Genomic DNA, 144179 nt, shown 5'->3' with positions numbered 1-144179 from the left:
GCTCCGGGCCTCATTACTCTCCACTCCCACACAGCTGAACTGCGTCATCTTTAACCTCTTTGCTTAACTCCATCTGTCAGAGGAAGGGCAGCATGCGTAGGGAGCAAAAACAAAACATGATGGGGATCTAGCATAATGGTCATAAAAGATTTTTCAACTTTGAGACTCAAGCTGGGGAGTGGGGGTGAAGTCCAATTCCACAGCAGGTACTATGGCCACTCGCCAAAAAGATCTGGATACCAGCCAGCATATTCCACAGTATGTTTCCTAAAGAGAAACGGAAACGACTTACAGATGAAGTAAAGTAATGAAACTCAAATGCTGATAGGTTTCTTTGCTAGTTTAGCCTAAAGAGATGGGACAACTTCTCCTGGGTGTGCACAAAAATGTTTAATGTTCATTATTTTCACTCATCAAAGTCAACAGCGTTGATCGAGCCGTTATTTCAAAGTTGGCACATTTCGGCTGAAAAGCAGCTCTCACAAGAACTTCCCCATATTTGGTGTAGTTTGAAGAGGAGAGGGATTACAGTTCAAACTCCTTATTAGAGGGAAAAAAATTTATAACCATGTAATACCATGTAACCCTGTATAACCACATCTAATTGTCCATATTACCAATTAGCACACACATATTATCTGTGACAATAAAAGGTGTTAACTAATGCAGCTGTAATATCAGAGAGTTAGGATGTATTTACTGTCCTCTAAAAGGTCTCCTTCAGCAACTTTGACAAACTACAATAGCTTGCGCACTGATCACTTTCAAATTGAGGAAGACTTTCAACAGAATCACTAGTAACAGGAAACTACATGAGACAACAAATGTCATAGTTTAGAGGTTAAGATAATCATAGTGCTATGTACTATATGTGGTTTAAATTGGACTGAGTTTTTGGAAAACCCCTCTTCAATCCTTGACTTTAGTAAATGATGATCCCAGCGAGATGGGGCACCGTGCCATTATTTACATTGCTTTCTAAAAGGGTCTACTTTTAATCTTAACTTTACTCTGTGAGGGGGACAGTGTCGATAAACAGACCCCGGATGAGATGCATGCTTGTGGTTTGATAATCTCTGTCGCCCAAATCGGCTCTTGATTTGGGGAATGCATGCAGAGGGAGAGTTTAGCAATAAATGTAACATCCCAGCAGTAATCCAGACCAATAAAGCACCTGCATCTCCAACTCACTAAAAAAAACATATAGGCCAGGACTCACTGTGTGTGTCCTGGTTTTGGCCTGACTGAAGCTTGACTCTGAATACGAGACCCCACAGGACAGAGAGCACTAAAGCAGAACGCAAGTGAATGCAAACACAGAGACGAGCTACTTCCCTGCCTCACTGAGCGTCCTCATCTATCCTTTTTCGAGAACCAGATTCCACATCATCAACACCATGACCGCTAAATTAATTCTCAGGCCTCTCAAGGGGCCTGCAGGTCACTGTATCTATTCTCCGCCACTACAAAGGAGAACCAGGTTCTGTTTTGTATACACACGGTGGGCCGACCTACAATGACAGCAGTCCTGTTACAGGTCTGACACTATCCAGCTGGGTCTCTAGGGTGGTCAGGTCAGGGCTTGTGATCATAGAGCTCTGCCAAATCACCAACAAATTTCAACAGAGCATGTGGCAAACGTGCCAAAATACTTTCTCAAGTTATCTGGGTGAATGGAGCCTTTGAAGTCCGGAGTTATTCCACAGATTAGACACACTTTTAGTTTGGCTGTCATACAGATTCAACGCCACAAAGTTGTGGAAGTACATAATTTGTTAATGCATGATTTTGAAATAAGCCCTCAACCTTAAAAGTACATTTTAACTGTAGGAAACACAAGATATTAATAGTTCGACATTTCGGGATATGGTCAGCTTTAGTGCTCAGAGTAAGATTAAAAGATCAATATAAAGCTCTGTGCCTGGTTAAGAAATAGTCTCCAGTCTTTTTTTTTTTTTGCAGATTACAGGCCAGTCTTTATGCTAACATATGCTAACTGTCTCTTTGCTTATTTAATGCACAGACATGAGAGTGGTATTGATCTAACATCTACCTCTCAGCAAGAAGGTGAATATTCCCAAAATGTCAAACTTTCTTTTAAGACTAATTCTAAAGATAAATATCATTTAATATTCTGCTGTGAATTCAGAGCCATTACAATGTTTACTTGGAGTAGTTGAATTTTTGAAATGGAGAAGCAAAAGTCCATATAAATGTTTATTTAGATAAACACCATTTCCTCAGTATAAATCCATTAATGCATGCACAAATGTCCCCCTGAAGACACACACACAAACACACAACCACTGTATACACCATGCAACCGGTCTGCAAACATACACACACACGACACAGGTCTTGAGATAAGAATGACCGGTGGTAATTGTGGTCTCTATTACAGTAAACGCTGTTCTCCCTGTGTAAACCTTAGTAAATTACATCCAGATGCAAGATTAAAGCTTGCTGAGTAGACGTCTGCCCCGAGCGCCACCGCTCCTCCTCCTCCGCAGGAGGATGGAGAAATCCATATTTCCTGATTGCGATTGCAGCCCTCCCTTGGGCCGGGAAATTACAACTAGAGAGAAATACCACAAATAAGAGCCCTATCAGTCAGCAGGTCACTGCCACTGCACGGCCCAGCATGCAGACAGCTGAACTATAAAGATGTGCAAGTGTATGAGAACGTCAAAGACACAGAGAAGGGAAACTTTTTAATGTTTTGATTGCATCTTAACAAAAACTGTTGCTCTTTGATTCTGAGAAACTGAAACCTTCTCCATTGTAACTACTGGAAATGTGACGTCATGTCATCTACACCTGGATAGTTATGGAATAAGAAAAACACACCATGAACAACAACACAGATAATGTGTGATGCAGATGGTGAGACCCAAGTATTGTTTTGCTGCTGGTGATGCCGTAAAGGAAACACCTGTGTAACGTCACGTCCTCACACACACACACACGCACACACACACACCACACACACACACACACACACACGCACACACACACACACACACATAACACACACACACAGACACAGACACACACACACACACATACCACACACACACACACACACGCACACGCACACACACACACACACACAGACACACACACACACACACACCACACACACACACACACGCACACACACACACACACACACACAGACACACACACACACACACACCACACACACACACACACACACACACACACACACACACACACACAGACACACACACACACACACACACCACACACACACACACACACACACAGACACACACACGCACACACGCACACACACACACACACACAGACACACACACACACACACACCACACACACACACACACACACACACACACACACACACACACACACACACACACACACACACACACACACACACACATAAACACACAGATACATAAACAGAAGCTGAGACATTATCCACATGCGTATTTTGAAACAGACACGTACAAAGAACTTCACTATCTCATATCGAAGAGGCTTCGTTGACTGATGTTGGTCATGTTTGGTTGTGTTGATGCAAGATTTCACCTTCACTCATCACTATGATCACAAAGAGGAGGTATTATACACAGACCAATTCATGCCAAATGGGCAAGTTTTGGCAAAGCTCTTACAATTTTCCCGAATGAAGTACAGACAGTTTAAACACACACACACACACACTGTACATACACAGTTTGTGGTTTACATGCACAGGAAGTAGCTATAATAGACTGTCGAGGAACAAAATGACCGGTGGACAGCGGTGGTGACTAAGTGACCAAGAGGCCACCATTGTTCCAAGGGGAAGCCCAGGTGCTTCCACCCTCTATCAAGAAGCCACACATGAATGGGACCAGGACAGTTTCAAGAGAATGAATTACATGTGACAGAAAGCACACGTGACTTGGAATCACAGGAACAATTAATTCAGTTGTATCAACAATTTTGAGGCTGCTAAACCACAACATAGCAATACTGTTTCTTGTGCAAAAAGTAACTAACGCCCAATGACAATGATACTTTAAACACTCAATGTGTATACTCAGCTGTTATTATTTCCTCAAATGTCATCATGTACGTGCCTGTACTTGAACTTTAAACTCACCATAACGGATTTTTATGTACAAAAATCCCTCTTTGGTTTATTTGGTAATTATCTTTCTGACATATGCAGATGCACACAATGATGGTGGTACTGTACATCAGTAGACATTGCTTTATCTAAGTGGTAACAAGCCAAGTAAGTTTGGGTACTACTGCAATGCACTGCAATGCACAATCTTACAACCACATGTACAGCACGCACCACATGAAGCTAACCCCACCCTCTCTCTTGGCCACTCAATGAACATGAATGACAGCATGACTCACGAGGATGCTGACGACAGCTACAACACTGATGAGAAACTTTTCCACTTTGGTACGCCAGACAGTTTACTGTGGGAGTTGGCAGGACGGACACCTACCAGAAGAGTTTCATTTTTAATGACTTAAAAAGCTGCGAGGGTGTTACTTGTGTCACTAAAAATGTGAAATATTTAGTTCCTCAGATATATTTATGACTAAACCGTAATGTGCGTCTTTGCAAGAGAGCAGGAAAGCAGAGCAACCTTTTCTTTTTAAGCAAATCTTTCAACATAAAGCATTAATGGCAACTGAAGGGTTAGAGAAATACCTCAGATATAACAAGCTCAGATCCTCACAGGTTGTTGAATCTCAGAATGTAATGGTTTACATTAGCTGACAGTCTTTTGGGCAGCAGGGGGCATTTAACCTGCTTCATGTTATGAGCCCTGGATATTGTCACTCCTATTTTGCCTGAGCAGGTCATGAGCTGATTATGAGGATTAGTGGAGATGTGGTGATCCCATGCCTCTCCCACTCTCTCTCTCAACTCAGCAACAGCTGCAAAGTCTCCGGCTAGAGAATCTGGTGGGACATGGAGCTTTTTCCAACCTCGAGAGCCAGACTTAGTATGAGTGTAATACGTCTAAATGTGGACTTTGACCTGGCAAAAGGGAAACTGGAACAGTGTTACTTCGTTCAACAGGCAGCAGCAGTGTATGTAGTGTGACACTAGCACTGAATGGACGCAACAATGGTCTGGTTTTGCATTAAACATGAGAGCCATCAGAGATAGCTGCCAGCCCTCAGCCACCTTGGGAGGAAATCAGAGACTGAATGGGTTCAAGGGCTTGAACGTTAGTTGGCACAAGATCTGCTGTCCAAAGACACATCCTCTTACAAGTGTTTCCACACCAGCCTTTGAATGAGATTCTCACTCCAGTTTCAGCTCTGTCCTGTTCTAGACTAAAGACTAAAAGGCAATGCCAGGCAACAGAGAACAGAGGATCTTTGTAATCCCCTGCCAGCCTGACAGTGATATGACTGGCCTGAAATTAAGTTTCAATAGATCTTTTTACACACACACACTCACTGGTTCATCTTTATCATCGTGATTATTCACACTGCACGTAGCCTACCCATTAAACATGCAGAGATGAAACAAGACGGGCCGGAAAAACTGCAAATGCAGATGAAAAGAAGAGGAACTGAAGACTGTAAAGTTGCTTGCCAGTTTTACCTGATGCACTGCCAAGACTTTCAGTCTGTCAGACTAAGCAGCTTGCCATCTCTCCAGGATCTATTTTAAAAACTACAGGAATTACCATTTAAATATGTATTTAAGATTGTTAATATAAGGAATTTCTCAGCAACATGGAGATCAGACTGTATCCTCGATGGAAATGTACACTTCAACAAAAAAAAAGAAAAAGTCGGATTCTGCAGAAGTGAATCCACGTCTGTAAAAAAAGTATGATGGGGCTGTAATTATAAGCTTAGCGGGGTTTCGCCAGACACACCGGTGAGTCACTTTGCATCATGTGTTCCACCGCAGGCATCAGAGTGATGCAGTTTGTCACGTTCTTCTCGTGAATGGCCGGAGCAGAATGGCGCTCATTCAAAACGGTACGAAGGTGTCAAAGCACAAAGGTTCATTTTCATTTCACCAACAGGTTTCTGATGACTCAACCGTGTACAAGTTGTAGCTACTGATATTAACATATGTAGTAATAAGCACGTAGTTTAATATTCTATCAACATTATAAATTGGTCATTTTAATAATAGCAGACCCATATAATCCAACTAGAGTATGAACATCTTTATGGGGTGAGTATCCTTTTGAGTTGCAATGACAGAAAATCTCCTTTTCTTCTTGCTGAGCAAAACGTTTCACGGAATGTAACTTACCTGTGCAGGTGAGAGCAGCAGATAAAGCGCCACCGCAGTCTGGATGACAAGACCGAGTTTCATTTCGCGATGTCTGCGAGTGGAGAGGGGTTGATGGCTCCCGGTGCACACAATAAAACTATCCAACAAAAGAGCCACACTACTCAGAAAAGAAAAAAAGATGCTGACTGGGAATTTCCAACTCATCCGCAGCCGGTCGGTTTAATGCTGAGAATGAGTTCAGTCACGTAGCTCCGCTGCCGGCTGTAACCTGATGAAGTGGATTGTGCTTATTAATAAATAAGGCCCCACAGGCGAACTGGAGTTGCTGGGGCAATAAAACAATAGTTTACTAAAAAAAAAAACATTCACATTTAACTGAGTCAAAGCATAACTCCTAAACCGACTTTGCAGTATGAAATAGTGGCAGCCAGTTTTGACAAAGCATATTCAGTGCACAAAGTTTTTTTTTTTTTTTTTTTTAAAGGATTTCAGTCCAAAAACTTGTGACGATCCGCCCCATGCGTGAAGTTGCACCGACAGTTTGAGTTTCCAGCCCTGCTCTGAGCTCCGGTCTTACTTCTAATTGCCACCACACTACCTTTTCACAAACTGGCCATTTAAATCTCCTCCCCTTCTTAGTCCTCCTCTCTGCTCTGCTTCATCTGCCCTCACACAGCTCACATATGAGACTTGTTTCACTGCCTCTATAAGCTGCAATATGTAATGGTCATGTATGTGAAGCTGGAAGTGGTAATCAGACTCTGTGGCTGATGCTTTATTTCTGAATTCTAGATTATACCACAGGTGATTTACAGATTGACACTTTCTGTGAGAGCTATTCAGGCAAGGTAAACATTTAGAGATGTTTTGTAGTGGTGACACACTCATTGCTGTCCCCAGCTCCTCCAGGATGCACAGAGCTTTCCCTCTGGGGCTTCAGTATGTGTGGAGACAAAAAGGGAGATTCCATTACTGTTGACATATAGAGTTAATCTTCAGTGTGAGACTTCTGTGTTTGGAGAAACCCTGGAACGAAAGGATTCCTTGTGGGCTTCCACACATTCCTTCAACAGCGCTGAATAGCTCCACAGCCTCCTGCTATTGTACAGACCACACTCAGGAGTGTGGTGTTTCTAAACATCTCAGACACTTTAAGCAGAGTGAACCATCCTCCCCCATTACCGTCATTCTGGACAGAGCATCAGTGAGTGCAAACAACCAGGGATTGTGAAAGACATTTCCTCTAATTATGCTGGGCAGTATCACAGTAGTCTTTTCCTAAATTGTATCTCTACATGGCAATGATGGATGATTTTTGAAATTCAAGGAGAGGACAGAATGGAAGCAAAGCAAACTGTGAGTCTGCAGGGAATTGCACTCTACACTTATTCTGTCTTGACTAACTATCCACCTTATTGCTGCAGTATTGCAAGAAAACCAAAGATTGCCCAGAAGCTGGTTTCTGTGGCATTAATACATCAACTTAAAGCAAAAGTAAAGGTATGGTGGTGCAATGGAAGTGATTTTCATGTTTTGTGTCACATTTTGAAAATAAGAGCATTGCGTCTCTTCCCTGCCTACAGCAACAGCACAGGACAGAGTAGGACTCTTAACGCCATACTGCCATCTGCCCAGTGATCTATCTGTGTTTTTAAAGGTGCACAAGCTGATAGAGCCTGATAAGATCACTGAAATTGTTTGCACTATAAATACACGCTGACAAGACAAGCAAACCGGGCTTGGAGTGATAGCAGATTTCAAGAGGAGATGGATCTCTGGTGCTGTCAGGTCACGACAACCCTAACCCTAACAACCTTGAGGCCCTCATTGAAATTGCTAAAACTACAATGATGGTGTTAAACATGCGTCTTCATGTTGTTGTTTTCCAGGAGAGAAAAAGCAGTTCCTGCTTAATCAAGACACTATCCATTTGATTGATGCTTTTTTAATAAAATCAAATTCTAAAAAAGCAACTGAGCAGATAGTTGGGCTTGTTATGATCACGGATGAAAAATAAAAGGATTTTCTTCAAAAATACGAAGAATGTTTGAAAGCTTTTCACTGATCCAAAAATGGAATATAAAGATCAGAATGTCAACTAAACCTCTTCTCTAATTGGGTTTTGATAAGGCTTTGTGATTGAGGGAAGGTCAGCTGGGCGAATAAATACATATCTCGCAGTCTGCGGTGTCTCTTGATGTTGTGAAGACCAAGCGGGTGGCTCTCAGGAACTGGAGGGCCAAAGTAAGCACATTTCCCTCTTGCTTTTGACCCCTCATTTTCCCAGATTGCAGAGTAAAAGGTAAACAGATGAATAACATTAATGATATCCATTCATCATTGTTGGGGCAGCGTTTGGTTTCTTCCACAGTGGGGCCTTTAAGGGGAAGGTGGAAAGCCAGAGAGCCTCTAACTTTGAAGGATCTCATTAACAGCAGTTATAACCCTACAGAGAGCCACGTTTCTGTCTATCATGTTTAATTTAAATGAAGTGCCTCAAAACTGTGAATGTTAATGAATACATTTTTATAACACTATAACCAAAAAAGAAAACGTATAAGAATGGAGAGGACAACCCATGTTGGACCACCTGGCCAGCTGACCCAAACAGGATACGACAATATTTAACATCTAGACCCTTTCTTCCTGTCATTAATTAGGAGACAAACCATGAATCTTTTCCTCCTGCACCGACTGTATTATTGTGAAGAAAACTATATTTGAAATAACTGGTAAATAGGAAGTGCCCCGGCCATGAGTAAAAAGCTGCTTACCATTGCCTAAGGCGATTAGCATTATATCACAACAAGTTCTTTCATTTAAAACATGTCAAATCCTGTTTACACTTCCGCACTACATTGACATATTTTTGTCACAGACACATTTTTGTTCCAAGATTGTCAGGTGTCATCCTGTTTTCATGCCCATGTCTGTAAATGTGTGAGCATTGTTTCATTCTGTAGGAAGTCCGTCAACATGTAAACAGACAAATGGAAGTTATTTTAGTCTGGAAGTATTATGAATCAGTCATTGCAGAAATCTCAAGATATTATTTAACTTTCTGCAGCTGTGTCTTGCACATCACGATGTCAGTTGGCCGTAATAACCACTCGCTACATGAGGATTTAATTCATGTCACGAGAAAAATCTGGCTCAGTTTAATATGTTTTATTTGAGGAGCAATTATAGCAAACCATATGGTATTAAATCATAAAATAAAAGCTTTCAACACGATACATTCTAACAGAAAAGTGTTTGCTTTAATGGCTTTCCTTTCCACAAGATTTAGATGAGAAGATTGATAGCATTCTTCAAAGTCTGTGGGTTAAGCATGAAGCTAGGGCAAAGAGGTGGTTAGCCTAGCCTAGCTTGGCATAAAGACTGGAAGCTAGGCTGGTTCTGTCCAAAGTTCAAAGACACTCCTAGTGTTGTAACCTTTGAACAGAACCGGGCTACCTGTTTCCCCCTATTTCCAGTGTTTATGCTAAGCTAAAGAGCTGTAGCTAAATATTCACATTACAGATGTGAAAGTGGTATCAATTCTCTCTCATCTCACGCTCGGTAAAAAGGTGAAATAGATATTTTTTCCCAAAAATGTCAAACTATTCCTTTAGTAGATGGATAAATTGTGTTCCTTCAAATTACGTGTAGTAAGGAATGTGGATTTTCTCTGTGTTTCTGTACATGAGACTGAACCCCCGACTAACGGTGCAGAGAACCTGGAGCACAGCAGCAGCAGCGCTCTGAAAGGAAGCTGAGTGTTTTTCTAAGATAAAATGTCATCACCTCTAAAAGCTGTGGGGATAACGGCCTGTGGTTGGTAATATAGAATAGGAAAAACAGCACTGAGAGTGAGTTATCACGACTTGTGTCTTTGCCGGTTGTAAAAGCTGCTAGCTTTATAAATGAAGAGTGGGGCGGTGCAAACTACGCGGAAGTGGTCCCGCAGTCAGAGAGCAGGTTATAACTCAGGCCTGTGGTGACACTCTAAACTCCATTAAGAGGTCCCACATGTGGAGCACATTCACAAGTTCATGGGTTGGTGGCTCGGCCTGGGCCGTTAAACAGATACATTGTTAAACATATTAAAACATTCACCTCAAATTATAACCCAACAATTATATTTAATGTAAATATAATGCTAACTTCTGCGAGCTCCAGCAGGTGTCCTGCAGCAAGCTTCACATTACTCTTGAAACTCGCTTCCTTATAAATCTTCAGGATTTTTTCAGCCCTCTGACATGTTATTAAAACATAAAGATGTAGAGGCTAATGGAATATTCGCTTTAATAGTAAGATCGATTGGCAGTGACATTACATTTATTCCTAGAAGTGGGGGACACTTGAGTAAACATGAACTCAATCAGGCAGCGAGATTTACTGGACTGCTGTCGCACTTGAGTGCTGCTGTTTATTTTTTCAGGTTACAGAGTGTTTTTTTAAACCTCAAATTAGTTTATCCTCCCTCAGGGGCTACGTGTAAGGGTTTTAAAAGGTTTCCTCAGAAAACACACACATCAGCTACATTCATGAAGTAAACCTGGGTAGCAGTACTACTGACAGGAGCTGTAACACTTGCAATTTAAGTTTTTGTAAGGTCAAATAAACCTTTCTATAGCTGAACATGAACTCAAATGAAGAGTTATTTGTAATGCTTGACTGTGTAATGCTGCTGCCCACAATTACATTCATGTGATCATATTCAAACATTGCACCTTTATCACCTTTATTTGCTTTTTTGAGATTAAGATGAGAAAATCAATACCACTCCCATGTCTGTAAAGCTTAAAGACTAGCTGACCAAATGTAACCAAATCCACCTATCAGTGCTTCCAAAGCTCAGTACATAATGTGTTATATCAAGTTTGTTTCTCTGCTTCCTCTAATAACTGAATACATGCTTGAATCCTAATTTACAAGGCCTTATCTTTAAAGTGTCAAAACATAGTAATGCGAGAAAGCTGGAATGTCTCACCCTAATTCAAGCCCACGGAGACACATTTTTAAAGGCAGTGACTTGGGGGTATGGTGGCAAAATGACCGATCGACTGTCGGAAGAGGAGCCCTTAGAGAAAAAGTACAGAAGTAGGCCGTGGCCTGAGCAAGTGTTAGGTGAAGTTCATCTGTGCGCAAGTGTTTACACAAACTGCAGCCAAGCAAAATTGTGCGCTGAAATTTATTTATGTGTAGATAAATATATTGACTCAAATAGCTATAGCTTGTAGAACAAGGAACAAGAAAATGGGAGCAGAGCAGGGAGAGGGTGGGTGGAGGTCAAAGAGCTGGGGAAAGTTAATAACTTGAAATAATAAACAATACAGCCCACTGATGGGAATTTGGCAGCAGTGCCATTTATTATCATCACTTAATTTAGTTTGCTTAAAAACAAAGTCTGAACTCCTCACTGCTTCTTTGCTACTGTGCACTTGCTGAGACAATGAGATTTCATTACTCAAGACAATGTGTATGTTTGTTGTTTATCCTGAGATCAAGTGTCAGTTCCTGAAGTGTTGCTGCCAGGGAGATGGTGGAGACAACCAATCCCAGATGGAGATGTGCCCAGAGGGGACAGATAAATGAGGACCACCAGGGCGGATAAAACAGCTGCACGGTTACACCGGCTCTGCAGGATGAACGTGCGTTATATTAACTTAAAGCAAATGCAACGGATAAAGAGAGGTTTGACCAGTGCACCTCAAATGATTTTCTCACTCAGTTCTCTGCAACAAAATCAGTATGTCTTTCCATTTGTCTAGCAAACATTTCCAGTGACATTGGGTGATGTTTAATTTTCCATTAATCTAAAAAAGAAAATAAGCAAATAAATACACAAGTTCCAGGACGGTGAAGCTGGGGTTGTGAGAAAGGAGGAGCAGTTAGAAGTAATCGTTTTCTTGCTCTGCTGACGTTCGCTACACTGCACAGAAACAAACCCTCAACTAATCCACACATATCCCTCAAATATTTGGAAATTATTGAAGATAATTGCAGACATAAAATATCACTGATGTGATGTTGCTCACAGCTCTTGTATTACACCATGAGACCTTTCTTCTCCCTCATTACATGTGCAGATACTGCACTAATGCAGTGGGCTAAGATTATTTCCTTTAGAAACCAACTGTGAGGTCCTTCCAATATGCATCTCTGATGAAGAACAGGACATCCATCCTGTCTGTAAGACTCGGACATCAAAGAAATATCGAGCGTGATTACAGGCATGATTGCTTTCAGACTATACAAATCTGTTACCAATGGCGAATGCTTTTTATCTCCTCAATGATCGGGAAATGATTGAAAGCTGTTGTTTGACAATTCCAGCAGTAAGATCAACAAAGGCTGAACGCGGTTCTTGTCTGGGTGTTCGGGAGCAGATCTGGCATTGAAAGGGTTGGGGGGGTTGGAGGGTGTCATGATAAGCTTTGAACCGTAGTGGAAAGAGCTGGTGTTGAATGAACACAGACCACTGACTGACTCATGACACCCTGAGCCGTGAACGAGTAAAAATGTGCAGCACTAATCAGAAGAAAATAAACAGAGCCGCACCCCCGGGCATCATGGTAACAAGAGGAATGACTGCAGGATGGTGAGGCCTAGACATCACGAGCAACACATACGAGTCAATTAAATTCATGTCAATTTTCCTGGATTATCACAAAATCACAATGTTGTGTGTGGAAGCAGAAACACCCTTAGACCAATGATCGCTTGTGATTGTTTGTTTGGGGGAGTGTCTCTGCGATGCAAGCAGAGGTTCACTCACTCAAATGAGTTACTCTGGATTTAAGCCAACGAGGCCTGAGGGAGCCTGCTTACAAATGGTGAGCCTCAGAGGAGCCAGCGTGCTCTGTCTGGGGGACTCCTTCCTAATCTTCAGGATCGAGGGAATTTTCCCATCGAGATGAGAAGCAGATGTCTCTCTCTTTCTGTCTTGCTCTCGTGCTGCCGCAGCGACTCTGTTTCTTTCTCCCTCCCTCGTTCAGTCAAACCTGGCCCTCCGTCCCCCCCAGAGACCAGGGGAGGAACATGAGCACCATGGGAAGGGTGGCTGTCCCGGAGCCCACATGACCAAGGAGCCCTTTTTGTGGGAGGCACTGCATTAGGTACAGAGCTGTGAGCTCATGGAGACGGTCCAAGAGCTTCCAACTTTCTCATGGAAAAACATAAACAAGGCAATTTGATAAAAAGGTCATGTTCTGGCGATTCCCACTTAAAGTGCTGGCTAGCTGGCTTTTGTAGGTGGACAGGAGATATTTTGACTTTACTATTTTGTTTCCAGTGTTGATGTAGGGTGTGACCCCTGACTTTTGGCAGGAAGAAGAATCATGGAGCTCAGACTGGAGAGACTAGTCCACACCTCCTTCTCATCATGCCTCTGGAGTTGGTACTTTCAGCATAAATACTCAGTCTTATGCTCCGCCTCATGCACCTGTGACTCTCCGGGTCCTGGCATCCCTAGAGCCCAAGCCTTTGGCCTCAGTTCAGACGTGCATACTTTGGTTTACAGCGTAAACAGACACAGACGAACTGTGGGCCAGTCACCGGGTGTTTGGTCGTGGTCTGTAAACAGATCAGCAAGAGGAGGAAGAGGAGGAGATCAGACTAACTGACTATCCTAAGGTGTCAGAGCAAAGGGATGAGATATAAGGCTTATATGGACGCCTGTTAAATGTCCAAGTTGCCGTGCCATCTTCCAAGATAAGGTTTTGGGTACGAGATTGTTTAGGCAACCAGAATTCCAGGATGGCTAGAAAGATCATCCCTCAATTAAAGCACCGAGGTTAAAGCCCCCAATTTAACATGAATTTCACCTCCTGAAGTGTCTTTGAGCAAGACACTGAATCCATGCAAACCTCTGCGATGCTGATCCCTAGCTGAGGCGAGCAAGCAAAGAAGAAAAACTTCTTGTGGATAGATGAATATCTTCTTCAGTACAATCCCTGACAATAAACAAAAGGCTTTAATGTGATCTAATTAAAGGGGAACTGCACTGATTTTAAACAAAGTCTGTTAAAAGGTTTTGAGGATAACTACTGCATATGTGGAAAAGTTATTTGATCAATTTGTTGGCGGTCCAGTTGCATTTTGGGTAATGTAGGTGCCAGGTACAAGAATGAATGGAATAAAAAAGACTATTTCACTGGTTCTGCTGCATCCATTTTGATACTTAAAAAAACCCAAACTTTTCACCGTGAGTCCGACAGTGTAATAGTGAGTGCAATGCTAATTGCTGCGGTTCTCTTTTAGCTTATAGCGGTACAGCTCTTGGTCATGTGACAACTGGTGTGTATTTTTAACAGACAGAAAACAACCATAACATGAATCTGAGCTTTGGGAAACATTTTAGGAGGAAATAGTGTAGTGTTAACATTTTCAGCAGAACATCAGGGAGCACCCTATTTCAAACCCTTATCAATGTGAAGAAGGTTACATTCCATTAAGCAGCTTATAAATACACAACTATCTCTTCACTGATGCTTAGTCATTCAAATAGGTTTTTGAAATACGGTATTTTTTAAAGATTGTGTTTTTGATGACAGTTTTATCTCAATGCGGTGCAAAGATTTGATTGATCAAACCAATTAAATCTAGAAATGTTTTGACTAAAAGCTTTACATTTCAGTACTGTTCTATAACGAGCAAATCACATCTGAGACTGAAGTCTGATTCATGGTTGAAGGTCACTGCAGAAGATTACTGAGTCCAGCAGTGTTAATAAGGCTGTGTTTACATTCTGTGGCTCCGTGTTTAAGCAGACCTGAATGACCCGGGATTAAAAGGAGGCTAGTGGTGGCTTGATGGCAGACACACACACACACACACACACACACACACACACACACATACACACACACACACACACACACACACACACAGTTGAAAACGTGGTGCCAATGAGAGTTTGAAGGCTGTTTTCACAAAGTACTGAGGGCTTTCATATCAGCAGGATTGCTAGAATGGTATGCTGTTCATATCAGACACAGAACTGCTCCCTCATTAATTACACTTGTCATTTGGTAAATGCTGTACCAAACCTAGAAACATATTTATACCCACATACTACATACAACTTGATTTATAATAAATGAGACATTACCTTTTTACCTCATAAAGTTAACAACAATGCACACATGCACTAGCTTCTCTTTTAAAACAACTGCAGAAATAACACAAACTGTGGTACACACAGTCCTGATTATGAATCTGATTATAGATGACTCCAGTTATTTGCAGACAATATGTTTTACTTCTAAATTCAAAATAAAACACACTCAAATGCACAGAAGCCGTGTTACTTATGTAATCTTGATGGTTACCACACACAGATAGGGACAAATATTCCCACACCAACAATCTGACAATTGTTTTCTAGAGAAAGTGCAATGGTTTCAGATAGTTGGGATGTCAGGGTAGTTAGATTTTTATGACATCTTAGCTATCTTTACAAATGAGCCCGAGATGTGACTTTGGGTGGGTTCAACCCTTATTCTCAAGTTGGTGCTACTGTATAACTTCAGAAGCTTTATAGATAGGAAAACCACCTGACTAATAATATTAACTGGATACAACAAGGAGGATTTTATAATTTGTCAGACTTCAATCCAAGACTTTGACAAACATGAGGCCTCGTTGTGCCTGTGATCAGAGAAGAATCTCAGTCTTTTTGTTTACACCTGATTCTGTATTCTCCCAACATACAAAAGCAAGCACTTAGTACTGAGCTCATCTATCATTTTGACATATTTTGGAACCGAACAATTGCCACTCTGCTCTAATGTTCCTCTGTCTAACCTCTGGGGTCTCTCCATTGGCACTCGACTACACCTGGCTGTAAAGAAACACCAGCCCACAGGCACCTGCACAGCCAGCACGCTGCAGATGGAGAGATTAATCACACAGCGGATGAATGCTGGTGATTTATGGGAGACTGTGACAGTGTGGTCATAACACGCAGACATGTATATGCAGGGTGACCTGCAGACTAAATGGTACGGCAGGAGACTAAATGGGCCATTATTTGGAATTCAATGCTAGGACTTAAACCAAAGGGCGTTCCCCTGTCTCTTAACCAGGGGAACTGAGGAGAAGGAGCAGTCCCACATCTACTGTCTTTGATGCTGCAGTTACGTAGTTAAGTGATTCCCCCCTCCCCCTTGGCCTATCCCCTGTGGTTTTCCTCCTCTTCTTATTATTATTCCTGCTTCTTCCTGAGAGGACATATTCCCACACTGTGACCAGAATGACTCTGGGTCCAATCGGTCGTGACTTTGTCCACTTTCACCGCAGACAAACTCGGCAGCTTTATAGGGCAAGGTTAAAGGGGGTAAGGGGCTCGCCATCCCAAGGGACCCAGCTTTCTAAAGTCTTCCACATAACAGATAAACTCTGACAAATGGGTTCTGGCAAGTGCTTTTTACACACTCACGTGATATCAGCAATTACACTTGTGCTCCCCTCTTTTGCCCCCCCATGTGTCTCCGGGGAAGTCTCTTATCAATGTGAAGAAGTCACTAAAGGAAATGCCAACTTAACTTGAGGAGCATGCACACTGCTGTTCATCTTCTGTCTGCAGTGACAAGGGATTTGCAGCAGCGAGGGGGGGCTCGTAACTAATAGCCAGTGTGCCTTGTGGCACTGTGCACGGTGAGCTAAAAGATCTGTGATGTGCACTCTGAAGGGTCCAGGATCAGATTACAGGCCTCGGAGACGGGGCACAGAGCATGGAAGCAACAGGATCAGGCTGAGCACGCACACATGGGAAATGTGCTCATGAATAGACAGACCTTTTTACTCTGGGCAGGAAACACAAATCTGCAGATGTTGAACAGCTGGGAGACATCAGTAACTACAACATGGGAAATAAGTACTCATGATATACAGTTCACACTGCTGAGATGTACATCTAATAACCTGTGAGATAGAGTGCTACTGCAGGAATCGTAAAACTGAAATGAACAAATTGGATTTCTGAATTGAGAGGCTCAGTGGGATTGATCATCACAGTTTCTTTTTCTGTGCTTTTCCTTATGTGCACATTCTAAACCTGAAGAAGGCACATTTGAAAGTCGATGCATATCTATCCTCTGCTGTGGAAATGAGATGGAAGCAGAGGAAGATATGAGAGCACTTTGCAATTTTAAAGATGCAGGCAGATAGGAACTAAAATACTACACTCATTGTCTTGTCCAAAGCAGATGATATCTGAGATGATGTGATGCATGCAAGCCAAGAGAGAGTCTCTCGAGAAATGGGAAATACTGTAAGTGAAAAACCTCAAATTAACAAGAAGTGGCCATTCCCATGAACTGGCTCATGGAAGATATTATGCTGTTTGGACAGTTTTCAGCATTTTAGCAATCACAATTTGTGGGGATTTCCTTTTGAGAATTGATTTACGTTTAACAGCAAGAAGAAAATGGGAAACACAGAAACTGTGTTACTGTGCACCAGTTTAAGATTTGGAGCACAGAAAAAAAAGACTTCATCAGTCATGTGAAGTCATTGTCTGTCCAGCGGATGTGTTTTTATTTCTGTGTTGTAATTATTTTTACGAGAATATCATATCACAAGCATCTGTCTCAAGCACATACACTATGTGACCTCAATAATACAAGGAGTTCAATAGCTTCAAAGCATTTGAAAGCCTGCAGATGTGAAGACAGCAGTATCAGATCGGTAAAGCATTATTATCAACATATTTTCAATAATAGGAAAAAAAACATATCATCACAATCGGCTTTATTAACAGAATCAATCATGAGCCATCTTAGTGCAGACGTTTATAAGTTCAGCAGTTCACAAACTATGTTGTGCTCTTCAACAACAAACACAAACATTTAGAAAATGCAACTTAAAAAAAAAGTAAAATGTCAGTAAAAAGGACAATCATGTGTTCTCTTCACCCAGCTAGGGGAGAGAAGAGTGATCAGTAATGCATATTAAGGGAAATCAATAAAAGCCAATTAAATAAAGTAAATAGTTGAGTTGTGATACGATGTAGTAATGTTAATGTGCACTGAAGCCAGGACATAAAGAGCTCAGCAGACTGAATGACGTCATCTGGGATGCGAACACATAATTTCATCTCGGATAATTGCAACCTCTCCTTTGGGTAGATTTGACTCAATTATATAATCTACTTGAAATAAACTTCAGTAAATCTGGTTTTCTTGCACAAGCTTGCAGATCTATTATAGTCTGTCATAAGTAATATGGGTCATTTTGAAGTGATCAGTGTGTTCCATATGCAGCATGCTTTATAGACAGATCTCTCTGACTGACTGTACAAAGCTTGGATTCAGTAAGACTCTGGGAGACTTGACAATCGCTATAACATCTGAAATTATTCCTAATCTCATTTCCCATAAAATGGTTGGAATATTGTGTCTTGCTGTGCAGTTGGAGCACCCTGACGCGTCCACCAGTAAATGTCTTTTTTTGTGAGGTGCCACTGCGATAAGTTTTGGCATGCGTAAGAATGTCTGGTCAATTCACATTGAGCACAGCAGCAGGCGGGAGTGCATTTCTTTTTCTGGGACGACTGAGTCATGAGCTCTCTGCGTATGAAAGTCGGATAAGATTAATCTGCCCTTGAATATAAGTCGTATGGTTCTAAGTGAATTAAGTCAAATCGAACAGAAAAATATGAAAAGAGCTGACTCTTTAATGTGCCATAAGGTCTACCAGAGCAACCTATCAGGATTTTACTTACGTTCAATCTTTAATACGATGTTTTATGTGTCCTTAGTGCTATGTCTTTACTCCAGTTAAAGCAACTCATTCCAGTTCATAAAATGAAAAATGAGCGCTTTAGATTTAAATAGACAGCCTCTTTAGCCAGATACAGAGTGCATCTGTCATTCTGTAAGTAATTGTTTTAAGGTAATGTTTACCTTCTTCATCTTTGGACTTTCATGTGCTGTGGAGAATTATTACTGCTACATGATAAAAGAGGTATATAATCAATAATGGCTGTTGTTACACATGTGACAGTAAAACATTTTCATTGTGTGTTAATGCTTTAATCATGAGGACAACATTAGTGTGATGCAGAGTTGACCTTTTATCCACACTGTGAGATTTCATCAGGGTCACTTTGGAGATCTGTGTGAATTAACACAGAGCCTCAGAAAACAGAGGCCTTCTGGCTTGAAGTATCTCAGGACACAAGATCCAAACTCAAGAAGTGCATCAATTGATTAAAAGTTTGAATTTGTAAGGCATGTATTGTATTGCAATGACGATGCTTGAAACTGAATGTGACGATTGAATTGAGGCTTTACTGATACATTCAAGTTTTAAAAGATCAAATTGGGCATTTGTTCCCTGAGTCTTGACTGTAAGGCAGCTGGGTTCTCTCTGCGTACTGTACCTCTTCACATCTCTTGTCAAGTGAGCTTTATTCCCTAAATACATTTGCACCGACCATAACTTTTATCAAAGTAGCACATTTTGTATTTTTCAATATGAGCGTACCAATATAGCATTTAAAGAAGAAGCTGTCTGGTGTTAATACGTTAATTACAATAGTACATCTCAGAACTTCAGCAGCTAGGGTGGATGCAAACTCAAAGTAGTTTTAGTAGGTTTGGTTAGGTATTTCTTTTTTAATTAGGGTTGTGTAATATTTCTCTTGTAGTAATCCCACTTTACAGAGAAAAACAAGATCATTAATTTGTGGTTTACTATCTGATGCTGTCGTACTCCTGGAGTGATCAAAGTCATGGTTGAAAATTAATTATCTAGGAACAAAAAACAAGACAAGAATTAAATCTTTGTAAAAATAAACAGTGTGTGTTTGGAAGCCCTGAAAGGCAGAAGTAGGATCTGATGCAAGCAGCCACTTAACTGCAGGCAATTAAATGCCTCTTGTGTCCCTCTAATTTCCGCAACTCAAAACATAGAAAACATATACAGTGTAGAAACAAATAAATCAAAGCTCAAACATATCCGTATCTGTGAGTATTGCATCAATATAACTTACGTAAGCTAACGTTGAATTATAAACTTCAGACACACTGGCAGAGTTTCCTTCATCTTGAACATTTTTGTGCAAACTCTGTGGCCTTTTGTCCACTGCCTCTGGGGATGGTATTGGTTGTGCAATTAGCAGGTTGACCAGAGGGGGGCACTCCAGTAACAGCTGTAAAATGATGGTGAACAACATGACATCTTGTAATAGAAAGATTAATATAGCACTAGCATTATAGTCACAACATGGAATGTGTTCAAGAAACTCGGTTTCAGAGAACAACATGCATACGTGTTTTACGTGAAGTAATCATGTTTTGTTTTACAAAAACTAAGTTTTAGAAATTAGATTTTAAAGTCATGTATATATACTAATCCTGGGTTCAGCAACAGTCAGCTATGAATTCAGTAACACTTAAATGTAGCAACACACAATGACTTTTATTGCATAATCTGCATTTACAAGACATTCATAAATATAATATGAATCTGAGCACCAGAGCCTGGACAATGGAAACGATGTGTTATGACACTGGTGTTTCAAAATAGGAAGGTATTTAGTGCCCTATGTTACACAAGCAAACATGACGTACAAGAAAGGCAACATAAGGACAAAGAAAACATCACTCTTATTGAGATTCAGTAGTGTGACGGGGGGGAAATCTCACAAGCTATTATTCATTAAAGTTAATGTGATGGCTGCATTTATTTTGAGTCCACTTAAATGTTTAATATCAAGTGTTTGTGTTTTATCTGGAAGTAAAACAGATAATAATAATAACTTGAATTAGAGATTGTAGCTGTGTCACATGTTTGTATTGTAAGTGTATTCAATGTATATGTAATAATAATCATGTGAATTATGTGGTAAAGGTCTCAAAGTCACCTTTTCACATGAACTGACAGCAATTGTCTTCTGACAATCCAATCACAAAACCACGCCTACGGATTAACAAGTAATCATTGGGTTTCGTACGTTGAATATGATCTTACTCTTTGTGGCACTTCATCTGCTGTTGTATCACTCTGTGGCCCAATATTTCTAAAAGGAACCTATACTGAGCCTGTGGAAGCATTCTGGATACATTATGGTGACCTTATTACTTGGTATCAATGTATCAATATTATATTAATGTTATATATTCCTACAGAGATTTATATCTGACCATGGAGTGTGAGCTTCAAGGTTATAGTGGCCATATTATTCCCATATAGTACGATTAATTTTCTATGTTGTATTGATTGAGTATTTCTGGCATACAGTAGCCATGTTTAGGATTAGTGGCATCTACCGCTGAGGTTGCAGATCGTAACCAACTGAATACTTCAGAATCTACGGGCTCATTTTAATATAACAAAAACAAAACAGTTTCAGGTTATTATACACTAATAAAAAACGTAGTTATGAATACTATATTCTATTTCTCCCAATAAATGACCCTTTATCCTACACACAGGACATTTATTATTCATTATATAATTTGGATAGATTTATTCATTTCCGTCAACACAGATTATTTTGTTTATGATACTTAAATATGTTTACTTAAATAAAATAAAAATGTATATTGTAGTATTGCTACTTTGACGTAAATAAAGGATCTGGCGTCTTCTTCCCCCACTGAGAAAATGATAAGTCCAGGACATCAACCCTTGTTAATAAACAAAACAATAAACAAAGCCTAAGTATGTAAATTAATGAATAAATAAATATGGCAGCCAGAAATATAGACTCCTAAATCAATATATACAACACAGAAAACAAAATGTATCTTTACTGTATAGGAATAATATATACACTTGAAACTCACCACACTGCATGATCGGATAACTGTGGGAATATTACGCTACCGTATTATTATTATATTGATACCAATAAAAAGGCCAATAAGTTCAGTACGGTCACTATAATGTTCTATTGAGTACCACAGTCTCTTTATAAGTTCCCTTTAGTATTATGAGGCTCTAGAGCAGACGTGTCAAACTCACACGTCTGCTCTAGAGTGATACAACGGCAGATAAAATGCTACAAAAAGGTCATATTGATTCATAGTCATGGGTCATATTAACCCCCAAAGATTAGTTGTGTTAGTCAGAGTGAGGATAGCTAATCCTAAATGTGCAGCATAGTCAATGATGATTTAACATTGCACATAGCCAAAGCAAATGATCTATTAATAACCCCATCACCATCAGGTGTCATTTGTTAGTTCTTGCTGCACATCAATTGCTTAGGACCATTTCCTGTTTCAGAAAACTCCTCAGGAACTTAACATTGATTCTTAACATTGATTCTCAGTAAACTCCTCTGTGCTGAGGCAGGGACCACGAGAGAGGGAGCGTGAGCCTGCAGCTTTACCACCGTTGATGAACTAGTTGATTTAATAAGAAAGGGGCATTATGGATGACGCTCAAGGGAGCGCAGGGTCAGAGGGGAGAAGGATCAATATTTCCTCAAGCAAAAGATTGGAAATGCATGTGCAACTTTGGCTCAGTCATAAATCAACATACTCGTCAAGAGTTTTGACTTTTTTCTCAAGTCGTAAATTAATGGTCAGCATCGTTAATCACACAGACTGGAAACAGAGTGAACATTGAATTTAATAATTCATACATTTATGATTAGAGCAAATTAATGCAGTTAAGAGAAACATCAGACAGATTTATCCTTTGACTGGTCCTTCTGTGATGTGCAGCTCCCAGTATTCACATCCATAAGAACATATTCTGTCCAAAATCAGTTCAAAACAGGGCATGTTGCCTAACGCAGCCAAATACCTTGCAACAGCCCGACATTCACACTTATTTCCATAAGCTTTTAATCTCTGGTTGTAAAACTTGTTCCCTTGGTCAGTGGCTCTATGTGTGTGTGAGGGAAAATAAAGAACCAGAGCTTAATGAGTCCAAGTGGAGATGGTGTACCTGCTAGAGCTGCTGGGAGAAGATGATTTAGAGCAACACAGGTTCTGACCCACTAGGCCGTGTGTCCGGCCACGCGTCCCCAACACCTCGCCCTGGGCACCAGCTGCAGGACACAAATCTACAGGAACAGGAGCAGCCTCGCCAAATGACAGCGGCTGGTACAGAGGGCTCTGTGGAGAATTTCCAAATCCTTTAATAGCTCCCCCACTCAATACCCATCTCGACCTTGAATTCCCAGCGTCAGCGTATCACCAGAGTTCAACGAGTTTGACTCTGAGAATTGCCCCTCCTGGCTCATATCCCCCCGTATTAGATCGTACTTAATTAGCTGAGGGGAGAGTAGCTTTAGGCTGAGAGTTCAATGGGGTCATTTATCTGCCTGTGGAGCAGAAGACCGACACCCATCTGTAGTCAGTCAACTCCACTGTAATGGAGCTGATGTAGTGCTGCAGATGGAGGATACTACAGTGTTAACATTCACACAATCCACAGTGAGCTGCTGTGTATTGGATTGAAGTTTACGTTCTGATTGATTGTCTGTCGAATTACTCTGCTGAATCTGTGTGTGTGTGTGTGTGTGTGTGTGTGTGTGTGTGTGTGTGTGTGTGTGTGTGTGTGTGTGTGTGTGTGTGTGTCACCAGATCAACAAAAACATGGTAATTCCGATCAGTGAATTGCATATCAAAAACTGAAGCTAGACATCCCTCTCTCTTCTTGGCTGCACGTGGTTATTTAGACAGAGAGAATCCCATGAGCATTTACTAATGGATTACAAACATTTTTAACGGCATTACTACGTATCATTCACAACCTGGCATCTTGTTAATGGCGTGTTAGTGATCTTCAAAGCATTGATAAATGATCTATTGATCGTTAATAAACAGTAATGAGCGGCACCAGATCTTCTCTTGCAGCCCAAAACATTGTTCAGCTCATATACATGTTTGTTTTCTATTATGTTGCCATGTTTCTGTCAACACCATCAATGGTGCAATAGAAATAAAATATCTGCAGAGGCAATCTGTTGGACAGCATCTGTTACAATAAAAATCCTGAAACAATCTAAATTCAGAGCGGGTAAGAGTGAGACAGCCCCTTAGCTAATATCGATGTGAACATTACTAACAATCCCGCCCGGTCAATCACACTAAATATCCCGTCCCTACTGCTGTCATCCTGCCTTTGCTCCTCAGCCCCCTCACACTAGCAGCCTAATCCATCATCCTGACTGCAGTGAGGAGGTATAAAGCATGCTGAAAAGCTACAACGAGGGATTTAACTTTGTTATCTCCAGAGACCATAAATCTCCTGCAGTCGCCTCATCCCAGATTCAGCAGGTGAGATCAAGTTAAACTTCTCCCGGAGGAACACAGCCTTTGTCCACTTTTATAAAAATGAGAACAAAAACACCCTGCCTCGTGCTAATATGATGAAACACATGCCATAAGGGATGTGTAGATATCATGGAGAAAAATAGCATTATGATGCACATGTGCACGAGCCGGCTGTGATATTAGTTTTACTGCTTTGAGCCAAACACAGTTCTCCCCAGCATGTCTAACAACTTATGTTCCTTAATTAGAGGTGAACAATATTGCATTGTACAGTCCTCAAGTAGACTCAAAGATTAATGATATCATCACATAATAAAGATGTTTTAGATATCTAAACGTAAAGCCCCTCTCCACTCATGAGTATGCTTTGCTTGCTGTTATTTTGCCTTTATGTTTGAGCTGTGCAGAAGGATGTATCTGCAGCGTGTCACACATTCTTCTGCTGAAGGACGACTTCAGCTGCACTTAAATCTGAATTTGTGACATCACAGGTATTTTAGAGGTCAGTCCTGGTCTAATATGCAAACTACAAAAGCGTGATGTGAATGTGTTTGTGGTAATTTAATTTGTTTCTGGTAAAACAATGTCAGACATAAATTATTAATCAAAGCAAAGTATTTTTTCACATGTCCAAAGGGGATCTATAAAATTATTTGTTTGGCTTTCAACCCTGTTACACCCAACATGTACTGAAGTTTCCTTATCTCCATCTAATAAATGGACAATATGTGTAATATCTCCAAATATATCTAAATATAGTCATATGGTCCAGACACACAGACCGTTACATAACATATACAGAGATGTAGCCGTATATTACACCACAATGTATCGTATTCTGTAAACACATGCCTTAGAGTGACATTTAGTCATTTGTAATGGTATATTGATTGTTCTTTGACTATATAGTAAAATGTCAAAGGTTAGGTGCCTTCTCATTTACATGTTTCAAACATATTGTGATTTCCATTTCCATGATGGGTTTTAGTGATATGCCTCCAGCGTCCCCTGTCAGGCAACATTTAAATCATGTGTACATGCTTTACAATGCACGGCCACATGTGGAGATGCTGACCTTCATAAAAGTAGATACTGAGACATTTTCTTATGACATTTCCATGTATAACAAGCGCTCGATGTAGTAGGCATGTATAGACTAATTGCCTGCCTGTTGTACAGTACATGTGACAGTATATACTGCACATACAGTATTTAACCTGTCTTCCACTTAAAGCTTGAAACATAGCAGACGCAAAGAGGCAAAGATCTGTGAATTGTCTATTTTTAAAAATGCATTCTGGTCATTGTATATTTTATTTATACGCAGACTGGCATAATAAGAGAGCAAGCAGGCTCATTCGCCAATCGCCTCCTCGAGGCAAATTAACTGTTGTTGCTGAAGAGAGACAAAGAGGAAACTATATAGGCCACTCAGTGCTCTGTGTGGCTTCATAAGCAGGTGACTGTTTTTCTTTGTATGGAGACAACAAAGAAAGGTCATACGAGGCTTTAAAGGACATTACGATATTTCATCTTGTGCACAGCCACAATGAAAAAAAGAGAAAGTGAAACTGCGATATGCAATAGCGTTCTATTGCATATCGCAGTTTCACTTTCTCTTTTTTCTTTGTTGCCTCTATTGTAAGAAGAGACATATCACATTTCTTCTGACGTGGTAACACATTCTTTGCTTAGAAATATGACTATTCTGCTCTGACAGGATTATTTATTCTTAATTGTACTCACGTTCCCTTCCCTCCCTCTGATTAAATCGATACATAACCACAGAGACCTGGTGATCAAAGTTATTACATTTTTACCAAACTTTCAAAAGTGACCTTTGCAGGCCACACGCCATGCAGCCACGGTTGAGCTTACTATATTCAAATGACAGTGCCTTCTCCTGCCGAACAGAGCCTCTTTCTCTCTCCGCGCTGCACGAGCCAGGTTATCTTTAGTGCACATTGAATATTTATACAGCAGGTGTCTGGGGAGTTGGTCACTGATCTCTAAGGTGACTTGCTGAGCCTCTGTGGGGGGGGGGGTGCGGGTGCGCTGGGGTTGGCCTGGGATGAAGTCACATGGGACATATTGTCTCCTCGGTGTGTCCTTTTATTCCACTTAGGCAAAGGATTAGGTTTTATGGTAGAATGCCTACCACGAGCTCAGAGGAGAAGAGTCAATGAGCTAGAGTGAGGCAGTTATGGTCAAACTATCATTTGATTTATCTCCAAAAATACATCAAATCTCAGTATCAAAATCAAAACCAGGATCTAAAAATAGAAGCCACACTATTTACCATTTACACGCACTAACAGTAAAAACTGCACAGAATAAACACAGCGGTACAATAACAGAGAGACTGCCTGTAACATCGCAAGTGAAACAAATAATGGGGAATGTTTAAGGATCTAATGAAACACGATAATAGGCTCCGGCCCTCTGATTTATTCTCCTGAAATAGAGGAGGTTCAAGGAGAGGAATGCAAAGCAACTGTCCGGGGATGCTCTGAATGCTAATCGTGTTCTCTGAGATTGAAGTCAGCCTCATTCCATCCTTGTGGCTGGGGGACAATAAGAGATGATATTAAAAAAAGATACGAGAATCTTCCTTTCATGATAGCTTTTAAGATATTGCTCTAAGGATTGAATGATTTCGATGGAGATCACTTGAAAGTAATGAAACTTTGACACATTACAGTGCAGTATGTGCGCATTTCAAATCTAAAAAGCTGGAATCTGCATCGTCACAGCTCTCATGCATAAACAGTTTTCTTAATGTGGGTTATGGCTGCAAAGATCTTTAATGAGCCCACTGCTCTCAGAGAGCAATTTTCCCATTGAACTGAATACTGTTTTAATACATTAGCAGCTGAAAATAATAACTTAGATGAGTACCTTAGACATGAGAGAAAGTAACCGACGCATAATCTCCTAATGCAGCTGTTCAAATGTTGCATTGCATAAACTGTAAACAAAACAACAAAAGTAGGCGATTGAAGCAAACTTTTTTTGGACTGTAGCTGCACAGACTTGTAAGAAAGTGTCCAATAATAAATGAGCAATTCCCAAAAAGCGTGGAGAAACTTTCTGGGCATTGGCATTTCATTGTTGTAGGCACAAAGCTGTCCCTGAACTGAATGTGTGAGATAAGTGCTTTGGAGCACAAACAAACTGAAACAAAAGAACATGAGGTGGAGATTGGTTTAGTAAGTAAGAGAGGGGGAGGAAGCACTTCTGGAGTCCAAGGGCATCATAAACCCCTGCATGTGTCTGCACAACAATGCCAACAGGGGCGCAAATTATCCACACACCGGGAATTGATTTCACACTGAGAGTGGAGGACTTGGAAAGAGGCGTATCGGAGCAACACTGAAATACTGCATCTTGTGTTATTGGATTTGGAGCCCAGTTTTCTGAATTTCTTTTTTGCTCAGCATCTGCAAGCTGGGGGATCCAGTCAAGTGGAGCTTCCCCCAGCCAACTAGAAAACCTGTGGCCAAGGAAAAGAGAGGAAAGAGGAAAAGAGATTGTTCTGGGTTTAAAATCATGTCATAATAAGCGTTTGGATATTATATGGAAAAACTTTATATATGGCATAAAATAGCGTGCACAAACTTCATAATCTGTAAGCTAGTATACTTTCCTTACATGAAAAGGAAAATAACACTTGTAGCCTGAATAAAGTGTAGAGTGGAGTCAATAGAAGCAGTGTAAGAGACAAACCTGTAAAACATTTGTTTCTCAAAAGCACATACATATTGGATTGTGAACAGCAAATGGAAACATCACCGAGGGGTTGAAACAGGAGTAGCTTTATTCCACAAAGGAAGAAGCAGTGAATGGATGCTGAAAATAGAGTGAAAATAAATTATTGGTGGATATTTTGTGTGGGGTTCAATTGGAAGATGTATTTAATGTGTTTGATGTTTATATGCTAAAAACAGCTGTAGACACAAACAGCTATTTTAGGACGATGATCTTCAGGTGATTTATTTTGAGAGACAAAATGCACCTGAGAGAGAAGCTTTTTTTAGATCAATAAAGCTCACTTCAAAAAAAAAGAAAATATCAAGACACAATTTAATAGTTTCACCACTTTAACTTCACCCGTGAGTTTACATTAACATTACAGGAGCATCATAGTGGCACAAACGCTACCATCAACGATATATAAATGCCACTTATCTGTCTCAATAGGATAATTAAAATACCATAAATAACTCATTATTAAAAACCACAGAGACTTTATTTCACTGAGTGTTTGTCACATAAATATTTGTGTTAATAGGAACTTGTTTTTATGAAGGCTGCTCCACACTGCTGACTGCAGCCAAGTTCTTTTCCTTCCCTAATTGAATTCAAAGCATGTGATAGTAGTGACACGCCCCCTAGTGTTTGGTGTCTGCCAGGCTCCTGGTGTGTGATAACCTTGCTGCTCTGCGTCCGGGAGCATCACTGAAGGAATGTGGATGAGGATTTGGATGTCCCGTTCTTCTTGCTAATTGTTGATGCAGCCCAGAGGGTCTCTTTGCATGGTGATCAGGGCTCATCCCCGCTCTCTTCTGATCTCTGTCCGCTCGGACCGACAATGATAAGCACCGAGAGTGTTTTGGAGAGTGGAGACCAGCCTTGCATTCGGCTGGAGCCCCTGGTGAACACGCACTTGCCGGGAAATGCGACGCCGACTGGTGGCAGCTGCGCTGTCTTCATTGATGGCACCACCAAAGTGACAGCCAACGGGGTGCACGACATAGAGAACCGGATTCTGAGGATCACCGGCTACTACGGCTACAACCCGGGATATTCCAGTCATAGAAGTGAGTGTAAAGAAAAGTATACTGATAGCATGATGCGACATTTTCATGCCTTTCTTTGCCAGGTGTGAGATCACGTGAATTAAAGAGACAATAAATGTATGATAAAAATGAAGTAAATATGTGTATCAAGATATTTACATCCACACAGAAAACAAACAGTCTGTGCCAGTAGTGTGTGGAAGAAGAGACAATGCAATCTTCTTATTTTGTAAATCAGTATTTAATTATGCAAAATCCACTACGGCAAACTCATCTAATTGGGTTTTAATTATGGCTATTATGGAGCAGCATGATGTCAATCACTGGTACTATGAGCTGGAAGCTGGGTGATGCTGGTCCATCCTCTGAGAGGAAACAGAGAGAGAGAGAGAGAGAGAGAGAGAGAGAGAGAGAGAGAGAGAGAGAGAGAGAGAGAGAGAGAGAGAGAGAGAGAGACAGAGAGACAGAGAGACAGAGAGACAGAGATACAAAACAAATCTATTACCGTCAGGCTGAGCAGTTACACAGAAAAGAGTCATGCACAAATTACGTTGGCATTTTCTAATTCGATTTCAAAGTCAATTGTGTAATTTGTAGTCTAATGTTGTCCACATCAAACACTCGTGTTCTGCAGACAATCACTTACATGGCAGCTTTACATTCAATTCCAAATATTTAATTCAAACAATCAATTTCCCAAATGACAAACACAGTAGATCTTCCTGTGGTGCATGTAAATGCTGCCAGCTGTTACCTGACGTGTTTGAGATATAGCAGTGCTTCAGTACTTTAGGGTCTCGATAATTTGTATTTGTCAATGTGGTTTTGATTGGTAGAGCAATGCTCTGAATTTTGCTGACTCGGAGACGAGGTATAGGAGTTGGAGCTGATGCTGCGCTTTGTTCGGGGATATCTTGCCGTCCAGTTCTGTTGAAGTACTGCCGATGACAGTGAGATTATGACAACCATTGCATTTTCTGTACACAGCTAATCAGTGGTTTTACAAATGGCGTTATGGTAATGAAGCTATGCAGAGCAGCATTTTTCAGAAGGTTTGTAGCATTAGAGAAGTTCTCTCCTCAGTGTTACTTAATTGGCCTATTCATTGTACTGTGTCCTCAATCTTTAAAACAGGGATCAACTGGTGCTTTTCTTGAATAAAACCCCCAAAATCTAAAAGGGTCATCTCTCTGTGAGCCTGTTGTGTTTCAGACGCTGGTACACTTTCACCCCAAATGAATTGGACTTGTCAAGTAAGCTCCCTAACATCTCGCTCTGGATGCTAAAGCTTAAAAGCTTAGCTACAAGTACACAACTTAAAGATACACATCTGTACTCCCGATGTTGTGACGTTCCTGTTTTAGTACCGAACCCTCTGTGACAGAACGCATTACTCTGACAAACTTGTTTTAAGTCTGGAAGGAAAATGCAGAAAGGGCCTCATTCATTCAGTCTCAGCTGAGGCTCTTTTGGATGAGCTGAGAGAACCTCAATGTTTTTTTAGATAGAGACTGCAGGGAAAGGAAATGAGCCTGTCTCTTAATAACTGCCTCCTGCGTATCAGGGGTGTCAGCTGCAGTAGATTAACCATGAATGCAATCACACACTCTCATTTGAGAATATATCTACTGGTCCAGATGAATCTATTGGAAGAATACTTGATTAACACAAACATTTAAATTGAGATTCACAGAATCTATAACAGTTCTGAAACAACGATGATATTGTGCAACAAGATCTTTTTATGCAAACTGAAAGTGATAATTAAGCTAATTAAGACTTGTAATATCATATTATGTGTACATTTTTATTCTTTATTCTACAGAAGCCAGAATTATTTGCTGTTCTTTGGTTATTTTCCAAAGTTTAAATAGCCTAAATGTTTTTTTTTTAAACCTTGAATGGCAATATCCACTATGTGAATGTTGACATACACTTTCATCAAAGGGCTGATCATGAGATAACATTGTCCCCAATAGAGCTGCAAAGATTAGTTGGTAAGCAGTAGAATAAACTGTTTTGATTCGCAATTAATCGGTTTGCAATTTAAAAAAAAGTTTACATTCTCTAAATTCCATCTTTTTAATTGTGAATATCTTCTGCTTTCTTTATGACAGTAAACTGAATATGTTTGACATTTTCTTACATTTTGAAGACCAAACAACTAATCGAGAAAATAATCGAAAGATTATTCAACAATAAAAATAATCGTAGGTGCAGCCCTAGTCTCTAATAGCGATTAGTCCGTTAATCGATAAGTTGATTGACAGAACAACGTCTCCAACTATTTTGACAAGCAATTGTTCAAGTTAAAATGCGAATGTGTCCAGCTTCTCAAATGTGAAGATTTGCTGCTTTTCTTAATTTGATAGCAAACTGAATATATTTGGTGTTTTTCACTGTTGGTTGGGAAAAACAAGATATTTGAAGACAACACAAAAACTCAATAAATAGCAGAAAATTGATAATAAAGATAATAGTTAGCTGCGGCTTCTGTCCAGTATCCAGGCCTCAGCCTGTCCCACCTCATTGCCTATTGTATACTATAGCAGACAAGAATGAAAGATGGAGTATCGTCTGTGATGTAATTTCAGGTATAAGGAGCAGGTGTGGATGGTAATCACATCCACACCAAGACTATAAAGGCCAGTGTATCTGCGAGCCGAGGGGTTATTTGATTTATCCGATGAAATATGCCATCTGTAGCCCTGTGTTTCTCCATCTATCCATCAACTGATTTGTATGCATGCCACAGTCAACAGAAGGTATTCCTCAGGGCAGCGTACTTGTCACCATTTTTCCTGCTTGCACAGCTATTAAACATGCTGCTGGTGCTGTCACTGTGAAGGAGTCTGGTTATGTGCACACCCGTCTTCCTCTTAAATGTATTTGATCATTCTTAGAAACAAGAATGTGGAAAAGTCACATTTTGTTTCATGCTGCCTGCTGCCTGAAAGCATCACATGTGCTTACTTTGTTTTGTTTACACAAGTTGAGAATAACACGTCCCTCAATCTGAGTATCATTTTCCATGAAGGGTAAGACAAAGGAGCACGTAAATAGAACAGTAGGCTCACCCTGCCAAGCCTATGGGGTAATGATATATTTAGTAAGATTCTGGTGCCAGTTTATTATTGCCACTTGCCATCTGCGTTGAATTAGGAAATGCCTCTGAGGGGGATTGTGGACTACATTTAGTGACAGGTTGTAATACATAAAGTACCGTCATAATATAATGCTGTGTGTGCTGTGTTATGAAAGTAGGTAAATGTCATTCTAAACAAGCCAAATGTCATATTTCCTAGTGTATCACTTAATGTACATGATAGCACAACTACACACATTTGCTCAAGAGTAAAATGAACATGCAATTGACTTTAAATCAGAAAAATAAAGGACAGGATATTCTCATAGCACCCACTTGGCTCCTGCTGGAGCAAACAACAATGGTGTGTTTCAGTAAATGCTTCCTCAGCAGCATCTTGCCGAAAACTATCATAATAAGTTGCTGTGTATCTGGTTTTGGCTATAGCTAATTTAGAAAAGAGCAATTCTGTAGTGCTGGCACTCAACCCGCTGGGTAAATAGGTATGGTGCAGGAGAAATGACAGGCACAACACTGTGCCTGTGTCGTTCACTGCCGGCATCACAGCAAGACAACAGCAACACACAGGCACTCAGAGGAGAATTTTGAAGGAAGGGCGTGAAAACCAACCATGTATCACAATGGGGTGTGTTGTTGTGTGCACTTCAGCCAACAGAGAAAGTCTGGAGAGATATACAAAGAGAAATAGACATGTCTTTGAATACATCCATGCTTGTACTGATTGGTAATTCATTTGCATTTGTGAAAGCATTTATATCCAGTGTTAACAGCTGCTGAATTCACTGTCTTCCTCAAACATTGCCTAAACATTCTGTATGTGCATGCACTTATTTTGGACTGTCCCGTTCCCATGCCTGCTCAGTCCGTGCTATTTATAACTAGCACAGCGTCGAATGGGATAAGAGCTTTGCCTCAACGACTCCTGGAGTGCTGTTAGTCTCACACGCTCCTGGGAATGAGCAAAAACCCAAGTAATGGCTGCAATAATACTTCACAAGGAGTTACAGAACTGCTTACCTGTGCTCATGAAACGCATGTTGTTGTACTGCATTCAGGAGACTAAATATGATGGCTGGCCCAAGAAATTCACTTTACGGTTGAGACATTTTTCATGTGAGCAATTTTCTGTAAACCAAAAATTGTATTACATAACAGAAGGGCACAATAATGGAAAAGGTTTGTTATGAGCTTTCCATCATGGTAAGTACACCAGCAGTCCTGTCAGCAGCCTTACACTGCCCTCTAGTGGTCTGTAAAGCCAACAACAACAATGAAGTTCACATCTTCCAATGAGATGCCAGACAGAAAATATTAGTACCCAGTCTCATACCTCTATGTTTAAACATTATGAAAAGATCAATATATTTTTATACTACAGCACATTGCGTCTGCAAAAGCCAAAATCAACCTTCGATTCTAAAAAGTAGTATTTAATGTACAGTATTATTATCGAATACTGTGTAATGTTACATCTTCTATGGTTCCAGGACTAAATTAAAGGTTTATTTCAACCAAGTCACTGAAACACATATGTATCCACTTAACCATAGTGGTATCTAGCCTTTCAGATAGTCATTGAATGTTTTATATACACCTGCTTTGAAATGTGTGTCCCTGAGATTTACCACAAATCAACAGACGTGACAGGAATTCACTTTGTGGTGCTCAACGTATTGGATGAAAAATGAAAAACTTGTCTCGGATGAATTACTAACCAGGCTAAGTGGGCAACTGCACTGGGGTTCCACAAGCCCCATGGTAATTTGACTAATTGCAAATATGTTTTAAAAAATGAGTAAAGTAGCAATAAAGACAGGTCCTTCACTGTTACATAATCATGCGGCTTTGTCTGGTAGAGAAAGGCAGGGCCAGGTATACTCCAACGCAGAAGTGCTGGTTGGTCTCAGGGCAAATAATGAAGCTGCCATTTACAGTACAGTCTGCAGTGTGCTCTGAACTTAATGGTGACTGGGTACATACACAAATACAAAATAGGAGTCCAACAGTGAATTGCTTGGGCCACCAAAAAATATTTAGTCACTGATATATACTTTTTTTATCTAATTGACCAACAGCACAGGGGCATGACTATAGCAGCAGTTCTGTAACTCCTTTATGGAGAGATATTGCATCCATTACTTGGAAGGGAGTTTTGCTCTGGGGAACCCATACAAGGCTAACCCAGCCGTGGTATTTCCAATAATATCCTTGCCACTGGGGATGAATGTACAGACCCTATGAAAACTGTCTACAGCAATGTCTGTGAATTATCCAACACTGTTTCTGAAACACATATTGCTGTTGAATTTTAGAAATGTATGTTTTCAGTGCTTTAAGAAACACAAATAAAAGTCTGTAAAAGTTTCCTTTTAGTAGTAAAAAGGAAATGGAGGATTTTGAATCCCCTCTTGAATCGTCGAACATGTACACAGCACAGCAAACACAGTGAAATTTAGACTCTGCATTCAACCCATCCTTAGCACTAGGAGCAGTGGGCTGCTACTAGTGTGGGAGTACGGTGCCTTGCTCGAGGGCACCTTCAGCAGCAGAAACATCAAACTGAAACTATACGTATAGCAAGACAAAGCTAAGGATAAGTGACAACAGACTGGACTAACTGTTGTATGGTTTGGGTAAATAGTCTTGTTTAGAAACATCTGTCCTCATGTCCACATCTATACATCTGTAACGCAATCTGTCATTTTCACCACTAGGTGTCCTCATCTTCCAATGTTCTAACTACATTGAGTAGACTTGATGATATGAAACTAACAGTTAATTCATGGTGTATCCAGCTATAACATCATCTGCAGATAACATTCATGTCTCCGTCTCTCATCGCTCATCGCTCCTCCTCTGCTCCTCCTCTGCTCCTCCTCTGCTCCTCCTCCTCACTGAGATGTGATGAGAGGGGCTAAAGACAAAGGAGCTTGCACCATAAACTGAGGAGCATTTGTAAATCTAAATGACAAAACAGCCTGAATCGGTAAAATGCGTCAGTACAGAGGAGGCCCACTGTTGCTATGGAGGTAAAGAGAGAGAAAGCTGTACAACATTGTGCTTTGATCTGTGATGCAACAGTACCATTGTGTTACATACACTCAGTTTCCTGTTTGTTATATTCACCGAGCTAGGTTAAAGAAGGTCACAATGTTTGTTTATTGTTGAAGCTTTTTAGAGAGGTATTGATTCAACTTCATGGTAATTTTGTAGCAATAGTTGTTGGTGCTGTTGTTATATCGAGAAGTGTACAATTTGTGTTGTAAGATATAAAGCTTTTGGATGCCAAAGTGTTGAAGAGACAGAACCTGTATATATAATCTTCTCATCTGTTGATGTGAAAGAAAACAAACAAGTACCTACCTAGTAGGTACCTATAGTTAAAAACAATATGAAAATACACAATACAGAAATGAACAATCACTTTGAGTCTAATATTTGAAGTTGAACTGTGGCTTCCTGTTAGTGCACGTGCTCCAGGTATTCCTCTTAATCTGATAGCGATTAGCATCCTGCACTCCGCTGACTCGGCCGTTTTTTTGTCCCCTCCCTGTCTAGCTGTTGGCTCAGCTCATCAGCAGGGCTATTTTAAGTTTAACCCTCCTTGTCTCAGGGGATCCATACCCCCAGCTCATCCCCTGCTTACACCTAACCAAACATTCTTTTCAACCAGGCTTAGGGTGATATGCAAGGCAAGGAAAGTTTATATATATATATATATATATATATATATATATATATATATATATATATATATATATATAGTGCATTTCAGCAAAATAATTCAAAGCACTTTACATAAAACATCAAAAGCATTGAGACAAAGTGCAGAAGGAACATATAATAAAATAACATTTAAATACAATGGAAAAAGGTCATTAAAATACCAAGCGAATGTAAAATAAAATAGAATAGAATAAGACAGGTATAAAACACAAGAATAACAGCTACAGTGTTGAGTAAGAAATTAATAGTTATTTGAGTTAATAAAAGCCGGTCTTCAGCCATGATTTAAAACAGAGTTGCAGGGTACTTAGTTTGTTCCAGATACGTAGTGCATAAAAACAGAGCGCTGTATCTCCATGTTTAAGTATTTTGGCGCTAAATCATTCAGTGCTTTATAAGACAGGAAGCCAGTGTAAAGACCTCACAACTGGAGTGATGTGATCCACTTTCATGGTCTTAGTGAGGACTGGAGCTGCAGCGTTCTGAATCTGTCTCATCCATTTTTTTAGGGATATTAATACAATGACAGAAATCATGGAGCAAACGTGAATGTGAAATAGAACTCATTTAGTCTTAACAAACCAACATAGACATTGCATCTAGCATATTGCATGTTTAGTGCGTTCTCTATCTCAGGTCATAGTGCTACTGTTTCTGGCTTGGCTAGTATTGATTTTACTGTTGAGAGGCTAAGCATAGCATAGGTTATATTAAGATCACGTTACAGGCTGCAGGGCTTCATGTGTCTGACCGCATACACCAGACACTGATATGTCATTGATGTAAAGGCCTAAGCAATATTTAGGTCCATTAAATCTTCAGGTAGATAAACCACAGCTGGAGGTAGAGAGGCCGGAGGGCTTTCCTTGAGATGGAAACTCCGGACCACAGTGACTCACATGACCCAGACTGACCCTCCTCAGGTGCACGCCTTCTGCTGGTGGGAGGGTTTCCCATGATTGTGCTAAAGTGATGGGAAAAGTATTGAAATATTTTATTAAAATAGTATCATCACAATGTAAATATTTAATGTAAAAACACTCTGGTAACAGTAAACGTCCGACGCAGACATTTCAACTTAAATTGAAGGGAAGGGTGAGCTTGCTGCTGCAGCTCGCTCAACCACCGCAACGTACTGATGCACTGTTTTGTTGGTATTGTTGATTTAACTTAGATGTATATATCATGCATGTTTGTTAAGAGGGGATTAGTTCTCCGAGCAGAATCCTTGTTACTGCTCAGATTCTTGAAGAGTTCACTCATAAAGCAGAATATTTTTGCTCCAAATCTAGCTGTATATTCATTTACTGTTGTCACACACTGGAGAAATGATTTGTTGTTACATCTAGGGGAATTAATAACACTGCGGGCCTACCTGAACCCCCGTTCAGATTACTAAAACACATTTCTTGAAACCTTCACCCATTTTCTCAAAACTTTAAACACAAAACACAAAACTCAAGCTACATTCACAACACCACAGACTCCTCTGGCACAAATCAAACAATGCTTTCAGATCATGCACTTTTCCAGTCAAAATAGAAACACCTACTGAGCATTCACATAAAACAAATTAAAACACTGCATCCAGTGCATGTAGTTTGATTTATTTTTTATTGTAAATAAACACATTTTTGCAAAACTAAACAAAAGTACAATTATCCCAACTTATACAAATAACAAAGAAAACTTCATACGTAAATGAAAAGCACATTACAAAACCAACTGCAAAAGACTTAACGCACGATTCATTCTGCCTCAGCAGCATCACACCTTTGTGCTGGGACCGGCCAGAGGACTTCATCTACATCACACGCAGTGTGTTCTCTTGCTAAGCAACGGGGGAAATTCCATTGCCTGTAGGAGATTTACCCTGGTGTAGGGCTTCCAGTCACAGACCCTCCAGCGCCACACAGAAAATAACTCCTCTATTGGGTTGAGGAATGGGCTGTATGGTGGAAGGCAAGCGTGTATGAAGCGCTGGTTGATGTTAAACCATTCACGTATGCGGACTGCACGGTGAAAGCTGGCATTGTCCCAAATTACAACATAAATAGGATGCCCGGTCTGATGAGGAACCTGCTGCTCACGATCAATCAGAAAATCCCGAAGACCACCAGATATGTGAGAAGATGCTCGGTGTTGTTAGGCCCCAGGGTTGCATGATGGTGGAAAACCCCCCAATTACTTATGGCCGCACAAAGGGTGACATTGCCACCATGCTGGCCAGGGACTTCCACAATGGCCCATTGGCCAATTATGTCCCTGCCTCTCCTTCTCCTCTTCGTCAGATTGTACTTCATCTACAAACATGTATTCATGGGCCCTTTCCATAGAATCAAATTCAAACAATCTCTAACTGTACCTGTGTTCTTCTCTGAATGCTCTTACGATGGTGGCCACAGAGAACCTACTCTGTGTCCTGCTTCCCTCATTGTCAAGCCATGAACAAGAACATGGTCTGAAATCTGAAATGATGGTTCTGGTTCTTCCTCGACCTTGATATCTTCCTCTTGGCCCATCACCTCTTACTTGTACTCTTCCTCCTCTTCCTCCTCAAAATGTTTTTATCCATTGTCGGTATTCACATGTGCACTCTGAACTTGCTTATATAGTGTGTTAAATCGGTTGATCACATCATTAGAAACAAGTGTGAACAGTTTTGAGTCGTTGTGTTTAAACGATGACCACTGTGTTGTACTTGTGTTCAACTTTTACTGCCTGTGTTTAGCATTTTGCAACACATGTGCATCACAGTGGGAATTGTGTTTTAAAGTAAAGGAGAATGTGTTTACAGTTTTGCACATAGTATCTAACTACTTGAACTTGTTTAGGGTTTTGCTAAAAGAGTGGTTGATTCGACAAATGGGTTTAGGCAACTGATGATTTGGTTCAGAGAATGGGGTTTAGTGTTTTAGCAATTGTAAAAAACTGTAAGTTGGACTTGCTTTCTGCAATGCCTCTTCACTCGGGCTGGGAGGTGGGAGCCACAGCTCTCTGCAAGCAACATTACATTTCAAAGTGTCAAGTTACTGACATAGTGAGCAGGGCTTTAATGTTGTAGGGGATCCAGATGCTGCTAGGTCTAACTACTGTTGGCTAGTTTAAAGTCTAGCAATGCATCATATATTCTAAGCTTAGAGTTTTTTCATGTACAGTCTTGTTGCTCCCATCCATCAGATTTGGGAGTGCCTTGGTAGTCAAAGTGGTTACATGTCACATGTTTGATTTCAGCCTTGGGACCCTTTTGCTGTATGTCATACCCCTCTCTGTCCCCCATTTCTACACTGTCCTCTGTTAAATAAAGGCAAGAATGGCAAACATATGGGGAAATAAATACTGTGGTACCATATTTCCCTCCGAAAATGTTGTAGAGAAGGAGAACATGCTTGTGCAAAAAAGTGATGATATGTCCAATGGCAACACAATCAAAAAGCATTTTATTATTAGAATGAGAGGAATGAGAAACAGAGATTGTGTTCCCCTGTTTCTTACCATGAGAGGACACATAATGTCAGCCACAGATAACTAGAAGGATTAAGATCCATGCGATCAATTCTTGATTTAAAGTTGTAAATGTAAGCCCACAGTATAAAACAAAGACGAGTAGCCTCTATGCTGTGTTTGGAAGACTCAAAAACCATGTGGGTAGCATTATCATAGCAGTGCTATGTAAATGTCTGATAGTGGTGTGAGTACCTTGTGGGCAGAGCACTAGTATTACTCCAGTTTTCTCTTTTATAGCTCAAATTGTTGTTGCAGTGGTGAAAGCAACAGGAGAGAGCTCTACTAATAATCTGACTCTCAAGGAGTAGTGCAGAGCGTGAGATGTGCCAAGAAGAGAGACAGTTATTGGAAGACAAGGGACAAGAGTATATGGAGAGAGGGAGATAGGGAGGGAAGGATTGAGGAGAGCCTGGTCAGGTAGAGAGGTGAGGGGATGGGAGGAGGAGGGAGAGATGGAGGAAGCAGCTAACGCAGCATAATTAGCCCGGCTGCTTGGTTACCTTCCAAACAAAGCTGCTGATTTGCGGAGCGAAAGAAGAGGAGGGGAAAAGCGAGAGAGACAGAGAGAAAAGGAGGAGGTGGAGGATGGAAAGATATGAGGAGAGTGATTGCGCCATGCCACAGACACTTGAAGCTCAGTCTCCCTTGGAGACAGCGGCAGCACTGGATCACGGCATGACAGTGCAACAGTAGAGTCTCCACTTCACGGCACCCTACACTGAGCTGTGTCACTATCTAGAGTCAGAGCAGCTGTAACACTGAGAGCGCTGGGCTGCAGAGGAACAGGGAGTCAGGACTGGAGTGCTAGGAAGAAGACAAAAGAGTTTGACAGACATCTGGGAGTAGGGGGGCAATCAGGAGCGTGAAGAAGAAACGGAGGAGTCAGGAGTCTGAGGATGCACGGAGCGAGCAGGAGGAGCTGCTGAGCGTGCAGCAGCCCGGGGACACTTACTCACACACATATATATATATATATATACACACACTTCCCAGGGAAGGACATTGCGTTGTACCCCCAGTGGAGGATGAAGAAGCACTCAGCCCGAGTGGCTCCTCTCAGCTCGTACAGCACTCAGGTCCTCACCTGCCCCGTCTCTGAAGGTAAACTGAAAGAACCAGGGAGGAACAGGACGCCATTTATACTCAAATCTGTATGTTTAAGGTGCATGTGTTGGCATGAGATAATGACATCATTAGCTCAGTTAGGCTGCTTAAAACTAGTAAATTCTTTAAAAAAAATATATTGGACAGATTATACAGTTAACAAACATTATTTTCCACAAAGCATCACTGACATACTGTCATAAGTATTCATATGAAATGCAAATAGTGTGAGGCGGCTGTGTTCTACATAAATCAGTGGTGTGCAACATGTAACACATGAAATCAAAATCCAGTGGTGGACAAAGTACTCAGATCTTTTGACTAATGTAAAAGTAGTATTACCACAGTGTAGAAAGACTCTGTTTACAAGTAAAAGTCCTGCATTAAAATGTTTTACTTAAGTTAAAGCACAAAAGTTATACCATCAAAATGTACTTAAAGTACTCGCTCTGCACAACACATTTCAGGTCAATTATATTAATGGGTTATAATTATTGATGCATAATTGTTTACTATATATACACTGCCGGGTAGCCTGTGAATATCACCAAGGGATCAATAAAGTTTTATCTTAACATTTAATAATGCATGATATATTATTTGTTGATTATGTATTATTAATCTGAATCTGAATCTTCAAAGTAACTAAAGTTATCAAATAACTGTACTGGAGTAAAAAGTACAATATTTGCCTATGAATTGTATTGGAGTAGAAATATATAATAATATAATATAATATAATATATAAAGTAGCAGGAAATTGAAAGAATCTAGTAAATTACAAATACCTCAGAATTCTACTTAAGTACAGTACTTGAGTAAATGTACTGAGTTACAGTCCACCAGTTTAAATATCTGAAGACCAGCTACTGAATTTAACAATTTTTCCACTTGGGCTTTTTGAAACTTATCGTTTCAGTTCAGACGCTGAATGTGTTGACAGGAAGTGTAGTTGTAGCAGCAGCATCTGTTTTTGGCTGGCCAGCACTGATGTAAAATAAAACCAAACAGGCTCAAGTCAGCTGCTTTCACATCTGTTCATTCGCTGCACCTGCCCTTCCTTCATCTAACTGAACAATTCTACTCTCTCCTTTTGAGCATCCTCATCCCTAAAAGTTCTCTTAAATCCCTCCCGCGTTTACCTTTGCAACACAGATTACAGACTGATACTGCTAATCACCTTTGCATCAATATCATCATAACCATGTCACATGTTCAGCCCTAACTTAGATAAAAACTTAATGGTGTTTGGCTGTAGGACGCCTGCCTAACACTGCAGACGTGACTGTGAGCTTCATATTGGATTCAGCAGGGGTCCATCCATCAATGTCACTGGCATGCAGTGTCAGTGGCGGGGATAAAACACAGAATGGATTGAAATGAGAGGTTCGAGCAGCGTACTGCGTCACACAGAGTGGATAAGCTCTGTCAATGGGTGCCTGTATGTGAGTGATCCTCTGCAGCACTGGGATTTCTGTCTTGATGTGAACACTTTCAAATCATTCTAGTCAACTGTTCCATGTATGAATGTAAAAACATTTTTTTTAATTCTCAAGAGTTGAGTTCAGTATTAGTTTGCGTAGCCTACATTACATATAGCCTTAAAAGTGTATGTTTTTTTAAATAGAGGTGGGAGTTTGTCTCAACTTCAAATTTAGGTGCATACTCTAAGCAGATTTTCTGACTCTAATGTTAATGTTTTGATGTATTTGTGGAGAGTCAAGCATTCATACATACTTTTATGTGTTTTACAAAACATTTCGATGATCATCTTTAAATAAAAGCAACATCCTATGGCTCATAATAATGCACCAAATTATTTCTGACAGCTGGTGTTCAGTTAAATAGTGTAAGAACTTACCTACTGCTCTTTCATTTTACCAAACACGTATACTTACTCTGAGCAGACTGAACTTAACCCCAAAGAGCACTTGTTCTACTTTAGTGAAGTATTTCACTACCATATTTTGCTGACAGTTTGTGTTTGTTGGATATTATTGTTTCCTTTGCAACTTTTTAGCAGTAATACTTGTCAGCAATAACCATGTTGGCCAGAGAGCTGCTTTTATGAGGCAGGGTAATAGTAGAGTTATAATATTACTGCATCTTGGCACCAGATCAGCCTGAAGTGGCTTTTACCTCAGGACGAAAGAGCCCGTATCCAACACTAAAAGCTTTAGGTTTTTGTCGGTGCTAGGAAACACAAACCATCTTGCCTGTTGGATGGCGAGAAGCAGCCATAAAAAAAAGAATAAAAGAGCTGCTTCTCTCTTGCAGGAATTTCAGATCTCAGTTTTCCAGTTAGCAACCACCAGGCTCATTAGGTTTATTAAGAATCCTTGCTGTGACAGAATGTAATTAGACCAAATCCCTCGATGATCCTGTCGGAAAGAAACTGTATCGGTGTTAAACATTTTTGCTTTCACCGCATGCTGTAGATCTGCTCCCAGATGGGATATGCTGTAAGGTGAAACATTTTACATCCTGTAGGCCAGTGCTGCACTGATGCAGTAACAAAGAACATTTACTCAAGTACCGCACATTACTTAAGTTTTGAGGTGCTTGTATTCTACTTTATGCTTCTTCTCAACTAAATTTCATATTGTACTTTTTACTCCACTACATTTATCTGACACACATAGTTCCTGGTTACTTTTCAGATTAAGATTCTACATATAAAAACATATGATGAGCTTTTAAATTTCCTTTCTGAACCTCTTATATCTCTTTATTTTAATAACCTTTTGAGATCCAAAGACAAAACACAAAAGACACAAAAACCTTATATTAGAGAAAAGTCCAAAATATGAATACAAATTTGTGGAGCAAAAGTTTGATTATTTTTCTCTCCACCCACATTCATCTTCTGACGATGCCTCAGATTTGTCTTGGGACCTTTTGGAGGCGGCCTGACCCCCCGGTTAGGAACAACTGGACTAAACTGCCTAAGTGTATATAAAATAGATAAAACTAGCTCCGACATGACTGGTTACAACAGTTAAATGCTACTTATGCAATGGTACATCAATACAAATGTAATACACATATATAATATATCAGTTACAGGGGACAACTTTCTGTAGACCAAGTATTATTATTTAATTAGGATGTTCAATGCAGCACTTTTACTTGCAATGGGGCATTTTTACATTGTGGTATTGTTGTTTTTTTCTTAAGTAAATGATGCTCTTTCACTACTGCACTGACGTGAATCTAATCTGTGACTTTATATTGACCATTCTTTCTCGGTTATAATACTTACCGCCATGACTTAGATTTAATACTCTTACTGGGTGCCAGTGATAATCTCATGAATTCATTAAGCTTATAAACTAAGTTTGGCAAGACAGTTGAGTTCTTTTCTGAAAGAAAGAAGTGGCTCTGGAAAAGACTCTTGTCAACTTAGTTTCCGGGTGGGCACAAAGACTCTAAGTGTTTTACACTGACAAAAAAAAACGGTCATTGGTTACTTGATCAGAGACTTTTTTTGGATGAAAGGAATGATTATTTACAGTACATGTGGGTACAATCCACTTTCATTAGACCTTTCAGTGACACTACTTGTTTGTTTTCTCAAGGGCTTGACTTCGTGTTGAGGTCTCATTGAAGTTAAAGGCCATAAGATGCAATAATGAGCACGCCGAGATGCCCTGCTACTGCAGAGGGTAGATACTACAGGTACAAGACCCTCTAGTGTCTGAAGCCATGGTGGAAATGGCAGAGCTTCACGTGTTGAGCTAGCAAAGAGAGCACAGGCAGCAAACATCCAGCACATGTCATCTTTTATTCCTGCCCTGGTGTAAATTGATCACACTGTTGAAAGTTAAAGAACGGATCTGAGCTCTCTCCGGAAATGCTCACACACACAACACTTCACATATTATACAGCACAGTTAACGTCCAGAAGTCCCGCAGTCCATTTAGGCACTGGGCCAGGTCAACCATGCATCATTGGCATTAGGTTAGAAATAAGTCCCCTCTATCTATTTGTCATTTTGGTGATACCGTACCTCTTTCGCAGGTCTACTACATGAAGTTCTTGTTTCCATGTTCCTATATATTTCAAAGGCATCCTTTTCATAGCAGGAATGTACCAACCGACCAAACAGTGGCTGCCAAGGTTGACATGACTTTCTTGTGGAATGTCATGTGGTTAGGTTTACTCTTGCTTTCTGGGCATCAGGTTTCTGTGCACACCTGATTACAATGGGTGTACAGTACGTGCTGCATCATGAGGCGACAAAGCTATTTATGACATGCACAGCCACAATGCTAACCCAACACATTTTAACAAAGCCTTGCCTTGTGCATCAGCGCCTTTACAGCAAGGAATGCAAACTGTGGTAGTGATCACTGAGGGCAATTGATCAATAAATGCTTATGTGCTAGACCCCAGCCAGGGAGACCCGAGCCTAATCCTGTACATACAACAAGGCTGTGAGGCTGTGTTTATGCACAGCTAGGCCTGTAGGGTTTTCAGCTAAATGCCAATGTAATGGCATGCTAACATGGTTACAATCGCAATACTATCATGTTGCTGTTAAGCATCTTTAATGTTTACCATGCTCACCATCTTAGTTGAGCAAGTTGGCATGTTAGCATTTGCACAAAATTACAAAGTCCAGTTCAGGCTGATATCATTGAACAAATTGAAATGTTGACCTTGTGATGGCGCTGAAGGAAAAGTTAGGGATCATCAACGTTATCAAAATTCACTAGAGATACTCACATAACGTGATGTTTCACTAAAAAACACAAATGTGAACCTCATGAGGGCACTACAGGAAAAGTCTGGTGATCCCCAAATTCATCGGGCTTCATCGTCTCAACACCATGGATATCTATACCAAATGGTCAGGATAATCACACAGGATTCATCCTCTGGGGACCATGAATGTTTGTACAAAATGCCATGGCAATCTATCCAGTAGATGTTGAGATATTTCAGTCTGGATCAAAGTGGTGGACAGACAGGTTGACCAACAGAGACAACATTAACATCTTGTAATTAGAATCCAAATAAGTTACATTTTTGAGGCAAGTGGATTCATAGTTGAGGCTTTCTGTTCTCATTGGCCTTTGAACAGGAAGTAGAGTGCACATGGAGAGATGCTGCGATGACATTTCTGTTATTGACTTTTCTCCTATTTTTTCCCATCAGGAGAGGATGGTTCAGAGTCTCATGCAGAGACACCAGGCAGCGAGACCAGCGAAGAGAGCCGGTCCTATCAGACATGTACCAACACAGCTCTGAAGGTGCTGGGTGGTCTGCTGCTGGTGCTGTGCGTCTCCTCTTCCTGGGTGGGTACCACTCAGGTGGTTAAGCTGACCTTCCAGTCGTTCTCCTGTCCCTTCTTCATCTCCTGGTTCAGCAGCAACTGGAACATCCTCTTCTTCCCCATCTACTACTCCGGACTTGTGGTTACCACACGGGAGAAGCAGACTCCCATACAGAAATTCAGGTAAACTGACAACAAAATTATCTTTGAATAAAAGTTCAGAAAACATTTACAAAAAAAACAAACACAATCTGCCCTATTGCATTCCTGAGAATCTTTTACCGCAAACTTTTCTAATACATGTGCTTTCCACTGTTACTACGTAACGAGCTATAGCAGACTGAGAGAAATTGAACAGATGTGTCAGGGTAGGTCGTCACCAAAGTAAAAATTGTGGTGTTCATGTTTAGCAAAATTAAGTAACTAGAAGAGTGCCCTTCTTCACAGACCTCCTCCAAGGTCAAATCCTATCTGTCAAATCATATATGAAAAAGATTAGTGTATCTGCCCTGTGATTCTGATCCACTCCACATACTTTATTAGCACATTCTACACCCTTCCACCAAGTTTCATGACAATTGGGCAAGTCGTCTTTCCATAATCCTGCTGACAAATATGCAAACTGAAAAACACTACCTCCACCGAGGAGGTAGTGTTTTTCAGTTTGCATATTTGTAGAACTGGTCTATGGTTTTTACAGTAAACCAAGTACCAGCTACCATAAAAGCTCCACTAGTGGCCCCCTCGAGGCCTGGCTGCTCTTTACACTCACCTGGAACACATGTTGAACCCCCTGACTGTCCATGAGGAACCAGGCAACTAAGCAACCAACATTTCCATCCTTAAAGTTTGGTCCTCTGATAGCAAGGCTGAAAGCCTGAGAAACAAAGACGTTGTTCCAAATAAATTGAAAAACAGGTTGACATCACTTCCTTTACCCTTCTGTGGTTTGTTCTCTCAAACAGGGAGTGCAGCAAGCTCTTTGGGGAGGATGGGATGACTCTTAAGCTTTTCGTAAAGAGAACAGCACCCTTCTCAATCCTGTGGACGCTGACCAACTACCTGTACCTCATGGCCTTGAAGAAGCTGACCGCCACTGATGTCTCTGCTCTCTACTGCTGCCACAAGGCTTTCGTCTTTCTCTTGTCCTGGATTGTTCTCAAGGACCGTTTCATGGGTGTTCGGGTCAGTATGAAAACACCAACGATGATAATAATACTTTCAAGAACTGTTTTTTCTTACTCCTGAGTACTAATGCAACTGGCGGCACTGATTCTCTACCTGCAGATTGTGGCGGCCATCATGGCCATCACAGGTATTGTCATGATGGCTTATGCTGATGGTTTCCATGGTGATTCCTTTGTGGGCGTGGCATTGGCTGTGGGCTCGGCCTCCACATCAGCTCTCTACAAGGTTAGACCACATCACAGTTTGAACCACTTTTATGATTGTCTTTGCTCTGACTTTAAATGCTTGTATAGGCGAGTGTAAAGGAGTAAATGAACAGTTGTCTTCTCACCATCCAGGTGCTGTTCAAGATGTTCCTGGGCAGTGCCAATCTTGGAGAAGTGGCTCACTTCCTTTCCACCATGGGCTTCTTTAACCTCATCTTCATCTCCTGTGTGCCCCTCATCCTCTACTTCACCAAGGTGGAGCACTTGGGCTCACTGTCCTCGCTGCCCTGGGGATACCTGTGTGGACTGGCAGGACTGTGGCTGGGTGAGAGAGCATTTACATCCCTGTAGAGAGAAGGGTAAAGATCATGGTTTCACCCATGTGTTGAAATCTTTTTTTATTAATTTTTAGGCTGCAGCTAATAGTTATTTTCAAAAATGATTTGTTGGCCAGTTATTTTCTTGATAAAAGGTGCCTTGAGGAGGGTAAACAAACTTTTAGTGTTTCTCACTAAAATGCAATAAATACATTGAAGGCATTTTCTTCCTCATAAAATATTGTATCTGTATTTATGAGACGATTTCTAATTGTTTACATGATGTTTACTTGCTAGCAGTCTTCTTCTTCACTGCCTTTGCGATTTCTACATTTTTTTTAGTGTGTTACTGACACAAACCAACAGCTGCATGCTTGTGCATCCTATTAAAAACAATGCTCCACACAGCTAGTAGTGGTCATAAACTCCACAACGTACTTTAAATTGATACCTTGTGGTGTGGTCTATAAAATGTCAGAGAGTAGTGAAAAATGTCTGACAATTGCTCAGAGAGATAGATGAGTAAAAAAATGCAAATCATCACATATGAGAAGCTGGAATATTTGAATGAGTGTAATGAGAATTATCTGTCTATCAGCTAATGGATTCATCGACCAGTCGTTTTACTTTCTCTTTACAGTGTTCAACATCTTGGTGCATGTTGGTGTGGTGCTGACGTACCCCATCCTCATCTCCATAGGGACACTGCTCAGTGTGCCGGGCAATGCAGGTAGGGTTTCTTGATCAACTATTATTACCTATTACTGATTTTTTATTTCTTGATTATTATAGTGGAAATAAATATGATTGTGAAAATGTGAGGAAATGGCCACACATACTGTGGTTTTGTGTTGAGCGGTCAGCACTTAAGGCCGCTGTAGCAAACAGATTACACAGCAAGTCTGCCTCTCTCGGCCTGGAAACCCAATCATCAATGTGCCTCAACAGACCCTGCAACTATTCTCTCGCTGAGGGAGGATCAGGTTGCTAAGGCGACACTAAATGCCTGCAGACGAGTTATTTTCTTTAACCACGATGGACTGTATGAAGGTCAGTGAGTTATGGCAACTTGTCCCAGTGCTCTAGACCGCAAAGAAGTGGATTGCTTGTGCTGATTATAATCCGCATTTGCAACACTCATCCGCTACAGCCGCAGTGTCCTGTGGTTTATCTTACTTTATGTAATTAATCTCAATTTGTTCTTTTTTCTCCCCCACCCTCCTTCTCCGTCCTGCTCTTCGGTTCCTGTCTTTCTTTCGCATGCTGTAGCCGTAGATCTTTTGAAACATGAGGTGATCTTCAGCGTGGTGCGCCTGGCAGCCACCTGCATCATCTGCCTGGGCTTCTTGCTCCTGCTGCTGCCAGAGGAGTGGGACTCAGTCACGTTGCGTTTCCTGGCCAACATCGCAGACAAGAAGTCGGAGGAACACGGCGAGGAGCTCACAGATTCCAGCGTCCACACTCGAAGCCGCAGTCGGGCAAACGGCACTGTCTCCATTCCCTTGGCATGACATGGCGGAGCTCTGCTTGTAGCCTCTGTTAACCAGTCTTGAAGCCCTGTCTGCTCATGTTCCTCCATGGTGCGGAGGTGTGGCAGGATGTTCGGTCCACTAGGACTCTTTTTCAGGAAGACAGGAAGTATTGTCTTGAACTTCCCTCTGGAGGTGCATCTCTCACTCCATCACTTCACATCAGGAGGGTTAAAGGAGAATTTTCATGGATTTTGCTAATTGAAAGGATGGAAAGTGTTATTTACTTTCTTGAAATACTTGCCACACTCAGTCCTGTTCCTCGCACGCACCCAAGCCAAGAGCTGATTGGCGTCCCCTGACCTGCTCCGCGGACTGTATTCTGTGAATATAAATATTAGCAGGGCCAATTTGGCTCATTCTTACATGTATTTATGATATTTATTTTACGCTGTATCAATAAGAGTATTATTTTCAGTCTTATTGAATAGCATTATATACAAGAATGGCAATTATATTATGCGTAATGTACAGGCTTTTTTGGTTTTATAATAAAAGACTTAAAACTCACATGTATAGCAGTGTATTATTCCTGATATTTCTAACAATATATTGGAACATCTTTAGACTTCTCAGTAATTTCTGTGTTGTCTAAATGAGCACTGACAAGGATGCATACAATGCTAATGATGCTTACAAAGCTTCACAAACACCAGAACAAATTACCATAATAAGTTTGTATAATGATTAACTTTCATAAAGATTTCTATAATAATGATAAATATTAATATTAATCTATGTTGTTGGGGTGGACTTGGACTCATGGCCTCAGTATTCCTAAAATCTTGATTATAGCCCCACTTTCATTTTGATCCAATTCACTCTCCCACTTCAACATGAAAACATGCCAAATAACCACATGGTTTAATGTTAGCAAAGACACATGTTTTTATGTTAAAGATCACGGTTTTTTCTAAACTGATACTGTGGAATCAGCCTCCAAAGACTGCATAAGAACTATTGTTTCAACCATATACTTTGTATCATGACGGGATATTGTTAGCAGAACTAAGCGGTGGGGTTCATACAATATTAGCAGGCTAATCTGGTAAGTGCATTGTATTGATTTAGCACTGATGACTTTGCAGAATTATCCTTGCTATAATATATTATGCAATGCTTTTTCTGTGCTGTACTTAGCTGTCACTTACTGACACACATATACCCACTGGAAACTGAAGAAGATTGAGAATGATTGTTTCTACTATAATTATCGTCGTTCACACACACACACACACACACACACACACACACACACACACACACTGGAAAAAGCCCATGGGAGATGTTTTGCCTATAGAGAATACCAGTGTAATAGGCCTTGTCAAAATGACTTTCTAGTGTCCCATAAGATGGTGGCAAAAATAAAATTTTAGTTCAAATAGTGCTATTGAGATGATGAGTGTGGCAGGGGACTTAATTCTCAGTCTTTCTGCATCACTCTTTGTCACACACACACAGTCCCAATAGTCTAATACCACAGTGTTGTTATGGTTGCTGGAGTGTCAGTCAGTTGGGACCTCTAATGAAGCATTTGCTGAGGTGACACTTTCAGATAATCAACCGCAGTGACATTTGAACGTATTAAAATAAATGAGCTAAAACAAGCAGAGCGTATGTAATGTTCAAATCTTAATTATATAGTTGAGTATATAGTTCTGCTGGATGCTGATAAGAGAGGTTAGAGTGGCCTTATGTAGAGGATGCATATGTTAGCCACAATAATGTTCACACACTTTTTATTGGATATTTCGATATGGGGTAGACAGAACGTGAGCAAAGTATGCAAAGAGTGAAATTACAAAGAATTACAAAACACAACAAGGTCTTGTCATATTACAGGTTGAATGCCAATCAGCATAATTTTCTAAAAAGAGCCAGCAATCAGCACTTTGAAAAGAAACATGAGACAACCAACGGTGCTCCAAAAGGGACAAAACACTGTATCCAAACTGCAGATGCAGCAATGAAGAAAATATAAATAATTTAAACGATAACAAGAGTCTATAGCAGTGTTAATCATTGCACAGCTCGCGAGCCTCCTGCGGCTCGCCAAGCTTTAATTGGTGGCTCGCGTGGCAGTGGGCTAAATAAAGGGGTGATAGATATGATTATGAGTCAATACAGATATTTCATAAAAACACTAAAAACAAGCAGGGCTATTACATACAACCCATTAAAACACAGTGTCTCCTCTATTAGCCTACACATAAGTATTATTAATAATTGCTAAAAGATGCAAATATAGACCAGAAACAAGATATTTAAACTTGCTCGGCACTAAACTGACTCACTACGGAGTTGCCAGTTTTGGCTGTCTATCAGCGCTACAATGGTGAATGTGCTCTTGGACGGGTAGATACATGGTGGGCTGGATTAGAAATAAATAAATTTAAGGTCATTAAAAATGTTATCATAAGCATGCTTATGAATATGGACATTTGCTATAAAAAATGTATATCGCTAAATTGGAGCATTTAAATTGGAGGATACTACGACCAACCTGGCACTTCCTACTTGCGTTAGCTTGGCTACTCCCGTTAAAAAAAGAAAGGTACGAGCCATACAAGACGAGTAGGGTTCAAGAAAAGTGGACAGAGGAATTTTTATTTGTCCTCCACGAGTCGAATCGGGAGGGAAATTAGGTAAAACAAAAATAGAGCAGCTTTCTTCTTCTCTTTCTGGACAACAAAGGCTCAAACACAGGACAACTAATACAGCTGAACGATTAACTGAGGCATCTTTTGAGATCACATGGATTTTGGCTCAGGCAAAATAAACCTTCTCAATTGTGAAAGACTTTAAAGTAATTTAGTTATTATTATTATTATTATTATTATTATTATTATTATTATTATTATTATTATTATTATTATTATATTATTATTATTATTATTATTATTAATATTATTATTATTAAGGTAATCCTGCTTTTAATTAATGTATTGGTTGACTACATTGCATAGTGTATGTTCTGAGAGGGATGACAGATTAATAAGCAGACATGCTTTTTATGACTGGAAAAGAAAGTGGCTCTCCTATTGACTTTGTCCTATCAATGTAAAACATAATGACATCACTGGTCTGCAGCCATAACCACAATGATGTCATTTATAAGGACATCATTATAAGGAGTAGTTTTGAAAATAATCACAACATAATCTATAGGGTACCAAAAGCATACAAACTACACCAACAAAGAAGAACATAGGTCATATGTTAAGGCAGAAGTTATATGAAGTAGCTGGTTTGATAAAACTACTGTACAAGCTGACATGCAGCCTAATAGTTCATCCCCACCTTTGTTTCAGTGTTTGTCCATCCCTGAGTTCTCATATAGTCACATTTATCAGTCAGTTAACAACTTCCCAGAGAATTTCCCGTCTCTCTCCTCACCCCTCTGGGTTTTCCAGTATGGAAGGGGTGCAGGGAAAGAACAGGTTCTTTCAAGCATTAACTTTTGAGTTACAAAGTAACCTGTAGGGAGAGTTGCCATAGAAACCTAGCTCATTATAATGAAGTCAAGTATGAAGGCAGAGCTGAAGTACACACCTACTCTTTTAACCACTATCAAACGTGTTTTTGCGTTTGTACTTTGGCACCAGACAGAGATGCTTCGGGACAAACATTAATTTCCCCAGCAGGGGAGATGTGAAGACCAACAGGGTAGTTTGGAAGCAGCTGGAAGAAATAGGTCAAGTTGGGGAGTCAATTTAAATCGTAAATTATTCTGTAATTGATGTTTTTTTTTTAAAAAGGAGAGTCCAACTATGGGAAAAGTCAATAAAAACGGTGGACCTACAGTCTGATGAGAAGATATTAAAAAGGTGAGATTAGTAATTGTAATTAACACTAAATTTAAAGAAAGAGACACTATCTTTGAACTTTGTTTCATAGATCACTTGTACGAGAGTACAATTTAGTATTGTGGCTCAACAGCCTCGGGACAAGGAGTGAGTCAATGGGCTCCACAGGATCCAGACCCAGGCTGCGTAAAGTAGCTCCATGCAATAGCCTGCAAGAGGGGGCACTGCCCGAACCACAATGGACCCTCCCTGCTCTGCCAGTCACTGTGGAGCAGCAGTCAGGATCTCTGGGACAGAAGAAGACAACCTTACCTCCACTGAGACAGGAAATAACTCTTTCCACACTCTCAGGTTAGTAACTCCCCCGTGTCTAATGTTTCATTCCCTCTCAGGCTATTATTATTTTTACAGACCACTCTGTGTTGTGATACTGATTGTGTGTATGTGTGTGCTGCAGGAAACCTACAACCAAAGAAAAGTATCAATTCCAGCATCATTCACTCACATCCTCCCCGGATAACCCAGGTTAGCGCGGCAAAATCAGCTGCCTAATATAGTTTTTTCTAACTATAAAAGGCTATTTTTGTTGCCTGATTCATATGAGAAGTTGTTCATCTGTTCATTCCTGTGCTGGGACTCTAGCAGACATCATATTGCATTACTGTTTCTGACTGGTTGTGATGTTTACCCAGACATGCCATCATTATCTCTCCTTAGGCACTGCAACCACTGGCCCTTCAAATTGGCCATGCAAGCACTGCCACTCAAATTGCCATGGTGATACAAAATAGAGAAAATAAAAATATAGCTGCAGACTGTTCCAGCGTCACTGCCCCCATGCCATCTCAAAAAACAATGAGGAATTTGATGTTTGTTGTAGGGGAGGGACTGCAGAGATGGGGGTGTCCACCTGTTTTCTACAATCGGCCAGACAGGACACTGTGGCACCGGCAGGACGATTCAGGTAAAGCATCTTGACAAAGTACGGAAGAGCTGAAGTGCATCTATATCATCAATAATTCAGATCATGCATTTTTATATTGAGGCAAAATTAAAGTGTGCAGCAGTGCTTACAAGAGATAGGGGGGAAATAAAGAGGGAGAAGAGAGAGAAACAGCTGTGCGTGTGTGCTCTTCCACTCCCAGTGGATCTGATTAAAGTGTCTATGGAGTGGAAAGTAGGGTGGTCTACAGCCATGACTGGCCTTCAATGGGATCTATTTTCAGGGTACAGGGAACAGATAAGCCCCAACTATCACTGTAGATACACAGCCGCAGACATAAAGAAAAAGGGGTTTGAAGGAAAATCTCTCTTTTGTGGAATTTCTAACAACTCATAGACATCTGAAACTTGGCAAGGGCACGAGACACTACTCGTTTTGTGCTGTTGAATCTGTAACGCATGGCATTTTATAAGCTTGTCCTGTTTTCTTTTTAAAAATAACCAGTAACTACAGCTGTCAAAAAACAATGTAAAAAGTACAATGTTTTCTCTGAAATATAGTGAAGTAGAAGTATAACGTAGCAGAAAAATAGAAACACTCAAGTGAAGTACAACCTCAAAATTGTACTTTAGTACAGTGCACAAGTACATTTCCACCACTGGTTTCCTATGGCACTGTGGTCTTTCTAGGGAGGAGTCCTGGAGGCCCAGACAGCTCTCACTCAACAGGCTCATCGGCATCGACGAGCTCACCTCCGACAAGCCAGAGAGCAGAGAAGACATAAGGTCGTCTATGGTAAGACTGCAAGTGTGTGATTCTAACAAGCAAGCTTAATACAAAAAATATATCTGAATGTAGTCTTCTGATTGATATGTCTTTTCATTTGGCCCTTTAGTTGGAGGTCCAAATACAAAAGGCACCCAGAGGCTGAAACTAGTGAGAAGGCCCACAGAGAGGGACATCTTCTGGGATGAGACCACAGGAGAAAGTCTGGACCCCAGCTGCTTTCTGGACCCGAAATATCTGCCTCACCTTTGTGAAGAGAGACAGCGTCACGAGCCAGACAAACAACTCCTATGCAGCGGAGAAGACCGGATCCAGAGAGATCGAGCTCCACGTACCGGAAACAGCGAGGAAAGAACTCAACAAACTGGACACAGAGGACTGTCTTCAGACAAAAACATAACATGGACAACCAAAAGGGAAACAGCGAGGATACGAGGTTTAAGAGGATTGAGAGGGATCTGGGACAATAAGCAATAACCATCTTGCAATATGAACAACATTCTTGATGTTCTGGGGACACTTCCTACATGGCTGAGTTTACAATGCCCTCTATGGGTGGAAGCAGTGAGAACACTTGCTGTCGAGGCTCATTTAGCCTTCCTCCCAATATTGATAGCAAACGTCCAAAAATAAATTTTATATTTAGTTCAAAGAGTTGGGATTCAAATCAGCCAGCTTTGAAGCTTCTTTTCTATGGCTGGGCATTTGTTAGAGAAATGAGCACAAAAGAACCCCTCAGTATAAAGATATCCTATTATTTGAAAAGATCTGCGGCTCTCGAACAATAATGAGTGGAAACAGGAAACTGCTAATTGCACCATCATTCTTGAAGTGGTCTCCCCGAGGCCGACTCTTAGCGGGTTTAGAGAGGCGGAGAGGAACTGGACTCAGACCAAACACCTGGGGCCGCAGCGGCCGACTAAATCCTTGTCCTAAGGCACGGTGCGTTAAGATGAACACTGCTGGGATCACATCCCTCCGCAGGGGGCTGGACAGGAATTAAACAAGCAAAGATAATCTGGCAGTGGTTGAGTAGAAGTATTTCCATAGAGGAAATGAGCATTAAACTGTATTAAAGAAAATCAAACATGAACCTTATTGTACTCTACCACTGGGTGTCATTATTGTGCTGAGGGACACAGTAAAGTAAACTGGAGAGCAGCTGCACGGTGTTTTGATATATAAACCTTTCGGTGTGAAAGATCATTTGGAGCATTTAAGGCTATGCAACCTCGTGACATGTTAACACGATTCATGACAATCCACACTGCTGCTTTACTTTTACACATTTATTTTTGCTTATTTTGATGATCGTTGTACAAAAGTGTTTCCTGTCTGTGTGGAGACAAGAGTAAACAATGATTCAATAAATAAATAATTAATGATTCTGAAAAAGACTGTAGAATTAAAGACCCAAAAGAAAAAGGTATAAGCTGAAGGCACTGGAGCAAAGCAACACATTAAAACAAGTCCATCTACTTAGCAAGCCATTCAACCAACAAAGCAAAGTCTGCCAGTGAGAGGCCACTGACTGCAGACTTGAGGAGCCAGACTGACCACATATTGGGATACTGAGGAGATTTAGAGTGGCCCAACTCTTCAAAAAACTTCTCCTTTTCCAGTTCGCTAGCCACACACACTGGGCCTTAAAGCCAAATCATCGTGGAGGGGGAGAGCAGAGAGGTCTCGGTGTCTGCCACTCCGTACTGCTACATAAAAAGAAGGTGAAGGATGCCGTGTGAGCAATTGGTTCCAATTGACAGAGGATTGGTCATGGTCAGCCTTCTGAGTGGAAATCCACGTGAGAATGTAGCATTTGGACCAGCAAGGGGCACAAGAGGCCAGCAGCAGACAATGAGGGCACTCAGAGGAGTCTGGCTGCTGTGGAATAGTGGGGCACAATCTCCTCACATTTAACCCTTCATCAGCTGGTCATTCATTTAACTTAATATCCTAAAAGGTGGAGCTTTCATAGTATGTAACAGAGTTAGCATGAAAGTCATCATAGTGAAGGTATAATACTAGTAAACAGTGAGACACATCTGCAATGCCTCTCTTTAAACAATGTCTTTATAATTAGGCATTGATTAAAAGGGGTCTCTACACTGAGCCTTGTGCAACAACAATAAAGATCAACATAATAAACTTACATTTCTACATTAATTAAGTTAAAGCACCTCTGCAACCTCAAGAGGCGACCCAACCATTTCCATCCTTGTGACTTTTTCACCAATTAGGCAGCTCCTGCTCGCTGAAAGGGACCGGCTGCTTTAAAGTCTCCGAGGGCCAGAGGGTCAGCGCTCAATCACAGTCTGGCTGGAGAGGTTGAGTGTTTGAACTAGCCACTAGTTGACAGGGCGGGGATGGGGTCAAAAGGGGTGGGGGAGTGATTGGTGGAGGGGCCAAGGACTCCTGCCAGCTCTAAAAGAGGAGTCTTTTGTAGCCAAGACACTGGCCAGTGCAGCCAGGCCTTTCACAGCCCAGCCGCCCCTCTCCTCCAGGCCCACAACAGCTGATGACAAGGCCCCAGCTGCTAATTATCCGGCTGATGGAGAGTCACTGAAGTGGGACTGTCAGAGTGAGGGGTGGCCCTTGTGTCTGCAATGGGATAAATTTGATGGGAGGGGTGGGGGATAAAAGAAGTTGGCAGGTAGGTTTTCAAAAGCATCTATCCGTCAACAAAAGCAATACTTCTGCCAGTCAAAGTTTGCACATTGTGAACAACACGGAATGAAAGCAAAATGATTCAGTCTTTTACAGTCAACTAATTACTTTTGACTGCTTTTTAAATTCCTCTCATTTGTGAGCTCTGCAGTAACAACAGGATAGTACCAAATGTATTTTATGGGGTCACATATCCGGTCTGAATCTCTGCACACACTCGGCAGTCTTCAGTCCCGTTACAGTATAGGGAACTGAGCACCTTTCCACCGAGCTGCTCTTCATGTATCCGTGCTACAGAATCATCTGCCCAGAGGATACTGGAGCACTTCCAGTTGAATTCCATATGAAGTACTCTTTGGATTGAAGTTCTCGGGCTGAAAGTAAGACAGACAGACCATCGTTTAGTTTCAGATGACGTGCATTAAGCAAAAATGTTTGATACAAAAACTACTGTAAGCTTACATGTTATAATCCGTGGTTTGGCAGAGGAATAAACCTGCACTGAATGCTGGTCCACACAGCACCCAGAGAGCGTCATGTCAGGCACTTTGAAATACAACTGTGAAGAGAACAGTGGAAGTGTTAATGGTTTTACAACCGAATGATTATATATTAACAGATCCCTTGTTTGATCTTACCCATCAACTGTTTAAAAAAATGCTGCAGCATGCTGAAGTTGTAAATAAATAAACTGGATCATGATTATCACCACACACAATAACTTACCTTGATGTAGGCTGTAAGTTCTGTGCAGAGGGGGTCCGTAGGTCCTGGTGTTGGCCCAGAAAAGATGATCTTGCCGTCCATTGTGACCTCACGAGATTTAGGGAACTTTTGTCCTAAATATCAGTGAGGGTTAAACTACTTATTAGTTTATTTTCCAAATATGCAGCTGCGTCATAGTGTTTTGTTTTTTTAACATGCTCAGGAGCGCAGTGCATACCCAGGGCCCAGATCAGCAGGTTCTTTTCCTTCGAAACATCCAGTTGTCCGGAGCTCACCTTCACATCCGCAACACCAATCTGATCCCTGCACAGGACACAGAGACCACATGCAGATGTTAGTGCCAACAAACTGAATGAAGAGGTTCGCAACTAATGAAAACAGATTTGACACCAGAGAACTGAACATCTGGATGGGTCATTTTTTTAAATTGAGAGTTTTATCATCTCTGCTGTACAAGAAAACAACAGGGACAGTGTAAAAACTGGTCAGCAGAATTAGTGGTCTAATGATGTAATAAATGTTTCAAAGGGTTTAAGTGCAACATCTCTGCAAATTGTGTGAGTACTTTATCATATGGTTACACGTAATGGAGTTGAGCTTGAGACATGTAGATTGTTATTAGGTTTACTTTGTCTATTGGGGGTCTTACTTGGCTGTTAGAGGACTCATTCATTCAGCTAAGAGGAATTATTTAGTGCGCCGTGATGAGACCAGTGCAGGTGTTGGCAAAATAACTGTGCAGTTTAATTAAGAATGCAGGACGGCTCTATTCCATATTACAAAAGGCCCATGTAAGAGACCATGAAACATATATAAATGATGTTTTCAGCAAAAGATAACAAGTCTAATAAGTGGTGTTTCTGATGTAATGTTTAGAAATTCAATTGTTTTTAAAAACTAAATTATCTCATTGATGCTGCTATTTGCTTGTCAGCTGAATTCATTTTACATTAGTTTGCCTGCAAACCTATGTGGTCATCAGTAGTACCTACTTTTAATTAGATCTGTTAACTGTCCAACTTCTATATCTATAATTTATTACCATCAGGTGTTAAAAAACAGAATGGCATCTTGTGGAACTTCATGTATATAGTTTGGTCATAAGACAGATGTACTTAACTTATAACCACTAAAACTAAACTATTAAAAAAAAGAGACCTTGATTTCTGATTGGATATCAGAATGACAATTTACCCTCAAAGATGCCATGGACTGTGATGGCATTAAACCTCTTATACCGCTCTACAGGAAATAAAACCTAGCAAGTGCTCAGGACCTAAAAGATTACATCCTCTTACCTGTTAAAGAATGGCATGTGTGCTTCACAGTACTCCAAAGCTGTTCTTCACACCTCGCGTGAAGTTTGAGGGTTACTGACACACGCAGCTGGCTCTCTTCTTCCCTCAGTTGATACGTACCAAGGATGGGGGGAACAGGGACCTAATGTGAAATGCAGGAAAGCCCTCGAGACCATTAGCACAAATATTTGGGATTAACGTACGTTAGTATGTATGTTTCATACCTGAGATGTATAGCTTGCATAGTCTAAAAGGCTCAAGAGGAGGAGAGAAGGGGAACTTATATGGCCCCAGAGAAAGCTGAGCCATCAAAGTTATCCACGCTGCTGGCAGTCAGGATACTAGAATCCAGTGAGGTGACACAAGGATGCACCAGGATGTCCTGTAGTGGAGAACCATTAGGTGGCAGTGTGAGGGTCACTGTCACATTTGGGAGCACCCCTTCCACTTCACACTGTTGACAGAAGGACAAAAAAGTAGAATGAAGGAAAATAATGGAACAAAGCTAATTAAAAAAATGTTTTTACTTTTACACTTTGCTCTTACTTTGCACATCACAGTGCCATAAACATCCCACAGGTCCTGTCGGCTACGGTTTCCATACTGCATGGAGCGTACAGTTTCCATCAGCGCTACGTTAACCGCAGCTCGACCGCGGTGGAGCCCCGTCTTCCAGGCTGGCTGCTTCTGGTTCCCAGCAGGAGTGGGCACTGTGGGTGTAGCAGGTGCCCCCAGTAGTGGCACATCCAGGGGTGTGCCAAGTGGACAAACCTGTAAGAGTACAGAGGGCAGCATCGCCAGGCGAGAGGCCAGCCCCTCGCTATCAGGCTTACCCCCTGAGCCGAGGAGAAAAGTCTGCAGACCTGCCAAGAGTGTGAGGCCCTGAGAGACAGACAACAGGCTGGCTAGGGCTGGCCGTGGCTCAGCAGGGACATCCACTAAAGGCAGACAAGCTAGGGTTAGAGGCCCGTGTGAGATGGTCAACACTGGCCAAGTATTCCCTTTCCAGGACTGTCCACATGCAGCTCCAGGGCTGGTGATCGCTGACGATGAAGGCAATCATCTCTGAGAGCTACATATGCCTTGTCTGGGTCTGAAAGCCCCAACTCAGTGAGCAAGAGCTGCAGTACAGTATTGTCTTCTGGGACTGATATATATGAGGAACCGGACCAACAGAGCAACAACATAACATCTTGAATTAGAATCCACATAAGTAAATTTTTGAGGCAAAGTGGATTCATAGTTGAGGCTTTCTGTTCTCTTGGCCTTGAACAGGAAGAGAGTGCAACCATGGAGAGATGCTGCGGATGACATTTCTGTTATGACTTTTCTCCTATTTTTTCCATTCAGGAGAGGATGGTTCGAGTCTCTGCAGAGACACAGGCAGCGAGACCAGCGAAGGGCGCCGTCCCTATCAGCATGTACCACCAGTCGAAGGTGCTGGGTGGTCTGCTGCTGGTGCTGTGGTTCCTCTTACTGGGTGGGTCACTCAGGTGGTTAGCTGACATTCCCAGTGTTCTACTGTCCCTTCTCATCTCCTGGTTCAGCAGCAACTGGAACTCCTCTTATTCACCATCTACTTAATCCGGACTTGTGGTTACCACACGGGAGAAGCAGACTCCCATACAGCAACTTCAGGTAAACTGACAACAAAATTATCTTTGAATAAAAGGTCAGAAAAACATTTACAAAAAAAACAAACACCAATTGCCTATTGCATTCTGAGCATATTTACCGCAAACTTTTCTATACATGTTGCTTTCCACTGTACTACGTAACGAGATATAGCAGGACTGAGAGAAATTGAAAGATGTGTCAGGGTAGGTCGTCACCAAAGTAAAAATTGTGGTGTTCATGTTTAGCAAAATTAAGTAACTAGAAGAGGCCCTTCTCACAGACTCCTCCAAGCGTCAAACCTATCGTCAAACTATTATGAAAAGATTAGTGTATTTGCACTTTGATTCTGCACCAACTCAACATACTTGATTAGCAATTCTACACCCTGCCACCAAGTTCATGACAATTGGGCAAGTCGTCTTTCCATAATCCTGATGACAAATATGCAAACTGAAAAAAAAAAACTACCTCCACCGAGGAGGTAGTGTTTTCAGTTTGCATATTTGTGAAACTGGTCTATGGTTTTACAGTAAACCAAGTACCAGCTACCATAAAAGCTCCACTCGTGGCCCCCTCGAGCCTGGCTGCTCTTTACACTCACCTGGAACACATGTTGAAACCCCCTGACTGTCCATGAGGAACCAGGCAACGAAGCAACCAACATTTCCATCTTAAAGTTGTCCTTGTACAAGGATGAAAGCCTGAGAACAAAGACGTTGTTCCAAATAAATGAAAAAAAACAGGTTTTGACATCATTCCTTTACCTTCTGTGGTTGTTCTCTCAAAACAGGAGTGCAGCAAGCCTCTTTGGGGAGGATGGGCTGACTCTTAAGCTTTCGTAAAGAGGAACAAAGAAGTGAAGAAGGGCGCACACTTCTCAATCCTGTCCGTACGCTGACCAACACACAGCCTGACCTCAGTAAAGGAGGGCCTGACGAAGCTGACCGCCACCTCCGCACGGCATCTGCCTCTCGTGTATGTGGCACTGCGCAGCAAGCAGAACTTTCGGTGAAGCACACGTACTATCTTGTCCCGCATTGTTCTCAAGGACGTTCATTGGGTGTTTGGGGCGGGTCCAGTATTGAAAACACCAACGATGATAATAATACTTTCAAGAACGTTTTTCTTTTACTCCTGGAGTACTAATGCAATGGACGGCACTGATTCTCTACCTGCAGATTGTGGCGGCAATTCATGGCCATCACAGGTATTGTCATGATGGGTTATGCTATGGTTTCCATGGTGATTCCTTTGTGGGCGGTGGCATGGCTGGGGATCGGCCTCCACATCTTCAGCTCTTACAAGGTTAGACCACATCACAGTTTGAACCACTTTTTATGATTGTCTTTGATCTGATTTAAATGCTGATAGGCAGTGTAAGGAGAGTAAATTTGAACGTTGTCTTCTCACCCTTCCAGGTGCTGGTCAAGATGTTAATGGGCAGTGCCAATCTTGGAGAAGTGGATCACTCCTTTCCACCCTGGCTTCCTTTAACCTCATCTTCCTCTCCTGTGTGCCCTCATCCTCGACTTCACCAAGGTGGAGCACTTGGGCTCACTGTCCTCGCTGCCTGGGGATACCTGTGTGGACTGGCAGACTGTGGCTGAGTGAGAGAGCATTTACAATCCGTAAGAGAAAGGGTTAAAGATCATGGTTTCCACCCCCTGTGTTGAAATATGTTTTTATTAATTTTTAGGATGCAGCTAATAGTTATTTCAAAATGATTTGTTGGCCAGTATTTTCTGATAAAAGGTGCCTGAGGAGGGTAAACCAAAACTTTTAGTGTTTCCTCACTAAAATGCAATAAATAACATGCAGGCATTTTCTTCCTCATAAAATATATGTATCTGTATTTATGAGACGATTTCTAATTGTTGACATGATGTTTACTTGCTAGCAGTTTCTTCGTTCATGCATTTGCGATTTCTACATTTTTTTAGTTGTTATGGACACAAACCAACAGCTGCATGCTTGTGCATCCTATTAAAAACAATGCTCCACCAGCTAGTAGTGGTCATAAATCCACAACGTACTTTAAGTTGATACCTTGTTGGTGTGGTCTATAAAATGTCAGAGAGTAGTGAAAATGTCTGACAATTGCTCAGAGAGTAGATGAGGGAAAAAAATGCCAAAATCATCACATATGAGAAGTGGATATTTGAAATGCGTGTAATGAGAATTATCTGTCTATCAGCTAATGGATTCATCGACCCCAGTCGGTTGTTTTTTTTTACTTTTCTATTTACAGTGTTCAACATTCTTGGTGCATGTGGTGTGGTTGGCTGACGACCCCATCCCATCTCCATAGGGACACTGATCCAGGTGCCGGGCAATGCAGGTAGGGTTGGTAGGGTTTCTTGATCAACTATTTATTACCTATTACTGATTTTTATTTCTTGATTATTATAGTGGAAATAAATATGATTTTGTGAAAATGTGAGCGGAAAAATGGCACCACGATAATGCTGGTTTTTGTGTTGAGCGGGTCAGCCTTAAGGCCGCTGTAGCAAACAGATTACACAGCAAGTCGCCTCTCTCGGCCTGGAAACCCCCCCATCATCACAATTGTGCCTCAACAGACCTGAACTATTCTCTCGCGGAGGGAGGATCAGGGTGCTAAGGCGACACTAAATGCCTGCAGACGAGTATTTTCTTTAACCACGATGGACGTTGCAGGTCAGTGAGTTATGGCAAACTGGTCCCAGTGCTCTAGATCCGCAAGAGAGAAGTGGTTGTTGTGCTGATTATAATCCGCTTTGCCAACACTCAATCCGCTACAGACGCAGTGTCCTGTGTTTATCTTACTTTATGTAATTAATCTCAATTTGTTCTTGTTCTCCCCCACCCTCCTTCTCCGTCCTGCTCTTCGGTTCTGTCTTTCTTTGCATGCTTTAGCCGTAGATCTTTTGAAAACGAGGTGATCTTCAGCGTGGTGCGCTGGCAGCCACCTGCATCATGGCCGGGCTCTGCTCCGTGATGCGCCAGAGGAGTGGGACTCAGTCACGTTGCGGTTCCTGGCAACACTAGACAAGAAGTCGGAGGACAGGCGAGGAGATACAGATTCGGTCCACACTCGAAGCCGCAGTGGGCAAACGGCACGGTCTCCATTCCCTTGGCATGACATGGCGGAGCTCTGCTGTAGCATCTGTTAACCAGTCTTGAAGCCCTGTCTGCTCATGTTCCTCCATGGTGCGGAGGTTGGCAGGAGTTCGGGCACTAGACTCTTTTTCAGGAAGAAGGAGTAGTATTGTCTTGAACTTCCCTCGGAGGTGACATCTCTCACTCCATCACTTCACATAGGAGGGTAAAGGGATTTCATGGATTTGTAATTGAACGGATGGAAAAGTGTTATTTACTTTCTTGAAATACTTGCCACACCAGTCCTGTTCCTCGCAACGACACCCAAGCCAAGAAGCTGATTGGCGGTCCCTAAATGCTAAGCGGACGTAGGGTTTCTGGTGAATATTAAATATTAATAGCAGGGGGCCAATTTGGCTCATTCTTACATTGTTTTATGATATTTATTTAAGTTTGTATATTATGTATCAATCAGAGTTATTATTTTCGTTCCTTTATGAATAGCATTATCATTATTCTATTACAGAAAAGAATGGCAATTATATTATTGCGTAATGTACGGCTTTTTTGGTTTTATATAAAAGAATTAAAAACACACATGTTATTAGCAGTGTATTATTCCTGATATTTCTAAAACAATATAGTGAACATCTTTAGACGTCTCAGTAATTCTGTGTGTCTAAATGAGCACTGACAAGGCTGCATACAATGTATATTTGCTACAAAGCTTCACAAAAACCCAGAACAAATTACCATAATAAGTTGTATAATGATTAACTTTCATAAAGATTTCTATAATATGATAAATATTAATATTAAATCTATGTTGTTGGGTGGCACTTGGACATCATGGCCTCCAGTATTATAAAATCTTGATACATCCCCACTTTCATTTTGATCCAATTCACTCTCCCACTCAACATGAAAACATGCCAAAAACCACATGGTTAATGTTAGAAAGACACTGTTTTTATGTTAAAGATCACGGTTTTTCTAAACTGCTACTGTGGAATCAGCCTACCAAAGGACTGCCATAAGGAAAATTGTTTCAACCATACTTTGTATCATGAACGGATATGTAGCAGAACTAAGCGGTGGGGGTTCTTTCATACAAATAGCAGGCTAATCTGCGTAAGTGAATTGTTAAGTGATTTAGCACTGATGACTTTGCAGAATTATCCTTGCATAATATATTATGCATGCGTTTTCGTGCTGTACTTAGCTGTCACTTACTGGACCACACATATACCCACTGGAAATGAAAGAAGATTTGAGAATGGATTGTTTCTACTATAATTATCGTCGTTCACACACACACACACACACACACACCACCACCACACACAACACACCACACTGGAAAAAAGCCCATGGAGATGTTTTGCCTATAGAGAAACCAGTGTAATAGGCCTTGTCAAAATGACTTTCTAGTGTCCCATAAGATGGTGGCACAAAATAAAATTTTAGTGCAAAATCGTTGATATTGAGATGATGAGTGTGGAGGGGAGGGACTTAATTCTCAGTCTTTCTGCATCACTCTTTGTCACACACACCCCCAGTCCATAGTCTATCCCACAGTGTTGTTTATGGTTGTGGAGATGTCAGTCAGGGGACCTCTAATGAAGCATTTGACTGAGGTGACACTTTCAGATAATCAACCGCAGTGACATTTGAACGTATTAAAAATAAATGAGCTTAAAAACAGCAGAGAGTATGTTATGTTCCAATCTTAATTATATAGTTGAGTATATAGTTCTGATGGATGCTGATAAGAGAGGTTAGAGTGGCAGGAGGGAACGGAGTCTGGGAGGGAGAGGGGAGGGAGAGGGGGGGAAGGAGGGAGAGGAATGTTGCATATATATATGTTAAGCAACAATACTTGTTCCACACACTTTTTATTGGATTTATTTCGATATGGGGTAGACAGATTGTTAGACAGACAGAACTGGTGAGCCAAAAGCAAAGTATTGCAAGAGTTGAATGTGAATTTGATGAAATTACAAAGGGAATTACAAACACACCAAGGTCGTTGTCATTATTAAAGGTTTGTTGAGTGAATGCCAAATCAGGCATAATTTTTCAAAAAAAAGAGCAGCAAATCAGCCACGCTTTGAAAAGAAACATGTGAGACAACCAACGGTGACTCCAAAAGGGGAAAAACACTTGATCCAAACGCAGATAGGAAATGCAGCAAGAGCAATTGAAGAGAAAATATAAATAATTTAAAACGGATACAAGACGAGTTCTATTAGCAGTAAGTGTTTAATCATTTTTTGCACACAGATTCCGAAGCCTCCCTGCGGCGCCAAAGCCTTTAATTGGTTGGCTCGCGCGTGAGTGGCAGTGGGCTTTCTTTAAATAAAGGGGTGATTGAGGAGAGGGGGGGGGAGGGGGTGGAGGGGATAAATGGAGTGAGTGGGGGAATAGTGATTGAGTGTGGGGTGAGGCGTTGATTAGATATGGGGGGATGTGGGGTGATGATTGGTGATATTTGGTGTGATAGATATGATTTATGAGTCAATACATACAGATAAATCTCATAAAAAACATAACACCTACTAAATATATAAAAAAACAAGCAGGGCTAATTACATACAACCCATTTAATTAAAACACAGTGTAGTGAGTAGTGTCTCCTCTATTAGCCTTACACATAAGTATTATTAATACTTGCTAAAAGATCGCAAATATTAGACCAGAAGAAGAAAAGAAACAAAGATAGGGAAAAAGTGTAGGGAACTACCCTAAAGGAAATCAACGAAGGAGTAGAGTAGTCGGACCGGTTGCCAGGTAGTTTTGGCTTTGTCTATCAGCGCATAACAATGGTGGAAATGTGAAATGTGCTTCTTTGGATGAAGGTGGCTTTGGGCTACGGTAAGGGTGGTAGATTTAGAAACGGTTTGGTGGTGGAGATGGTAGAGGTAGATTATGGTGATTAGAATGGTAGATTAGGTAGATACATGGCGGTAGTGTGAGATGATTTACGGGGGGTAAGAGATACATGGTTGGGCTGGTGGAAATTATTAGAAAAGAGAAATAAAAATTTGGATTAGAAATAAATAAAATAAGGTCATTTAAAGTAAATTTTATTATTAAAATGTATAAGAAGAATCATGATAAATGCCTTGATGAATATGGACATTTTGCTTATAAAAAAATGTTATATCGCTTAAATTGGTGGAAAGCATTTAAAGAGCATTTTAAATTGGAGGATTACTACGACCAACCTGGCACCCTGGCACTCCTACTTGCGTTTTAGCTTCTGGCTACTCCCGGGTTTTTAAAAAAAGAAAGGTACGAGCCCAGACACAAGAACGAGTAGGGTTAGTAGGGTTCTTTTCAGAAAAAGTGGACAGAGGGACAGAGGAATTTTTAGTTGTCCTCACGAAGTGTCGTCGAATCGGGGGGGAGGGGTTAAATAGGAGAATGGGAAAATTAGGGGAAATTGGGAGGAAATTAGTTTGGGGTAGTATTAGGGGGGAATTGAAGGGGGAGGGGTTGTTTTAAGTTGGTGGGGGTGGGAATTGGGAATATTGATAATTTTTTTTTATTAATATTTATATGTATTTTTTTATTAAAAACAAAAATAGAGCCCAGCTTTCTTCTTCTCTTCTGCGGACAACAAAGGAAGGCTCAAACAACAGGAACCAAAACTAATAAAGCTGTGACGATTAATGAGGGCCATCTTTGAGATCACATGGATGGTTTTGGCTCGGCACAAAATAAACCTTCTCAAGTGTGAAAAGACTTTTTAAGTAATTTATGTTAGTTAGTATTATGATTATGAGGAGGATTATTATTATTTATTAGTATTATTATTATTATATTATTTATTTATTTTATATATGATTATTTATTTATTATTAATATTATTATTTTTAAGGTTTAATCCTGCTTGTAATTTAATGTATTGGTTGACTACATTGCATCATAGTGTATGTTTGAGGAGAGGATGACACAGGGATTTCAGGATCAGATTATTAAAAGCAGAGACATGCTTTTTATGCTGGAAAAAAAGAAAGTGGCTCTCCTATTGACTTTGTCCTATCAATGATAAAAACATATGACATCATGGTCGCGCCATAACCACAATGATGTATTTATAAGGACCCCATCATTTTAAAGGAAGGAAGGGAGAGGAGGGAGGAGGGAGGAAGGAGGGGGGAAGGAATAGGGGGGAAAGGGAAAAGGGGAGAGGAGGACAAGGAGGGTGTAGGGAGTAGGAGGAGGAGAAAGAATAAGTGTTTTTTGATGAAAAAGTAGTTTTGATTTGAAAATGAAAAATAAAAGTTGTAGTTTTAAGTAGTTAGTTTTTGAAAAAATAATCACAACATAATCTATTTAGGGGTGGGGTAAGGTACACCAAAAGCATACAAACTACACCAACAAAGGAAGAACATAGGTCTCATATGTTAATAAGGCAGAAGTTAAGAAGCAAAAGTTATATTGAAAGTAGCTGGTTTGAAAATTTTTTTTAAATTTTATTTAATAAGTTTGAGTGATTTAATATTTTTAATTTATATAATTGTTTATATTTTTTTTTGTGATTTTTTTTAATTTTTTTTTTAATTTTAAAAACTACTGCTGTACATGATGAATTGCAGACATAAAGCCTAAATAGTTCAACTACTACCTAACCGAATGAGTTCATTCCCCACCTTTTTCAGGTTTGTGTTGTTTTGTCCACCCTGAGTTATCAATAGTCAATTTATCAGTCGTTAGGTTAACAACTTCCCAGAGAAGAGAATTTCACGTCTCTATCCTCACACCTCTGGGGGTGGGGGGGAAAGGAGGAGGCGGGGGGGGAAAAGAGGAGAGGGGGGAAGGGGGGGGGGAAGGGAAAAAGGAGGGAACGAAAAGGGAGTGAAAAGAAGGAAAGGGGGAGGGAAAAAAGGAAAAGGAGAGGGGAGGGAGGGGGACAATAGAAAACTAGCCTAATTATAATGAAAGTGAAAGGGGGGGGGTAAAGTATGTGAAGAGGAAGCACAGCAAGACAGAGCTTGAAGAGTTTGTGAAGTACACACACCTATCTTAAACCACTATCCAACGTGTGTTTTGTTGTTTGCGTTGTAACTTGGCACACCAGCACAGAGATGCTTCGGGGGACAAAATTAATTTCCCACAGCAGGGGAGATGAGAGTGAAGCCAAACAGGGTTAGTAGTTGGAAGCGAGCTAGTTTAGAGGAAGGAAATGGTGAGAAGTGGCAAGTGGGGATGAGTCAATTTAATATCGTAAATTATTTGAAATGTATGTTTTTTTTTTTAAAAGGAGATCCAACTATGGAAAAAGTCAATAAAAAAGGTGGACCTACAGTCTGATGAGAAGATATTAAAAAGGTGAGTATTAGTAATTGTTAATAACACTAAATTAAAGAAAAAGAAGAGACGACATCTTTTGAGAACTTGTGTCATAGATCATCTTGTACGAGAGTACAATTAGTCATTGGTATCTCAAACAGCCTCGGGAAAGGAGTGAGTCAATGGGCTCCCATTGGAATCCAGTGACCCAGGCTCTGCGTAACAAGTAGCTCCATTGACTTAGCATTGGCAGCCCAGGGGGCACTGCCCGAACCACAATGGACCCATCCCTGCTCTGCCAGTCACTGTGGAGCAACGCAGCAGTCAGGTCTCTGGGACGAAGAAGACAACCTTACTGTCCACGTTGAGACAGGAAATAAACTCTTTCCACACTCTCAGGTTATGTAACCTCCCCGTGTCTAATGTTCATCCCTTAGGACTATTATTATTTTACAGACCATCTGGTGTTGTGATACTGATGTGTGTTGTGGGTGTTGCTGCACGGGAAACCTACAACAAGAAGAAAGTATCAATTCCAGCATCATGTCACTACACATCCTCCCCGGATAACCCAGGTTAGCGCGGCAAAATAAGCTGCCTACTATAGTTTTTCTCAAATATTAAAAGGCTATTTTGTGCCTGATTCATATGAGAAGTTGTTATCTGTTCTTCCTGTGCTGGGACTTCTGCAGACCATACTATATTGCATTACTGTTTCTGACTGGTTGTGATGTTTACCCAGACATGACAATCATTATTCTCTCTAGGACACTGCAACCCACGGCCTTCAAAGTGCCATTGCAAGCACGTGCCACTCAAATTGCACTGGTGAGCTACAAAATAGAGAGAAAATAAAAATATAGCTGCAGGACTGTTCCAGGTCACTGCCCCATGCCATCTCAAAAAAAAATGAGAATTTGATGTTTGTGTAGGGGAGGGACTGCAGAATGGGGGTGTGTCCACCGTGTTTTCTCCAATCGTCCAGACAGGGACACGTGGCACCGGGCAGGACGATTAGGTAAAGCATCTTTGACAAAGTACGAAGACTGAAGGCTTCTATATCATCGATAATTCAGATCAGCATTTTTATTGAGGCAAAAATTAAACGTGGTGCAGCAGTTGGCGTACAAGATGATAGGGGGAGGAAAAAGGATAAAGAGGGAGAAGAGAGAGAAACAGCTGTGGTCGTGTGCTACTTCCACGCCCAGTGGATCTGATTAAAGTGTCTATGGAGGAGTGGAAAGTAGGGTGGTCTACAGCCATGACGGCCTTCAAGGAATCTATTTTCAGGGTACAGGGGACAGAAAAGCCCCCCCAACTAGCAACTGTGAGATACACAGCCGCAGACATAAAAGAAAAAGGGGTTGAAGGAAAATCTCTTTTTGTGGAATTTCTAACAAACTACATAGAATCTGAAACTTGGACAAAGGGCACGAGACACTACTCGTTTTGTGACTGTTGAATCGTAACCGCCATGGCACTTTATAAGCTTGTACTGTTTCTTTTGCTAAAAAAAAATAAAAAACCAGTAAACTAAGCTGTCAAAAAACAATGTTAAAAAGACAATGTTGCTCTAGAAAATAGTAGTGAAGTAGAAGGATAAGTGCCAGAAAAATTAGAAACACTCAAGTGAAGTACAACTCAAAAAGGTACTTTAGTACAGTGCACAAAGTTACATTTCCACCACTGGTTTCCTATGGCACTGGTCGTTCTAGGGAGAGGTCTGGAGGCCGACAGACAGCTCTCACTCACAGGCTCATCGGCATCGACGAGTCACCGGTCGACAGCCAGGAGCAGAGAAGAACATAAGGTCGTCTATGTAGACTGCAAGTGGTGATGTCTAACAAGCAAGTTAATACAAAAAATATATCTGAATGTTAGTCTTTGATTGATATGTCTTTCATTTGGCCCTTTAGTGGAGGTCCAATACAAAAGGCACCAGGGCTGAAAACTAGTGTAGAAGGGCCACAGAGAGGGACATCTTTTCTGGGATGAGACCACAGGAGAAAGTCTGGACACCAGATGCTTTCTGGACCCGAAATATTCTGCCTCACCTTTGTGAAGAGAGAGACAGCGTCACGAGCCAGGACAAACAACTCATATGAGAGCGAGAAGACCCGGATCCAGAGAGATTCGAGCTCCACGTACCGGCAACAGCGAGGAAGACAAGGGGGAAACTCAACAAACTGGACACAGAGGAATGTCTTCAGACCAACAAACATAACATGGACAACCAAAGGGGAAACAAGGAGGGATCGAGGTTTAAGGGATTGAGAGGATCGGGGACAATAAGCAATAACCATCTTGCAAATGAACAACATCTTGATGTTTGGGGACACTTCCTACATGGCTGAGTTTTTACAATGCCCTCTATGGGTGGAAGCAGTGAGAACACTTGCTGTCGAGGCTCATTTAGCTCCTCCCCAATATTGATAGCAAACGTCCAACAATAAATTTTATTATTTAGTTCAAAGAGTTGGGATTCAAACAGCCAGCTTTGAAGCTCTTTTCTATGGCTGGGCATTTTGTTTGAGAGAAATGAGCACAAAAAGACCCCTCAAGTATAAAGAATCCGTATTTTGAAAAGATTCTGCGGGCTCTCGAACCAATAATGAGTGGAAACAGGAAACTGCTAATGCCCATCATTCTTGAAGTGGTACTCCCCGAGGCCGACTCTTAGCGGGTTAGAGAGGGGGAGAGGAACTGGACTCAGACCAAACACCTGGGGCAGCAGCGGCCGACTAAAATCCTGTCCTAAGGTCACGGGTGTTGGCTTAAGATGAACAACTGCGGATCAACCCTCCGCAGGGGGCTGGACAGGATTAAAAAAGCAAACGATAATCTGGAGTGGTTTGGTCGAAGTATTTCAAGAGGAAATGAGCATTAAACTGTATTAAAGAAAATCAAACATGAACCGTTTGAATACTCTAGCCACTGGGTGTCATTATTGTTGAGGAGGGACACAGTAAGTAAACGGAGAGCAGCTGCCGGTTCTGTTTTGAATATATAAACCTTCGGTGTGAAAGATCATTTGGAGCTTTAAGGCTATGTCAACCTCGTGACATGTAACACGAGTCATGACAAATCACACACTGCTGCTTTACTTTTACCACATTTATTTTGCTTATTTTGATGATCGTTGTACAAAGTTGTTTCCGTTCATGTGTGGAGACAACGAGTAAAACAATGAATTCAATAACATAAATAATTAATGATTCTGAAAAAGACTGTAGAATAAACGACCCAAAAGACAAAAGGTATAAGCTAAGAAGGCACTGGAGCCAAGCAACACATTAAAACAAGTCCATATTACGTTAGCAAGCCATTCAACCAACTTATAGCAAAGTGCTGCCAGTGAGAGGCCACTGACTGCAGACTTGAGGAGCCAGAACTGACCACATATTGGGATACTGAGGAGATTTAGAGTGGCCCAACTCTTCAAAAAAAACTTCATTCCAGTTTCGCTAGCACACCCACAAGGGGCCTTAAAAGCCAAATCATCGTGGAGGGGGAGCAGAGAGCAGAGAGGTCTCGGGGTCTGCCACTCCGTATGCTACATAAAAAGAGGTGAAGGATGCCGTGGTGAGCAATTGGTACAATGAGGGGATTGGTCTCTGGTCAGCTTCGAGTTGGAAATCAGTGAGAATGTAGATTTGGACCGCAAGGGGCACAAGAGGACCAGCAGCAGGACAATGAGGGACTCAGAGGCGTCTGGCTGACTGTGGAAAGTGGGGCAACATTCCTCACATTTAACACCTCAGCTGGTCATTCATTTACTTATTATCCTAAAAGGGGAGCTTCACATAGTATGTAACAGAGTGTTAGCATGAAAGTATATAGTGAAGGTATCATAATATATGTAAACAGTGAGAACACATATGCAAATGCCTCTCTTTTTAAAACAATGTCTTTATAATTAGGCATTGATTAAAAGGGGTCTCTACACTGAGCCCTTGGCAAACACAATTAAAGATCAACATAAGTAAACTTAACATTTCTACATTAATTAAGGTGTTAAAGCACCTCTGCTAAACCTCCAAAGAGGCGAACCCAAACCCTTTCCATCCTTGTGACTTTTTCACCAATTAGGGCAGCATCCGCTCGCTGAAAGGACCGGCGCTTTAAGTCTCCGAGGGCCAGAGGGTCAGGACTCAATAACAGTCTGGCTGGAGAGGTGAGGTTACGTGTTTGAATAGCCAATGTTGAAAGGGCGGGGATGGGGTCAAAAGGGGTCCGGGAGGAGGTGAGTGATGGGGAGGGGCCACAGACCTCCTGCCAGCTCTAAAAGAGGAGTCTTTTGTAGACCAAGACCACTGGCCAGTGCAGCAGCCTTTCACAGCCCAGCGCCCTCTCTTCCTCAGGCCCAAACAGTGATGACTTAAGGCCACCAGATGCTAATTATACGGCTGATGGAGAGTCACTGAAGTGGGACGGTCGACGTGAGGGGTGGCCTTGTTGTCGCAATGGGATAAATTGAGGGGGGGTGGGGGGAATAAAAAAGTTGGCAGGTAGGTTTTCAAAGATCTATCCGTCAACAAAAGCAAATACTTCTGCCAGTCAAAGTTTGCACATTGTGAAACAACACGGAAAAGAATAATGAAAGCAAAATGATTCGTCTTTTACAGTCAACTAATTACTTTTGACTGCTTTTAATTCCCTCCATGTGTGAGCCTGCGAGTAACAACAGGATAGACCAAAGGGTATTTATGGGGGTCACATATCCGCGTCTGAATCTCTGCACCACTCGGGCAGTCTTCAGTCCGTACAGTGAGGGAACTGAGCACCTTTCCACCGAGCGCTCTTCATGTATCACGCTTGCTTACAGAATCATCTGCGCCAGAAGGATACTGGAGCACTTCCAGTTTGAATTCCATATGAAGTACTCTTTGGATGAAGTTCTCGGGCTGAAGAAGTAAGACAGACAGACCATCGTTTAGTTTTCAGGAGACGTGCATTACGCAAAATGTTGATACAAAAACTACTGTAAGCTTTACATGTATAATCCGTGGTTGGCAGAGGAATAAACCTGCAACTGAATGACTGGTCCACACAGCAACCAGAGGAGCGTCATGTCAGGCACTTTGAAATACAACTGTGAAGAGAACAGTGGATGAGTGTTAATGGTTGTTACCAACGAATGTATATATTAACAGAATCCCTTGTTTGATCTACCCATCAAACTGTTTAAAAAAATTGCTGCAGCAGTAGGCTGAAGTTGTAAATAAATAAAATGGAATCCTGTAGGCCAGTGCTGCACTGATGCAGTAACAAAGAACATTTACTCAAGTACCGCACATTACTTAAGTTTTGAGGTGCTTGTATTCTACTTTATGCTTCTTCTCAACTAAATTTCATATTGTACTTTTTACTCCACTACATTTATCTGACACACATAGTTCCTGGTTACTTTTCAGATTAAGATTCTACATATAAAAACATATGATGAGCTTTTAAATTTCCTTTCTGAACCTCTTATATCTCTTTATTTTAATAACCTTTTGAGATCCAAAGACAAAACACAAAAGACACAAAAACCTTATATTAGAGAAAAGTCCAAAATATGAATACAAATTTGTGGAGCAAAAGTTTGATTATTTTTCTCTCCACCCACATTCATCTTCTGACGATGCCTCAGATTTGTCTTGGGACCTTTTGGAGGCGGCCTGACCCCCCGGTTAGGAACAACTGGACTAAACTGCCTAAGTGTATATAAAATAGATAAAACTAGCTCCGACATGACTGGTTACAACAGTTAAATGCTACTTATGCAATGGTACATCAATACAAATGTAATACACATATATAATATATCAGTTACAGGGGACAACTTTCTGTAGACCAAGTATTATTATTTAATTAGGATGTTCAATGCAGCACTTTTACTTGCAATGGGGCATTTTTACATTGTGGTATTGTTGTTTTTTCTTAAGTAAATGATGCTCTTTCACTACTGCACTGACGTGAATCTAATCTGTGACTTTATATTGACCATTCTTCTCGGTTATAATACTTACCGCCATGACTTAGATTTAATATCTCTACTGGGTGCCAAGTGATAATCTCATGAATTCATTAAGCTTATAAACTAAGTTGGCAAGACAGTTGAGTTCTTTTCTGAAAGAAAGAAGTGGCTCTGGAAAAGACCTCTTGTCACTTAGTTTCTCCGGGGGCCAAAGACTCTAAGTTGTTTTACACTGACAAAAAAAAACGGTCATTGGTTACTTGATCAGAGACTTTTTTGGATGAAAGGAATGATTAGTACAGTACATGTGGGTACAATCACTTTCATTAGACCTTTCAGTGACACTACTTGTTTGTTTTCTCAAGGGCTTGACTTCGTGTTGAGGTCTCATTGAAGTAAAGGCCATAAGATGCAATAATGAGCACGCCGAGATGCCCTGCTACTGCAGAGGGTAGATACTACAGGTACAAGACCCTCTAGTGTCTGAAGCCATGGTGGAAATGGCAGAGCTTCACGTGTTGAGCTAGCAAAGAGAGCAAAGGCAGCAGCACATCCACAGCACATGTCATCTTTTATTCCTGCCCATGGTGTAAATTGATCACACTGTTGAAGTTAAAGAACGGATCTGAGCTCTCTCCGGAAATGCTCACACACACAAACACTTCACATATTATACAGCACAGTTAACGTCCAGAAGTCCCGCAGCTCCATTTAGGCACTGGGCCAGGTCAACCATTGCATCATTGGCATTAGGTTAGAAATAAGTCCCCTCTATCTATTTGTCATTTTGGTGATACCGTACCTCTTCTTCGCAGGTCTACTACATGAAGTTCTTGTTTCCATGTTCCTATATATTTCAAAGGCATCCTTTTTCATAGCAGGAATGTACCAACCGACCAAACAGTGGCTGCCAAGGTTGACATGACTTTTCTTGTGGAATGTCATGTGGTTAGGTTTACTCTTGCTTTCTGGGCATCAGGTTTCTGTGCACACCTGATACAATGGGTGTACAGTACGTGCTGCATCATGAGGCGACAAAGCTATTTATGACATGCACAGCCACAATGCTAACCCAACACATTTTAACAAAGCCTTGCCTTGTGCATCAGCGCCTTTACAGCAAGGAATGCAAACTGTGGTAGTGATCACTGAGGGCAATTGATCAATAAATGCTTATGTGCTAGACCCCAGCCAGGGAGACCCGAGCCTAATCCTGTACATACAACAAGGCTGTGAGGCTGTGTTTATGCACAGCTAGGCCTGTAGGGTTTTCAGCTAAATGCCAATGTAATGGCATGCTAACATGGTTACAATCGCAATACTATCATGTTGCTGTTAAGCATCTTTAATGTTTACCATGCTCACCATCTTAGTTGAGCAAGTTGGCATGTTAGCATTTGCACAAAATACAAAGTCCAGTTCAGGCTGATATCATTGAACAAATTGAAATGTTGACCTTGTGATGGCGCTGAAGGAAAAGTTAGGGATCATCAACGTTATCAAAATTCACTAGAGATACTCACATAACGTGATGTTCACTAAAAAAACACAAATGTGAACCTCATGAGGGCACTACAGGAAAAGTCTGGTGATCCCCAAATTCATCGGGCTTCATCGTCTCAACACCATGGATATCTATACCAAATGGTCAGGATAATCACACAGGATTCATCCTCTGGGGACCATGAATGTTTGTACAAAATGCCATGGCAATCTATCCAGTAGATGTTGAGATATTTCAGTCTGGATCAAAGTGGTGGACAGACAGGTTGACCAACAGAGACAACATTAACATCTTGTAATTAGAATCCAAATAAGTTACATTTTTGAGGCAAGTGGATTCATAGTTGAGGCTTTCTGTTCTCATTGGCCTTTGAACAGGAAGTAGAGTGCACATGGAGAGATGCTGCGATGACATTTCTGTTATTGACTTTTCTCCTATTTTTTCCCATCAGGAGAGGATGGTTCAGAGTCTCATGCAGAGACACCAGGCAGCGAGACCAGCGAAGAGAGCCGGTCCTATCAGACATGTACCAACACAGCTCTGAAGGTGCTGGGTGGTCTGCTGCTGGTGCTGTGCGTCTCCTCTTCCTGGGTGGGTACCACTCAGGTGGTTAAGCTGACCTTCCAGTCGTTCTCCTGTCCCTTCTTCATCTCCTGGTTCAGCAGCAACTGGAACATCCTCTTCTTCCCCATCTACTACTCCGGACTTGTGGTTACCACACGGGAGAAGCAGACTCCCATACAGAAATTCAGGTAAACTGACAACAAAATTATCTTTGAATAAAAGTTCAGAAAACATTTACAAAAAAAACAAACACAATCTGCCCTATTGCATTCCTGAGAATCTTTTACCGCAAACTTTTCTAATACATGTGCTTTCCACTGTTACTACGTAACGAGCTATAGCAGACTGAGAGAAATTGAACAGATGTGTCAGGGTAGGTCGTCACCAAAGTAAAAATTGTGGTGTTCATGTTTAGCAAAATTAAGTAACTAGAAGAGTGCCCTTCTTCACAGACCTCCTCCAAGGTCAAATCCTATCTGTCAAATCATATATGAAAAAGATTAGTGTATCTGCCCTGTGATTCTGATCCACTCCACATACTTTATTAGCACATTCTACACCCTTCCACCAAGTTTCATGACAATTGGGCAAGTCGTCTTTCCATAATCCTGCTGACAAATATGCAAACTGAAAAACACTACCTCCACCGAGGAGGTAGTGTTTTTCAGTTTGCATATTTGTAGAACTGGTCTATGGTTTTTACAGTAAACCAAGTACCAGCTACCATAAAAGCTCCACTAGTGGCCCCCTCGAGGCCTGGCTGCTCTTTACACTCACCTGGAACACATGTTGAACCCCCTGACTGTCCATGAGGAACCAGGCAACTAAGCAACCAACATTTCCATCCTTAAAGTTTGGTCCTCTGATAGCAAGGCTGAAAGCCTGAGAAACAAAGACGTTGTTCCAAATAAATTGAAAAACAGGTTGACATCACTTCCTTTACCCTTCTGTGGTTTGTTCTCTCAAACAGGGAGTGCAGCAAGCTCTTTGGGGAGGATGGGATGACTCTTAAGCTTTTCGTAAAGAGAACAGCACCCTTCTCAATCCTGTGGACGCTGACCAACTACCTGTACCTCATGGCCTTGAAGAAGCTGACCGCCACTGATGTCTCTGCTCTCTACTGCTGCCACAAGGCTTTCGTCTTTCTCTTGTCCTGGATTGTTCTCAAGGACCGTTTCATGGTGTTCGGGTCAGTATGAAAACACCAACGATGATAATAATACTTTCAAGAACTGTTTTTTCTTACTCCTGAGTACTAATGCAACTGGCGGCACTGATTCTCTACCTGCAGATTGTGGCGGCCATCATGGCCATCACAGGTATTGTCATGATGGCTTATGCTGATGGTTTCCATGGTGATTCCTTTGTGGGCGTGGCATTGGCTGTGGGCTCGGCCTCCACATCAGCTCTCTACAAGGTTAGACCACATCACAGTTTGAACCACTTTTATGATTGTCTTTGCTCTGACTTTAAATGCTTGTATAGGCGAGTGTAAAGGAGTAAATGAACAGTTGTCTTCTCACCATCCAGGTGCTGTTCAAGATGTTCCTGGGCAGTGCCAATCTTGGAGAAGTGGCTCACTTCCTTTCCACCATGGGCTTCTTTAACCTCATCTTCATCTCCTGTGTGCCCCTCATCCTCTACTTCACCAAGGTGGAGCACTTGGGCTCACTGTCCTCGCTGCCCTGGGGATACCTGTGTGGACTGGCAGGACTGTGGCTGGGTGAGAGAGCATTTACATCCCTGTAGAGAGAAGGGTAAAGATCATGGTTTCACCCATGTGTTGAAATCTTTTTTTATTAATTTTTAGGCTGCAGCTAATAGTTATTTTCAAAATGATTTGTTGGCCAGTTATTTTCTTGATAAAAGGTGCCTTGAGGAGGGTAAACAAACTTTTAGTGTTTCTCACTAAAATGCAATAAATACATTGAAGGCATTTTCTTCCTCATAAAATATTGTATCTGTATTTATGAGACGATTTCTAATTGTTTACATGATGTTTACTTGCTAGCAGTCTTCTTCTTCACTGCCTTTGCGATTTCTACATTTTTTTTTAGTGTGTTACTGACACAAACCAACAGCTGCATGCTTGTGCATCCTATTAAAAACAATGCTCCACACAGCTAGTAGTGGTCATAAACTCCACAACGTACTTTAAATTGATACCTTGTGGTGTGGTCTATAAAATGTCAGAGAGTAGTGAAAAATGTCTGACAATTGCTCAGAGAGATAGATGAGTAAAAAAATGCAAATCATCACATATGAGAAGCTGGAATATTTGAATGAGTGTAATGAGAATTATCTGTCTATCAGCTAATGGATTCATCGACCAGTCGTTTTACTTTCTCTTTACAGTGTTCAACATCTTGGTGCATGTTGGTGTGGTGCTGACGTACCCCATCCTCATCTCCATAGGGACACTGCTCAGTGTGCCGGGCAATGCAGGTAGGGTTTCTTGATCAACTATTATTACCTATTACTGATTTTTTATTTCTTGATTATTATAGTGGAAATAAATATGATTGTGAAAATGTGAGGAAATGGCCACACATACTGTGGTTTTGTGTTGAGCGGTCAGCACTTAAGGCCGCTGTAGCAAACAGATTACACAGCAAGTCTGCCTCTCTCGGCCTGGAAACCCAATCATCAATGTGCCTCAACAGACCCTGCAACTATTCTCTCGCTGAGGGAGGATCAGGTTGCTAAGGCGACACTAAATGCCTGCAGACGAGTTATTTTCTTTAACCACGATGGACTGTATGAAGGTCAGTGAGTTATGGCAACTTGTCCCAGTGCTCTAGACCGCAAAGAAGTGGATTGCTTGTGCTGATTATAATCCGCATTTGCAACACTCATCCGCTACAGCCGCAGTGTCCTGTGGTTTATCTTACTTTATGTAATTAATCTCAATTTGTTCTTTTTTCTCCCCCACCCTCCTTCTCCGTCCTGCTCTTCGGTTCCTGTCTTTCTTTCGCATGCTGTAGCCGTAGATCTTTTGAAACATGAGGTGATCTTCAGCGTGGTGCGCCTGGCAGCCACCTGCATCATCTGCCTGGGCTTCTTGCTCCTGCTGCTGCCAGAGGAGTGGGACTCAGTCACGTTGCGTTTCCTGGCCAACATCGCAGACAAGAAGTCGGAGGAACACGGCGAGGAGCTCACAGATTCCAGCGTCCACACTCGAAGCCGCAGTCGGGCAAACGGCACTGTCTCCATTCCCTTGGCATGACATGGCGGAGCTCTGCTTGTAGCCTCTGTTAACCAGTCTTGAAGCCCTGTCTGCTCATGTTCCTCCATGGTGCGGAGGTGTGGCAGGATGTTCGGTCCACTAGGACTCTTTTTCAGGAAGACAGGAAGTATTGTCTTGAACTTCCCTCTGGAGGTGCATCTCTCACTCCATCACTTCACATCAGGAGGGTTAAAGGAGAATTTTCATGGATTTTGCTAATTGAAAGGATGGAAAGTGTTATTTACTTTCTTGAAATACTTGCCACACTCAGTCCTGTTCCTCGCACGCACCCAAGCCAAGAGCTGATTGGCGTCCCCTGACCTGCTCCGCGGACTGTATTCTGTGAATATAAATATTAGCAGGGCCAATTTGGCTCATTCTTACATGTATTTATGATATTTATTTTACGCTGTATCAATAAGAGTATTATTTTCAGTCTTATTGAATAGCATTATATACAAGAATGGCAATTATATTATGCGTAATGTACAGGCTTTTTTGGTTTTATAATAAAAGACTTAAAACTCACATGTATAGCAGTGTATTATTCCTGATATTTCTAACAATATATTGGAACATCTTTAGACTTCTCAGTAATTTCTGTGTTGTCTAAATGAGCACTGACAAGGATGCATACAATGCTAATGATGCTTACAAAGCTTCACAAACACCAGAACAAATTACCATAATAAGTTTGTATAATGATTAACTTTCATAAAGATTTCTATAATAATGATAAATATTAATATTAATCTATGTTGTTGGGGTGGACTTGGACTCATGGCCTCAGTATTCCTAAAATCTTGATTATAGCCCCACTTTCATTTTGATCCAATTCACTCTCCCACTTCAACATGAAAACATGCCAAATAACCACATGGTTTAATGTTAGCAAAGACACATGTTTTTATGTTAAAGATCACGGTTTTTTCTAAACTGATACTGTGGAATCAGCCTCCAAAGACTGCATAAGAACTATTGTTTCAACCATATACTTTGTATCATGACGGGATATTGTTAGCAGAACTAAGCGGTGGGGTTCATACAATATTAGCAGGCTAATCTGGTAAGTGCATTGTATTGATTTAGCACTGATGACTTTGCAGAATTATCCTTGCTATAATATATTATGCAATGCTTTTTCTGTGCTGTACTTAGCTGTCACTTACTGACACACATATACCCACTGGAAACTGAAGAAGATTGAGAATGATTGTTTCTACTATAATTATCGTCGTTCACACACACACACACACACACACACACACACACACACACACACACACACACTGGAAAAAGCCCATGGGAGATGTTTTGCCTATAGAGAATACCAGTGTAATAGGCCTTGTCAAAATGACTTTCTAGTGTCCCATAAGATGGTGGCAAAAATAAAATTTTAGTTCAAATAGTGCTATTGAGATGATGAGTGTGGCAGGGGACTTAATTCTCAGTCTTTCTGCATCACTCTTTGTCACACACACACAGTCCCAATAGTCTAATACCACAGTGTTGTTATGGTTGCTGGAGTGTCAGTCAGTTGGGACCTCTAATGAAGCATTTGCTGAGGTGACACTTTCAGATAATCAACCGCAGTGACATTTGAACGTATTAAAATAAATGAGCTAAAACAAGCAGAGCGTATGTAATGTTCAAATCTTAATTATATAGTTGAGTATATAGTTCTGCTGGATGCTGATAAGAGAGGTTAGAGTGGCCTTATGTAGAGGATGCATATGTTAGCCACAATAATGTTCACACACTTTTTATTGGATATTTCGATATGGGGTAGACAGAACGTGAGCAAAGTATGCAAAGAGTGAAATTACAAAGAATTACAAAACACAACAAGGTCTTGTCATATTACAGGTTGAATGCCAATCAGCATAATTTTCTAAAAAGAGCCAGCAATCAGCACTTTGAAAAGAAACATGAGACAACCAACGGTGCTCCAAAAGGGACAAAACACTGTATCCAAACTGCAGATGCAGCAATGAAGAAAATATAAATAATTTAAACGATAACAAGAGTCTATAGCAGTGTTAATCATTGCACAGCTCGCGAGCCTCCTGCGGCTCGCCAAGCTTTAATTGGTGGCTCGCGTGGCAGTGGGCTAAATAAAGGGGTGATAGATATGATTATGAGTCAATACAGATATTTCATAAAAACACTAAAAACAAGCAGGGCTATTACATACAACCCATTAAAACACAGTGTCTCCTCTATTAGCCTACACATAAGTATTATTAATAATTGCTAAAAGATGCAAATATAGACCAGAAACAAGATATTTAAACTTGCTCGGCACTAAACTGACTCACTACGGAGTTGCCAGTTTTGGCTGTCTATCAGCGCTACAATGGTGAATGTGCTCTTGGACGGGTAGATACATGGTGGGCTGGATTAGAAATAAATAAATTTAAGGTCATTAAAAATGTTATCATAAGCATGCTTATGAATATGGACATTTGCTATAAAAAAATGTATATCGCTAAATTGGAGCATTTAAATTGGAGGATACTACGACCAACCTGGCACTTCCTACTTGCGTTAGCTTGGCTACTCCCGTTAAAAAAAGAAAGGTACGAGCCATACAAGACGAGTAGGGTTCAAGAAAAGTGGACAGAGGAATTTTTATTTGTCCTCCACGAGTCGAATCGGGAGGGAAATTAGGTAAAACAAAAATAGAGCAGCTTTCTTCTTCTCTTTCTGGACAACAAAGGCTCAAACACAGGACAACTAATACAGCTGAACGATTAACTGAGGCATCTTTTGAGATCACATGGATTTTGGCTCAGGCAAAATAAACCTTCTCAATTGTGAAAGACTTTAAAGTAATTTAGTTATTATTATTATTATTATTATTATTATTATTATTATTATTATTATTATTATTATTATTATTATTATTATTATTATTATTATTATTATTAATATTATTATTATTAAGGTAATCCTGCTTTTAATTAATGTATTGGTTGACTACATTGCATAGTGTATGTTCTGAGAGGGATGACAGATTAATAAGCAGACATGCTTTTTATGACTGGAAAAGAAAGTGGCTCTCCTATTGACTTTGTCCTATCAATGTAAAACATAATGACATCACTGGTCTGCAGCCATAACCACAATGATGTCATTTATAAGGACATCATTATAAGGAGTAGTTTTGAAAATAATCACAACATAATCTATAGGGTACCAAAAGCATACAAACTACACCAACAAAGAAGAACATAGGTCATATGTTAAGGCAGAAGTTATATGAAGTAGCTGGTTTGATAAAACTACTGTACAAGCTGACATGCAGCCTAATAGTTCATCCCCACCTTTGTTTCAGTGTTTGTCCATCCCTGAGTTCTCATATAGTCACATTTATCAGTCAGTTAACAACTTCCCAGAGAATTTCCCGTCTCTCTCCTCACCCCTCTGGGTTTTCCAGTATGGAAGGGGTGCAGGGAAAGAACAGGTTCTTTCAAGCATTAACTTTTGAGTTACAAAGTAACCTGTAGGGAGAGTTGCCATAGAAACCTAGCTCATTATAATGAAGTCAAGTATGAAGGCAGAGCTGAAGTACACACCTACTCTTTTAACCACTATCAAACGTGTTTTTGCGTTTGTACTTTGGCACCAGACAGAGATGCTTCGGGACAAACATTAATTTCCCCAGCAGGGGAGATGTGAAGACCAACAGGGTAGTTTGGAAGCAGCTGGAAGAAATAGGTCAAGTTGGGGAGTCAATTTAAATCGTAAATTATTCTGTAATTGATGTTTTTTTTTAAAAAGGAGAGTCCAACTATGGGAAAAGTCAATAAAAACGGTGGACCTACAGTCTGATGAGAAGATATTAAAAAGGTGAGATTAGTAATTGTAATTAACACTAAATTTAAAGAAAGAGACACTATCTTTGAACTTTGTTTCATAGATCACTTGTACGAGAGTACAATTTAGTATTGTGGCTCAACAGCCTCGGGACAAGGAGTGAGTCAATGGGCTCCACAGGATCCAGACCCAGGCTGCGTAAAGTAGCTCCATGCAATAGCCTGCAAGAGGGGGCACTGCCCGAACCACAATGGACCCTCCCTGCTCTGCCAGTCACTGTGGAGCAGCAGTCAGGATCTCTGGGACAGAAGAAGACAACCTTACCTCCACTGAGACAGGAAATAACTCTTTCCACACTCTCAGGTTAGTAACTCCCCCGTGTCTAATGTTTCATTCCCTCTCAGGCTATTATTATTTTTACAGACCACTCTGTGTTGTGATACTGATTGTGTGTATGTGTGTGCTGCAGGAAACCTACAACCAAAGAAAAGTATCAATTCCAGCATCATTCACTCACATCCTCCCCGGATAACCCAGGTTAGCGCGGCAAAATCAGCTGCCTAATATAGTTTTTTCTAACTATAAAAGGCTATTTTTGTTGCCTGATTCATATGAGAAGTTGTTCATCTGTTCATTCCTGTGCTGGGACTCTAGCAGACATCATATTGCATTACTGTTTCTGACTGGTTGTGATGTTTACCCAGACATGCCATCATTATCTCTCCTTAGGCACTGCAACCACTGGCCCTTCAAATTGGCCATGCAAGCACTGCCACTCAAATTGCCATGGTGATACAAAATAGAGAAAATAAAAATATAGCTGCAGACTGTTCCAGCGTCACTGCCCCCATGCCATCTCAAAAAACAATGAGGAATTTGATGTTTGTTGTAGGGGAGGGACTGCAGAGATGGGGGTGTCCACCTGTTTTCTACAATCGGCCAGACAGGACACTGTGGCACCGGCAGGACGATTCAGGTAAAGCATCTTGACAAAGTACGGAAGAGCTGAAGTGCATCTATATCATCAATAATTCAGATCATGCATTTTTATATTGAGGCAAAATTAAAGTGTGCAGCAGTGCTTACAAGAGATAGGGGGGAAATAAAGAGGGAGAAGAGAGAGAAACAGCTGTGCGTGTGTGCTCTTCCACTCCCAGTGGATCTGATTAAAGTGTCTATGGAGTGGAAAGTAGGGTGGTCTACAGCCATGACTGGCCTTCAATGGGATCTATTTTCAGGGTACAGGGAACAGATAAGCCCCAACTATCACTGTAGATACACAGCCGCAGACATAAAGAAAAAGGGGTTTGAAGGAAAATCTCTCTTTTGTGGAATTTCTAACAACTCATAGACATCTGAAACTTGGCAAGGGCACGAGACACTACTCGTTTTGTGCTGTTGAATCTGTAACGCATGGCATTTTATAAGCTTGTCCTGTTTTCTTTTTAAAAAATAACCAGTAACTACAGCTGTCAAAAAACAATGTAAAAAGTACAATGTTTTCTCTGAAATATAGTGAAGTAGAAGTATAACGTAGCAGAAAAATAGAAACACTCAAGTGAAGTACAACCTCAAAATTGTACTTTAGTACAGTGCACAAGTACATTTCCACCACTGGTTTCCTATGGCACTGTGGTCTTTCTAGGGAGGAGTCCTGGAGGCCCAGACAGCTCTCACTCAACAGGCTCATCGGCATCGACGAGCTCACCTCCGACAAGCCAGAGAGCAGAGAAGACATAAGGTCGTCTATGGTAAGACTGCAAGTGTGTGATTCTAACAAGCAAGCTTAATACAAAAAATATATCTGAATGTAGTCTTCTGATTGATATGTCTTTTCATTTGGCCCTTTAGTTGGAGGTCCAAATACAAAAGGCACCCAGAGGCTGAAACTAGTGAGAAGGCCCACAGAGAGGGACATCTTCTGGGATGAGACCACAGGAGAAAGTCTGGACCCCAGCTGCTTTCTGGACCCGAAATATCTGCCTCACCTTTGTGAAGAGAGACAGCGTCACGAGCCAGACAAACAACTCCTATGCAGCGGAGAAGACCGGATCCAGAGAGATCGAGCTCCACGTACCGGAAACAGCGAGGAAAGAACTCAACAAACTGGACACAGAGGACTGTCTTCAGACAAAAACATAACATGGACAACCAAAAGGGAAACAGCGAGGATACGAGGTTTAAGAGGATTGAGAGGGATCTGGGACAATAAGCAATAACCATCTTGCAATATGAACAACATTCTTGATGTTCTGGGGACACTTCCTACATGGCTGAGTTTACAATGCCCTCTATGGGTGGAAGCAGTGAGAACACTTGCTGTCGAGGCTCATTTAGCCTTCCTCCCAATATTGATAGCAAACGTCCAAAAATAAATTTTATATTTAGTTCAAAGAGTTGGGATTCAAATCAGCCAGCTTTGAAGCTTCTTTTCTATGGCTGGGCATTTGTTAGAGAAATGAGCACAAAAGAACCCCTCAGTATAAAGATATCCTATTATTTGAAAAGATCTGCGGCTCTCGAACAATAATGAGTGGAAACAGGAAACTGCTAATTGCACCATCATTCTTGAAGTGGTCTCCCCGAGGCCGACTCTTAGCGGGTTTAGAGAGGCGGAGAGGAACTGGACTCAGACCAAACACCTGGGGCCGCAGCGGCCGACTAAATCCTTGTCCTAAGGCACGGTGCGTTAAGATGAACACTGCTGGGATCACATCCCTCCGCAGGGGGCTGGACAGGAATTAAACAAGCAAAGATAATCTGGCAGTGGTTGAGTAGAAGTATTTCCATAGAGGAAATGAGCATTAAACTGTATTAAAGAAAATCAAACATGAACCTTATTGTACTCTACCACTGGGTGTCATTATTGTGCTGAGGGACACAGTAAAGTAAACTGGAGAGCAGCTGCACGGTGTTTTGATATATAAACCTTTCGGTGTGAAAGATCATTTGGAGCATTTAAGGCTATGCAACCTCGTGACATGTTAACACGATTCATGACAATCCACACTGCTGCTTTACTTTTACACATTTATTTTTGCTTATTTTGATGATCGTTGTACAAAAGTGTTTCCTGTCTGTGTGGAGACAAGAGTAAACAATGATTCAATAAATAAATAATTAATGATTCTGAAAAAGACTGTAGAATTAAAGACCCAAAAGAAAAAGGTATAAGCTGAAGGCACTGGAGCAAAGCAACACATTAAAACAAGTCCATCTACTTAGCAAGCCATTCAACCAACAAAGCAAAGTCTGCCAGTGAGAGGCCACTGACTGCAGACTTGAGGAGCCAGACTGACCACATATTGGGATACTGAGGAGATTTAGAGTGGCCCAACTCTTCAAAAAACTTCTCCTTTTCCAGTTCGCTAGCCACACACACTGGGCCTTAAAGCCAAATCATCGTGGAGGGGGAGAGCAGAGAGGTCTCGGTGTCTGCCACTCCGTACTGCTACATAAAAAGAAGGTGAAGGATGCCGTGTGAGCAATTGGTTCCAATTGACAGAGGATTGGTCATGGTCAGCCTTCTGAGTGGAAATCCACGTGAGAATGTAGCATTTGGACCAGCAAGGGGCACAAGAGGCCAGCAGCAGACAATGAGGGCACTCAGAGGAGTCTGGCTGCTGTGGAATAGTGGGGCACAATCTCCTCACATTTAACCCTTCATCAGCTGGTCATTCATTTAACTTAATATCCTAAAAGGTGGAGCTTTCATAGTATGTAACAGAGTTAGCATGAAAGTCATCATAGTGAAGGTATAATACTAGTAAACAGTGAGACACATCTGCAATGCCTCTCTTTAAACAATGTCTTTATAATTAGGCATTGATTAAAAGGGGTCTCTACACTGAGCCTTGTGCAACAACAATAAAGATCAACATAATAAACTTACATTTCTACATTAATTAAGTTAAAGCACCTCTGCAACCTCAAGAGGCGACCCAACCATTTCCATCCTTGTGACTTTTTCACCAATTAGGCAGCTCCTGCTCGCTGAAAGGGACCGGCTGCTTTAAAGTCTCCGAGGGCCAGAGGGTCAGCGCTCAATCACAGTCTGGCTGGAGAGGTTGAGTGTTTGAACTAGCCACTAGTTGACAGGGCGGGGATGGGGTCAAAAGGGGTGGGGGAGTGATTGGTGGAGGGGCCAAGGACTCCTGCCAGCTCTAAAAGAGGAGTCTTTTGTAGCCAAGACACTGGCCAGTGCAGCCAGGCCTTTCACAGCCCAGCCGCCCCTCTCCTCCAGGCCCACAACAGCTGATGACAAGGCCCCAGCTGCTAATTATCCGGCTGATGGAGAGTCACTGAAGTGGGACTGTCAGAGTGAGGGGTGGCCCTTGTGTCTGCAATGGGATAAATTTGATGGGAGGGGTGGGGGATAAAAGAAGTTGGCAGGTAGGTTTTCAAAAGCATCTATCCGTCAACAAAAGCAATACTTCTGCCAGTCAAAGTTTGCACATTGTGAACAACACGGAATGAAAGCAAAATGATTCAGTCTTTTACAGTCAACTAATTACTTTTGACTGCTTTTTAAATTCCTCTCATTTGTGAGCTCTGCAGTAACAACAGGATAGTACCAAATGTATTTTATGGGGTCACATATCCGGTCTGAATCTCTGCACACACTCGGCAGTCTTCAGTCCCGTTACAGTATAGGGAACTGAGCACCTTTCCACCGAGCTGCTCTTCATGTATCCGTGCTACAGAATCATCTGCCCAGAGGATACTGGAGCACTTCCAGTTGAATTCCATATGAAGTACTCTTTGGATTGAAGTTCTCGGGCTGAAAGTAAGACAGACAGACCATCGTTTAGTTTCAGATGACGTGCATTAAGCAAAAATGTTTGATACAAAAACTACTGTAAGCTTACATGTTATAATCCGTGGTTTGGCAGAGGAATAAACCTGCACTGAATGCTGGTCCACACAGCACCCAGAGAGCGTCATGTCAGGCACTTTGAAATACAACTGTGAAGAGAACAGTGGAAGTGTTAATGGTTTTACAACCGAATGATTATATATTAACAGATCCCTTGTTTGATCTTACCCATCAACTGTTTAAAAAAATGCTGCAGCATGCTGAAGTTGTAAATAAATAAACTGGATCATGATTATCACCACACACAATAACTTACCTTGATGTAGGCTGTAAGTTCTGTGCAGAGGGGGTCCGTAGGTCCTGGTGTTGGCCCAGAAAAGATGATCTTGCCGTCCATTGTGACCTCACGAGATTTAGGGAACTTTTGTCCTAAATATCAGTGAGGGTTAAACTACTTATTAGTTTATTTTCCAAATATGCAGCTGCGTCATAGTGTTTTGTTTTTTTAACATGCTCAGGAGCGCAGTGCATACCCAGGGCCCAGATCAGCAGGTTCTTTTCCTTCGAAACATCCAGTTGTCCGGAGCTCACCTTCACATCCGCAACACCAATCTGATCCCTGCACAGGACACAGAGACCACATGCAGATGTTAGTGCCAACAAACTGAATGAAGAGGTTCGCAACTAATGAAAACAGATTTGACACCAGAGAACTGAACATCTGGATGGGTCATTTTTTTAAATTGAGAGTTTTATCATCTCTGCTGTACAAGAAAACCAACAGGGACAGTGTAAAAACTGGTCAGCAGAATTAGTGGTCTAATGATGTAATAAATGTTTCAAAGGGTTTTAAGTGCAACATCTCTGCAAATTGTGTGAGTACTTTATCATATGGTTACACGTAATGGAGTTGAGCTTGAGACATGTAGATTGTTATTAGGTTTACTTTGTCTATTGGGGGTCTTACTTGGCTGTTAGAGGACTCATTCATTCAGCTAAGAGGAATTATTTAGTGCGCCGTGATGAGACCAGTGCAGGTGTTTGGCAAAATAACTGTGCAGTTTAATTAAGAATGCAGGACGGCTCTATTCCATATTACAAAAGGCCCATGTAAGAGACCATGAAACATATATAAATGATGTTTTCAGCAAAAGATAACGAGTCTAATAAGTGGTGTTTCTGATGTTAATGTTTAGAAATTCAATTGTTTTTAAAAACTAATTATCTCATTGATGCTGCTATTTGCTTGTCAGCTGGAATTCATTTTACATTAGTTTGCCTGCAAACCTATGTGGTCATCAGTAGTACCTACTTTTAATTAGATCTGTTAACTGTCCAACTTCTATATCTATAATTTATTACCATCAGGTGTTAAAACAGAATGGCATCTTGTGGAACTTCATGTATATAGTTTGTCATAAGACAGATGTACTTAACTTATAACCACTAAAACTAAACTATTAAAAAAAAGAGACCTTGATTTCTGATTGGATATCAGAATGACAATTTACCCTCAAAGATGCCATGGACTGTGATGGCATTAAACCTCTTTACCGCTCTACAGGAAATAAAACCTAGCAAGTGCTCAGGACTAAAAGATTACATCCTCTTACCTGTTAAAGAATGGCATGTGTGCTTCACAGTACTCAAAGCTGTTCTTCACACTCTCGTGAAGTTTGAGGGTTACTGACACACGCAGCTGGCTCTCTTCTTCCCTCAGTTGATACGTACCAAGGATGGGGGGAACAGGGACCTAATGTGAAATTGCAGGAAAGCCCTCGAGACATTAGCACAAATATTTGGGATTAGACGTACGTTAGTATGTATGTTTCATACCTGAGATGTATAGCTGCATAGTCTAAAAGGCTCAAGAGGAGGAGAGAAGGGGAACTTATATGGCCCAGAGAAAGCTGAGCCATCAAAGTTATCCACGCTGCTGGCAGTCAGGATACTAGAATCCAGTGAGGTGACACAAGGATGCACCAGGATGTCCTGTAGTGGAGAACCATTAGGTGGCAGTGTGAGGGTCACTGTCACATTTGGGAGCACCCCTTCCACTTCACACTGTTGACAGAAGGACAAAAAAGTAGAATGAAGGAAAATAATGGAACAAAGCTAATTAAAAAAATGTTTTTACTTTTACACTTTGCTCTTACTTTGCACATCACAGTGCCATAAACATCCCACAGGTCCTGTCGGCTACGGTTTCCATACTGCATGGAGCGTACAGTTTCCATCAGCGCTACGTTAACCGCAGCTCGACCGCGGTGGAGCCCCGTCTTCCAGGCTGGCTGCTTCTGGTTCCCAGCAGGAGTGGGCACTGTGGGTGTAGCAGGTGCCCCCAGTAGTGGCACATCCAGGGGTGTGCCAAGTGGACAAACCTGTAAGAGTACAGAGGGCAGCATCGCCAGGCGAGAGGCCAGCCCCTCGCTATCAGGCTTACCCCCTGAGCCGAGGAGAAAAGTCTGCAGACCTGCCAAGAGTGTGAGGCCCTGAGAGACAGACAACAGGCTGGCTAGGGCTGGCCGTGGCTCAGCAGGGACATCCACTAAAGGCAGACAAGCTAGGGTTAGAGGCCCGTGTGAGATGGTCAACACTGGCCAGAGTATTCCCTTTCCAGGACTGTCCACATGCAGCTCCAGGGCTGGTGATCGCTGACGATGAAGGCAATCATCTCTGAGAGCTACATATGCCTTGTCTGGGTCTGAAAGCCCCAACTCAGTGAGCAAGAGCTGCAGTACAGTATTGTCTTCTGGGACTGATATATATGAGGAACCTGCCAGGCTCTTTGCACGGTGCTCCACTGTAGCAAACCTCCTGTGGGGACACACACAATACATTACAAAACACTGCAGGCTGCAAGCAGTGTGACAGCAGACATTTTATGACAATAGAGTGCTGCTACGGTATCTACACTATTATAAACAGGAAGTGGAATATGAGGGCCATTATAACTCGCATAACTGTACATACCTTGTAAAGCATATTGACACATGTTCTCCCTTCTCGTGAGAAATAATCCACAAAGCACGCACACTCATTTGTCCGGCTGCACTGAAGTCCTCAATTTACACACTGTGACTGCAATATTAATATTGGCATCTTACCGTGCAGTTGTTAAATTCAAATATTCCTCACTGTATGAATTTGACTAACGCAGAAACCTACTTCCTGCTGCTGTATCATGTGACCAATCACACGACATCCGCGCTTGCGCTTTTGCAAGCAGCTGTTCCCACCCTTCTCCACCCATACAGGAAGCTGGGCTGCTAACCAGCTAGCTGTCAACAAAGGGCAAAACTGTACGAAATCAGCAAATCCATGTGGAAGTCGGCGGTATTGCCGACTTTGAGCTCCTTCCTCTAAATTGCATTTCTCTACTCTGCCAGCGGAATCTGAAACATGGCGACAACTGCTCAGCTGTTCGAGGTAAAATGACTGCTGCACCGGAGAGCTGTGTTAGCTGTCATGCTAGCTAGGCTGCTAACTATCATTAACGGTAGCTTAACGGTACTGACTTATTCATCTGAGTGTGAATAGAGGATAGACAATGACCCACACAGCTGTCGTAACATAGAAAGATTGGTTTCAAATACAGATTATTTGAGTTTACTCGGGGTAACGTTAATGTTATTGACTGTCAGTGTGCAGTAAAAGCAAGACAGATGCTGTAAAACGTCATAGCAGGGTGTAACGTTATTCGTGTAGAAGGTTAAGTCTATTCTTCTTCTAGTATTTCGGGTTGATAGCTGGTGTGTTGCTCATATTATTGTGTGAGACATTCATCACTTCCTCTCACTCCTCAGGAGCCCTTTGATGCAGATGAGTATATCGAAAGGTTGGCATGGAGGACACCTGGAGGGGGCTCCAAAGGAGGAGCTGAAGCATTTGACCCCAAAAGGTACTGTAGGCATTTATCATTTACTGTATCGCACACATCTTCCCTCCCTTGAATATATGAGTCTACAGTAACTCAGTAGAATACCATACTTCTGGTTTTAACCTTGGCTTTGGTGACAAGTTGGTGAATAGCATTACCAATATGTCACCCGGTTCCTTAATACATTGTTGTTGTCTCTCATTAATTCAAAAACATCTCCAATGTTGCCCTATCAAGAGTATTTTTACATAATCCAAATGTACAACAGAGAGATAAAAGCAGCATCGATTGAGCTTTGTTTTCTCACATGATTAATAATATGATAGTTAGAAGGTCATTTCTCAAAAAAGCTTGCTTTGTTTTCCATTGCAAATAATATTGCTTTTTTAATAAGCAATGCAGCTTTTCCACTCATGTCTGCTGACAGTGTATCACAGCTGATAAACTCTGTAACGGTGCACTCTCTTGGTATGATCTATGTCTGTCTTTGTGGCCTATACCACAATGTTATTCACGCCTCGTCTTTTAAATGTGTCGCTGAAGTTAATTAGATGTTGACATTAAGATATTCTTCCTATATCGGGTCATAAGGTCATACTAATAAACCAGAAATACCTTTCACATACAGTCTGCCTAAAGCATATGTCTGCACTTCTTGGCTGGTTTTAAAGGGGTTACGAGCAAACATAATACTTAAAAATAAGTAGATGTATTTTAAGTTAATAGTCTTAATATACATTAAGTTACTTTCTTTCTTACTTTGAATTTCAACTAAATACTCCTGCACTGAAAGCTCTTCGTGGTCTCTTATATGCTAATTAAGTGTTTTTGATGGTCGGGTTGGAGAAAGACAGGAAATATCTGTTTAAGATTTAGTTTCGTGGTATTTTCACAGCTTGTTGTTATGTTTACACTTGGGGACCAAGTTATTTCTCGTAAGCAAAAATGCCACAACAGTTTAACTCTGCTGTGGATCCGTCCTGCCTTATCTACTTCCTCCACAAAACTGTTGCCACCACCTCCTCGGAAGCTCTTAGCGAGGAGCCGGAGACAACGTATCTGTGGAGGCCACCATACTGTGAGTCACCAGCCCGAGAATGAGTGTCTATTGGGAAGGGATGGGAGATGTCTTTAAGCTGTAGCCAGTGCAGAGGGAATTAGTCAAGAGATTATACACTCATCATTTTGGGATGTTTCCTACTCTGTGAAATGTGGTGCTGACTTAGAACATTTGCACTGCCATCCTGATGGCACTTAAAATGCAGCTGACGAAGTTGCTAGTTTTCAGAGCTTCTTAAGTCTGGGGACCCAGGAATTAAGCCTCCGACACTGTTCTGTAACTAACTATAACTGTAACTGTGAGGTCACTGGGACAGGTTTAACCTTGTGGTACATAAGTGCTCCTTCAGAGTAAGAGCATTGTCTGTGTGTTTCACCTGTCGTGTATGTTGATTAGACCACTGTGGAGTTCTGGATCTACAGTCTGTTCTTCCTCTGTGATAGGCTGCTGGAAGAATTTGAGAACCACATAGAAGAGCTGAAGCAGTTGGATGAGAAGATCCAGCGGCGGGTGGAGAAGCTTGAACATCAGTGTCACCGCGAGGCCAAGGAATTTGCCCACAAAGTGCAAGACTTGCAGAGAAGCAACCAGGTATGTTTTCTGGGGTCAAACAGCCAATCAGAGATGTTTTTATCCATCATCACATTATAGAAAGACTTTGATCTTTACTTTATATTCCCTCTATTCTTTGTCAATTCAGGTGGCATTTCAGCACTTCCAGGAGCTCGATGAGCATATTAGCTATGTGGCTACCAAGGTTTGTCACCTTGGCGACCAGCTGGAGGGGGTGAACACGCCTCGGCAGAGGGCCGTGGAAGCTCAGCGTCTGATGATCTACTTCAACGAGTTCCTGGATGGAGACCTACGCAGTGACGTCTTCAATAACCCAGACAAGGTGAGTATTCTGCCTTCCATTCACTTCAGTGAAGGTGTAAGAGTGTGTGACCATTGACGAGGACCCCTGCTGGGACACTGCTGGAGGTGAGAATGAACAGGATTATGAGGTAAACCATCCATATCAATTTGTCAAGTTTATCCCTTTAGTTGGATCCCTCGGCTAATTTGGATTAATAAACTGTCATTTGCTGTCTAACAATGCCTGGCTGATTGACTAGCATGGATGTCAACATGCTCATGTCAACCCTAATTGCATTTACAGAAGGTTGTCTGGGAGCGAGAATTTGCTTGGTCCTCAGCTTTGTGTCGCATTACAGCAGCAAAGAGCTTGTGGCATTATGGTACATGTAAGGGCGGTGATAACATGCATGCAAGAAGATGAGATGCACACTTTTACTTAGTTCCTGCCTACACAGGGGACCATGTTGATATTAGACAAGAGACCCCTGAAAGTTTGATTTTGCAGTTTTCTAAGTGACAGCAGGGAGATTGGGATGCTTTAGATTAAGTCCTGTTCGTAGCAACATCATAAATTGATGCAGAGCAGTGAGTCTAGGGGTCAATCCCAGAGACGAGAGCTGGAGATGGAGCTAGTTTTTCCGGAGAGGCATGCAGAAATATCTGGCCAGATTCCTTTTCCTGAGCATACCTCCAGACGAGGGGTAAAGAGGAAAGCTGCAAGTGAATAGCTGAAGGGGGATGGCTTTGCTAATCCTTCTGAAAGGGAGGGCTGGGCCGCCAGCGTGGAGACAAGTGCTGCTAAACCCTGACTGCAGGGAGACGGCTACATTACTTACATGGGATTTAGCTAATCTTAGCTGGGGGACAGATACTTAGAAAACCTTCGCCGAGCAGAAAGGCTGGATCCTCCTCACGGGAGCAGAGTAATGATGTTAGCTGAGGCAGGCATCTGCGGGAACAGAGGAGTTGCGGACGGCGGGCCTTTCGTAGGTCTGGGGCTTTTTCAGCCAGTGTGTATGTCATGAGGGGCGGGGGGAGGGGGGGTTCTCGACAGGGCCCCCTTTTTTAAGACAGATATCCCTGGCCGGACAGATTATTGAAGGCGATTTAGACTCCTGTGGGATTACAGCCCATTCAGAAAAGCCATGCCAATATAGAGTTGGATGTGCTGCTAAATCAGGACTGCTGCTGTTGCTGCTGCCGATGCCCAGGTGAGCGCAGCCTGTCTGTTATCAGCTCCCTGTTCAACATGGGGAGGTGGAGGAGGGCAGCTCTAAAATGATGATCCCCCAAGTGGAGACACCGCCGGCGGCCTGCCAGCTTTCTGTCTGGATGTCCACCTCTCATAGTCCTGTCGTGCTCTCTCTTTTCTCCTCACCTGACTCTCTCTTTCTCTCTCTCTCTCCTGCAGATTAAGGAGGCTGCTGATATAATTCAGAAGCTGCATCTCATTGCCCAGGAGCTGCCATTCGACAGGTGAGTCAGGCATCCTGCAGGCAGCTTTAGACAAGAGCACTGTCAAACAAGGGGAAGGTGGTGTATTAGTGATGTAGACTATTCCTCACAGTGTGAACCCAACGCAGTACAGATCAAGTTTTAAATCCTTCAATTCATTATCATAACTAGTTTATAGAAACTTTCTTAAATCTATAGCGGGATATCATTTGTAATTGTCACCTTGAAGATTAATTATCTTTTCTTCTGACAGATTTGCAGATGTCAAGGCAAAAATTGCAAGTAAGTTTGTGGAAAAACTCAACATGTTTCCATAAATACATCAGAAGTTGGCTACAAAGGGTTGTATTATTTGTGTTTGTTTGTGTTTCTACACAGGTAAGTACCATGACCTGGAGCGGCAGTTAATTCAGGAGTTCACAGCTGCCCAGCGCAGGGGTGAGATTGGACGTATGCGGGAGGTGGCAGCGGTTCTATTACATTTCAAGGTGACCCGGAAGAATCATATTTGATGTCTACGTTTGATTTTTAGTCCACATTTATTCTAACCATCAGTCTTTGATCAGTCACACACTTCATACATCTTATACTGTTCTGACATGCACGTTTGCTTTGAGTGATTATAATCTTGCAATATTTTTGTTCAAGGGCTATGCACACTGTGTGGATGTCTATATCAAGCAGTGTCAGGAAGTGAGTGTAAAAAGTTTCTCTTATACATAATATTCCACTTTTCGATCAGCCAGTAATACCCACAGACTCCTGGTTAACCGTGTGTTGGTCTCTCTAGGGGGCCTACCTGAGGAATGATGTGTTCGAGGACACTGCAGTTCTCTGCCAGAGGGTCAACAAGCAGGTGGGCGAGGTCTTCAGCAGCCCAGAGACTGTTATGGCCAAACTCATCCAGAACATTTTCGAAAACAAATTACAGGTATTTTCATTACTTCTCATTTTTTTTAGACATGGCTCGTTTGTCATGTTTTATTTAACACCTTTGTGTCTGCAGGCCCACGTTAGGGAAAAGCTGGATGAGACTCGACACTCTGATGTAGAACAGTACCTCAAGAACCTCTATGACCTTTACACCAGGTATTAAACATGTCCACATGTGTTTTAATGCACTTCCTGTCTACGCAGTAACATTTATGCTTACATTTTTACACACTTTATTTGAACTGTTTTCCAGGACCACTTTATTGGCCACCAAGCTGGCAGAGTTCAACCTGGGCTCAGACAAGCACACTTTCCTGTCCAAGCTGATAAAGAGCATCTTCTCCTCATACCTGGAAAGCTACATTGACATGGAGAGGGACTACCTCCGCACGCGAGGTGCCATGATTCTGCAGCGCTACTACGACTCCAAGAATCACCAGAAACGTCTAATTGGCACCGGCAGGTCAGACCTTTATAATCTCACTTTTTCCCCCACATCAAGATGGGTTAGAATCAGTATTTGAATATGTTTCACAAAAGGATAAGATATAACGGTGTAATGAAACCACCATCTGTGTCTTTCTACAGTATCCAAGAACTGAAGGAGCGCATCAGACAGCGCACCAACCTCCCCCTTGGCCCTATCATTGACACCCATGGGGAGACCTTCCTGTCCCCAGAGCTTGTTGTCAACCTGCTGCAGGAGACACGTCATGCCTTTGAGAGATGCAACAAGGTGAGGCTACTAAAAACAAGGTTCTGCTGAGAAAAGCAGTTGTAGAGAGAAAAGCCTGCTGGGCTAAAGTAGATGTGTTCCCTTTCTTTCTGCTTGTGCGCTGACAGCTTTCAGACCCTTCAGACCTGCCCAAGAACGCCTTCTCAATCTTCCTGCTGCTGGTTGACCATCTGTGTGTGGAACACATCGACTACGCCCTGGAGATTGGCCTCTCAGGTACATCCAATTCAGAATATTCTAACCAAAATCTGTACTTGCTGTGTGTGTTGATGCTCACGTCAGCTATGTCCCAAATCAGGGACTGGATTATTTTAGGGAAGCAGACCACAAAGGTGTTTCCTTCAGCCTACGTCCTCTCATGTAGACTAAAACGAACTGTGCATCCAGGTAGTCTTTGTCCACTAGTTAAGGAACATTTCCATTCAAACAACCGACAGATTGTTAGACAACAGCATTCTCCATGCAAGATTCTTGGTATCCTACAGCATCCACAGCACGAGTTATCATGTTTTACATAAACACCTGATGGACGACTGGGAAGCAAAGAACTGGCTCAGTGGTAAATATGTACACCTTCTATTTGTCTGTGAGATCCAGTGATTATCACACCCACACTGCCAACAACAGGCAAACAGTACAGTTTGGAACAGATAGTTCACCATGTAGATTATGTTTATTTGTGTACCTGATTGTGTTTGATGAGTTGACATGGATGGCCTGAATGCATCATAGACTACAATTGAGCAAAGAATACGCGAATTGTGTCCTCGAAAGCCAAAAAACAAAATATAGTTCCAGTTCTTGGCTGCATGTGGAGGAACCGTATCGTGACGTCATCGCAGTTGTTTTGCTTTTGACACGTAAAGAAAAAAAACTTCATAAAATAATACCCTGTTGGTGAAGTTACATGCCCCTTATACTTTGTCATAAAGCAGATTAGGCTTTTTGTTATGAATACCATACAATGGCACAACCAACATGTGTAATGGCAGTTAACAAAAAAAAAAGAGAAATATTCAAGTTGCTTTGATGCACAGCAGGTTGTGCCTGTGTCACTTCTCTTCCTTCTAAATGTGGCTGAATACAGGAGGTAGCTTATCGTTTTCACGCAGCTACAGTGGAACGTAACATGTTTATTTACCACCCGGTGCTCAATTCATAAAGTATATTCCTCATCAAAGAAATGCACGGATGTCCCCAGAGTTTGAAGGCTTCCTCTTCACTGTCTGATGCTGAATCAGAAACATTGCTGTGATTTTTCTAATGTTGCATTTCTGTGGTTTTCTGCCCCTTTGTGAATCCTATTAAATGAATCCTTTCACCTGCCCTTTGGTTTATTGTCCGGACTTTTCCTCTTTCTCTTTGATCTACAGCGATTCCCTCATCAGATGCCAAGAATGCCAACCTGTACTTCCTGGACGTGGTTCAACAGGCGAACTCTATCTTCCACTTGTTTGACAAGCAATTTAATGACCAGCTCATGCCTCTAATAAGGTCAGATCTGGGTCCAAAGTTAAAATCATGTATATTCCACAGTTTTAAGTTATTCTATTGCCACTGCCTGTCATCAACACATACTTTTAAGATGAAAGGAATATCTCTGATTTTACCTTTTTTTTTTATGTCACCAGCTCATCTCCAAAGTTGGCCGAGTGCCTGCACAAGAAGAAAGAGGTGATTGAACAGATGGAAGTGAAACTGGACACAGGAATCGACAGGTCAGTATGTTTAGAAATTGCTCTTACATGTGCTGTGTTTATATGTACAAAGAAATAATAGAACAATAAACATTTTCCAATGTATTTTTCTGCTACACACAGAACAATTAACTGCATGGTGGGTCAAATGAAGTACATCTTGGCAACAGAGCAGAAGAAGACTGATTTCAGGCCCGAGGACGAGAACAACGTCATGATCCAGTACACTACAGTAAGAGATGCCAGGCCGCAGCTTCCACCGCTCACATGCAAAGCAAAACAAATCAGCAAATGCAACTTGCAAATATCTTAACGTCAGTCCATCTTGTTGCTCTTATAATAAACACTGAATGTTTTCACATTGCCTTTGGTTTTTGTCAGCCTGTTGTACTTGTGTCCCTGTGTGTCTCCTCGCCTGGCAGGCCTGCTCCAAGGTATGCGCCTACGTCAGTCGGCAGGTGGAGCACGTGCGGAAGTCCATGGATGGGAAAAATGTGGACACAGTGCTGACGGAGTTGGGCGTTCGTTTCCACCGGCTCATCCACGAGCACCTACAGCAGTACAGCTACAGCTCAATGGGAGGCATGCTGGCCATCTGCGACGTGGCTGAGTACCGACGATGCGCCAAGGATTTCAGGGTGAGCGAGGGGGCATAGGTCCAGGATACGCTGGTCACAGGGCAAAGCATGGCTCCTCTAACAAAGACCCTCGGTGTGTTTGTTCTTACATTAAATGGTCAGGTCGATTCAGGTGAATGCTCTTAATCGTTTGGGCTGCAACGAAGGATCATTTTCATCCTTGATTATTTGATCGATTCTTTTAAGTTAGTCTATTAAATTTCATCACAAATTCCCAAAGCTTAAGGTGTCAGTGTCAGCTGTTAAAAGGTTTTTATTGTATAACTATACTATACAGAAATCACGTAGGACACCATGAAACCTTTAAATGTTTGACCTTTGTTTTATAAATTACTGCCAAAACAGTCAAATTAAATCTGTGACTTATCATCTGTCATGACAGCGTCGCATGTATGCAGGGAATACCTTGGGGTAAATATTTAACAAGGTATAATAAGTGTGCGTGCTTGTCCTCCAGGTCCCTCTGGTGCTGCAGCTCTTCGACACACTCCACGCCCTCTGCAACCTCCTGGTCGTTGCCCCTGACAACCTGAAGCAGGTCTGTTCAGGTGAGCAGCTCACCAATCTGGACCGAAACCTCCTGCACGCCTTCGTCCAGCTCAGAGTGGACTACCGTTCCTCCAGACTGGGCCGACACTTCAGTTAATGATTGATTCAACACCTCGCTGCCCTCCGTCCAGTGACCCATGCTTTGATGAGACGATGCACCTTGAAGATTCCCATCCCTGCTTCAGAGGAAGCATCGGCCCCGGCATACAGACTTTTCTGGGGCTGCTTTGTACATCATGGAGACAAAGGCTACTGCTCCTTGAATGTGGGAAATGTGCATTTTTCCATTTTGTTTCATTGTCAATTTGTCCAATCTGAAGAAATTTAAATGTCTATTGACTTAAATCCATTTGTTTTTAAATACTAATCCACCACCAATCCACATGGCTAATATTTCTGACATATTGTAAGTAAATGGACAACCTTGATTTCTGTGTTTATGTAAAAAGAAACTTTTCTTTTTTTGATTGTGCCAAATATATAAATTCTGTGGCCGCAATTGTGCACAGGAATAGACCCTAAAGCTGCTGTAAAGGGTCAGCAATGGCGCTGTACTGTCACACGTCAGGTCTGCAGTAGCACTGTGTGTCGGGAACAGCTACCCTTTTGTAATGAAGTGTAGGGGACCTGACAGAGACGGCCCCACCGAGCATGAGATGTAGAGCTCTGTCTGGCTAGAAGAGACACATGACCACCTCTCTAACCTTTGACTTCTGACCACAAAGTCGAGGTCAAGAGGCCATCACTGAGAAGTGTGATCTGAACTATTAACAAGTCTGAGAACCTCTCTGGAGGTGTGGGTGGTCCCTTCTTAGGCTAAGATGACTGGTGTGATGGGTCAGTGAGCATGTGTCACTGTAATTGCACAGATCAACACTTGCTCATCCAGCGGCGCACACAGTCCAAAGACATTGTTGGCTGGATCTGCAGTGTTTCTGGGTCAGGGGACACTGAAATGTTGACCCTTTGCTGATTAGAGAAACAAACTAGAGGGGACTTCTTCACACAGGGCTTATTTAGTCTCAGTCACTGTCTTCTGCACAAAAAAAAAGAAGGAAGGAAGGTCGATCATGTCCCTGATGCCTGAAACTGTCTCCTAGCAAAGCTGCTCCCGCTGTACTGCTGTTTACCTTAATTAGTGACTCATTAAAAAGATGTTGCATTTTATTATTGTCCCTCTTCTGAACATCCTTAATAAATGGGAAGCTGTGAGTAGAAAGTTTGGCCAGTTCCTCTCCGCGAATGTCACTTTCAAAGTGAGATGAAACAGTCTTCCTTTCTATAGAAGTCATCAAGTATTCATGGGAATTCTTGCCTCCAGAGTAAAGTTCTTTCTTAGACTTCAGGAAGTGAGTAGAGCCAGAGGGGATTAGATATCTACGAGTTGATGAATTGTGTGCAGTAGTCATGGACTGGGGGAGAGCCGGAGAGATAGAGACGCCTGAGAGCTCAGTTCCAGCTCCGGCTGGTTAGTGTTGTGTAAAAGGTACACACAGTGCTGTGCAAGTTCAAACAACATAATTAATTAGGCTAATATTAATATTATCAATGCCACATAAATTCAATTCTCTCAGCCCTAATCACAACTGGATAGCTTGTAAAAATTATTTTGTTAGGCTCTGATGCAAACAGTGGGTCTTTTCCAAACATTTGAAAACTATTTGTTTTTGCGGCGATTAATGTGCGTGGCGCAGGAAGGGGTTGGGGGAGCGGAGCCGGGCCAGGGACGATAACTGATAACTGGTGTGGAGACGGAGGCAGAGTCGCAGCTTGGCCCCAGGGACTCCCAGCGCAGGCACATGGAAGAGGGGGAGGGATGTGTTTTTTGGGGTGGGTGTTTGAGCAGGTGGAGGGGATTAGTAATACTGTCAACACTGGAGAGCTGGATAAGACTGTCCTCTCTTACTCGTCGGTTTGAGCAGCTCTTGCATACACATTCAGACACATAAAGACGCCAACACATACAAACACAGGGGCGTCAGTACAGGAAAGGGAAACGTATCTGTTGTTGTGAACTGACCATGGACAAGTTCATGTTCCACCTTTTGATTCTACTTCTCGTTGAGGCTTTTTCCTGCAGCAGGAGTTTTCACTCATGCACATCCTGTAAAGACAATAACACTCAATAAGCACCTTTAATATGTCCCTGTAGTCATTCAGATACTAGGAAAGCTCTTCCTTATATCACAGTGATTATCAGCCCTGAAATAGTAACTGTACAATCACTGCTGTCCAAGAACAGGTGAAGTGAAGACTTCTGGATGTTGATACAAAAGTTACTCTGGACCTTTTTATGTAAGTGCAAAAACCCGTACACATTCATATTCAAGCTAAGATTCAAATTTTGAAATTCTGCAACCACTGACCGCAGACACCCTCAATTGTTTCCCCTATTTAATGCATCTCCCTCCCTTTGTCTCCTCTGCCAAATCATTATCCGTACTTTCCTGTCTTTCCACTCTTTCTGCACACCCGGCTAGTCCTCCAACATCCCATAAATCCTTGCTTTCGGCGCATTGCTGCTACCCCAACTAGGCCGGCCCTCCCTCTGCCTCCTGGAGCACTGACAATAAAGCATTACAGCAGTCAATCCATGTCAACAACAGCTTTGCTTAATTCCTGCTAAACACGTTTAAACTAAATCTTCACCTAATGATGCATAATGATTTGCTCTTTAGTGTGCTGGCGGCTCGTATCAATTTCGGAGGTTTATTTTACCCGCCATCGGAAAGATGACTCAGGTGGTCTAGCTGTAGCTGACAGACAGGGACAGTATTAAGGAACTCCCTGTTAAAATTAGTCAGGTAATTGAGACTAGACACATTGCAGAGCGTAATGCCCTCATACAGAACACGTCTGGCTTTCACATGCAGTTGGCTCTTACTATTTTAAAACATAATAGAAATCTGCCTTTACACATCATGCAACAGATTTGATCAGTGTCCACTGTTTGATTATATAACGGCAGGAAACCTCAGAGTATAGATAGAGAATTGTGTCCTTTTCAAATGTATTCTTTAGTATTTCTCTGTGAGAGACTTTCATGATGTGGGCACACAGCCAGGCCCTCTGATGTGATGCAGATGTTGCCCTGGCCTTGACCTCCTGCCCATACGATGCCGGGGCCAAAATGGGCACAGGTGCCGCGCCACCTTCAGTCTTGGGCAGCCGGGAGCTGCACTGTGCAGGATGTGAATGGTGCCAACTCTCCTCCTTTGCTCACTTTTCTCATTACCAAGGTCTAGTCTGATGGGGCTTAAAGAAACTCTCCCTTGATTCCTGAAATCATACTCAACCATCCTTTTGATGATGCTAAACTAGTGTGCTTGTCCTTTTTTTCCCTCCACCCTCCCCCACGACTTCTCTCCTATAAGAACACTATTAATTCTCTGCCATAGTGGAGTGTTTTCCACTGCTATTTCCTGGCCCGGTGCCTGTGCCTTGCTCTCTCTTGGCTGGGTTTGTCTGGTTGACTGCTCCACAGGAACAGACTGGCACTCTAGCTGAGGGCTCCAGGGTCTGCACACACAATCCACTAAACATGTCTCTGTGTGAGGAGCTGCACTGCTTCCCAAATATGAAGTAGGAGTCCTGATTTCCCCATATATTAAGGCTATTTAATAAGCTGTAATTATAATTATTCATGTGTACTTTTCTTTATAATTATTAATGTAAAGTAGCTTTAGTAGCATACAGCAATATATGTTGTTAAAAAGGGTTTATATTGTTATCTTGATATAATATACATGCATGCTTAAAATCCTACAACATAAACCCACTGGCTGTCAAATTGGCAGATGTACAAATACACGTAAAAATGCATACACGACATATTAAAATCACACAGTGACAGTATAGAGAACAAATTGATTCTGATGGTTAAGGGACTTCAGTGCTAAACACATTCACACACAGGGCAAACAAACATCTGTTTGTTTGTAAGGCCTATGGCCCTCCTAACCCACTGATGTTGAACCAAGCCTGCACACATGCCAGAGAAACAAATGAGGTCTCTCTCTCCTCCACAGAAAATGAAACACTGCATCACCAAAGCATGTGCATTTGTCTAATCAAGCTTTTGCCTGCGGCTACAGTGAATGTAAATGAATAGGCTCGTGTGTGCCAGCCTCTATTTCTGTTCAGACTGGCTGGTGTTTGATGATGAAATGGTGCGGTGAACATCAGACAGAAGGGGGCACTAGTGCTCCAGTGTTGCTCTCCTCCCCTGTGGAGCCCTCTCTTCCTCAGAGCTCCTCACAATGGGGATCTGCCTGAGGGGGGAAATGTTGCTTTTTTAGGTCTGTGAGCCCATATCCCTTAATCCCCAGCCATGATTGACAATCATGATTTAGGGTATATGGTGTCCCATTCTAATCCACGAGCTATGATTTCATTTGCATACCTTCCATACGTGGCCTCATTTTGGAGGAAACGGCTGCCTTTGTAAGTAATACAGAAAGAGAGAGGGAGAAAGCTGAACAGAGTGAGTGCAAGATAGAGAATAAGGAGGAGAAAGAGAATGGATGGGGGAATGTTTGTGTTTTTTTTCTTCTTCTTTTTTGCCAGAAGGAAGATGATAGCAGTCTCCATGCCCAATCAAACATCCCCGTATATATGCCTTTCCTCTGCAGCACTTTCCCCTGTCACACACACACACACACACACACACACACACACACACACACACACACACACACACACACACACACACACACACACACACACACACACACACACACACACACACACACACACACACAATTCATGTGCATATTCAAACTCTCAAGCACAATCACAAGTATATTCAGAAATGTAAAGATGCATGGAGACGCGGGAACACGGAGGAACACACAGAGATGCTCCCTCACACGATGCAAAACTAAATTGCTATTTGCTCATTTTATAACCAAGTCAGGCTTAATTATAATCATGGGAGTTTGGGAGTTACCGTATAATCTCTAGAAGGTATTAAGAATTACCCAGAGCACACCACAGTGAAAGAAACAAATACAAATACGTACAATTATTTCCCAGTCATAACACCCAGGGGAGTCTGAATCAAATAATGCTCAGTGTTGGGTATGCCCACAGAGACCATTCATCCTCGCTTTTATCTACTGAGGAAGTGGAACAGAAGTGAAACACTGGATAAAAGGTCAAAGGGGTCACGTTTCAGTGTAAGGTAAAGGTACAAATTAAAGATAGAGATGTATAAGGCAAGACTAAATTAATTGTACTCTGAGTAATCAAATATATTTAGATTTTCATGATTTCATAATCATTTATGAGGCCTGTCTTTTAGACTTAATATATTATATATATTAGTATATAAAGTCATATTAAATAACGAAGTAAATGAATATGCACAAACAATTAGACCACTTTTTGTATCTGTAGTTTAATTATAGTATATCCAATACTGACAAATCGAATTACACTATTATATTACTAAGTCCATTTTATATTGTTCTGTTATTACCGAAATATTATATTATAATACAATATTTTTATTACAAATTATTTGATTAAGAATTAAAACTGTATCTGCGTGTATATATTGCATTATCTAGATGCAAGGTGGGAGGTGATCCTACAATTACTAAAAACAAATATAAATGATAATAACGTTTTAATATAATTGTATCTCCTGAACAAGAACGCAGGTGAGTCAGACGTTATAAACTCATGCTGTGCAACCGCATTTATTACATTTTAGTGGACCTCTAAAAATGTGTAAAATGGACATAAAATAAAATATTTGTATTTGAGGAAATGGAGCAGCCATAAAAACATGAAGTAAAAGGTTTGAACATTTCATTCAGTGTATGATATAAAATAAATACCCGGTAAATATATAGTGGTCTAATTGAAGTGTTGGAACCAGCTGATACATGATTTGTACACAGGACACTATAATGTGGAATACAAGGATTTTATGAAAGCTACTCAAGGAGAAACAAAAGCAGAAAACCGTATGTTAAGAGCTAAAACCTTCTTATGATACAAACAAAGATTGCATTAAACACGTAGCCCCTGCTTTGCACCTATTTACATGCACACATCAATCCACACTCAAAATATTCTAATAACAATGGTGTCATTTTCAAAACAAATGTCAAATATCCCTCATCTATCTGATTTTGAGTCCCCGAGGCGACAATGCCAAGGTTATGCTTACAACAGAAGGAAGAGATAGTGAGGGAGCCTCTTCCCCCTAAGTAATCACCACCACGTACTGTACCATCCATCCATCCCTTCCTCTCTGACTGACTGAGCCTGGCCAGGTCTCTGTGACAGAGGACTCCCCTTTGGAACAATAACAGTCTGATAATCTCCTCTTATCTCCAGTGTGTTTAGTGCCTGGTTAACAGGCTGTCTACTTGATGGCTGTCTCTCCACGCCTCCGCCATAGGGGAATGCTCGTGTCATCATGAACCTGGGAAAAAAAAGAGCAGTACTCTAGTGAATGAAGGCTACACTAGAGCAGGGAAGAATTCATCTTATAGTGTGTAAAAAAAACCAATTACGGTACACTATTAATTTAAGAATGAACAGGCAAATGTAAATATGTGTTGCACATCTGCAGTACTCTCCTCTCTGTGTCTACCTGTCCTGAGTTTCCTCCCCCTCTGGCCTCACCCAGCCCAGTTTCCATCCAGGGCGTCAGTGTGGGAGGTGGCGTGGAATTAGGCCGCCTGAGGGTGTGAGCACTTGAGCATCGCACCCATCATCCCACCTCCATGGGCCATCCCACCCTCTTAGCACTGTTTACCAGGCCTGGCCTAATTGATTCCCTCTCTTTATCTTTTTACCTCCTTAATTTTGTTATTAAGTGTGCGGGAGAGGCGCGAAAGCTCCTCTTTTTCCCATTTTGAGAAATTATAGTCTTGTACTTGATCCAGCTAACAGGATTTTCTTAAATTACTTTATAAAAGACCATCTTTTAACTTTCTTCTTTCTCTCTCTATCCATTCATTAGCAGGTCTGCCTCAAGGCCTGCTCACATCAATTTCTTGGGTTAAAGTTACAAACTTAGGCAGCTCAGCTCGACGCTCACGGTGGTTTTGCGGACGAGAGGGGGTGGCTGTGGGTGGAATGGGGACGAATTATTAATTTCTGAAGTATTAGAAAAATAAAGAGATTGAATTAAGAGTATTGGTCTTCTGTTATCCAGCATGGCTAGCCTCAGGGACTTACTGTGGTGGAGGACATTATGCAAATGCTCTCCCTCACTCTCTCTCTCTCTCTCTCTCTCATAGCCTGCTATCATCCATTCTCTCTACCTCCCTCCCTTTTTCATCCTTTCTCTCTCTCTCTCTCTCTCTCTCTCTCTCTCTCTCTCTCTCTCTCTCTCTCTCTCTCTCTCTCTCTAGCAGTCAATCTCTGCTCTCGTATAATCTTTCTCTCTCTGTGTCTTTAATCTTCATCAGTCAGCAGAGACAGTGTAGAGAGAGTGTCACCTCTCTGGCTCGCTATTCTCTTCTATCTCAGTCGTAAAGTGTTGGTGCCCAAAATCTACAAAAGCTAATTTAAGGTCAGGAATAGCGAGCCAAGACACCCATAGTTCGTAATAATAATCAAGGTTTTAAAGATGCTGGAAACCAGATAGGGAGCTTTGCATTCTCTATTACTTTATCAATAGAGAGGTGTATCTGTGGTTAGGATCAATAGGCTTAATCGAGAGGTGTTGGAGTCCAGGGTGGGAGCACTTGAGGCAGCAGAATCTTTATTTTCCTTTAAGCTTTACATTTTATATCATATGATATCTTATCAAAGGGGAACTCCACCAATTTTACACATCAAAGTCTGTTTACAGAAGTTGGGGAGTACTGCATATGTGAAAAAAGTTGTATAAAGCCTTTTGTGGCTCCAGAGGCAGCTGTGCAAAATATCTTCAGCGTTGGTCGGAGCTGAAGACTACAAGTTTGAAAATGAAGAAAGAATGGTGGTGTGTAGTCGGAAAGAAGTGACCTTATCGGACCTCTGTGGCTCCTCATCTCTGCTTGGGGCTTGCAGCTCAAGTGTGTGTGGAATTAAAAATATGTTGGTCCTTCTTGTTTTAAACTGTCCAACAAGAGCAACAATGTGGAGGAAGGGTGGGGGTGGAAGGTGGTTGGGTTAAGGCGTTGCATGGAGGTGTTTGTTTTACACATGATGACACAGAAACCAATATTCATGTATTCTTATTATTTGTTATGTATCAATGGTCTGTTGAGTCGTGAATTAAAGAATTCAAAATGTAACATTTTCAAAACACAAGTGAGACAGTGGCTTAAAGCAAAGATATGACCGTTTTGAATGGATCCACACACACACACACACACACACACACACACACACACACACACACACACACACACACACACACACACACAAAACTTCAGAGTCAATGTACAAAAAATAACATAGAAGAAAACTAAATTAAGATTAAATATTATTCCTTTAAATGCTTTAAATACTTCCAAGTACAAAAACGTATATATAATCAAATCTTCACATCTCTCCACTGATCCTAGACTTCTCTTCAATGTAGATAGTTAAGGCAATAAAATATCACAAGTCACTGCATACTTTCCTATTAACAGGCAAGTAAATCCAGGTTAAATGTACTCATCATCCACGAGCCATAAAAACCCAGATAGTCTAAGCTGACATGTAAAACTTTGTTCAATATTGATGTTTATTCAAGAAGGCTGATGAGGCCCAAGTCCAGTTAATTAAACCTTAATAGAGGAGATAGAAGAAGAAAAACAAGGGGCAGCAGTCTGGTTGATAAGAGGAGGATGGCCAAAGGGGAGGCAGAGAGGAGGAAGAGGAGGAGGGCAGCGAGGCATGGTGTCAGTAACAAGGCCGGTAATCTTACAGCAGGAGGGGGAGAGGTTCCCAGCAGCACCGGTGGCATCCTGGTCCAGCGGCGTACACGGCACTAGAGGCAGAACAGACAGGTTTGATGTTAGCAAATATTAGCTTTGTGCAGAACGTGGGTGTACTCTCTTTGACACGCTCATTGCATATTCAGAGACAGATGTTTCCGAGGACGAGGAGGAGGAGGGCGGGAGGCTGAATGAAAGGCCTGAGATGGCAGAGTTGCTCTCGGAGGAGCAAGTAATTGGCCCCTCGACGGTAGCGGCGACAGAGAGAGGCACTTACACACACACACACTCACACACACATACCCCTCGCTCATCTCCTCTGCCTCTCTTCCCAGATCTGATAAAGGTAAACGTGTAACAAATTTGTCATTTGATGAGGGAGGATTTCCACAAACAGAGCTGACATGATGAGCCTGTGATCTGCCTGTATGAGAGTCAGCAGGGGCCCAGGCAGGCAGAGATCTCAATCCTCCCTCTTCCTCTCCCCCCCCCCCCCTCCCCCCTCTTGCTCTGTGCCTCTCTCTTCCTCACATACTGTCACACACACACACACACATACACACACACACACACACACACACACACACACACACACACACACACACTTGGCTGTGTTCACATGGAGCCTCAGTCTCAGTAATTGCTGCCTGCCATCCATATCTTTCCCCTTCTCTGTCTCTGAGTCCCTCGCTCTGCTGCCGTCTATCTCTCCTCCTCAGAGACATCCTCCTCTCCTTTTTCCCCGTTTCCTCTTTTCTCCATCAAATAAAGGGCCCGGCCCTCGCCTCAGCATCACACTCAATTTCTGACTCTTTCACTTATCTCTGGGCTCCATGCCTGCAGACTGCTCAATTATCCACACTCACCTAGCTTCCTCCTCTCTTCTTCTTCTTCCTCCTCTTCTCGTCCATGCAGAAAAAAAACACCCTCAAATATTTCCACTGCTATATTGTCAAGTTAAAAGGGTTAATGGTCAAGAGCTCAGTCGTAGACATGAGCTGAGTGATACAGTTGCAACACATTCAGGTGATAACAGCCCGCTGGAATAATAAAGGGATTTATGAGCAGGTTTTTGAGGGACTCATATCAGATGGATTCAGAAGGACTAAGTTAAATGAAGTTTAGTACCGATGGCCAATCCAGGCTCCTCAGACAGAAATTGACCTCTATTACCACAATCATTCTCACTACAGTAACCCCTCCATAGAGATTATGAACACACTCTTTCAAAGTGATCACGAGACTCTCTTCGGACCGTAAAAAACATATCTTCCCCATCCCACCACACCTAATTGCTCTGCACTTCTACAATCCTCTTCTCGGACGCATGCCCCCTCTCCCTATTCCTTTTTTCTCTCTCTTCTCGTCTTTTTCTCTACATCTGATCTGAGAAGGAGTCACTGGGTTTGAGCCCTTCCACTTCCACTCAAAGGTAATGGTCCTGCCTCTGCCTAGTCCCATGACTCTAATCCCGGGACTCGGGACCCAAGCTACTGCTCTCCTCCATGCTGCCTATACTCAATGCCCCTCTATCTCTCTGCACTGCCTCAGCTCATGTTAACCCTTTAGCACTATTCTGTAAATCTGTATGCAAATTAAGTGTTTAGCATTACTTAAGTGGATAGGGCTAAAGCGAAGGCAGTTAAAAGGCCATTAATTACAACCTGGGTGTCATCTTCATAGTTTTGTCCATCATTCCATCATAAGATTAAACTTTTTGGGAGATACGCTTTTTCACTAATTAGCTGAACGTTAAATGAGAAGATCAAGACCACTCAAGACTGAAAACAGGGTGAAACAGTTTGCCTGGCTTTGTCTGAAGGTAACAAAACCCACCTACCAGCGCCTCTACACTGATTAATGTGTTATATCAAATTGCAATACAGGCAAACAGTTTTATTGTCACTAACATTTCAGGTGCACTCATATTAGGTACAACCTAAATAAAGTGCTTCAGGTGAGCGATGCATCCACCTGATCCAACTTTATCTGTCCTCCAATTCTGATACCACAACTCAAGGTATCTGCTGACACCAACAACCCAATACTGCTGACACTTTCCCTCAAATTTATAATCTATATAGCTAACTGTGTGAAACTAATTATAATATGTTTTATGTAAGGTAATATAAGGCCAGGGATTGCTGTGGTGGCACTGAATATTGAGTCAGCGGCCTGCTGGGGCTGAATGAATGTAAATGAAAACAACATTTTATAAGGACATTGTTGAACAAAGTGTTGTTATTGTGGATCTGTCACGTCAGTATCTGCACAGATACTGATGACTGCTAAATTATTGTATTTTCAACAGTCTGTCTAATCATCTGACGGCTTGTGTTTCTTGCTCCAATGACTTTTTGTGATAATGTTGATGTGTCAAAATCTCAGCAATTAACTTGGTGAGTACAATGTTATCATACCTGATAGAAATAATGGCAACGACAAGTAAAATACGACCCAAGTTGTAATAAATTGGAATTATCCTTTCAGACTCTATCCAGGCCTGGAGCTGCCTCAGTCAACTGTTTGCTCTCGTATGTACATTCTTCCTGTTTATTAAGGCACGGCACCCTGAAACATCATTAGAAAATAAAGCTGTGCTGCCTGGGAGGGAGAGGTCTTCTGTGGTGGGAGAGGGGGGGCTCAGAGGAGAGCTGAACTTTGTTAATGGAGTGTTTCTCCGTGCAAGTCACTCAGCTTTGAAAGCCAAGCCCCCCGGGTGAGGACTCTGAAGCGCAGGAATCAGACATGCACAATCAGTTCCACTCCTTAAATCTCCTTCAGAATCATATCTTTTTGAGCAGCCTTTCCTGAATTTATTTCTCTATCAGTTAGTGGGTTGTGATCTGGCGAAGTGCTCCGGGAATAGGAGGCACCGCTGAATGGTGAAATGGAGAAGGTTCCTCTCGTTCTGTTTTCTGCTCCCTCGCTGATTTCCACACACACTCGTACTCCCTATCTCTCCCCCTGTGCCCTCACCATCCATTTAGGCAGCGCCTCTGACTAATTTGCCCATCACGCTTGCTGTCTGGTCCTTTACGGTTGAAGATGCTTTGACGTGTCTCTCTCGTCTCGCTCTCTCCACTGGCACTGTCTCCACTATGATTAAGAATATTCTGATAATAAGCAAATGCCAAGAGTCACCGAACGGCTGAGGAATCTGGAGTGCCACAGCGTGAGAGAGTGTGTTCCTCTGCATCAGTGGAAAAAATGTTTAGAGTGAGCGGTGCATGCACAGCATTTTCACTCAAAGGAAATGTAATCCAAAGTGCAGAAAGAGCGGGGATTCTAAAGGGCAGATTCTTTATGCTGAAGATGAAAGAGGCGCACACTCACAATGTACATTTATATTTCCCATTTCACATTCAGATCAATGACAAATGGAGTCAAATCTCTTATTGATTACAGCCAATTGTTCAGGGGAGTTTAGGTCCAGCACCGATGTGGGTGCCACCAGCATGCACCCACGAGTCAAAGCCTCCTGCCATCCAGTCGGTCACTGCAGAGGTCGCCCTGTTTGACTCTTCCCACAATCCCCTTGGAAAAAAGGGCGTGTCACTGACAGAAAGAATGTGCCAGGACACCGCAGAAGCCCCCCTCAAATGCCCCCCCCCCTCTCCAACCCCAAACCTCCACCCACTGGACTCACCAAGTGATTAGTTGGGGATTAAAATATTTGCTGGGCAAATATCTGCCTCGGCTGTCTGACCCAACATCACAGTTCAAAGACATGGGCTTAACCAACTTTTCTCTTTACTTGACAAACCATCAAGACATCCCTCAGACCACACCCAGTACACAGGCCATGAATCATTTATGACCTCCACTGAGAATAAAAATCCCGATTTCATGTAAAGCTTTGCATTTAAACAGTAAATCATCGGCTCACACTGAATATGTGTGTTGGATGTGCTACATATGGAGCCATAATGCTGAGAATGCAATTGAAGTGTTGATGGGACATGTGCTCCATGAAACTGAGGTAATTCCTAGAGGGGTCTGAAGAACATAAACATGTATACTGTGGATTACTGGGAACAAACTCACCCTGGCTGCTAGAAAACACAAAACCTTGTGCAATGGTGGAAGAATTACGTTCTTTACCCGAGTAAAATTCCTGGATTTAAATGTTAGGCATACAGGTCCAAGTAGAAAAGTACAATCAATAAATGATATTAAAATTGAGCTAATTTTCTCAGATTTACATTCTGTTGAGTTGTTTAATCTGTAGAAATGCATTATATTTTATAAACTGATCATATGTTTTGCATGTAAAATGTTCATGTGCAAAGTAATAAGTAACTAAAGCTGTCAGATAAATGTAGCGGAGTGTAAAGTCCTATATTTACCTGTGAGAATGAAGTGCAGTAGAAGTATAAAGTAGCATAGAATATCTAAGTACAGTGAAGTACGTCAAAATTGTACCTTACACATGAGTAAATGTAGTTAGTTGATTTCCACCACTGACCCTGTGACATAAAATTTAAATACTTTTAATTTAGAGAATTGATCCAGGACATGAAAAGAGCTTCTTCTTCTTCTTCTTCTTCTATTACTTATTTTTGATCTTATGACTATTATTAATATTGTTATTGTAGTAGCAATTGTAGTGCTATTACTATTATAACCAAATTACAATAAACTAGTGTCTGAATAAATAGGAAAGACATATTTATATTATCCTTTATACAGTATGTCCTAGTTTTGTATAAGGCTGCAACTAACAATCATTTTCATTATTGAATAATCCGATGATTGCTTTCTCAACTAATCGATTCATCGTTTAATCTCTAAAATGTCAGAAAATAGTAGCAACGATACCCAAAGACACAATTATTGCAATGCAATTTATTTGATTATCAGAGTAGTTAATTCCCTTTCTGCCAATCGAGTGATTGATGAAAAGTTACTGATACGGATTATAAAATGTACTGATAATTAATGTATTATGCTGAAAAAGTGAACTTTTTCTCAGACCAAAACTGTAGCACTGGAGACACTCAGTGCTGAAGCAGCCTTTTGATGTTTTTTAAGACATGTTAAGGAAAATAAATATATATATTATGATCTTTTAAGAGCAGTTTATGAGTACTGAGGCACGATTTAAAAAAGAAAAGAAATTTCCACATAAAGTGCTGAATGCAGGGGAGATGAGGAGAAGCTGCCAAGTACATTATTAGCCCTCAGGGCCAAACAGCACGCACCCCTGGGGACTTACATCACTCAGCAAATTAAGAGCGGGCTCTGTGGCTGGGGCCGTCCACCTCAGCAGCCTCCACCTCCCCGCTGAACAATACAACCTGCACTACCACCGCAGAGCATTCATCTCAGCTCTATGCCTGGTCTTGTTATTCCTTTATTAAGAGTCCGGGCCACTAACTCAGGGGGCTAATATTGTTTTGCTTCCGACGGTCATTTGGCACTGAGTGTTCTTAATTTCTAGCGCCCCTTCTCTCCATCCTACCTTTTCTTTGTGTCTCGTGAGGGTGGGGGCAGACGAGGCATGTCGGCGAAATGCAAAGGTTTAATTACTTTTTGTTTAATTAATTAAGGAGGAAAACTGTGCTTAGGGAACAAAAGTGAGGCTGGCTGGAGGCAGTGGTCGAGAACTGGCGTGGGGCACAGAGAAAGCGCCTGGCAGCCTCAGAGGATTTAATTTAGAGTTGGTCTCCTGGAGGGCCCATCTACTGGAACCCTGGGCCCCAAATGGACCACTTGGAGGCTCTTATTGGTACCAAGCTTGCAGCTATCCATCACTGTCACGCCACCCTCCGAAAAGCAGGGCACACTGGGGAGAAACTGCATCAACACTTGTGGTTTCAGGAATCTAGAAGTCACTTTCTGCAGGGTGGGTGCTTTGAACCTGAAAGCTCAACATAAACTTCTTCCTGCGCCTGCAGACAGTTTGCTGGGAATTTGTGAGAATAAACAATTCTCTCTTAGTGAGAAAAATATGACTGTTTTGTTCATTCGATGCATAGCCTGGAGCTGCTATGTGAATTTGTTGATACATCAACTGTTTGTTTTAGTTTTTACACCCTAAGGGCTGTGAAGTTTGAACCAGAAAATGTTCTCATAGCCCAATAAAATCTTTCTCAGTGACAGATTAATTCTTCTTTCTCGCTGGATATGTGTTGGATAAATTGAACTAAAGGGTACACAGATAAATACCTCCCAGTTGTAAAATAATACATCTGATTACCCACGGTCATCACTCACACCTATAAAAAAATGAGAACCCTTTACCATCTTACGTTTTGCCTGCACTGCTAAAAGTTGACAAATATTTACATGAAGTACATCGATACATTAGACCTTTGTGTTTTTGGTCATTTAAATGAAATAATCTAGGTGCAATGCACACTGCTGACTTCCTAAAGGAATAGTTAAACATTTGGGGGAAATACGCTTATTTCATGTTTATGTGCCGTACAATTTCTTGGCAGAGAGTAATAACTTCCTGCAGTCTTGTCGTCACTGTGTATCCGTTGGTTTATAGTTTTAACCATAAGTGAGGTAGCCGTTTTATTTCTTGACCCCAGCTGTAATAAAAGCCTGGTGGTAGCTCAGTAGGGGTCTCTGTCTGAACACATACAGACTCTGTTTCCAGTCTTTATGCTAAATTAGGCTAACGGTGGCTTATCTTTAGCGTACAGATATGAGAGTGTCATTGATCATCTCATCTATAGCGAATAAGCATGCAAAATTATTCCTTTAAAAATACGATGTCCTCTTACCTTCAAAGCAGCCTGGCAGTCAATAAGTGTAATAAATCTGTCACGGTAGCGAAAAGGTGAGGACTCAAATGCAAGACGGCAGACGAGGAGATTAACAAAAAGAGGGCTTTATTCCAAAAAGCTAACAAAATAACAAAAATACAAAAGGTAAACAGTAAACTGAAAAGACAAACCAGGATGACATGGGGAGCACGAGGAAGCACGGGGAAGCACGGGGAAGCACAAGGAGACATCTGCAAGGGTGACACTTAGATGACGATCTGACAAGGAACACTGGGAAAGACAGGGATATATACACACAGACACTATACGAGGGGAACGAGACACAGCTGGGGAGAGAAGCTAAAACACAAGGGCAAGGTGAATGGACACAGGAGGAACAAATCAACAATCACAGAGGGAAAACACACAGACAGGAAGTACAACTAGACATGACATAAGGGCGAGTGAACACTTCAAAATAAAACAGGATATACAAAAATCAAGACTGTTTGCGCCGGAGGAGGGTCTAAGGCCCGCAGGAGTCGGAGCAGGAGACGGCTCTGGAGGATGGCGAGGCGGACGGAGAGCCTGGGCTGGATGCGGCTGGAGCCACTCAGGAGGCTGGCGGGGAGGCCGGCGGGGAGGCCGGGCAGGATGCGGGCCAACAGCGGAAACAGGGGGCTGTTGTGGTCCGGCAGCAGAAACAGGGGACTGTCGCGGCACAACAGCAGGAACAAGAGGCTGTCGCAGCCCGGCAGAAGGAACTGGAGGCTGACGCGGCCCAACAGCGGAAACAGGAGGCTGTTGCGGCCCGGCAGCAGAAACTGGAGGCTGTCGCGGCCCAACAGCGGAGACAGGGGACTGTTGCGGTCCGGCAGCAGAAACAGGGGGCTGTCGCGGCCCAACAGCAGGAACACGAGGCTGTCGCGACCCGGTAGCGGAAACAGGGGGCTGCCGTGGTCTGGGTCTCTTGCGCAGAGACCTTAAAGTCCCCTGGAGACTTCGAGGACCTCCCAGGGCCAGGCGAGTGCCCAGAAATGGCGCAGGAACTGGAGACTGTCGCGGCCCAACAGCGGAAACAAGGGACTGACGCAGCTCAACAGCGGAAACAGGGGGCTGTTGCGGTCCGGCAGCAGAAACAGGGGGCTGTCGCGGCCCAGCAGCAGGAACACGAGGCTGTCGCGACCCGGCAGCAGGAACTGGAGACTGTCGCGGCCCAACAGCGGCAACCGGAGGCTGTTGCAGCCCGGCAGCAGAAACTGGGGGCTGTTGCTGCCCGGCAGAAGAAACAGGGGGCTGTCGCGGCCTTGCAGCAGAAACAGGGGGCTGTCATGGCCCGGTAGCGGAAACAGGGGGCTGCCGTGGTCTGGGTCTCTTGCGCCGAGACCTTGAAGTCCCCTGGAGACTCCGAGGACCTCCCAGGGCCAGGCGAGTGCACAGAAATGGCACAGGGACTGAGGTCTGGTGCAGCCCGACAGTAGTAGGAGGCTGCCGCAGCGCGACTGGAGAAGGGTGTTGCCACAGCTCGGCAAAAGGAAGTTGAGTGGAAGGATCGGCAGGGTTAGACTGGCAAGGTGGAGTGTCCACAAAATCCTGAAGCCACTCAGGTAAAAGGCTTTTCAACTCTGGCTTCTTAGCAACCTCTTTTCTCGTCAATCCAAGCGCGGCCTGTCGTGTCCTGTCGTGTTTCGCTTCCACTCACCAAACATTACAATTAAAGTGTACATTAAATCATAGGTCTCCTCATCCATGACATCTGCTGAGTCCATGTTTCTGGTCAGATCGTACTGTCACGGTAGCAAAAAGGTGAGGACTCAAATGCAAGACGGCAGACGAGGAGATTAACAAAAAGCTAACCAAATAACAAAAATACAAAAGGTAAACAGTAAACTGAAAAGACAAACCAGGATGACACGGGGAGCACGAGGAAGCACGAGGAAGCACAAGGAGACATCTGCAAGGGTGACACTTAGATGACGATCTGACAAGGAACACTGGGAAAGACAGGGATATATACACACAGCTGGGGAGAGAAGCTAAAACACAAGGGCAAGGTGAACGGACGCAGGAGGAACAAATCAACAATCACAGAAGGAAAACACACAGACAGGAAGTACAACTAGACATGACATAAGGGGGAGTGAACACTTCAAAATAAAACAGGATATACAAAAATCAAGACTGTGTGCGCCGGAGGAGGGTCTAAGGCCCGCAGGAGGCGGGGCAGGAGATGGCTCTGGAGGACGGCGAGGCGGACGGAGAGCCTGGGCTGGATGCGACTGTGACAAAATCCTTGAAACCTCAAACAATCAAAAATAGTCCAACTGTTAGTTTCTGTCCTAAAAGAGAGTGGGTGTTTAAGGGTTAACAAAAAGATCATATATATTGTGAGACCTAGCATTATTCTTTTTCATGAGCTTCTACATAATTTAAAACACCTTTCTGATCTTTTATCTTCACTTTATTGGCACTAGCAGGTCGTCCCTTCAGCATTCAAATACAAATGAACTGTAGGTGAAGTACGGCTACACTAGGTGTACAAATTATATATTTTGTAACTTCAATTCATGGATATTCACCTTTAACAAAATTATTTTCAGGCATCTGTCAACCAAAGAATTGCTATCTTGGGATCTAATCTGTTTGTTGCAGTTTCTCCCTCTTATATGGATCCATCCGCTCATATGAGTGCTCCAATGTGCGTGATTTTCTTTAGAAAATATGTATATCTATTTTGCTGAGACTTTTCTTTCTTCCTGTCCCTATTTTGAACCTTTATCCTCCTATCACACCATAATGTGGATGTCCAGTAAAGACATGAACATGAGATTCTTTCAAACTCATGAGAAGATACTCAGCTTGGCAAGCAAGATAACTACACGATGTGTTGCAGTCTATTTGTGTGGTTTTTTTATTTGTGTTTTTGTGCTTGTGGCAAAGGGGGAGGGGAAGACTGTTTGAATACTACATCCAAAGTGTGCATGACAGAAATATCACCAAATTAGATGTCTCTAATCCCTCGGGAATATGAATTAGCCTGGAATGAATCAGTCCTCAAATGAGTAGGTGTTTTGAGGAAAGAGAGGCACTGATATAACACGCTGAAGCCAGTAAACAACAATCCACAATGAAAATACAAAAAGGAAAGCGAGTGAGGCTGCCAGAGGAAGATGCCAATGAGATCTGAGACGTTACATTCAGCATCAAAAACAATGAGATAGCGCCATTGTCAATGGAGGATTTTAAGTTTCGTGTTCCTTACCTTTTGGCTTAATGTGAACACAATCTTAGGAAATATGGCACAGTTTTTACTCAGCTTCTTGGTGAGGGTTTTTACTTTTGTTTGATTTGTCAGTAAATCTAACATATGAAGTTTTAGTTCCAAAATGACATTTATTTACAGACACTGAATGGTGCTTTGTCTTTTTTTAAATAGGGTTGGATGCAAAAACCTGGTGCTGTTATACTACTTTGATGTTTAGAGGAGGGGGAAAAAAATGTATTTGAGTTTTGTGATTTACTGGAAATGGGTTAAATGGAACTGGTAGATGTGTTCATGTCGTCACTGCCAGTGATTCAGTGATCAAAGCTACTACTTCTGCAGCCTTTGGGTTTGTCAGTGTGTGTGTGTGAGCCGAAGAGCTGGTGCTGAACTAATGCCTACCATCGCCAGGGTGTAGAGTTTCTCCTACCGGGTGGCCGTGCAGCCCCTTAGCTCTGTGTCTCTCCATGTGCCTGCCCACCCACAGTATGGAGGTGTTCAAATCTCCATTGGGACAAATCTGCATCTCTCTGGCCCACGGCTCCCTCTTTTCTCTGTTTCTTCTCCTTAAAACACACACACACACACACACACACACACACGCACACACACACACACACACACATAAACACATACAAAGATCTATGGCTGGTAAGTGTTGGTGATGGCAGAAAGAGTTAACGCTACCTCTACAGATTATCCCTTTAAGAAGCTTCAAACTGTTTTCGGGGGGGGTAACCAAAGTGGCAATGAATTCTTTAGCTTTCTCTACCTACGCTAAAGAGATATAAAACTACACACATTCACACACAGGCATCAAAACACAGACGTGTCCATGCTGAAATATAAGGGGACTTCCGTGCTAAGGATCTGCAGCCATGCTAATGAATTCCCAATTAAAAGCGGTGTAGCGTGGCCTGTAATCTAAAAGTGTGCACTTTTTTAGAGGCACCATCTTCCCCCTTAATCACACTATCAAGTTGTAAGATCAATAAAGCTTAGTGCTTAAGCTCTGTTTTATTTTAGGGGGGAAAATGGAGGCAGTGTACTCTGTAAATGTTCTTACTGGCACATGTGAATTTCTTTGCACTCAAATTAAGCAGGATTAAGGAGTGTGGGGAGGGGGACAGAGAGGGACAGAGGGGGGAGCACCGGCGTCTTCAGACTCCAGCTCATGTGACAATAGCCGAGTGTGGTCAGCCAGACTATCCACCAGTAGGCAGACGTGGGAGTTGTGAGGTTGCCCTCTGTTAGCACACAGAGACAGCCTCACAACAATGACACATACAGATGGGAGACAAATTAAAGGATAAATCAACATAAAGTGTCTAAGTAAGGTGTTGGGCCACCACGAGCTGCCAGAACAGCTTGAATGCACTTTGGCAAAGATTCTCAAAGTCTCTGCAACCGAGCCTGATAATCAGACTGAACCGCCAGTGCGCTCCACTTCCTTTATTCAACCTGACATCGTGTTCATGTGAGCCCATTTCTTGTTGTGAGGACAGACTGTTTTCTTTGCTTAGCCCTGGCCAATCAGTAGCTAGTGACATCCATCCATCCCCGCAAGTCGGTTTAATATAGCTAGGTAACATTCAAAGAAATATGTCGATTTATTTCTGGATGTTGACTTTAAACAACTTGTACAGCCGTGTCAATCTTATCCACATATTTCTGTAGCTTTTTTCATTGATATACGTAGCTAGATAACTATGAAGGAATATTTAATCCCCATTCTTAATACTAAGAACTGATTGGTTGACTATTTCTTTGACAATCCGTGAAAACACTATAAATACAATAAATCTGAGATGTGAGCTGCGATCTGAAATAGTTATGATATTCTCTCATCTGGTGTTTTGATGAGTTTGTCCACTCTTTAGTTTCACTATGCTAGTGTCAAAATCAACATAAGAAGTTTATTTATTACTTTGTTTGTAACAAACCTTCCCCAGGGTGATCATTTCTATGAGTGAATAAACTACTTTTCAGTCATTACATACAAAAAGAACACACTAAAAACACTTTCACCATATTGGAATAGGAAGATTACAGTGATTATTAACTATGCATTAAAGCTATATATGCCTGTGTTTTTCTGAAGCTAAACATATTCAGACAGCATACTGTAAGAAAAAAGTGGTACAAGTAATCTTGAAGAATGGTTGGTGCAGGGCAACAGCTTTATATAATAGTCAGCAATGTTCAGTGTGACCAAGTTTGGTGGACTTTTAAAGATAGATGAGAGTGAGTTGTGCCTAAAACAGATTAAACTTCCAGCCAGGCCTTGTTATTACCTTCCTTCTCTCTCTCTTTCTGTCTGTCTCTCTCTCTCTTTCTCTTCTCTCTCTCTCTCTCTCTCCTCTCTCTCTCTCTCTCTCTCTCTCTCTCTCTCTCTCTCTCTCTCTCTTCTCTCTCTCTCTCTCTCTCTCACACTCTCTCTCACACAACACACACACACACACACACACACACACACACACACACACACACACACACACACACACACACACACACACACACACACACACACACACACACACACACACACTTCCCTAGCTCATGTTGACCGAGAGCAAATGAAAGCAGGCAGACTCAGAGAATGGATGAGGCTGTGGCCATAGTGTGAGGAGGGGAGGAGGCCCCAGTGTACTGAAATAGCTTAGGCCCCAAAAGAAATGAGATCCAGGCACTTATTTGTCAGGGTGTCTGCCTGCTCTTTCCCCGTCTCTACACTGTGTGAATATGCATGAGGATTTTAGAGGTATAAATAGCGGAGGTGTCCATATTGCCACTGCGTTTTCCATCAGCACAGAGAAAGGCTTTAATGGGCTTATTATGAACCGCATTACATCACCAACGGCAAATTACAAATTCCCTAAGGGAGAAGGAAAGGGAGAGCTTGGCAAAGTTTATGCAGCTGACAAGTCACATGGCCCCATGTTTTGGTTTAAGTGGAGGCATTGGTCCTATGGGTGCCATTTAATAGCTGTAATGTAACACCATTTGTGTCTTACTTTATTGTCTTCTTAAAAGGCACAATGGGCCTCTGCCTGTATTTCTTATTTTGCTGTGTTGGGGACGTTTCTGGGCGTCAAGCTCTATAACAATGTAGCAAGCAAATATATCGAGGTGACCCGTATGCTTTTGGAAGTTGGGGTCAACTTTAAATGTTGTGTTTATAAAACGCAACTGACAAATCCTACTCGTTCTGCCTTTAAGAAACGTTGGTTCATTTGCTGTTAGAGCCGGTTACATCTTGATCATAAGATTATTGCTGAAAACATACACCTTGGGCCATTTGGGGCCAACTCTTCAATACATTTATAACTTATGTTCATACCTGTAAGTAGAGACCAGTTTTACTCTAAAGGGTAATTTCACCCAAATAAAAATGTCATGTTGTGATATCCATCTCTGAGATTTCTGCTTCGGAAAGAGACAACTTTCCATAGTCAATGTCCGTGTTACTCTGTTACGCTCTAATAAAAGCCACACACCTCACTGTGACCTGTTTGAAGTGGAACTTCCTTCAACAGAAGAAATAGTACCTCTCAAAACTCTTGACAGTGTATTTTGAGTCATTTAGACATGAATTCTTTCAAATGGGATTTTTAAATGCTACAAACAACACAAATAAAATTCCACTGACCTTCATTATATAAATCTGACGGTAGACTCAGATGGATATCACAAAACCTGGGCAAATAAAACCAAAACTATCTATCTGGCTAGAACCTAAAGTTGTAGCGACAGAACAGTGATTAAACATTTTTTTTTATCAGTTTTATTTTGTTGTTACCTGTGTTTTGACTCTTGTTGGCGAATCAGATCCCCCTGTGCGTTACCGAAGACAATCTTTGCTTATGTTTAGATTTGTTTAGCAGCGTGCACCCTGGCCCACTTCCACCCATAGTTCCTGATGGGGATTCACTCAGTCAGACTTCTGCTCCACTTTCTCCTCACAGTTCTGTCTTTGACCCACTTTGATTCTCCTCAGCATCCCATTAGAACCACCTCTGAACATAGCGACACTGGGTGAAACAAAACTGAAGGAATTATGGATATATAAGTGGAAATATTCCATCCCTTGGGGGAATGGAGAGATGAGCATAAGGTTGCATCATCCTCAGAGAATGGCAACTACATGGTGAATGGTGCATTCAAGAAGAGCACAGAAGGTTAGAGGCAGAAAGCTCCCTGTATGGCTGAAGAGAATGAGTACAGCCGTGAGAGATTAACATGTGAGATACGGCCAGAGTCAGTGTAGGAGAGAAAGAGAGAGCGAGGAAAGTTGAGGAGGGTGGGCGAGGAGGAGATGAAGCAGTGATCTCATGATAAGCCTGATAGAAAGAGGGCTCAGCATTCTCCCAGGGAGCAGGTCGAAGGAGGTGGATGGATACGGCAGACGGCACATCGGGCACCCCTGCCATCAGCGGGACCCCGGCATCGGCAGAGGGCCTGCGGCCGGGTAGGTGCCAGGGCAGATGCAGATGAGCGAGCGTCAGAGAGAAACAATTGGGCAGGGGGCAGCGGGATGGGCATGAGGGGAGGCAGATAGAAGGAGAGAGGGAGCTAGGGAGAGGGTACCATCCCTGCTGCTCTTTATCGCAGCCATTGATCGTGGCGTGTGTGCATTGATCCAAGTCGACCATCTGCTAGAGTTAGATAAGCGTGCGAGGGCCTGGGCATTGTGCTGTCACTCATGGAGTGTGCACTAAGAGAGAGAGAGAGAATGAGCGAGATAGAGGGAGAGCGAGATAGAGAAAAAGGGAGTGGTGATGTTGAGGAAGGAGGGGTGCTTTGGCTGCAGGGAATTATGGGGGCAGGATTAGCCTCCTCACTTGCAGGAAACAGAATTTTAAACGGCTGTCTCCTGGCTCCCTCACACAGACACACACACACCACCCCCCTGTGTCTTCTCTCCCTGCCCCCAACCTGACTCCTCACACACTCTCTATTACAGTGAACTTCATCAGAGCAGCTCCTGTGTGTGTGTGTGTGTGTGTGTGTGTGTGTGTGTGTGTGTGTGTGTGTGTGTGTGTGTGTGTGTGTGTGTGTGTGTGTGTGTGTGTGTGTGTGTGTTTCCCCCCAGAGGCCACACAGTGGATCGTCTCGATGACTTCAGTGGCCTTGAGCTCCGGCCCTCATCTGCTTTCTCGCTCCTCTCGCCTTAGTGGCTCTAACCATCACAAGAAAGGGAACCCACTTTATCAAGATGTCTCATTTCATATTCAAGTCTCATGATCATCATCATCAAAATCGTCATGGTGACTCTTATCAGATGCCAATGTGATACATCTCTCACGTTCCTTTTTTTGGGAGATTTCTGATGCAATTTGGTTTCTAGAGATGGATCAAAAGACATCAAATGTGGGTAAAACTACAAAATCACAAATTACTACGGCGCGATTACAAAGGCGAACAACCAGTCTGTCCCGTGTGGAAATATCCAAGTAGGCAGCTCTTGTTTAAGGAGCCTGAAGTGAGATTCACATTTTGTTGATCATTTCTTAAAAATCACTTTTGATCCACCAGCAAAAAGAGCCCTTGGAAGCCACAATCCCCACTTTTTTTTGTTTGTTCACATTTGGCTGCCTTTTTGTTTTACTGGCTAATCCAGCAGGATTTAGAAAGAAACAATATTGTGTATCACAGTCGGTATTTGTGTACAACAGTAAGCCCATGTGCATTCGGCTGAGTGGCACCTGTCCTCTTCCCCTGGCTTGTAGTGTTTCTAGAAAATGGAAAATACGAAGGATTTGGGAAATATTTTGGTTGCCAGGGAGACCTATAAAAGAGCAACTGCGGCAGCATCAGGGCCCGACCTGAGGGGGAGAGTGGCAGCAGAGGGAGCGTGTGTTCTCGCAGCGATGGAGCCTATACCATGCCCCCACCCTCACCCCAGAGCTCGCCCTATCTTCTGTGCAACTGTCTTTAAGTCTATTCTGCTCTGTTGTTGCAACTTTTTCTTTGCTCCATTTTCCTCTTTAGAATTTGCACATTGGGGTCCAACGCACAAGACCGCTGCTTTGTGGGAGGGTGGGGGTGGTTTTGATGTGAAGGCGAAAGTGGTATGGAGGGATTAGTGTGGCCGGTTGGATCATCTTACAGCCGCCGACCCCCCCCCCCCACCAGACTCGTGGACAATGGGGATTAAAACTTCTCTTATTCTTCGGCCCCAAACGGCAGGATGACAAAGACAGTATTCCTCGGGGTCTTTTAACACCGGGCTGCACAGCTGAAGTTGTGGATGGGGTGGGGGTTGGGGGCCTGGGCAGGGGTCTTATACAGAAAATTAATCCTATGGAATTTTCTCCTCATTGCAAATGGAGATTTGTAGCTTTTGCCTTGCTATCTTGCCCAATCCCACATAACGCATCAGTGTCACTCAATAGAGGATAACAGCATCCGGTGGAGTGAATGTTTATATCTGAGGCACCCAGGGGCCAGACACAGCTGATACGCATCTACATCCACGCAGCAGCACAGCTTCAAAGAGAAGGTGTCAATGGCTCATTTGGTATAGATGTGATAGATTAATTATATTTCACTTATACCAGTGTCCCACAGCACAGACCCTTTACAAATTACAAGGCCCAGGCAACAGTCAGCGTGTCCAAAATGCTGAACAGGCCTCGATTCCTTCCTCATCATTTCACTGAGCAGTGCAGGACTGTAATTCTCTGCACAGGGGAGGGAAGGTGTTTCTCATCTGGAATTGACCATTAAACGTAATGTTATTTTATTGTGCATGCTAGGTCATCTGAATCATGTGAATGTCAATCACCTGACTATTATAACCTGCCTGCTGCTCTATGACTCCATCACAAGTCAACAAAAGGCTACTTCTAGGTTCAATTATTGCCGGGGTCTAAAATCACTCTGCCGTCACCACATTGTATTGTGTTGTTGTTGTTGGTTGGCTTTATCCCACCAGAGAAAACTCACAATGTCACTCCGTTCTCTTTCACTGATGAATGGAAAAATGCAATGTTGTCTTTGGGGGTTGACAGCGAGCAATTTCCAACAACAAATGACAAACTACCCCCTCCTCCACCCGGGTGTGTGGCAAAATTGTTTCTCTAATAAAAAAAATGCATCTTTTGATTGTGAGGGTGGGGATATTTTAAATATATGCATATTATCTTTCTCTCTTTCACCCTAGCCTCTCTCCCCCCCTCGCTCTCGCTCTCTCTCTTTCTCTCTCTCTCTCTCACTCTCTCTCTCTCTCTCTCTCTCTCACTCCCCTCTCTCTCTTACACCCTCTTCTCCCCTCTCTGTCTCTTGCTCTCTCGCTCCCCCTCTCTCTCTTTGCAGTAAATAAAAGATTAAAATGACTGTTCTAAAAACACCGACTGGTCACCAGAAGATAATTGTTTCAGCTTTGTTTACTGTGCGTGAATGTTTTCTCCCTTTTTAGTCCTTTTTTCTTTTTCATTGTGTCCATAATTAAAATTCCTTTATTTTCAAAGTAGTTCTAAAAGAGGGAGCTAAATTGCCTTTTCTGTGTTTATGTTGTCATTGGCCCACTGTCGGGAAGGGTAGAGGAGGGGGAGGATGGGAGACAGCAGCAATGTCCTTGGGCTGGATGGAAGATCAACTTTTACTGTATAGTAAATGGCATACATACCACAAATATGTGTTGTGTGTAATCAGACAAGTAAGTCAATGTGTATTTTTATGCATATGTACATGAAGTGAACATCTGCTGCGATCATATATTGTGGGCTCATTTTATGCTAAGTAAAAAAAAAAAATATCTTGCTTTGTCCTTCTGAAGTAAATTCCCACCTGTCTTCTGTGGGGAGGTGCATGCTGGGTGGGCTAATCTAATATCTTCAAATTGGTCGTTATACGCAATTGAGGTGTTGATGGATCCCAACAACAACAGTATGTAAATGTGAATGAAAATCACAAGAGCCACTCTAACACCTTATAATGAACACGCCGTCTCCTCAAAAACACACTGCACAAACACTGACCTGAAACATGCTTATGCACAGGCGGCAGAAATGAATTTCCGGAAGCCTGACTTCCACGCACATTGATGAAGCCACAGTGTAGCTCCCATTTGCCTCCCATCACCAGGCTGTAAATTTACACCTCCTCCTGCAATGTCAAAAGTGAGAACACATTTGATGATCAGGGAACTCATTAGAAAAAGGTGACAATGAGGTTTCACAACTCTGAATTTCCACCAGCCAATTTTCCACATCTCCCTTTGCAACCCAGAGCACGGCCAGGGAGACTGACGTGGGCTGCCTTTGAAAGACGATGAGACTCCTGGAGGGAGAGATCAGAGTGCCTTTTGCCCCTGATTCAAGCCAGCAAGGGACAGAAACAACACCGCATTATAAGCCCTCATATATAACTCACCCACAGGTCCGAGACCAGGAATGTTCACGCATACATACACTTCACACAGATACAGAAACATACAGACAAGCTCCCCTATACAATCACAGTCCCCTCACCCCTGCTCGCAGTGCTATCCCTCTTCTGCTTAGCCAGGCGCCCATAATTGAATCTCAGGTTGGGATTAATTCTAGGAGCTGCACTTGACTCGGTCAAAAACAACTATTACAGGGAGGCAATGTATTTTTTTACACAGCACTTCACATTGATTAAGCAATGTGCAGCGATGAGAGATGCATTGGATTCTAGATGACTGTCATTTGCATTAAATGAGGGGTTTGCCGCATCCAGGAGAAAAGGGGCTGCCTGACACCGAGCGGAACAGACTGAATAGCACTTTCCATAATGTACTGAGAGCCACACACACACCTGCATGCAAAAGTGCACACACAAACACAAGCCTACACACAGGTTTGTGTGCATATACACCTACCAATCCTGTATAAAACATATCCAAACACAGCTGGTTATATTGTACAGGTTTAATAATGTAGAAAAGATTCACTTCCATAAAATCAAAGAGTTTTGACAAAGATTCACAGTGTATTTGTTGGAGGTGGTTGTGTTTAAGAACAGTAGATTACAATGACATGATCATACTATCTCCAAATGTAACTCCTCTGTTGTTGTTCCAAGGTTGAGCTCAATGAAACGCAGTGTGATCTCAGGGGAGCTAGTGGTCCAGGCAAAGCTAAGGCCTGTTTCATTGCAGTGTGAAAAGAAGAAGAGATGTGAGAGGATGGAGGGAAGGCAGAAGTAGTTGGTGAGGGGGTGGGGGGTTTGAGGGAGACTGAAAAAGGCCCTCTTTCAGTTTTGAATGAGAGCAGGAGAACGTTTTTCTTGCCTCCTCCCGTCGTGCTGTCAAACTCGATCAGCACTGAGGAGCAGTGACGCTGTTCGCCTCCCAGACTCCCCCTCTGCACAATGGAGTCTGCGAGAACCCACCATGCATTTCACATTCAATTTAGCCCTCCCCGGGACATGGCTGTCAGGGTCAGCATCGGCGGTATGAGACAAGGCTGGGGGTGGAGGCCAATGTCTTGGACTGTGGCAGGTTTCGATGGGAGGAGGGGTGTAATGACAATGCTGATGGGTTTGGGCTCATAGTCGAGAGAAGGGGTGCTGGTGCTGGTCGGGTTGGAGGGAGGTCGGCGCGGACAGAAGATCCAAGGAGAATGGACAGGAGATTTGGGGTGAAAATGGGGGTGATGGAGGGTGGCCTCTTCCCAATAATAAAAAACTCCAAAGAAAGGTCTGGCCAGGGCCTTTATTCGATGGAGCTTATGCTGCTTTCCATGGGGTCCTCAATGGGAGCTAGGAGACTGTTACTCTGCCGAAGCCCATTAGCCAGCATTAGGAGCGTCCACACATCCGCACAAGGAGATTTGAGACAAACCCTAAACAGCCCACAATAACCGCGAGGTACAAGCCTTGAGCCTTAAGACCTCGGCTTGGCCCAAAAGGGCCTTGAATAGACGTGCCCCAAATCATGTTGTTGAACAAATCAGGTATTAAGGAGAGAGGAGTTTGTCCGAATTTAGTTTCCCTAAAGACTTTAGTTAAGCTAGTTACTGCGGAGCTTTAGTTAGGCGTCAGTTGCTTGTGTGTGATTGTGCATGTGTGAGGGGCCATCATTCTTCAGACGTCTTGTACTATGACACATTACAACCCCCCTGCAACATAAACCCTTCCATCTCTTCACACAGCCACACTGAAGCCTAAATTCACCCACTCCAAACAATGGGCTGCTATTTGCAATTAAATGGCATTTGGCGATCCAGGGTGCAAGTTAATGGTATTACTGTTGCGATTATTCTCCTGAATGGCAAAAAGGATTCCCCTCTCCACCAATAAAGCACAACTCACTGTCTTACCAGCATTACATAGCTTACCTTGGGCTTATGATTCACGGCCTTCCGATTACCATTTGAATATTTCCTTTTTCCAAATCGCTGGCAGATGTAGATTTAGGTGCTGCTGGGCCTCTAGCTATTCATGGGTGAGGAGGCCGGGCTGTCGTCACCCATAGCAGGCCTGTCCTTCAAGCCGGCCGGTGTTCTCCCACAGCCCGTCACCGGACAGCCACCCAGGTAGATAGGCTGGACTCTTTACTCACATTGCTGTTTGGATTTGTCACTCACACCCTATAGAAGCTTGAAGTATAAAGACAAACTGTTAAGCATGTATCTGTAACCTTTTACGAAAAATGCTTTCAGGTCTAATGGATGCTTTACAATTATCTGAAAGTAGTTATTGACTCATGAAAGCCTTTTTAATATCACCTTTATATTATTAGAATGAATCAGATGTCCCCTATGAGTTTATATTACAACCAATAGCAACATGGATTAATGGGAGGCAGAAATAAGAAGAGGGATTTTTATTCCTCACCACTGGTTAAATAATTTGCCTCCGATAGGTCTCCCATCTCTCCCTTTCTCCTCATCTCTTGTTTGTCCAGAGATCCGGTTTGGCAGGCGCCTTTTCTATGGACAAGTTGCTTTGAGAGGAATATGAAAAGGCAGATTTAAAGGTGACGGCTGGTCAGAGAGAAGAGAGAGAAGAGAGAGAAGAGAGAGAGAGAGAGGCTGGTTATCACAGCTATGCGACTACATTTAAAATGTTCCCTCCCCTCTTCACCCCGAGCTGAAATGAACAAGAGAGGAAATACGGAAATGTAACAAAGTCACAGCGAGAAAGGTCTGCTCCGAACAAAGATGAATGAAATGATGAAAGGACCAAAAAGCTCAGGGGAAATATTTTATGTATTTCTCTACTGCTCTATTCATTCACACCTCTATTCTGGTCTCAGGCACATCTTCACAATGTGAAGTGAGCCCTAAACTTTATTACAGAGATACCGCCAAATCACAAATGCATGCGTGTTGAAATATAATCCCCCCACTTCAATATGGAACAAAAAAACTGGCCATTTTGTTGTAGGGCCCAATTAAATAATGATTCCCATTGAAGGTGCAGGGACGATGGCAGGCCAAGGACAATGCATAGGAAAAGCTTGGAGATCAGTTGAGGGTTTGTTTATAGATTTGGTTCCCACAAGCACTAGAGGGGCTCCCTCAACTTGACAGACCAAACAGATCAGGCGGAGAACAGAGCAGGCCCTGTCAATAGTGAGGATTATGGGAACGGCTGTTTGGCCTCCAACCATTTTGCCCGCCAGAAGACACAAGAGGGCTCCAGTTTGATTCAGTTCCACTCTTATTGTCAAGTGTCTCTGGCTCTAACAGGCCCAGGCGCTAGCAGATTGACTGACAGAGATTTGGCGATTGACCTACTGTAGACTGAATTGTAATGACTGCTTTTTTTCTGCCTTTTTTACATAAATATTTGAGAGCAGTAGAGTACCGTGTGCTCAATTAATCAATTTGAAACATACTGTATCTTTGAAAAAGAGCAGTTCTCCTTCATGCTTTGTTAACTCCTATTAATGTAAAGAAAAATGTATGCCGTCATGCACCCTGCCTCCCTAACACCCTCCTCTAAAACTGCCTCAACCCTCATCACCAATATGCGCATTCATGAGCTTCAGAAAGATGGCGTCTCACTAGCATTGTTCTGTTCCTCTGGGACCTGACTGGTATTGCAATACAGTTTAAGCCATTTTAGCCACAGCTATGATCTTAATTAGCTACACCTAAAGCCCATCTCTTCCCCAGACAAGTCTAATTAAGCCCAGCGCCTTTCCCCAGCCAGAGCCCTTCTACTGGCTAAAAGGGAACCCACAATCTCTTGTCCGAGGATTACAACCTGGGATACATCACAAGCAATCATCTTCCCCCACAGCCCCAAAAACCTTGGTCGCTGCCCCCCCATCCTTGTTTCATAAAAGGCACAATACTATTTCCACACTAATTTGCCGTGTGTGTATTAAACAGCCTCTTCAAGTCAAAGAGGAGAGTCCCACTTACAGGAGTCTTAATAAGTCCAGGGCAGACAGGCTAACTGTGTAGCAAAGAGCAGTCGCTCCTTTGTACATGGCAGCAGTCGCTCAAGCTAAACGGCTCGCTATTAGTAGATGGGGGTGTAGCTTTTCTGCATTAGCTCGAGCGGCGTCTCTTGCCTCGCTTGTGAGGCTCCAACTTTGTGTGAATGCATTGAAAGGCGCGCTTTCTTAATTGGATAGTTCCCTTAACCCTGCGAGGATCTTTGATCCTTATTGTAAACTTGTATTGTTGTCCATCAGTCTTACGGCAGCTACTGCAATTGCTGGGTCTCATCTTAGCATCCTAAACTCCTTAGTGTTAGTATCAGCTCAAGCTCTTAGCGCTGGATAAGCCCTTGCTAATGTCATAATGGTGATGATTTGGCTGAGCCCTCCGGCGTTATGTCAATTCAGCCGAGGGAAGTAAGAGCCACAATTAACAGAAATTAGCTAAATGCTATTGAGTGGTTCTGCGTATTTGAGGGCAGGGCCCTGACCCTAACAACCCCACACAGTGTTGCCAATCAATTATATTTTTACTGCTGTGGGCCAACTTCAAGATTGTGAGCATCAGGCAGAATCATTCAGTCAGTTATCCAAGTAGCTGTTAGCGATAATCTGCGGAGTTTTGAACGCTTTTTGCCTCATCATTAGTTCAGCCTGAAGAGATATGAGTAGACAATTATATAGAAAAGTCTTTATATTAATGAATGAAGCACACGTTGTCTCCATATTTACAAAAATGTCAGTGTATGATAAATATTAGAAATGTATGCTATTGATTAAAACGGAACATTTAATGCTTAAAGGCAAATCATTTCAACATTAAAGTATTCATAGCAGTGGTATTGCAGCCACAGTGGAAGGTGTTATTGGCTCCCCTCACAGTTGGAACAGCTGAAATGACACTGTGAACTCTCACTTTGAAGTTCCTTAACAGACTTGTGGGTCAGACCTCCTGAGGAGAGAGAAAGACTCAATTCATCAGGGTGCAATACAAGTGAAAGTAGAATACTCTTCATGTCCAAACACTAGAGGGGGGCCCGAGGAAGAGCAAGTGTGTGAGGCTGGAAGTGAGACTGCTGCAGGAAAGACGGAGCGGAGCAGAGCATAGGAGTGTGTGGGGATCTACTGCGAGGAGGCCAGCCCTGGGTGGTTCTCACTGAAAGCCTATTTGTGGATGAAAGTGCAGCAGCCCTGGGGTCCACTCGCACAGAGAGACGAGGCCAGTGATTAAGGGGGCGCAAGGGCAGGGCGGCCCTTTAATTTGAGGCTGCGGAGAGAAGGGGGGGTCGGCACTGGTGTATCTGTAGCCAGACAATGGCGATTACCTTCCTCTTTATCTGGCGGAGAGGGGGCTTTGAGAGAGCAATCTGAGGAGCGGAGGAAATGGCACGACACAGGATTAGTGGCACAACAGGACGGTAAATTAAATGTTGGAGATGAAAGAATGAGGCTCTGACATGCATCAATAGAGAGCATTTGCTGCATTCTAATAACAGCAGCCGAGGAGAAATACCTGTAGAGATTAGCGTGTGTGTGTGTGAGTGTGAGTGTGAGAAGGAGGAAAGATACACAATCATATAAATGACTTTGGACGTCTTTTGTCATGTTACAACCCTCAGCGGGGGAGCAAACAGGAAGGTTGTGTTGGTGACCATGAATGTAACTCTACTAAGTGTGTGTGAGAGAAAGGGTGCCAGCAGGTCATGAGTGTGTGAATGTGTGTATATCATTATGAAGCTGGTACCTGTCAGTACAAATGTCGCACTGAATGCGACCCACAACACCTTCAGAAGGATCATCAATAAGTCCTCACATGACATCAAACGCTGTCCCCTACGCAACACTGTACCTACTCTCAGCCCCCAACATTGGGGGCCTGCAATTACAGATTCCTGAGCATGACTAGTTGGTGTTTCTTACATCATACATGGATCCAAAGAGGACACAAACAGAGAAGTTATTAAAAGTTCTGGCAAAAGTTATTTCCTCTGTGTTGGATACAGTTTAGATATTTACAAACAATATTCAAATATATTCAAGTCATCATTAGTGCAAATCAACACTCACAAACATTCTCATTAGCGTCTAGCATTGTGACTGACAGGTATTATGGATAAAAAGTGGGGGGAATAAAAACAGAGATGAATGACATAGTGACAGAGTTATGAAGGGAAAGAAAGCGTAGAAGCGAAGCGTCTGATGCACGAGGGACAGCTGACAAGGGGTAAGCGAGAGCAGGTCCTGAACGCAAGCAGAAATGATTCAATCAAAGAGTAGCTTTATCTAGGTTATTACTACACTGAAGCAGGATGATGAAGAGGAGGTTCGCCTTAATCTCAGCCACAATGGAAGGGAACAAAGGCGTACTTACAAGCACTATCAGCCACAAATATCAAATCAGCTCTAGCTGCACCTAATCCTGCCAGACAGTATTGTTGATTCAATGAACCTGCGGTCAGAGACATACACAGCCATATGTGCAAAGGAGATACACACACTGACACACACACACACACACACACGGGGTGAGAGCTACAATATGTCTCATGTCCTGCCCTGATTCGAACTGTTGTAACTGCCCAACAAGCGGAAGTACATTAATTGTTCTTATTTAATTCCTTTTCATTAGGACGTATCATGGATTTTAAACAAGGGATATAAAACAAGTTGCCTCTTTTTCAATAACTGTTGATTGCACTTACTTTTCAAGCATCACATCATTAAAGGATAACTTCTTCTGTTACCACTAGAAGTCTGTGACACCTTATACAACTGCTAAACCTCGTACTTTTCCCTGACAAAAGCCCTCAAAAGATCTATGACACACTTTGTGACCTCTGAACTTCTCAACACCGCGTCCTCAGGGGCCTGTCCACAGTAACAGCAGCAGTGTTGGGAACGTCCTTGTTCAGGATGGCACTTGGCAGAGGGAAAAGGACACTGGCAACTTCATTATCCCACAATAACAGACTAATTATTGTGTTTGTTAGCAACAAATCAGAGCACAACAGCCTGCATGTCCCTGTCCTGTTTTGAGCATCTTAATTACTTACCCCCCCACACCCCCATCCCTCTCTCTGTTGCCACTGCTGCTGTTGTTATTTTGCATATAAAAGGCAACAGCTAATTGTCTGGACTATAAATATTCGGCATGCAATTAGCGTCCTGGCCTGCCTCTGCGTTGTGTTATCACCTCGCTGTTTGGTACGTGGTGCAGACCGCACACTCAATTCTCCATATCTAATGGGAGTTTGATAGCAGCACAGAACCTTTGTTTCTTACAACAAATGACAGCGAGCGCCTCCCTGTCGTCTCGCCCCTCCACTTGGCTTTGAGGAAAAAACACATCCACATCATCACTTGAGTAAGCGAGCACTAGAAGGTTAATGCCACACAGATTATACCTGTGGAAGGTGTGTTACAGTAGGCTAGGCAAGTTTATCTCTATAGCACATTTTATACACAAAGGCAATTCAAAATGCTTCACATAATGCATCAAAAAATTAATTTAAAAGAAAGAGAAACAGCATGAAAACATTAAAATGCAAATGAAAAAGAATAGAAAACCTTTTTAAAGGAAATTAAAAGGGTCATGGAAGGGTCATGTTGTAGCAGCAATAAAGAGAGGTGCCGTGTAAGACAGAGAATTACATTAAAGAGAATTTTTGTTGCATTCTGAGAAAAGACAAAACAAGATAGACTTATATTTGAATGGTATGAGCAATCAGTCTTTCGGCTCCTTAGTTTTGCAACAAAGAGGAAGTTCATACAGCTCTCGGTGACAACAAAGTCAGCTCTGCTGTTGCATACTGCAAAGGAAACATTTCTCACTGGCCTCAGGGAGAAAGAAAAAAAAGCAAAAGCATGAGAGAGATGAGGAGGGGCCAAAGAGAAAAAGGAGTCGAAACACCAGGGTACGCAGACACTCTCCTCCACCTCACCTGAAATCAAAGAAAGAGGGTTTGGGGAGAGGTGCAGAAGAGAAACAGTGGGGGTGGACGGGTAAGAGGGCCTTCACGGATGATTGCAGCCCAGTTTGAGCTGCTAAAGTGCAGACGTGAACTGCTTTCATCTCCCTTCAGGGTCACTGTCCATGAAGGGAAGGGTCCTGTCATCCTGCTCTCACTTCCCCACAGTGAGCTTCCCAGCTTCTCAAGATTCCCACCTAACAGAGCCATGGCACCCTGTGAAAGCCCAGCAAACACAGCGGGGGAGCAACACCACCACCAGAGCTGGGAGCAGAACTATGTGCAGCAGAGAGTTAAGGCATCACATGGCCAGAAGCAGGTTAGAAAGAGGCCTTATTTGCTTTCACAGGAAGGGAAGCCATTAAGAAGTTCACTTTAGGACGAGTCAAGATGTAGAGGGGGTTCACAGTAGGCCCAAAGTGGATGATTGGATGGAGCACATGAAGTAAAAAAGAAGACAAAAGCAAAAGTGGCTGTTTGGTGAAGAAGTTATATATATAATGAGTATAACTTTGGTGATGAGTAAAAATACAAAAGTAAACTCTTGAGACCACAGCCCTCCAAAGTGGGGGAAACCAAAAATGATTCATGAAAGACAGAATAAAGCAGATGGAGATTTGTAAGGGAGAGAAGGAGGCGGAGAAGTGACCTTAGTCTGTGTGGAGAGGCCGACTGGAGCCCGGAGGCTCGTTAGAGGCTAAATCCTGAGGGCTCCTAATTGGGCCGGCCAGGGCCAGGCAGTCTGAGAGAGAGAGAGAGAGAGGGGAGTCAGTCTCAAGATCTGAGTTTGGAGAAGGGGAGGATGGAGGGGTGTGGGAGTTAATGGTGAAGGGGGCTTTCCAAGTCACATGAAAGTTTGTGGGGATGAATGTGCCATAATTAGATTAATAAGTAGCTTAATTTATCGCAGCAGAGGATATCAGCGGCTCCACATTAGAGGCAGGCCAGAAGATTAGCCTCGATCGGCGTTTCCAAAACACGATTAGCCCCCCGGCACAAAGACCAGGCTCTTTCACAGGTTCCTACCACAAGGGCTGGGATTAGAGAAACATGTTGAATAATCAGCAGTGGCCCTGCATGCTCTGCTCAAGTCTACACCGCAGCCAGGGGTGCACTGCAACCCTTTGCCCCCTCCCTGTCCTGCACACAACACTTATCAATTAGACTATTACAGGGCCAATTAAAGTCACGAGCAGCAGGTTTGCCTGCGCCACCCAGGTGCAGATTCCATCTGGATGTTCACTTTATCCACCTGCACCTGTCGATTCACAAGTCACCCTTTAATATGAAGAAAATCAGTGTACGAGCAGTTCACCCAATGGCATTTGCCCATGAAGTCAAGCCGGGTCAATTAGCATCTTGGTGTGTGTATGGTCGCTAAGTCATTTGGATATCCCGAGAGCCCCTGGGGACCCACCGCTTCATGGCTAATTGATTGTCCTTCCAATCTCCTCTAGAATGCCAATAAAGACCTCGGCATATGTTCGCTCCAGACCCGGCCACATGCATCCTGAATGCAGTGCTCTTACTAAGCTTTAGATCCCTTGATCCTCTTCATCCTCCACATCCGGCCTCTTGTTCGAAATAAAGAAAAAGTGGATGAAAAAAAATTAATGGGCCTTGAGCTAAGATCTTTGCCGAGTAGCCCATCTATAGTAGAGAGGTTGCAGCTGTTAGTCATCTCGAGCAATATCCTCAAAGTCCTGGCACAAGAGGACACTTGACCAGTCTTTGTTTCTGTTTACCTGGACAGTTCAGGTATTGCAAGGGACGTGAAGAGGAGAAGCATCTCATATATTACAGATATTTATTCTAAGCCAAACAGTGCATATTACTCCCAAACTGAGAGCCTTGGTATTTCAGCACTTCTGGGCACCACAGGAGAACATTTACAGCATCTAATGTCACTTCTGCTGCAGATAAGCCATACTTCACATGTTTTTTACCTCTCAGAATCATGGTATGTAATAAATATACCAAATATCTAGCAGAATTTAATGCAACACCAACACGGGGCTGGTTTAAGACACTAATGGCACTGGTGTGGAAACCCCATCATAAATATTGTCCTTTTTCCCCAGAGCATGTTTATAAATCACTCAGCTGTCACCACCTTGTCAGGGAGACGAGTTCTGTTTACCCTTGAAAAACCAGCAACTTTTACATTTCCCGCTGCTGTGCCGCCACTGCAGGCCAATTATCCTGTGTGACTATGCAGCGACATGCATTGGTGATAATGTGCGCAGAGTCAACATGTCTTACAGACTGAGCTCGCTGGCAGGGGTTGGCCTCTGCAAGCACCAGTCCACCCTGCCATGCAGGTCACTGCAGCAGGGCTCACCTCTGGAATCTAAGCTGGAGGCAGACTATGGCTGGTTAAGGATGTGTGTGTGTGTGTGTGTGTGTGTGTGTGTGTGTGTGTGTGTGTGTGTGTGTGTGTGTGTGTGTGTGTGTGTGTGTGTGTGTATGTGTGTGTGTGTGTGTGTGTGTGTGTGTGTGTGTGTGTGTGTGTGTGTGTGTGTGTATATATAAAACACTGATAGGGATAGATCTGTTGCATAATGAGTATACTTATTAAGGCACATTTTGCTGTGTTGTGAATACTTTTACTTAAATAAGGTTTTGGATGCATGATTTTTACATGTAATGTATTATTTTTATATAACAATATTACTACTTTACTTAAGTTAAAGATCTCAACGTAATGCAAAATCAACATTTACAGAGTATGTAGTATGTTTTCCAATAAAATCCTTCTTATGTGGAACTTTATTATCTTCACTTTACTGAAACTGGAATATAGATAGTACTTAAAGTATATGAAACTTGTCTTTGCAATTACATCTTTGTAAATAAAAGTCCTTGTTTAAAGTGCTCTCTCGTGTCAGCAGTTTCCTATCCTCTATCAGTCCTAACTAAACCTTTAATACTTCCAAGCTCTTTATTATATGAATTAGTGCTTAAAGCTGAAATCAAGCTTAGTTTGACTTTTTAAATTGGTATCTTGACCTTTGAAATCCCTCCGTGGCATCAGATTGTTAAATTTAAAGAGTTGGCTGGAGTTGAGGAGAGCTGGAGCTCCAGCTGAGAGTCACCACGCAAAAGGTAAAAAGCCGTTTACAGTGTGTGCTGTGGAGAGAAAGTGACATCTCAGAGACCAAACATTGTCAGTAACTTTTAAATCCTACTTTAAGTGTGACTTAAAAGGGAAAACCCTCTTGGATGGATTAAGTTGGTATCTACAAAATAGCTTTAACAATGTACGAGGCCATGTTTGCCTGTGTTGCCAGCTCCACCAGTGGTCAGCCTCTCTCCAAACCCTCACCCCAGCATCACGGCCCAGCACTCTCTCTGCACTCTTCTTGTTAGATAGCAGCTGTTACACTCTCTCCTGGTGAAGCAATGTCTGTTGCTGAACAAACGAGGAAAAACAAACAAACTCTGGGCTTGATCGGGCCATGTGTAGCGTGTGGCGTGTTGCGCGCCCTGCTCCGCTCCGCTAGATACTCCGGCAGCTAGCCTTCGCCATGCACCAAATTAGAAACCCTCGCCATCAGGCAGACAGCTGGCAGCCTTCCCCCGGGAATGCCAATTAAGTTTGTAAATCATTTAGACAACAAAACTGTACAAGAGAAAAAACATCCCATAGAGGCGGACGTCCCCACACAACTCCCAACAGTCCTCACCATGACCTCCACTGCACCCCCCCCCCCATCTGCAGCAGCCTCAGGAAACACCACCTCAGAGCATGCACAGGCCCAAGAGATCTGCAAATATGCTCGGAGAAATATATGAATACCAAATCAAAGCCATTGATTTTGTCATGCTAATGTGTTGTTATAGCAAATTAAGAGATGATGTTTTATTGATAAGTTGGCGCTTACTCCGTCAGATAAAGATTGGCATGTCAGTCTTCTCCTAAACACTCACATATTAATTGACAGCTGTAGTTCGGATCACTTAGTTTGAGTCGGTAGAAGACAGGTAACTCCTCAAACCTGCCATTGTTGTCTCCTTATGCCACACAGTGTTGTAACAAACTGTACCACAGCTTCAAACTTTAGCACTACGCCTGATCAAGTGTCAAATTGTAACCTGAGTTTTTGGCCTTGAGGGGGGGGGATGGGTAGGGATTAGAATAATACCTAAGTAGCTTTCTGAAAATTGAACCCTTGAGTAGGAAAGGAATATGGTGGCCTTAGGCAAGAGTGTGACCCACGCTCTCCTACTGAACGCTCAGACTTGTTGTTTGTGCATCGGAGGCAGCCCACTCCACAGTTGTTTTCAGTGTGACACACCAGGATGTGACAGACAGAGTGACAGCGTGAGTAACTAATTGAGACGGGAAGCAAAAAAGATCCTCTGGGCTTTAAGTAAATGGAAGTGGGAGAATGCCCTCGTCTCCCAGCACTCTTCCACCCTTCCACACACAGAGAGCACTATCCCTGCTCAGGGCATCTCTATCAATGTTAATTAGCTGAGCAATGATTAATATGGGAGCTAAATTAAGTTATTTCATGTAATCAGTGTTTCCTTTGAAAGAGCATTCATTATGTCAACAAAACTCTGAATTCCTGTAAGACAACATTGTTAGAGCGAGAGGGGAGAGGTGTTAGAGCTGAAAGACTGAAAATGAAGAAAGCAGCTATAACGAATTAGTCTGCAAATGACCAAGTTCTCCACACAGGCCCAATTTATTCATTCATGACAGAGATTTTCTTTCATCTCTTCCATTTGAACCCAAATGCCGTTCTTCACGGTTTCCTCTCTAACTGGCACTGGTTTGGTTTGCACAGAGTACTTGTGGCTGCAGTACATCCATGTGTTTACCATTTTCTACTGCAGATGGTTTATAAATGGTCATCGAGGCACACATTTAGACAAGATAAACAACAACATTTTGATGCAAACACAGCAATCCTACAATAAACATCATGATCTCAGGTTATTAATAAAGTAATAAATAAACCAAAATAATGAATCAAACAACAACAATGGCTCTTGCCAACAAGAAAACGTACCCGCTGTATTAGCACACCATTAAAGCTCTTACTGTCTGCTTCCTTGACCAGTAAACCTCACATGTACTTACAATATCTCCTTTCTCCATTGGCCTCTACAGTAATGAACAAAGCACATTGGAGGTGGAGCAGAGAATCGGCCACATGAGGCAGTGCAGCAAAAAACTTTCCAATGTTTCAGCTCTCTTGTAAATCAAGAGCAGCAATCAGTAGATTAAACTGTTGCCATTGTCAGCGTCTGTGCGCCTGATTTACTCCGCCTCTCTCTCATCATCGCTGCTATCAGATGACCTCTCTTACCACAGATGGCACAAGAGCAGGCGCTGACAGCTTCATAATTCTCCTGACAAACAGCTCAGTAAATGATCACTTTGCCCCTATGTTAACTGCCAGAGTGGATGTAAAGCACTCAGACCCAGGAATGAAGACTGAATTTAATTTCAGCAGACTGTGTGCTCCATCTAGATATACTTTTATTAAAAAATGAAAGCTGGTCATTTTAGATACAAGCAGTGTAAATGCACAGACGGCTAATGGAGTTCCATTTTAGAGAGGTCTTTTCCCCGTTTGGGGCTTTTAGAATCTAATCTCAGCCTATTGTCAGGACGGTCAGGGTGTCTAATCACCCTTAACCTTGCATCAGTGCCATAACCCCTTCTTTTTTCCCTTGCCCTCCAACAATTTAAACATCATTTTAACATAATAACGAGACTTTAAGCATCATAGTGACTGCACCTTCTACCAGAATCACCACAACTAATGGGATCTAATCTATACAATAAGGGACATTAATATATATGCAAATCAGCTGAGGCTCCATCTCTCACGGGGAGATAGAGCGAGTTGGCATACACTTGTATCATTTCTGTCACATGTGTCATTTAGTTGTTAATTACTGTTAACATTCCTAAAATGCAAATATGTAGTTCTGCAAATACCGCAGCACATGTATCCTTAAGTAATAATGTGCTGGAAAGAGAAAAAGGCCCCCTTCCCCCCTTGAAGGTCCAGCAGTGTGGGGGGAATTTGAGGCATTGGGGGTTGAGGGCTGCAGGTCGGCTGTTCAAAGCCACTCTGTGCATTGTTGGGTGGTAGAGGATTAGGTCTCTCCAGGCTGCAGAATTTGCTTTCTAATTAAAAGGGATAAGATGTAGAAAAATAGTGAGGGGCATTACTACTGTAGAGAAGAAGGGGGGTGGAAAGGAGAAATGCTGAAAAGAGGGGATAGAAGTTTGTAGTGTCACCACTGGTGTTTGATCACAAGACTAAGCAAGAGTTACCAACCTCTTGTTCTGACTCCCACTGCCCATTTCCCCCCTCTGTACTCCATCTCCAGCCTCCATCTCATTAACTCGCCTCACACTGACACACACACACACACACACACACACACACACACACACACACACACACACACACACACACACACACACTTTGAACCTCAAAACAAAGAGAAATAGTCCAGTTATTTTTCCTTTTCACTATTGTTACGTGATGGCGGTAAATATACATTAATGTCATATGACAGGCTGCAGAAAGTACAGTGGCCTCTTGTTTCTGTTCCAATCACATGACATTTCAAATATGTTGTATTGTTGAATTAAACATCACTGAGTACTTTATCCTGTTAGTTACTGTAATAAATACAGAGTTAACAGAAAAAACTACTTACTATAGCACTTAATGTGTTGTGTAATGGAAGCACCTGACATATTATTGATTTCATTGGCATATACAAAACAGATAGCCTACAAATAATGCAACTAAATACATTTACTCAATAACTGTGGTTAAGGATAACTTTGTTGTACTTGTAGTTTGCACAAGTTACTATTGGTTCAACATTTCCTGGTGGAGAGCTGGATGTGAAGATCGATACTGCTCTCTTACGTCTATTAAATGAATTACAAACGTAATATAAATATTTGTTAAACATCTAACGGTAGTAAAAATACTTTTATTAAGATACTTAAAGATTGTTCTAATAATGCTTTTGTAATTTTACTTCAATAACATTTGAATGTAGGACTTTTACTTGTAATGGATTGTTTTTACACTGATATTAGACATTGCTTCTTTTACTTCATTAGAAAAGCTAATACTTCTTTCCCCATGGATATAAATAAGACAAGATCAATGGGATCAAGTATTGTGTTAAAGTGAAGATTTAAGGATCTCCAGAATATAAAAAACACTTCACTTGAGCCACTTAACTGTATAATACCAAACCCTGGGGGGCTGGTCTGTGACCCAGCATGTTTTTATTTAACCCTTTACTCCAGTGTTCATCCCTCCTTCAGTCAGCATGCTGCTGTTTTGTTACCTTGTCCTCCAGCAGGGGTCCAGCTCTCCCCAGGCACCTTACAAACGAAGCCTGAGTTTTAAGCACACACAGAGGCTTGCTTATTTTCCCCTGAGCCCTGGGAGGTTAACGACATGCCAACGACATGCCGTTGGAGAACAAGACCTCCGCCTCGCTCCCCTCCTCTCTTGGCTAACCCCCTTACCAGCACACATGCTCTGGGATTTTGTGGTTGTTCTGCACCAGCACCCCCCCCTTTTAAAACCTTCAAGCCCTGGAAACTCCATCTCAAACAGAGCTCATTTCTTGGTAGTGTCTGGTTGTGGGAGCATCACCCCCACACCACCATTACATCCTCTATTTTTACCAAGCTCCATGAAGCTCTCACCTTTTACTCCCAGGCAATCCGATCCTATTTGGAGTGTGTGACGAGGGCCATTCTCCATCACCTCACTGATCAAGAGCCCCCCTGTAAAGCGGGCCCAGGGATGAGCAGGTACAGATTTG

General features: G+C 42.2%; 5 protein-coding genes, 1 long non-coding RNA gene and 1 pseudogene across 8 annotated transcripts in view; 4 read left to right on the top strand and 3 right to left on the bottom strand.

The window, feature by feature from the left end:
• pgfb (placental growth factor b) overlaps positions 1-6716 on the bottom strand; it is a 15036-nt gene extending 8320 nt beyond the window's left edge. Inside the window, exon 1 of one of the 2 annotated variants that reach the window (XM_029459948.1) lies at positions 6281-6716. In XM_029459948.1, coding sequence (XP_029315808.1) covers positions 6281-6466 — 186 coding nt within the window. In that variant the 5' untranslated portion in view covers positions 6467-6716. The remainder of the gene's footprint in view (positions 1-6280) is intronic. The other variant, XM_029459946.1, reaches the window with a different exon arrangement.
• A 22202-nt stretch (positions 6717-28918) lies between these two features.
• On the top strand, positions 28919-49754 carry slc35f4 (solute carrier family 35 member F4). Of its 2 annotated transcripts, none has more exons than XM_029460965.1 (7): positions 28919-29309; positions 45893-46193; positions 46976-47195; positions 47298-47423; positions 47660-47729; positions 48362-48451; positions 48991-49754. In XM_029460965.1, the coding sequence occupies exons 1-7, from the start codon at positions 29081-29083 to the stop codon at positions 49230-49232; spliced, it is 1278 nt and encodes a 425-aa protein (XP_029316825.1). In that variant the 5' UTR covers positions 28919-29080; the 3' UTR covers positions 49233-49754. The 2 variants fall into 2 exon arrangements, with proteins under 2 accessions (XP_029316825.1, XP_029316824.1); XM_029460964.1 differs by having other exon boundaries at positions 47537-47729.
• A 4917-nt stretch (positions 49755-54671) lies between these two features.
• LOC115027714 (AP-5 complex subunit mu-1-like) lies at positions 54672-60981 on the bottom strand (annotated as a pseudogene).
• A 1327-nt stretch (positions 60982-62308) lies between these two features.
• On the top strand, positions 62309-81244 carry LOC115027712 (solute carrier family 35 member F4-like). Its single transcript, XM_029461190.1, has 9 exons — positions 62309-62395; positions 62509-62629; positions 63399-63428; positions 77384-77684; positions 78467-78677; positions 78788-78913; positions 79027-79219; positions 79852-79941; positions 80481-81244. The coding sequence occupies exons 1-9, from the start codon at positions 62309-62311 to the stop codon at positions 80720-80722; spliced, it is 1401 nt and encodes a 466-aa protein (XP_029317050.1). The 3' UTR covers positions 80723-81244.
• A 4086-nt stretch (positions 81245-85330) lies between these two features.
• LOC115027092 (uncharacterized) lies at positions 85331-86532 on the top strand. Its single transcript, XR_003834353.1, has 3 exons — positions 85331-85517; positions 86187-86292; positions 86393-86532. It is a non-coding gene; the product is annotated as an uncharacterized LOC115027092 (long non-coding RNA).
• ap5m1 (adaptor related protein complex 5 subunit mu 1) lies at positions 86149-92615 on the bottom strand. The gene is made up of 8 exons (XM_029460137.1): positions 92331-92615; positions 91514-92174; positions 91194-91421; positions 90971-91110; positions 89891-89976; positions 89674-89786; positions 89410-89506; positions 86149-89321 (listed from the first exon to the last, which is right to left on the bottom strand). The coding sequence occupies exons 1-8, from the start codon at positions 92396-92398 to the stop codon at positions 89239-89241; spliced, it is 1476 nt and encodes a 491-aa protein (XP_029315997.1). The 5' UTR covers positions 92399-92615; the 3' UTR covers positions 86149-89238.
• On the top strand, positions 92571-102382 carry exoc5 (exocyst complex component 5). The gene is made up of 18 exons (XM_029460136.1): positions 92571-92786; positions 93164-93258; positions 94741-94888; positions 94998-95192; positions 96567-96631; positions 96864-96892; positions 96989-97098; positions 97259-97303; positions 97401-97541; positions 97617-97699; positions 97797-98006; positions 98132-98279; positions 98387-98495; positions 99653-99773; positions 99911-99997; positions 100100-100208; positions 100399-100614; positions 101072-102382. Exons 1-18 carry the CDS (start codon positions 92760-92762, stop codon positions 101258-101260), a joined length of 2127 nt encoding a protein of 708 aa, XP_029315996.1. The 5' UTR covers positions 92571-92759; the 3' UTR covers positions 101261-102382.
• The last annotated feature ends 41797 nt before the right edge of the window (positions 102383-144179 follow it).

Source organism: Cottoperca gobio, chromosome 22 (assembly GCF_900634415.1).
Source record: "Cottoperca gobio chromosome 22, fCotGob3.1, whole genome shotgun sequence".
NCBI classification, from domain to species: Eukaryota; Metazoa; Chordata; class Actinopteri; order Perciformes; family Bovichtidae; genus Cottoperca; species Cottoperca gobio.
The sequence above is the reverse complement of the archived record's forward strand: the minus strand, read 5'-3'. Positions and strand labels throughout refer to the sequence as shown.

Bases quoted from the DNA above. Each gene is read 5' to 3' on its own strand.
- slc35f4 (XM_029460964.1), top strand. From the start codon at position 29,081: ATGATAAGCACCGAGAGTGTTTTGGAGAGTGGAGACCAGCCTTGCATT. The intron at 29,310-45,892 runs GTGAGTGTAAAG...TTTTCCCATCAG, and splicing joins GGGATATTCCAGTCATAGAA to GAGAGGATGGTTCAGAGTCT. The intron at 47,424-47,536 runs GTTAGACCACAT...CTCACCATCCAG, and splicing joins CCACATCAGCTCTCTACAAG to GTGCTGTTCAAGATGTTCCT.
- LOC115027712 (XM_029461190.1), top strand. From the start codon at position 62,309: ATGGGTTATGCTATGGTTTCCATGGTGATTCCTTTGTGGGCGGTGGCA. The intron at 77,685-78,466 runs GTAAACTGACAA...TCTCTCAAACAG, and splicing joins ACTCCCATACAGAAATTCAG to GGAGTGCAGCAAGCTCTTTG. The intron at 78,914-79,026 runs GTTAGACCACAT...CTCACCATCCAG, and splicing joins CCACATCAGCTCTCTACAAG to GTGCTGTTCAAGATGTTCCT.
- ap5m1 (XM_029460137.1), bottom strand. From the start codon at position 92,398: ATGAGTGTGCGTGCTTTGTGGATTATTTCTCACGAGAAGGGAGAACAT. The intron at 92,175-92,330 runs GTATGTACAGTT...GTGTCCCCACAG, and splicing joins GTGTCAATATGCTTTACAAG to GAGGTTTGCTACAGTGGAGC. The intron at 89,322-89,409 runs GTAAGCTTACAG...TCTTACTTTCAG, and splicing joins CAAACCACGGATTATAACAT to CCCGAGAACTTCAATCCAAA.
- exoc5 (XM_029460136.1), top strand. From the start codon at position 92,760: ATGGCGACAACTGCTCAGCTGTTCGAG. The intron at 94,889-94,997 runs GTATGTTTTCTG...TTGTCAATTCAG, and splicing joins ACTTGCAGAGAAGCAACCAG to GTGGCATTTCAGCACTTCCA. The intron at 96,632-96,863 runs GTGAGTCAGGCA...TTCTTCTGACAG, and splicing joins CAGGAGCTGCCATTCGACAG to ATTTGCAGATGTCAAGGCAA.